Below are 144,179 nucleotides of genomic sequence, written 5' to 3'. Positions count from 1 at the left end.
AACCATTTTAAGAATAAACTGAAACTGGACATCCACCAAGACCCTACAATTCTCAATACTTTCCTCTACAGGTATAACCTCTACAGATCCAGTCCTCCCCCTCTTCACTCTGAAATAGAAGCAGCTATCAGAGACTTGAGAACAAACAAAGCTGCCGGTCCCCATGGAATCCAGCCCAAACTACTGAAAGTAAACTGCAAACCACTCCTTGACCTTTACCACAAAATTGCCACAGCTGCTTGGGAAAAATGTCACTTCCCCTCACCCTGGTGCAAAGCCACGATAATTCCCCTGCATAAGAAAGGCTCTAAAGCTGTCTGCGACAACTACCGCCCAATAAGTCTTACCAGCCACGCAGCAAAAACCCTCACCAGAGTCATGCTCGGGCGTATACAAGCCATTTCCTCACTGATCAATCCGGAATACCAAGCCGGCTTCCAACTTAATAGATCAACAATTGATCAGATATTCACTGTTCGGCAGATCATGGAAAAGTATAGCGATCTTGGCCGCAGCATCTACCACCTTTTCATAGACTTTAAACAAGCTTTTGATCGGATATGGAGAGAAGGTCTATGGCACATCCTTCTTCACTTTGGCATCCCATCCAACCTGATCTCACTGATCAAAGACATGTATAAGAAGTTCAGTAGCCGCGTCATGACTGGAGAGGGACTTACCGAGAGCTTCAAAACCTCTACCGGAGTACTTCAAGGTTGCCTAATATCACCGGAGCTGTTTAATCTCTTCCTAACTGCAGCCCTTTCACTCACAGATTAACGCGCCCGGCGCCCTTGTCAGAGGAGTGGTGATAGACAAACTGGCATATGCTGATGACATAGTCCTTTTAGCTAAAAAGTCAAAATTAAAAACAAATAGAAAAAATAAAATTAATGAAAATACATAAAAAATATGATGGGTCAAAATTTAGAAATTTTTGTTGTAAATATTTACGAAACTAGGTATAAAACTTTTCACTAACCGCTGATGGGCACTAGCAGTCGGCACCGTTTCTGTTTTTGGCCAAAACAGAAACGGTAAAAAACGGCAATTAAAAAACGGAACAGAAACCAAAACGGTGAAAAAAAAAAGGAAATCCGTTTCCGTTTTTCCGTTTTTTTACCGAAAAACAGAAACGACCTGTTTTTACTTTAAAAACGGCCGTTTTAACAGATATTTCTGTTTTTTTTCAGTTTTTTTAGATTTACGAGAGTAAAGTGAATATTTATTAATATAGAATAATAAAAAAGACCAAATATACAAAAAGACCAAATATATGAAAAGACCACATAGATTAGAATTTATTACTTAAAAACATTCAGAGTTCAAGTGACTTTGTAGTCTTTCATGAGCACTGCTTTCGCGTAAAGTACCCAGTAATCCTAAATGCACTCTCACTGGGTCCTGAAGTTGCAGGGACTGATAGATTAATGCATGAAATTTCACTTAACTCCGGGTAAGTGTAAAAGTAATCAGACCAAAATTCTAGTGGAACAGAATTATTTTGTCCTGATCTTCGTCTCTCGCTCAAAAACACAGGAACTCTCCTCACATGCCCTGATAATATTTGCTGCCACGCGGTCAATGCTCATAGTGTTGGCATTTTGCCTCGTAGACTTCATCCGTAACGCAGTCGTGTCAAGAAACTTAGAAAACAAGCTGTGTTCTTGATCAAGAGTCTCTGGTGACCCTTTTCGGTTAGTCCCTGCCTTAGTAGGAGCGACGTCAATAGGGAAAGATTTGGAGTTCAGTTGGATTGAATCGAGTTCTTCTGGGCTTCTCTGCTCGGAGATGAATTGCTGGAGAAGCGAGGAGATGGACTGACGAGCTGACTCTCTGTCTACACGCGTAATTTTTTCATAAATTGCAAGGTCCAAAAAGCCAGCTCTTGTGAAGAGCATCATATCAAACTTAGGACTGGCTGAAAATTATCTCCTGAGCTGAACAACTAGAAGTTCCTTCAGCCCATTGATTGACTCAGCCATAATACTAGTATCTGGAGTCTGACAAAACAACAGTAATCCCTTAATCATCAGCACGACTTTGCTTGCCAAAACATAATTGTATCCACTAGCTATCACTGTTGCCTGTTTGAACGGGCGAAGAACCTCAATGACAGCTTCCATGATGGACCACTCATTGCTGTGAAGTTCGAGCTCTCTAATCTTAGCGTCACGTAGGTTTTGGTTGAAGAAGTCGCGCAGTGGCTCTTTTCGGGCACAATACATTTCTATCATGGTAAGTGTGCTGTTCCATCGAACATTCATGTCTTTTGTGATGGATGGACTAAGATTATATGTCTTGCAGATAGCTTCATAAAGATCGTGGAATTTGGAAGATACTTTCAGGAATCTAACCAGCTTTCGTATTTTTACCAGTGCTGGTCCAAGCGTCAATACTTCACCAGAGACGCCTCTTTGTCTAGGTATTGAGCTCTCATTATCGCTGTCAAGGTCTGGATCATTTAATTCTGAGCTACTATCATCATCATTACTGCAGTCGGTATACCCAGTTTCTTTAATGTCATCATCTCCTACAGTCACGTCAGGAAAGTCATCTTGTTCAGCAGTATCAACGTTGTCATCAGATTCTGAACTGGATCCTGAATCATTTAGGTGGGGAACACTCGCTAAATCTGCCTGGTTTCTGCATTCCCAAAGCTTAAGGGCATTAGTCACCACATTATGCAGGTTGTGTGCAAAGCATCAGTTTCGCATAATTTCACCGTCTCTGAGAGCCTTTACTATATTAGCTCCCGAATCAGTAATTATAAAGTAGACTTTCCGTAGAATTCTGAACTTCTGGAGGCTACTACGGATTGCGCGAAGAATGTTGGCGCTAGTGTGAGCAACTTTTAGTCTCTTAAACTCAAGGATTCTATGCACCAAAGTTAGCTAGCCATCAGTGTTTTTCATCACGTAATCAGCTGTAATACCTAGAAAGCCAGACCTCGTTCTTGAAGACCAGCAGTCTTGGGTCAAATTCACTTTCCGGACTTTCTGGAGTTCAGCTTTGAGCTGCTTGACCTTCCTTTTCTTTGCTGTAACTACATGTCTTGCAACAGTACGAGCTGATGGGCCAGTAAGACCTCCTGTAGGTTTAGATATTAGAGCCTTTACTCCTGGTTTTTCAAATATTGAAATAGGAAGCTTGTCAATGCAAACCGTTTTTCTACACAACGTGTTCAGCTTCAGCTGCTGCTGCTTTGTTAACTTCAAAAAATTTTTTATATCCCTTTTCTTTCCAGTACCTTCAAATCGAGTTGGGTTAGTTTCACATGAGGTGCTCGGCATGCTGAGCTGAGACAAGGCTGTAGAATGTGACTTCTTTGGAACAGTACTTGGTTTAGGTTGCTCAGCAATTTTGTGTTTAGCCATAAGGTGATTTTTAAACGATGTTGCAGACAACTTTGTTGAATTCACATCTTTTTTGCAGTAACCCTTATTCCTATGCATGGGACCCTTATTCCTGGTGCCAAGTTGCTCCCAGAACTTTACCTTCCTTGGTGGCGGGACCTCGTCATGTTCTGAGTCAGAACTTGATGAAAAATTTCAGTCCAGATGTGATGCCATTTATGACAGCATATATATCGGTACAATAAAAGATTATAATTACTAAGTGATTGTAGCAGTGCAGTTCTAGTTACTCATTTTATTTAAAATAAGAGAATTAAATAAGAAAAATTCAAGGAAAAAAGACACTTCTCTGTAGGACAGAGCATAATTTTATTTCATAAAAAAGTATCTTTTTTCTGTATTTGTGAATACTCCTCATATGGTATATTAAGGGAAATAAAAGTCTAATATTAATAAGAGCAGGAAATGGTAAAGCGTAGGCCCAGGACTCTCTGATGTAGCTAGAAGATTTTATAATGCAGATAATAGATTGACTAATTAGACCATTGGAAATAAGCTGCTCCAAATATTTACTCAAGTATGTGACATTTGCTGGGTAAAGAATATCGAGGCTATTCACATTTCCTTCCTGGGTGCTGCAAGTGAACATGTCTAAAATCAACATGTCATTTGGAAATTTTATACCCTCATGCTGAAGGGTAGATCATCAACATCTTCAGCCTACTCCTTTGTTTAACAGTCCCTTGATTATAAATTTCAATCAACTAATTCAATTATGTTGATGTGGAAACCAGGGGTAAAGGTGCAGATTAGTTCCTCCTGATAAAACAACTTATTTCTTTCTGTATATTATTCAGTCAATTGGGCTGTAAAGTTGCACATATGCTGTCCAGTAGGAACAGGATAAAAACAAATCTCTTACTGTGGCTGGGTTCCAACCTTTTACTTTTCGTAAGCCTAGTAAGCCCTGCAGCACTAGCAGAGGCAAAATCAGCAAGATTTGTTGAGTAGCTCCTATATCTGACCATTGGATGTCAAACATTTTCTGTAGTTCCGCTTCTACTAGTGCTACAGGGCTTACTAGGGTAATGAAAATTAAATGGTTGGAACTCACCCTGTATATCCTGGTTCTGTTGGTAGGGCCTCTGTGCCCTACACTACAGGAGGAACTAATCTGGGTGAAGGTGCAGTTTAGCAACCCCTGATAAAACAACTTATTACTTACCGTATATTATTCACTCAATTGGGCTGTAAATTTGCACAGATAGGGTTCAGTAGAAGCTGGATGTAAACAAATCACTTTTTAGTGTATATCCTGGTTCTATTTACAGGGCCTCTGCACCCTACGCTACTGGGGTAGCTAATCTGCACCTTTACCCAACCAGGTAACCATCTACTTACCATGACTAACCAAAGTTGTAAATCCAAGTAGACTGCTTTAGATTAATTTTTATTATGGCGAATGTTTTCTTCAATAGCAAATCTTTTCTTCGGAAGACGTAAAGACAGCGCTTTTCGATGGATGACAAGTATCGCTAATCCAATAAAATTCGCTAGGCTGCGCTATGATGCTATTCGTAATCAAAACACGGAAAATGAAGAAAAACGGGTTTAAAAAAAACAGAAACGGCAAAACGGCCAGAAAAAAACGAAACAGGAACGGTACTAAAAAAACGGCTACCTTTTTTCTGTTTTTTCCGTTTTCCCAAAAAAAAAACACGGTATAACAGAAAACGGTAGAAAAAAACAGAAACAGAAACGGCGCCGTCCCCTAATGGGCACAGCGTACCAGATGAGGTTTCTCAACAGGCACTGCAACCCTGCGCGGGAGTCGTTTTATTGTGGAGTGAGGGGGGAAAAGGGTTTTGTGGATTGGGTGGATCAGAGGTTTTTTTTCCAAAATCCATGCAGAGTTTCTCTCTTCTTTTTTTCAGAGTTCGCATTTTAAACTTTGTCCTGCAGCTCTTCATACAACATTTCTACCTGCTTTGATACTATCATTAGAGCTCTTTTCTGAGCTTGTTCGATCCTGGCGCTTTGCTCAGTAGTCAGTCCAAAATGTCATACAGGAGCTGCATATTCCAGAATTGGGCGAATAAAGGATGTAAATATTCCGAGGTGATCTGGAGGGGCGCAATGTTTCGACATAAGCTTGAACATCTGCAGCCCAGCATTCTCCTTTTTTACTAGACTAGATGTGTTTGCTTCCCATTTTATATCACTGGTAGTAAATTTTTTTTGGAACAGCTTAGCGTATCAAGATACAACTTCTGGGGCATCTACCTGCTACTACTGCTGCTACTACTACTAATTCAACACTATTATTACTACTAAAGCTCCTACTACGACCTCTGCTACTATTAAACTAGCACTATTAAGGCTAAGCTAATCAAGTTAAAAATTTGACCAAATGGGTATTTGAGGTGGAACCTGAACTACATCAAAAGACACTATGTGCATGCAGATTTTCAAAATGACGTATCTCAAAAAGGGATTTGTGTATTAAGTTGGAGCTTTCAGAAAGTACTAAATCTTGCAAAAACAGAGGAGCAAAAACACTTGGTTCTTAAGCGTTTAAATCCGGTCCTGTGCACGCCACTGCTAATGCTATTAATATTTTAATTCCATTTACTATTACTGCTGCTAAGACAACTACTACTACTACTACTAGTTCTACTGCTACTTCTGTTGCAACCACTTGTAAGCTAAAAGTATTAAGATTAAAATTTAGGAACTACATGAACATATAGGTTATCAAAAGAAAATATTGGCAATGGGATAGCAACAGCTAATTGTATTAAGTTGAAACTTCTAGAACTTGATGAGAGGAATCTTCAGCTGACCAAAAGGCAATATGTTAAGACTACTGCTGCTGCTAGCACTAGTGCTATTACTAATAATTCTACTGAGTCACTATTCAGTCTCTGACCTGTTAAGACATATTTATTATTTTAAATGATTAAATCCCAGTTTTTGAAAAGGTTTGAATTAAAAGGATTATATTCGGACTTATTTAGAGACTAAACTTAATTTTATCCTAAACCCAAAGAATAACAAGGAGAGTATGCCCCGATTGTCGCTGCAGGGCAACGTTAAACTGTTTGATATGCAATGACTGTGGATCATATTTCCACAAACAATGTGCTGGAATTGAATGTTTCCAATGGACTAAAAGTTGGCTATGCCTAGATTGTTCTGTGAAAAAGGAGCGTTTAAACAAGGATAGTCCAAAAAAAGGTAATTACTTTTGCTAATACAGGGTCCAGTCGGTCGCAGCATTTGATAATTAATCGCCCATATTGTCGATTGGGCAATGACCTGGCAAACATAATGATTAACATTCGATCATCCCCTTTAGGTCAGAACCTTCAAAGTATTAATGATTATCTTAAAGTCAACAAGTCTAACGCCTCCTGCCAGACTGAAACTACTACTTGTGGCACTTGTTGTTCTAATCCTCTATCGGACTTATCACTCCTTTCCCTTATAGCAATGAGAGATAAATTAGAATTAATAAGCAAGGAAATATCTGCAATCATAGACCTTAGGTCCCGTCTAAATGAAATTCCAAAGTTATCTGATGTTAATAGAATCAAAATCAGAAAATTATCATTAATAAATCCCACCTGGATAAATATTCAATTGTTTCCTGTAACAAAGAGGTGATGAAACAAACTTTTATTTTTCAAAAGTTCAGTTACCTTGGGGATAACATAATTAAGAGTTCATCTGACCTGGAGAACATGAAGTTGAATACTAATAAATGTGAACTAAAGGTAAAGTCAAACAAGATAAGCGGTCATGAACTGACTACACATAAGGGTGTAAGCAAATTTGCCTGGAATGATATTTGCAAAAAAGGCAAAAAATGTAAATATCTGCATGTTTGCAAGAGTTTTAATGTTGGGGGTGAGTGTAAAGTCTCTGAATCCCAACTATTACACCAGAAAGTTTGTTTTAAGTTTGGAAGTGGTCGTTGTTTTGGTTGTGACCAGATTCATTTGAATCAAGGCTATGGCACATTCAAAAAACTTTTTAATAATACTAGAAAGAGTTATCATCAACTGTCAAACCCTCTCCTGTGTATTATCACTATGAATATTGAGCAGCCAGCAAACGAAGTTTGCCATACCAGCCCACTGTTCCCACCAGCCCTCAAAAGCAACATGAATCCGAATTATCAATGGCACCAAACAAACCCAGTCAGAAGACCTCCATGTTACGTTCCAGCTCCTTCCCATTTAAATTGCCAAATCAGTCCATCTCCTCAGTCCTGTTATTTACATCAAATGAACCCAAGAACTTACAACAAGTCTACAATAACAAATCATACAGATGACTTTTTAATATATCATTCTACTATAAAGCATTATGAATAAAGTCATACTGATGACTTTTAATGTATCCTGCTATTATAGAGCAAACATAAATAAAGCCATACAGATGGCTTTTTATACCTCATACTATTATAGAGCAAACATGAATGAAGTCCTAAATGTGAATTTTTATGCTTTTCTTTTATAAAGCAAACCTCCATTAAGGCATACAGATGACTTTTTCTACCTTCTGCTATTCGATAGAGAAAACAACAAAAAGTCATACAGATGGCTTTTTATAGCCTAGGCCTACAGGATTTCATATATAGAGCAGCCTAAATAAAGTCATATAGATGACTTTTTAATATATCATTCTACTATAAAGCATTATGAATAGTCATACACATGACTCTTTATGTCTCCTGCTATTATAGAGCAAACATAAATAAAGTCATACAGATGGCTTTTTATACCTCATACTATTATAGAGCAAACATGAATGAAGTCCTACATATGACTTTTTATGCCTTTCTCATATAGAGCAAACTTCAATAAAGTCATACAGATGACTTTTTACACCTCCTGCTAGTACATAGAGAAAACAACAAAAAGTCATACAGATGGCTTTTTATAGTATAGGCCTACATGATTTCATTTATAGAGTAGCCTAAATTATGTCATACAGATGACTTTTTAATATATCATTCTACTATAAAGCATTATGAATAAAGTCATACAGATGACTTTTCATGTCTGCTGCTATTATAGAGCAAACATAAATAAAGTCATACAGTTGACTTTATAATATATCATTCTACTATAAAGCATTATTAATAAAGTCATACAGATGACTTTTTATACCTCCTGCTATTATAGAACAAACATATATAAAGTCTTACAGATGACTTTTAATACCTCATATTAGTATAGAGCAAACATGAATAAATTCTTACAAACGACTTTTTGTTGTTTTCTCTATGTATTAGTGGGGTAATATAATTTCTTCTGTATGACATTTTAGTGGATCATATATTAAATAAGAAAACCAAAATGTCTTTTGTATAACTTTATTTGTACTTCTTAACAATAATTTGATGTTTAAAAAGTCATACAGAAGACTTTATATCATTCTCCATCATTTCTCTAGAAATAGAAATATATAATTACAAACATACAAGGTATAAAAAGTCATTTGTAAAGCATAGCATATATTAAATATGTAACCTAACCTAACCTAGGTACCTTTTTCTCCCCCTAAACCCCCAAAAACAAGTTTAAATATTGTCAACACATTGGAAACCATGCTAAGCATTAATTACTGCATAACAGTGTCTTGAATTAACCCATACAAAATGGGTTTTCTGTTGTATCTCCAGTTTGACACATATAAAAGACTGCATTTAACAAAAAAATGCCAAGTTATCTGTAGGACTTGTTCATATTTGCTGTATAAAAGTACAAGGTATAAAATCTCATCTGCATTCCTCTATTCATGTTTTCTCAATAATAGTGTAATATATAAAAAGTCATCTGTAGGACTTTATTCATGTTTTCTCAATAATAGAGAGATATATAAAAGTCATCTGTATGGCTTTATTTTTGCTGGCTCTATAATAGCATGAGGTATAAAAAGTCACATGTATGACTTTATTTTATGTTTGCTCTATAAAAGAATGAGGCATAAAGTCATCTGTATGACATTTTATCATTCTACATAATAGGAGAAAGCAAGATATTGTCTTCAGTTTGACTTTATACTACATTTGTTAACTCTATACAAGAGTTAATGACAATTTTCTATTGCTCAGATATATAGAAATTTTTAGCTATATTGTCATATTTAGGCCTAGGGGTCAAGTTCTACCAAATCATATTATTGAGTTTGGACAAAAGTGAATACACCATTCAATCCCTTTTTTTATGCTGATTACAAATAAAATAATCATTTCTATCAGAAATGAATTTCAGCCCCCCCCATATATACCAATTCAGGGTTAGGTTAGGTACATATAGGGGGGGGGGGAATAATCATTTCCAATAGAAATGATTATTATATTTGTTATCAGCATAAAAAAAGGCATTGAATGGTGTATTCACATTATTTCTAACTCAATAATATGATTTGGTAGAACTTTACCGGCCTAGGTAACCTAAAAAGAAATGAATACACAATAAATTTCATCTGTTAACCCTTGGTTCTCACTTATGCAGGAAAATAGCTGAAATATTCACACAGAAACAGTTTAATACAATAATTGAACTCCAATACTGGTATAATAGGTAAAATTCTACTTTAGCTACTTTTGACTATCTTGGAATGGGGTTAGGCTAGGAAAATGAAAGTTTCAGGGATGGGTCTACAGGCCAAAGTATGTCCCGGGATGGTATTTTGAAGTACCTACTTCCACTCCTCCTTCTAGAGGGTCCTGAAATTTACCTACATAACAGGTCTACCCATTGAAATTTTGACAAAACAACATTTTACCTTAATTTTCAGTTATCAGTTTCTTTTTCTCTGGTTTTAGCTCTGAAAATGCAATTTCAGTTATTTGAGCAGAATTTTCAGCCATATCAATGTTTTATTTCCAAAGTTTAGGAAATGTATTTGCACATCTTTAAAACCTTATAAATTGGGATTGAGTAAAGTTGTGAAGCTGAAAACAATTTTGTTATGCTTCATTTAAGCAGAAGATCTATTTTGCAAGGTTTCACTTCTATAACCCACAGATTTTTAAAGGTCATCAAAGGTCAGGACCCTTTTGAGGGGAAGGTGCCCAATGGATATTCTTAAAAAAATTACATTCTATAGAATGTAAAAATAATATCCAACTACACTTAGTATCAAGATAAAACATCATGCTAGACAGATAATAACATTTTTAAGACTCTTACACCTTTACCTACCTAGCTGAATATTTGACTGTCTATGCAATATACAGAATATCTACCTAGTTGGATATAATGTAGCTTAGTATTTCTGATATATATCCAACTAGGCAGATAAGAAGATTCTCTAAGCAGTTTGGGGTTAATATCCAACTAGGCAGATAATTCATTTCTCTTAGGCACAGCATGAACATCTAACTAGGTGGATAATACCAAGTCTTAAAACTCCTGATATAAATCCAACAAGGAGGATAAGTATGGTCCATTGGGCTATGCAGTTTTGGGGTAATATCCAACTAGCCAGATAAATTGTTTCTCTTAGGCACAGCAAGAATATCTAACTAGGTGGATAATGCTGATTCTTGGATCTTCTGATATATCATCCAAATTAGATGTTCATGATATGTCTAAGAGAAAAAATTGTCTGACTAGTTGGATATTATCACTAGTTTGTATGAAGAATTTACTTATCTGTCTAGTTAGATATATATCAGAAGCATTAAGTTAAAGTATTATCCACCTAGTTAGAGATATTAAGTTGGCTCTTCTGCTTTATTGTATTTGGCTAGCAAGATAAAACTATTTTTCTTTAAAATTTTAATTATTTTCCTAGTTGGATAATTTCTTATTTGCTTAAAAGGATTTTTCAGATAGCTAACTAGTTGGATAATTTTGGCAATAACTAAGTGTGGTTGGATATTATTTTTACATTCTATAGAATAGAAATTTTTAGATATTATCCATTGGGTATACTCCCCCCTCTAGAGGGAGGAGTGGAGGTAGGTACATCAAAATACCTTCCCCGGACATACTTTAGCCTGTAGACCCATCCCTGAAAGATTCATTTTCCTAACCTAACCCCTTTCTAAGATAGTCATAAGTAGCTAAAATAGAATTTTACCATATAATATTTCAACACCACAGGAGCAGACTAAATAGAATTCTAGAAGAAAAGAAAATATTTTGAAAGGCTAGCCTATTCTAACTACACCTTATAAATAATATAATTATTTTCAAATATGTTTATTTACCTGGACATTTCTTCCCAGACCAACCTACCATAGCTTTTTAAATTTCATAGCTTTTTAAATTCACTACATAAGACATGGGAACCAAATTGACCAGGTTTAAGCACAGTAAGGTGGGGGAAAATACATAGTGGAATTGCGGTCGAAATATATTAGCTAAAATAATTATATACACATGCAGGAAGAAATGTTTGCTTAGCCTACTTTCCTTCTTATTGGCCCCAATTATTATAGGCTTTGCCCATACCCAAAAAGCCTAATCTACTACCTATATACCCTTCATTTCCTTCCAAGAAAAGAATGCTAAACTCTCCCAAAATGAAAGAATGCATATTCAACTTACAAAAAAAGAGATTAGCCAGGATTATTATTTCTGCTTTAGCGCCCATGAAACCACTTCCTGAGTTGGTGCTGTCAACATTTAATTTATGGATCTATTATTTACTATCAGGGTTGCCAACTGGACATATTTTATGTCCAAAGGACATATTCCTGTGTGCTAGGACACAATGACATAATAGGGCAAAAAAGGGACATATTTAGACATTTAGGACATAAAAGGGACATATTTTGCAAATCTATCACATAAAATAGAACATTTCCCCGCTGGATACATATTTTTGTGAAAAAAAAATTTGTTTTTCACCAAATCAGCATTAAAACTACTTGTCTAGCACTAAATTCCTCAACTATTTATTTTCTACTAATTTTGGATAGACGTTATTTTTTTTTTTACAAACGTTATTATTTTTTGGAGTTGCTTGCTCTTTCCTGCAGACATCTATTTGCAAATACTCTTGAAATTCTTTACAGGTCTCTATTCTTTTGTCTATAAACAATTTTAATTTCTCCTTGCTTTTACACTACAGTCAAGATAATAGGCAAGCAGGCCCTTTTTAGTTCACAATTGCCTCCTGCTTTCAATAGCCAGGCAAAAACATCTGTCTATTTATCAAGTATTAATAAATGAAAAGTTTGCAAAGAAAAAAAATTAGATTCTTAATTATCTGGAATCAATATCAATAGATGTACCAAAAAACTGATTCCTGATTCCAAATATATAATATTTTTTAAGTATAGTGTTACCCATTAGTGGGCCTGAGAAAATTTGCCAAATTTTCAAAAAAGGTGAAAAACACCCCATAAAAGTCAAAGAATTTTAATGGAAATCACATCATCTGATTCAGCTCCTATCTATAAAAATGAAATTTTAATATGTTTACTAGAAGAAACATTACGGATTTGTGTTTATTTGTTGCTGTTGCTTTTTCCGAGGGTGATCATATCAAACCAAGGGTACTAGAATTTTAAAAGAGGGCTCATTCAAACAAAAATTAAAAGATCTTTTATATGTGACAATTTTTAGAGGAATTATATAGAGGAATTTTTCCTGGAAAAATTTTCTACAGAGGGGGTGGATTTCCTGGGAAACTATTAGAAATAAATACACAACTAGTTTTTTCTGCAAAAAGTAAGAAGTGACATTAAGACTTAAAATGTACAGAAATTATTCCATATATGACAGGGCTACTTTCTCCTAAACACCCCCTCTTTACACTAATGTTTGTCCTTTTGTCCAATTTTCTTAAGAACGATTCTTGAAACAAAAGGACTGTGCCACCCTTGGAGTAAGCCTCTCCCTAAATCCTTGATGAGTAGATTCCTGGAGAGGAGTAGATCCACCCTTCTCTCCACATGTGTTCTTTTCCCTAGATGCATCCAACAGATATTTCGAAATAGATAATTTATTAAAAATCGTCCAAAGAACATATAACAATGCCCTCAGTATTTACACAACCCATAAGAGCCCTGGGACAAGGGTGTAAGTTATGCCTCAGGGGCATTATTATAAGGTTTTATGGAAAGGGTAGTTGTATAAACTTCAGATGGGGCTCATTTGATTGAAGTTTAGTGCCCTTTATAAGAGTCAAAAGTGATTTGAGGGCACCCCCCCCCCCACGCCTATCATTTTCAAAAACCAGCATCCAATCAGAATTTGTAGACCTCTATTTTGTTCAGCATTGTACTAAGGTCCAGTAATTTTGCATTTGGGGATGTCACCGCCCTAGTTGAAGGGCAACCCAGCTTACTTAGTGCTCTGCAACTTCACTTGACTCCTGGATTTTACATTATGAAATGTGCAATCAATACTCTGATTGCCAAAAAGCTACCAAAAGAAGTGAAAATGCTGACCCTCATTCTAACCATACCTGTCAAGCAGAACTCTTGTAGATGAGCCTTAAGCTCTGAAAATGAGTTTTTTACTGTTTACATGTGTTTTATGACTTTTTTGCTTTCACACTTGTACATTTTTATTGATGAACTAAATGAATCTTTTTTGTTTTCATTATATTCGATGTTCACTGACCATTTTGAAAAAGGTTTACAATATATAAAAAACTAGTTTCTGAGATTTCAAGACGGACATATTAGACAAAAGATGGACATAATTTGTTTGAAAAGAACACATTTTTGGATGCTCATAGGACATATTCATTGACCAAAAAGTTGACAACCCTGTTTACTATAATGCATTAGGCCCGTTTTTTAGCACTAAGATCTTACATCTTGCATCTTTCTGCAAAGATTATCGTTTTTAACTCATCTTTGTTCTAAGATCTTACAGCTCACTGATGTTAGCAAAAAGTGTGAAGACCGCCACTGTTCTGCCATATAGAACAATTAACAAAGGATCTTAGAACAAAGATGAGTTAAAAAACGATAACCTTTGCAGAAAGATGTAAGATCTTAGATGTAAGATCTTAGTACTAAAAACCGGCCTAATAAGACCATAACGTTCTTCCTTTATAAAGTGTAATGCACTTTACTGATTACATTATCATAGTTTTCTTCATATTTATCTACATCTTAAATAATATTTATTCAACAATTTCTTTGAAATTCCTATATAGTCCTGGACCATATTTATAACCATCTGGAGGGGGTGCATTGCCTGCACAGCATAGGCCTAAACAAACTTATCAGGTAATACCGCATAGATAGCCCTTTTTACTACTAGCATTACCAACCCAAGGTTCAATTACAGTCTAGGCTTCTTTTTATAGGTCATTTGACCTATTTTAAAGTCAATCAGGCTTTTTATAACCTCTAAAATATAATTTTCTAAAATAACTCGCCAAAGAGCCTAAATTTATTTGAATAACAATCAAGTCATTTTATAATTTTCTGTAGCCTAACACCTCTCTATCTGGACAGATCCACGAAACTTGCTACATGAGCAAGTTCTTGCCATTCCTATCTTGGTTGGACAGGAATAGAATCATTCCTCTTCATTCCTTAATAAAACGTAAATTTTTTTAAAGAAAACACGCGATTCGAGGACTTGTCTTAACTTTTGTGGAATCATTCCATTAAAAAAAAGGCCTTAAGCTAAGACTTTAAGCTAAAAGTCTAAACTCTAAAACTAAAACTCAACTACTATCACTCTAACTAAAACTATAAGCTAATACCAAGCTAAAACTCTAAACTAAAACTCTAAGCTAAGACTCTAAGCGAAAACTCAAAACTCTAAAACTAAAACTCTTAACTACTATCACTCTAACTAAAACTGTAAGCTAATAGCAAACTAAAAGTCTGAACTATAACTCTAAGCTAAGACTCTAAGCTAAAACTCAAAACTCTAAAACTAAAACTCTTAAGTACTATCACTCTAACTAAAACTGTAAGCTAATACCAAACTAAATCTCTAAACTAAAACTCTAAAACTAAAACTCTTAACTACTATCACTCTAACTAAAACTGTAAGCTTATACCAAATTAAAACTCTGAGCTAAAACTCAAGACTCTAAAACTAAAACTCATAACTACTATCACTCTAACTAAAACTGTAAGCTAATTCCAAACTAAAACTCTAAACTAAAACTCTAAGCTAAGACTCTAAGCTAAAACTCAAAACTCTAAAACTAAAACTCTTAACTACTATCACTCTAACTAAAACTGTAAGTTAATACCAAACTTAAACTCTAAACTAAAACTCTAAGCTATGACTCTAAGCTAAAACTCAAAACTCTAAAACTAAAACTCTTAACTACTATCACTCTAACTAAAACTTTAAGCTAATACTAAACTAAAACTCTAAACTAAAACTCTAAGCTAAGACTCTAAGCTAAAACTCAAAACTCTAAAACTAAAACTCAACTAATATCACTCTAGCTAAAACTGTAAGCTAGTACCAAACTAAAACTCTTAACTAAAACTCTAAGCTAAAACTGAAAACTCTAAAACTAAAACTCTTAACTACTATCACTCTAACTAAAACTTTAAGCTAATACTAAACTAAAACTCTAAACTAAAACTCTAAGCTAAGACTCTAAGCTAAAACTCAAAACTCTAAAACTAAAACTCAACTAATATCACTCTAGCTAAAACTGTAAGCTAGTACCAAACTAAAACTCTTAACTAAAACTCTAAGCTAAAACTGAAAACTCTAAAACTAAAACTCTTAACTACTATCACTCTAACTAAAACTGTAAGCTAATATCAAATAGAGCTTATTCATTATTCCCTGGATTTTGTGTGTGGCAACATTGTGGCATCTATATCTAAAATTTTCAATGTTTCCTTCTAGAAGGGCATAGCAATATATGCACAAGAATAAATAATCAAATGGAACTACCCTAGCTTTTTTAAATTTCATATTCACTACATTAAAGACATGGGAACCAAAAACACCAGGTTTAAGCACATTAAGGTTGGAAAAAATGCATATTGCAATTGTGGTCAAGCTTATATTAACTAAAATCATTATATATACATGGAGGAACAATTGGTTGCTTAGCCTACTTTCCTTCTTATTGGCCCCAATTATTATAGGCTTGGCCTATATCCCAAAACCCTATTCTACTACCTATATTCCCATCTTTTCCTTCCAAGGAAAGAATGCTAAACTCTCCCAAAATGAAAGAATACATATTGATCTTACAAAAAAAAGAGATTAGCCTGGATTATTGTTTTTGCATAAAACGTAACTTTTGATAGGAAAGTCTATTTTCAAGGCAGGTTGCCTTAATATTGCTATCAAGAGCTTTACTTGTAGAGGGGAGAGGACATTTGTCGCCTATATAATTTGAAAAATATATTTTTACGTATTCTCATTAAAAATCCTCCCTTCAACTTTTAAAAGGTGCCTAAAAAGTATACAGTAATAACAATTTATGCTTCTTTACCTGCAGGAAATTTCTTTTTATTCAACTGTAAGTGCTGCTTCCAGTTTACCTGCACATTAGAAAAACGTCCCCCCTCCGATGCATTTATATAACCCCAGGCTACTATTTTGCTTATTTTGTTGTTGTTGTTTTTAATTGCCATTATTGGTGTTTTCAACCAAAAGTTTACGAATAATACGTACAAAATGAAAGGCAAACCAATAAACACAGTACAATTTAGAGTTTTTCAGAAAAGAAGATAACCAACTAGATTTTTTATTTTTTTATTTTTAAATTTCAATAAGAACGGTCTTAATAAATCTAGCTTCTTAAAAAGACCCAAAAAATCATTTTAATCGCTCCCGTCCCGTTTAATATTTTAGATTGACCTCCTCCAGCTTCAAATAGTCTCATCTCCTCCAGCTTCAAATTTGCATCGCTCTAACATGAAGATTTGAGCAATTCCACGTGACAGGTTTTTTTTTTTTTTTTTTTTTTTTTCGAACAAAAAATATTTCAGTCGTTGTCATCAGTTCCTATATGAAACAACAGTTATTTGACATAAAATGCATTTTTCTGTTTGTAATTTGAATCGTAACTCCCAACCAAAAGAAAGTCAGAAATAAAAGAAGAGTTCACAAAATTCAACCCCAAGAATGTTACCCTAAAGCTGTTTTGATGGGTCTCACAGGTCCAGGTACGTACAAAGAATTTTTAGGGGAAGAGGTCAAACAATAAAAAAATATTAAATTCATTTTCGAAAGGAACTAAAAAGTGGAGAATTAGTTTTTTTTTCTCCAGAACCTATGAATATAAGCGAACATAAGGGGCACAAAAGTACTGGATTTTACTTAACAAAAACACCAACTTTATCTAAGTTTTAAATTCATAAACGGAAAAAGTCGATGAGTTGAGGAAAACAAATAAAAAAGATCAAATTATGCAAAAACGAATCGATTTTTTGCCCCGAATTTTCACTTATATTTAATATTTTCAAATTTAAAAAAATATAATGTCTCATCCAAGATTACAACCTAAGTTAACACAGCCTCGGGATGTGCTCGAACAAAATATATTTCAACCGTTGTCTTCAGTTTCTATATGAAACAGCAGTTAGTTTACATAAAATGCCTTTTTCCGTTTGTAATTTGAATCGTAAATCCCAACCAAAAGGAATCAATATAGACTCACAGCCTCATTTATTTTATAAACAACTATCGTAGCCGTGGCCGAAGCCGTGATTAATTGGCGCTGTTTAGTACTTTGCATAAAACTCGTCAAATTTTTTTAACATCTTTTTTTTTATCAAGAAATAAAAGAAGAGTTCATGCAATTCAACTTGTCAAACAATGAAAAAAAATTATTCATTTCCAAAATGAACTAAAAAATATCAGTGAACATGAGGGGCACAAAAAGCATTGGGTACAAAGCATAAACAGCAATTTCCGTAGGTTTCAAATATATCAATGGGAAAGGTCGATGAGTTGAGGAAAAAAAAATAATAAAAAAGATTAAATTTTGCAAAAAAAAAATCGATTTTTTGCCCCAAATTTTCACTTATATTTGATATATCAAATTTTTGATTTTCTAATTAAAAAAACAAACATAATGTCTCATCTATCGGCCATTATTTCAGTCACTATTCAGCTCCCTACGTGTTAACACGTAATAACTGATACTCTCTTTGACAATATCCAGTTAAAATTCTTTGACCCAGTTTCTCTCAGAGGTAAATATGTTAAGATGTCTTGAGTGCCGATTAAGAATTACTAGAAATTCAGCGCAATGCAGTAGTTGCAAGTGCCATTACCATGCTGGACGTGACAAATGTGTAGGCATTGCAATATTAGAGTGAAAAAGTGGCTGGCTATGCTTGGATTTCAAAACATGAACCATCTGTAAGTAGTATCAGTCTTTCCTCACCTTCTACTTTGGTATTGTCACCGCAACTTACTCCAAGATCTAGAAGTCGGATGTCAACTGAAAGCTTTAAAGACATATTGAAAGACAATAGGCTTACCTCTAAATCCATACAGTCAGTCGCCAGTCCAAGTCTGATGCCGCTTGTCCAACTGATTGTTTAGCTCTAATAGCTTCTCCTAGCAGTTAATCTGAAATTGAAGCCCCAAATATGCGTCAGACAACCCCCCCCCCCTCCAGTTCATTCTAAAGATTCTTTTTGCCAGTCAGACCTTACAAACACTGAAGCGGAATTCAGTAAACCAAGTGCCACAACACAGACAGACTGTGACTCCAACCTACCCTGCTGCCCTACCCATCCCTCCCTCCCAGTGTCCAGAACAAAATTGCAGAGTCTAATAGCCTTAAAGAAAGAAATAGATACTATTATTATAAGAAATGTTTAAATTTGGTGCTTCAGATAGTGTCCAAATTCGTGAAACTGAGAGACCCCAGGAGACTGCAATATACTTTGATCTAGAGACAAATTGTGCAAGAAATAAATCTGACAAAAAAATTAGTGATACAAACCAAAATCTAAAAGATATTCATGAATTCATTATTAAGGAATCAAGGAGGTGCAACGAGCAAAATTTCAATCAGACAAGTTTTGATAAGAGTGGGTCCCTGGAGACCAAAAGACAAACCTGTGTATTTAAAGGATTATATTTTTCCGGTCACGCAACTGGAAATGCAGCCATTGACCCAATTTATAATAAAAGTGAATAAAAGGCGAACATTAAACCAATGGAGAAGATGACTTGTGCTAACAGCTGTGTTTACAAATATTCCAGTAATTTTGACGACGTTAGCGACACACTCCGAGGTAAGGAATGTCGCTTGTAAATTTTATCTGAATAATAAGTGTAATAGAGGCTTTTCTCGTAGGTTTGTCCATTCGTGTATACTTTTTTTAAATTCAGGTTCCTGTCAAAACCCGAACTATAATCTTCCCCACCTTAGACCCTGCCAAAAATTTAACAGTGGAATGTGTTTTAGTATTAACTGTTCATTCTTACACATTCGTAAATCTTCCTCGCATCAGAGTCCCCATTTTTTAACCCCAAGTCTTCCCTAAAAATACCGAAAAAACACCACCTTTTTTCTTTACCAACGCCGAATTCTCCAAACCAAACTATAGTTCCTCCCTTCAAAGACTTTCGACGTCAATCACTAGCCCATGTTTCATCCCTCGCAAAGAAAGTCCAGTCTTTAGACCGAACCTCCTCCTATGTACAGCCTATGTCTACAAATCAAACCCACCCTTTCAAAAGGATCCCTTCCCTCTCGATGTCTCCCCTAATCACCCCCCCCCAAATTTATTCCCAGGAACACAGCACTCCCCTGTATACTTCCCATACCTCATCACACAAGAATTATTTGGAAGCAGTGTGAATTATTTGGAAGCAAATACAAATTGTCTTACTGTATCACTTTTCCCACCCCCCAAAACTATCCCACCCATACAGAAAATAACAGTCCAGACTCCACTAGCCACAAAAAACCACCTTCAAAATAATAAATCTAAGTCATATGAAAAATATTTTGACGCTTCACGTTACAATTTCCCAAAAATATATCTAAGTAATAACGAAAGCTTGAATTTCGACAAGCTTTCGGAAGTAAGCATAACTGCAGGACTATTGGATCTCGACGTTATTTTCATCAAGGAGGTGCATAACCCAGATCCATCTTTACTAAATTTAAATGGCTACCATAAATTTAACAAATTAAGGCCCCATGACCATCCTCTGGGGAAAAAACGGGGAGGCATTCTGCTGTTCGTTAGAGAATATTTATGCCCAAGACCAATTCCACCACCAGATTTTAATGAGTTCGAAGAAATTCTTTGGATGTGTATTAGACCCAAGGTTTTGCCCTGTCCATTAAATATTATTATGGTTGGACTTTTCTATTTCGCTCCCAATCAAAACAGAATTTCATAGAAAAACTAAATGGTAGCATTGATCGAATTCGACTAAAATATCCTTACGCCGGAATCTTTTTATTAGGTGATAAAAATGATTTATCTTTAGACTCAACTTGCCGTAATTTTAATCTCAAACAAATGGTAGATTTCCCAACAACGAAAGGAGGCACCCAACTAGATGTTATTTACACTAATATAAAACAGTACTATAAAAAACCAACTCTGCTTCCTGCACTCGGTGGTAACTATCATTATTCAATTAAAATTATCCCAGATTTTGAGGCCAAACACAATTATAAGGTTATCGAAATTTGCTCCAGACCAGTAATAGATAAAAGCTAATTGGAATTCGGAAATTGGATAGCAAGCGAAACCTGGAGCGAAATTATAAATGCAGAAGATGTTAATGACAAAGTCTCACGGCTCTATGGACTCCTAACTAAACACTACATTGGATCATTCCTGGTAAAAAAGACCAAAAAAGTGTTCAACCGACAAACAGTTCTTCAATCATAACCTTAAAAAAAATAATTCTTGAAAAAATTAAATGCCTTAAAGAAGGAAAAATTCTTGAGGCCAACAAATTAAGGAAAAATTTATAGAAGCAACTTCGTAGGGCTGCATAAGATTTCTACAAAAACAAAATAAATCACTTATGCAGTACCAATCCAAAAAATAGTATGAGGAAATAAAACTCATTTGTGGGAAAGAACCTAAACAACTATACAAATAAAATCCAAAAGTTAAAAAGAACCAGTATCTGCCCCCTAGATATTCCGATTGTACTCGTAAAAGCTTTCTCCGATAAAATCTCAGAGCTACTGGTAGATATTTTTAACAAGATCACAAAAATAGGCAAATTCCCCGCTTTTTGGGAACAAGGCTATTTAACTCCAGTTCCTAAAAAAGGTGCCGTGATTGATTTTGACAAAGTTAGACCAATAACATTAACACCACTTTTTTCAAAGCTGTATGAATCATTTTTATCTTACTGGCTCAGGGTCTCAATTGCAGAACGTATTGAAATCTGACAATTTGGAAACGTCCCAAAAGTATCAACGTCCCACTATCTAGTACATATGTATGACACAATACTGAAAAACCTAGATACACCAAATACCTGGGCCAATCTCATCTCAGTTGACCTGGAAAAGGCTTTCGATTATGTTGACCATAGTGTTTTAGTTGATAAACTTTCCCGTGAATTCCAAATCGATCCCTCTCTGGTAACAATTATTTCATCATTTTTAAGCCAACCATCTCAAGTGGTCAAATACATGAATACTTATTCTGAACCTCTACCAGTCTATAACAGAATACCTCAAGGTAGTATAACTGGACCCATCTTATTCAGCGTTATGGTAGACAATTTGGCAGAAGAGGTCGCCAGGAAAAATATAAAAAGTAGTACACTAGAAATCCTTGAAGATGTTGCAACAGATGCCCTCAAAAATAAAATGTATGTAAACCCACTGAAATCTACAATTCTAACAATCAATTTTCTAAGCACAACCCCTCATTTACGTCTATTATTCCAAGTGAACTTATGACACAAAAAATAAAACTTCTAGGAGTAACTATAACTTCCGATCTTAAATGGGAAGCCGATATTTCAAACATAGCCTAGCAAGCCAATATTTCCCTAGCTTTCCTTAAGCAATTGGCAAAATATCAATGCCCGACTTCTCGTATTTTGAAATTTTACATATCTTTTATTCCCCCAACTCTCAAATATGCTTGCCCTCTATGGCACTTCTCATTAAGTAAAAATCAAACCAAAAGGTTGGAATCCGTTCAGAAAAGAGCTTTAAAAATAATCGCACAGGAAGGGAAGTTGTCTTACTCCTATTTCTTACAAAAGTTTAAAATATAAACTCTGGAAAATAGACGACATGATCTATGTCTCCGTTTTGGTGGTAATGCGAGAACCAACATCCGAACTGAAGACTTTTTTCCGCATTTCCATAATCCTGAACGGAAGCCTCTCCCAAGAGAGGAAAAAAACCTAACCTAGGTACCTTCCCCCTAAACCCCAAAAACAACAGTTTAAAAATCGTAAACGCAATGAAAACTACTCTTTGCATTCCAATTCTTAATAGCGGTCGCTTGAAATAACCAGTCTGGCGGGTTCTGCCAGGTATCTTTAGCATCTCCAGTTTGACATTCCATATACAAATTATAAAAGAGTGCGTTTAATACACTAGTACCTCTTTTTCTAAAGCCAAATACTTAGTGATTGTCCTTTTCTGAAGAAAACATACTAAACACACAAGCAGTACCTTTAAATTCTTTATTTTATACTATTTCCAAATATCATGGCCCATTTTCTGAAAATACACCCACCCCCTGATGGTCCGGGATATATCCCTAAGAATACATTAAAAACAATAACCAATAAAATTCTTAATTTATAATATGAAAGAACACGAAAGAATATAACAAGAAATAATGTCATCACAAGATTCGACACAACGATGAAATGTATTTATACAGGTATATATGGGACCTCAGATGGGGAGGGGGGGGGTATAATGTCAAAAAACTAACCATGATATTTGGAAAAAGTTTAGCACAAAATCAAAAAATCCGGCTCAACTAACCCACCTCCCTCCTCAATGCTTAGATATAACCTAAAAATGGCTCATTTTTACAGTTTCATATATTTTGTCAATATCAGCTGTTCATAATACCATATAAAAAGAATAAGTTTTGTATATAACCTGATATTATGTCCAACCAATCAGAGGGGGGGAGTGAGTTTGTTACGCAAAGAATAATACATATATCATCGGTATTTGTCAATTAGCTGATACACACGCAGGATAGATGCGGAAGGAAACTAGTCAAACCAGTATCAGTCAATAGAGAATTCGATCGCAAAGCGTGGTTTGTCATGGCGTTTACAATATTTAAACTACTGTTTTTTGGGGTTTAGGGAGGAAAAGTACCTAGGTTAGGTTACGTATTTAATATACATCATGCTTTACCCCCCCCCCTCCTAATTTGGAAATATATAGCCCAAATTTGTTTCTATATTTTCATCATATTTTGTTTTATTTCAATAGCATTAACCAAACTTGACTTCTCGCTAACTGACGAGTACCATATCATCTTATAATCACTTATTTCAAATTAAATTATAAAGAAAATAGCTTTTATTAATATTTATCTGTTTTTATTATACATTTTCCTTCCTAACTTCAGCTAGCTCCTTCTCTATATTATTTCAGTATGACTGTTGACTGAAGAAGATTCAAGGTCAACTGATAAAATTTAAAGTTGGATAAGTTACTAACTGACTATTGTCACTAAAAAAATGATAATCTTATGCTCATGAAAGAGAATATTATTTTAACTTACTATTTGAGTAAGCGAAGTGGGTATTTTCTCATCCTAATAACTGAGTGATTGTTAGGTAAGATTAAATGACCGCGATGTGAAAGAAAGTCCACACTCATGTCAGAGTGATTAAAATGGGAACAGCGGATTTTTTCGCGGGGGAAAAAAGATTACTCAGAAAATTTGAAACTCACTCATTATTCAAAAGCGTAACATAATTGTAACATAAATTCAAAAACGTAACAAAAATGTAACGTTTTTAGGACCGTAGGGTAAAACGTGCGGTCTATTTAAAACGTAAAGAAAATGGTACGAACGTAACCTCGGCGGCAACCTTGTTCCAGAGTTGACGCTGTCAACATTTCATTTTTAAGGTCTGTTATTTACTATAATGCAATATTGCCGGAACATGACAAAAATACGCCAGAACCTTTGATATTTTCTGATGAGAAGTTTTACATAATTTGCAAGTTCGTTAAAGAATATTAAGAACAAATAACAAGCAGTACTTTATATTCTTCTTGTAAAACAAATTAAGTGAAAAAAACATGTTTTCAACTTAAAATAAGGAGCAACATTAAAACTTAAAACGAACAGAAATTATTACGTATATGAAGGGGTTGCCCCCTCTTCAATACTTCACTCTTTGCGGAAAAGTTTGACTTTTTGTTCAAATTATTGAAGAATAGCTATTAGAGCAATAAGCCTTTTTAAAAGTTCTAAAAAACTTTTGCGAAAGTGAGGTATTGAAAAGTGGGCAACCCTCTCAAATACGTAATAATTTTTGTTGGTTTTAAGTTTTAATGTTGCTCCTTACTTTCAGCTAAAAAAAACTTATTTTTTCATTTAATTTCTGACCGTTTTTTAAATAGTGCCGAAAAACATTCCCCCTCTCAAAACTTCCTGAAAGTAGTCCCAGCCACAGTTGCAGGTCGTCGCTGTCGCAAGTGGTCAGAATCAAAGTATTAACATTCGTAGTTGTACCCGTTTTAGTAGTAATTGTCCAGAAATTTTCAAATTAATAACCTTAGCCATTCCTAAGGTGTTGTATATCCCTTACTATTGATAGCTTAGATGACCACAGTACCTTTTGATTTTGTCTAGAATACCTCTCAAAATTCCCTGAAGCTTCATCTCAACACCCTTAACTTTGTCAGACACACCAAGGATCAAAAATTTCCCAAGGATAAGTCCTGCAATTAATAGTTTAACTAATGAAGATATAGAGAAAACAACCGGTGTAATGTTTAAACAAAAGTAGTTGAAACAAAATTAACAATCTTTAAATATTAAAAATCCAAATATTTTGACTCCGCGTCTAGGAGCCTTTATCAACGAAAATAAAAATTAATTAAGCTAAATTAAACACAGCATATACAGAAAAAGAAAAATATACAAGTAAAGTTCACATCTTCAAATATCAATGAACATATCACAGCAAATAGCATTAATAGTGAGTAAGTAAGTAATTTTTATTGTCCTAGAGGCCCTAGGGCCATGGCAATACAAAAAAGGAAACTCACTTTTAAATAATTGTCATTATATAAACATAACATAAACATCACACAACACGACGAAAAACATAAATTACAAAACAAAAAGAAACATAATTCACGAAAATCTACTTCTGTGCTCCGTTGCCAACCTGAGAAATCGTCCTAAATTTTCAATACTTGCAAAATATTTATCCCTCGTTAAATTCACCAGCCATCTCTCATCAAACTCACACCTTCCATAAACTTCATCTCTCAACTCTACACACTCATGCATCACGTGACCCACACTCTCATCCATACTTCCACATATCGGGAAAAAGTAAGGACCATTCTGCCTTACCTCCTCCTTAAATACTTCCTTCTTGCCCCAAGTGGTAAACCCTTCCCCTTAATTCAATTGTATACTTCAATTCCTCTTTTTTAAATTCACCTCAAACAAAACCCCTTCACCCCATGTCTCCTTCACCGACGCGTAAAGACACAGGGAGTTCAAAAGGCTTCTTTCATACTGTCAAACCCCTATATCTTTATTACGTAGTATATTACCCATCATCTTTGCGACCTCATAATTTCTGTTCATAATTTCTCGACCTCGTAATTTCTGTTCATTTTGGGTTTCATTTATTTATGGATGCTGATTTGTGGTAGTTTCACACTTGAAAGATTATTTGATTTTATTTTTGCTCATTTTTTGTTTAATGGAGTTCTTTACTTTTCTTTGAAAAACTAATTTTGTGGGAAAAGTTTTTTAAATTAATCTATGTAAAAATGAGCGCCATTACACGGCAAAACGAATCCGAGAGATAACAGTCTTATAGGGAATGAGCAAATTTACAACCCAGCTATTTCGTTACGGTACCTAGACAAGAACAAGGATGTCAATCTTTTGAAGATAACAGTTATCTTCAGAAAACTCCTCCGGCTATTCCAACTTGGTGAAAGTGATGAAAAGTCTTGAGCAATAGTCTATCACCCATCCTAAGATAGAAATAGGTAGTTAAACGTAGAGTAATTTGGTTTGAACGAATTTACTTTTTTATAATAAGAAATTATCTTTTAACAACAGTTTCTTTCAATGCTTTCTGTAATATAAGCCTGTTTTGTGTAATATTTAAAAGGGCATTACAGTACATGTCCAGTTTATCATTAAGATACTGTAGTTGTTTTTTTTTTTAAGGACGACCAATTTTCTTTTTTAATCATTCTACTAGCATTTCTTTCCCGAAAAAATTGCTTAGGGTTTTTCAAATAAGCCAAGACAAACTCATGAACACCCACCGAGCTTTCAGTATTGTGACGCTTCTTCATCAACCAAAAACTATCGTCAACATAACAACATAAACTATGCGCTTTAAAAGATCATTAAAATTGAAAATTTTAAAATAGCCCTTTGTAATAGAACTTCTTTTTACTTTCATTATAGAGGCATTTTTTATAGATAAAAATATGGGATTTCCATGGGTGCCCCCTTTCACTAATACAGGCTGATACATTTTTGGAAGACATTGCATAAAGGGCTATTTCGAAAAGTTTTCGTAAACCTGAATTTTGGGTTCGTTTTAAAGACGATATTTTTTTATTTGTGGAAATATAGTGACGAGTCTCTTGGGTCTTTTCTTCACTTGCTCAACTTCTTGGATCCATGGGCGCCCATATGGGGGGGCAGGGGGGGGGGGCTTGTTCCCCCCCTGGCGGTATGTTTCGGCCGTATTGTTATATTTTTTTTCTGAGATTTCTATTAATTAGCATTAAAAGTAGCAATTAGACGAAGTTTGCCCCCCCCCCTGGAATTCAGCTTATGGGCGCCCATGTTGGATCCAAAACTAAAATTTACTCAGGAATCAGAGATAGAGAGGCGTCTTCCTTTCTTAGATGTTCTGGTGCACCGAAATGATTCATGTTTCGAGTTTGGTGTCTATAGAAAACCCACACATAATGACTGTTACTTAAATTATTCCTCTAATCATTCTCCTGCTGTGAAAAGAAGAGTTGTCACTTCTCTAATTGATAGAGCATTGAAAGTTTGTTCAACACGCTTCTTGAATTTAGAGCTCAACCACCTTAGAGATATTTTATTTGGGAATGGTTATCCAATTAGTTTAATAAATTATGTAATTGCAAAACGCATTAAAAGATTATCAGATAGTTCCACAGAAAACACAAATCAAAGGGAAAATTTAGTTTATCTTTGTGTCCCATACGTTAAAAGGGTTTCAGACCACATTTCAAAAAATCTAAGGCAAAATAACATTTACACTTACTATAGACCCAGAAAACTATCAGTTCCCAAATTGATCAAGGTAAAGACCCTATCCCGATAGGTGAAAACTCCGGTGTCTACAGAATTCCTTGTTCGTGTGGTCTTTGGTATACCGGAAGAACTGATCAGCGACTAACGGATAGATTAACTCAGCACTATAGTTCAATTAATAATACGCTTAAAAAGCGGAAAAAAACAGAAAATTTTCACTCTGCCCTTGCAAAGCACATTTTTGAAAAACCAGACCATACTATTTTGTTTAATCAAGTTAGCCTTATTACGCATGACAAAGGTATTGTCCAGCACTACAGAGAAGCTGTTGAAATTTATAAATACCAACATTTTGGTCTAGCTTTAAACAGAGATTCCGGTGATTTAAGAATAAACGAGTCATATTTCGGTTTTCTCAAAAGAGAAGCCGATAGTTTAGTAATCCCTGAAATAAACCTTGAACCACTTTCCCAGTCATCTAATCAAACAAGTGAACAACCCCTTAGGTCTCAAACGGTGTCTGCAAGAAATGCATTAATTAAAATCCGAAATCAGATGACATAGCTCTCCAACTTATTTAATTGCTGGTTCGTTTTGTTTGTGAGTGAATGAATTGTTTTCTTTTCTTTGTCAGTTGTTCGCTAGTATCCGTCAATGGCAGTTCATAGTTTTTTTTTTTATTTTGTGCAAATCGCGGATATTGGCGAATAACTCGCTTTTATGGTTGTTAGGTATTTGGTTTTAATTCTTTTAATTTTTGGCTTTTATTGAATTTTATTCATCTTTTAGTTTTTGGGGGTTTTTTCTTTGGTTTTTGGGTTCTTTTAATATTGATTTTCCGCGTTTGTTTTTGTTGTTTTTTTCTTCTGCACTTTCCTTGGTTACGTTATTTTGTTTCGCGCTGAAGAAGAGATCCGTTTGTCTACTCAAAATATTTGCTTTATTGTGTTTTTTAAATATTTTCATTTTACCTATAAAAAACCCCTTTTTGCTCGTTTTTCTTTCTTTATGGGAAAGCTAAAGTAACATCCATTAGGTATTTACTAATTTAGGTAGCTTTGTATTTACGATTTTTGTGATCAATGCCTTTGATCGATACGAACTGCAGATTTAAGGGAGTATTGGTCAAGTTATGCAGCAATGGTAGAATTGGAGATGCAACCTATGCGCTTAGCGATTTTTTCAATCTACTGGTGACCTCTTTTTTCTCTCGTCATCTGTGAATCTACAAAGACGATCCTAATAGAGCACCAAGTACCTTGAAAAAAAAAGCTCAAGGAACATAATTACTGGTGACTAAGTGGGACGTTGAGCTCTTTTACAACGGCAGCTATAGCTCTATTTGAACTTGCAACCGCAGAAAAGTTGAAAACCAGTCATGAAGCATTTTCAGAAATAAATATACCTGAAAAGCAATTATGAACTATGTTAATCTTTTTATTGTGCAAGATTTGCTTACAACAGAAGGGGTAGATCCACTATACAAGCTGCTAGGAATCATTACCTCCAAAGCCAATAACATGGGTTAAAATCATAAATCTGGTGTCAATGTCCTAATTTGAGTAAACTGGCGCTTATTAGCTACTATTTTATTAATAATTAGTCAAGTTCATGATTTAAATTGATTGCTTGTTGGACAATAGTTTCTTAAATAAGGTAATGCAGCCAGCCTTTTGGGCCTACCAGTGTTCAAAGTTACTTATAGGCTAGGAAAGAAATCAAATAGGAAGAAAACTCACTAAAATTACGAAAACTACTTTAAACAGTCTAATATGCTTATACATCTAACTCCTAAATAGTACTTGATAAACTTTACACTCCACCCCACCCTAATGAATCAGTGCACTGACCATTTTATATATTGCTATTCCATTTTACAGTAAATCTGATAGTTCTTTCTTATTTTTTTTTTTTGCGGCATATAATAGGCCTAATTAAACACGATTTTTTTCAAAGTGAAGTTTTGTGTAGAAACTGAGTTATATGTTACTCCACTAGGGGGGGCGGGTTTGGTAAAGCAATGCTGCTGCTGCTGCAATTGCAACCCTGCCTCCCCCCCTGGCCAGATATAGTTCTTTTTTCAAATTGGATTTATTTAGTTTTATGAACTCTATTTGGCATAAATAATGCAGTTAGTCAGATCCTCAGCCGACTCATCACAACATTTAACCTTATCCATTACTTAGATGTGAAAATTTAGATTTTCCTCGCTAAAAAAAAATAAAAAATAATACAATGATAGGTAGATGCTTATTAACAATACTATCAGTTGTTTCGTCAATTATGTCAGGTAAAAAAACACCCTTTCCAAATAAAATATTCATTGCTATCAAGTTGCAAATAAAGCCCCCCACCCTCCCACCCACCTAATTTGGCCAGATATAGCTGTAGGTTATACATACAAGTTTGCTGATTTTGTGGGTTTGCCATTATTATCAACAGATCTACTGCAATACTTGTGAAAGATATGGTGCCCACTTCTTGAATGTGAAACACTCATGCCATCTTATTAACTTATGCTCATCCATCATCCTATGCACGCTTGTCACTTCCTAAGACTCTAGAAGACTCGGCGCGAAATATTTAGGTTTTAAGATGTGTAGTTAATATACTTTACGGAAATTCGTGTCAATATTCTTCCAATTTTTCTGCCGAAATGCTGAAAAAGTTTTTTGAACTTCTCATCAGAAAGTAAACGTTCATTATTTTGGCTTCATTGTCTTTGACATGACATTAAGGAGAAGTGATCATTAGAAATGAATAGGCACTTGGAAAATAATATGGAAAAACAAAAAATGGTCTTATCTAAGATTCGAGCCCTAATTAGCTAATTAGGGCTCGAGCTCGATTAGCTAATTAGCTCGATTCGAGCTAATTAGCACATCCACACGTAAGTGTACTTACCCCGACGCTATCAAGTCTTACAGAATAGTGCTTGTTTTATAATTACTGCTCTCCTAATGTTCGCAACCCGATTATGTTCTTTTATTAATTTTACTTAAATAAAGAATGAGAAGTTCTAAAATATGTTGTATTATTGCAATGTCATCGGAAGCATATATACTGATAAAATTTGCAAGTAATTGAAAAGTCAGAAATGGTAAGAAATTGGAAGTAATTTGGAAAGTGGAGGTAATTTTTCAATTTAGAAGTAATTCAACAGTCATATATGGTAAGAAAATGGCTCACAAATTCCACAGAGTTATATGAAAAAAAAAAAAAAAAAAAAAAAAAAAAAAAAAAAAAATGTGTTGGATGACAAGACAGTTTTTTTTGTCGAATTGGCATTAATCTTTATTTTTCAAAAATATCTTTGTTACAGCATGAAAGGTAATAGTAAATAAGATGCTTTGATTCTAAAACTTAAAAAAAAATGTGAAAAGCGGACAATGTAAGATTGACCTCCGAAAAACTAAACCCGCAAATTCTAAAAACCTAAAAAAGCACCCTGATTTCATGCTTCCTACCCCTGCGATATGACGGGGAGGCAACCCATGGTAGACAAATTAGCTAGGAAGAGGTTTTTCAGCCCCAAAACGCCCACCAAAACAGACCAAGCCCAGAAGAATTATATGAACTTAAGAAAACATTTATTGAAAATACTGACTTTGTAACACCAATATCAAAAGTTGTAAAAGCAAAATTTAAACCAACTCATGCATTTCCATAGACAGAAAGTTTCTCCGACAAATCAGCCATTCTTGTCACCACTTGACGTATCTCAATAGATCTACAAAAAGAAAGAAATGAGAGATATAAGGGGGGAGGAGTAAAACAACTCATATTGTAGATAGAGGCTTAAAGTTAAGAATGAAAATCCCTAAATCTATGCTTTAGAAATGTATTTTTAAATATTTTAGAAATATATCCAACATTCCACCACCCAAACAAAAAATATCAACTTAGAAGAAACAACAACATTAGGCAGACAAATTACAAAATGGAGCATAATGATTCATGCAGAAGTATCGGATGCACTTTATTTCTACCCCAAACCCAAAGAATACATTGTTATGGATAGTTAATTCAAAACAACCAACAATACTTGAACTCCTGATTTCTCATTTCCTACTTTAACTTTAACTCGGGTAGTAAACACATCATCACAATCCATCGAAATGTTTTTGAAGTGACGACCCTGTAACCCAACACTACTAATTTCAGGGAGTCGGAAAACCTAGTTTGGAGAGTACAATTGTTTTTTCACCAGCAAAGATATTTCTTAGATTAAACAGTTTATTCAAACTGTAACTGAAAATTTATAATTATTATACTAAAAGGATATAGCTTGAACTGTGACCAATTAGTTGTCATTTAAGACGGCTAGAACTAATGCCTACTTACACGGGAATGGTTGGACATATGTCTGGGAGGGGCTAAAACCCTGTGTTTTAGGTAGAGGCGGTAGTTTTTCACCTACTTTTCCCAAATTCTCCAAAAATTAATAAGAGTTTGGAGAATTATGGAGTCAATACGCATTTTCTTTATAGACCCAAGTTTCAGGTCCGAGGTCTAGGGTCACACTGATTCTAGGGACACAGCCAAGTTCTAGGATCACACTGGCTATGCATGATGGAAAACGAAGAAATAAAAGAACAAAGAACAGCGAATAAGAAATACGAGACAAACCAGGCATTCCAGAAAGTATCTCCGTCAAACCGTCTTCAGTGCTCAAAGAAAGGTAAAATAAAGTCCCACTTGAAAAAAACTAATTAAAAAGGAAGCACGTTACAAGATAAAAACAAGGAGGAATCTCATGTTTTTATGTTTTGAAATTCAGTCACCTCCTTGATTTTGTTTTAGAAGGTGGATCCTTTTTTCATTTTTTTTTTCGTCACCTACTTGATTTTGTTTAATAAGGTGGCTTCTTTTTTCATTTTTTTTTCACTAACCTCCTTGCTTTTTTTTAACAATGTGGGTCCTTTTTTCATTTTTTTTAAGTCACCAAATTGCTTTTTTTTTACAAGGTTGCTCCTTTTTTCATTTTTTTTTCACTACCTTCCGCTCTTTTTTTTTAGATGGTTGTTTATTTTTTCATTTTTTTTCACTCAATTAATTTATTTTGTTTTAGAAGGGGGCTCCTTTTTTCATTTTTTTTCAGTAAACTCAGCGCTTTTTTTTAGGAAGGTGGCTCCTTTTTTCATTTTTTTTCAGTCACCTCATTGCTTTTGTTTAACAAGGTGGCTTCTTTTTTCAATTTTTTTTTCAGTCACCTTCCTTGCTTTGCTGTTTAACAAGGTGGCTCCTTTTTTCATTTTTTTTTCAGTCACCTCCTTGCTTTTGTTTAACAAGGTGGCTCCTTTTTTTTCATCTTCTTTTTTCAGGTCACCTCCTTTGCTTTTGTTTAACAAGGTGGCTCCTCTTTTTTCATTTTTTTTTCAGTCACCTCCTTGATTTTGTTTAAAAATGTGGCTCCTTTTTTCATTTTTTTTTACTAACCTACTTTCTTTTTTTTTAGATTTTGGCTTCTTTTTTCATTTTTTTTTTCGTAAACTACTTGCTTTTTTTTTATAATGTTGCTTCTTTTTTCATTTTTTTTTCAGTAAACACCTGGGTTTTTTTTAACAATGTGGGTTCTTTTTTCATTTTTTTTCAGTCACTTCCTTGCTTTTGTTTAACAAGGTGGCTCCTTTTTTCATTTTTTTTCAGTCACCTCCTTGCTTTTGTTTAGCAAGGTGGCTCCTTTTTTCAATTTTTTCTAGTAGTTTTATTTATTGATTAACTTCATAGTTTTTTTTTATTTGTATTCTCACTGAATATTTATAATTCACTGGCATAAACTTATCTTCATTATTGTTTTGCCCTTTTGTTTCTTCGTTTTCCCTTCAGACTAACGATCACTTTAACATTTAGCATTATAAATCCCTTTAAGATACGAAATACTTTATAAACGCGTATGCGTATATACATAGTTCTACAATACAAATATCAGTACATATACAACATATAAATTAGCATATTTAAATACAATAGAGTATACACTACAGTTTATATTCCGGAATAAAGTGTATGGTACACGATGTTTTATATAAAATATTGGATAAAATATAATTTAATAGCATAAGAGGAGTAGCAAACTTGGAATTTCTATTATTGCTTTTGCCAAAACGCAAAAAGGACTGATAGAATTAGCAAAATACCAAGTCTTGCATTGTAAAACAGCTCCAGGGAGCATTAATCCTCTGGAGGGGGCGAGAGGGGCTTCAAATTCCTCCTCTCCTGGTTGTACAACTGTTTCAGGAATTATTTATCCTTTTCTGAATATGATCATCTTTTTCCTTTTTTCCTTTTTGAACTTGTTTAAAGTAAACTTTTGCTATATACTGTGTGCATTAATTTTTTTCTGTTTTATTAATTTCATTATTATTGGTACCCTGAACTGTTGATTTTTATTTTTTGCATGTAAAAAATGGAATTCCTTTTTCATAATTTTGTGCAGCACGAATGAACTAAGCATTAAGATTTTTTTTTGTTATTGCAATAGAAAAATAGAGAAGATTATGATAAAGCCTAAAATAAAATCTTCATTGACATCTAATATAAAAACTATACATTAAGAAACACGTTTTCCTAGCAAATATTTGCAATTCACCTACGGGTTTGCTATAAACTTAAATATAGCACAGATTCTAGAAATTAGTGACTCACTGTCTTTGCAATATCTCCCTGGTGATAGAAATTTGGGCTTCGCTTAAAAATGGTCTGGTAACTGGCATGACTTTTCTTCTTCCCATGGCACGTTTGAGCATCTGCAATCTAGATTCGAGACGGGAAATGTCAGACTGACAAACTAAAAGCCTCCGCTTCATATCCGATTCGGCACTGCTGCTTTTATTCGTAAACTGTTGGAGGATTCCATAAATGCGCAAAAGGCTAAAAGATGGGTGTTTTAAGAGTGTATTAGAGTACATAAAACAGTATATCAAGCCTCCGCTTCATATCCGATTCGGCACTGCTGCTTTTATTCGTAAACTGTTGGAGGATTCCATAAATGCCCAAAAGGCTAAAAGAAGGGTGTATTAAGTGTGTATTAGAGTACATATTAGAGTATATCAAGCCTCCGCTTCATATCCGATTCGGCACTGCTGCTTTTATTCGTAAACTGTTGGAGGATTACATAAATGCGCAAAAGGCTAAAAGAAGGGTGTATTAAGTGTATTAGAGTACATATAAGAGTATATCAAGCCTCCGCTTCATATCCGATTCGGCACTGCTGCTTTTATTCGTAAACTGTTGGAGGATTCCATAAATGCTCAAAAGGCTAAAAGAAGGGTGTATTACATTGTTAAGAGTGCATTAGAGTACATATAAGAGTATATCAAGCCTCCGCTTCATATACGATTCGGCACTGCTACTTTTATTCGTAAACTGCTGGAGGATTCTATAAATACGCAAACAGCTAAAAGAAGGGTGTATTGTAATGTTTATAAATTCTAACCAGAGTTGCTGGACGGGGCACATTTTCGCCATTTGGACCCTTTTTTGACTAAATTACTTTTTGAATCTTTCAAATCGGCGCATTTTTGTTTCGGAAAATCGATCCTTAGGCGCATTTTCCTTTTAATGGCCGTACAATTTTAAACCCAACATTTGTTAACACTGGTCATAACAGTAATGAAGATTTCCTGAGACGTTAAATAGGTGATTTGTTGTTATTGACTTCAATGGATACACAACAAAGAAAAAGGGAAAGAAGGTAAATTTCTCAGCTAAAGCTACTTGAAACCGAAATACCGGGAAAGAATTTTTAACCCATGCTAATCAGAAATTTAAACCCTTAACTTACTGGATTTCCCTTCCGAAAACGTAATATTAAGGGTTGATCAACTCCTTCAACAACGAAAAAAGGAAGCATATTTTTTCTTATGTGGAAAACGTCCTCTGTTTAACTTAATCTTAAATAAGATGAAAATTCAATTGCTGTAAAGAAAATGAAGCAGCCATGAAATACCACTGTGGCACCTTACTATTACCGTATAGTCGTGTCTAGGTTAATTTAAAGCTAAAATTTAGGAAGGGTAATTACTTTCCAGAAAGCTATGACGTAGGTAGACTCCAGGATGACAATTTGAGAAAAATTTTCCAGGAACATTTCATTATTAAACTGGAGAGTCTGTCAATTTGCTTCTGGACTGCCCATCTAGGGAGATGTAGGTAAAACGGGACAGCACCTCTTTTCATGAAAAGCTTTTTTTGTAAAAAAAAAAACAAAAAAAAAAAAAATCTGAAATATGTCTTATACGAAGGAATACATGTGGCTATTCTAAGGTTGTTCTTTTATTTCTGTTTTTTAATGCTACCAATAACATTTTCGAAAAGTAAAAAAAAATTAACCTGACCATGATAAAGAATAGAGTTAATCATTAGCAAAAAACATAAGGTGCCATCGTTAAGATTATTTGTCTAAATTTTAAGGATTTGTAAAGCATTAATAGCAAAACAAAATATAATTTTAAAATAAATCAATTTAAAATTCACACTTTTAGAAATGTTAATTTGTGTCTCCCAAAAGAGAGGGCTGCAGTGTTTCTAGGTCTCATCGATTGATTCAATGACTGAAATGATTCGATTGATCAAAACCAAAATTTTATTTTGTTGTCTTTAAATAAAAGTTAATTTACGGGTTTTTTTAAAATAAAAATCACCATTACGTTTAGTAAAACAATTTCAATTGTAAAATGACCAGAAAAAACATGTTTTCCCAAAAAAGTTTTCAAAGAGAACTAAACAGCGATATTTAAACCAAGAAGGAGCAGAACAAACACAAACTACAATGGACAAATAAATCCGACCCCAAAACAAGCAGAAATTAAAATGAATAGTGAAGCCAATCTTCAAATAGACACAATTTAAAATGAATAAGTGATGAGACTTCAGCAAACCTAAATCAAAACGAACTAGATTTACGTTGCTAGTAAAACATGAAGTGTTGCAGCAACCCATTGGTCAGATTCAACGATGAAACTGTATCGGGAGCAATACTTCTATTTTATTTTTTGTTCGCCGTCAAGTAAATGAGCCCCAAAAAGCGGAAAAATTGATGCTCCCTCCCCCATTTTTTTTTTTGTAAAAAGATAAAGAAAGAAAATGATAACACATTCCTTAAAGACAGTCTCAAATTCTTCTTTTCTGGCTAAAACTAGTTTTATTCTTTTTTTGCTAACACCCAATCACTATTTTAATTTTAAAATATATCATGATTACAACCTAATACATGCATACAACTTAATATCTAATGTTATTTCTAGAATTGCAGCATGTACAAGCTAAAGCTAAGGTACTATGCCCCAAGACGTAACCTCTGTTAAATTGTTTCCTATGCATTAGATGGTAAAAACAATTTATTCGACATCTATTGCGGAAGAATTGCCAAATTAGCATTTTACTAGCAATTGGAACACTACGGACGGCACCGCATTGCATAATTGCTGCGTAGCTACTTGCATGACGATAAATATCTCTATCCTAAAATGTACCAAAACAAGGAAGAGCAAGACTAAGTACCTTAAGTATATACTTAAGTACCTTAAGTATATAGCCTTTCGCCCCTAAAGATAAACAAGCTTTATGATCTTTAATTACAAGTCCCTCTTTGTAATATAGAAGAAATCCACAAACAATGAAATCATGAAGCCTCCTAGCACCTGGGCTGTAAAATTCAAACGTCTAAAATTGGGAAGGGGGTGCTGAAGGGACGACTTTCCCACTTCGGTTTTCTAAGCATACAGATTAACAATCTTAGCGTGAATCTGACTTAAACAAAGCGCAATACATCGAACTGTTTGAACCACAACCCCGAACTGTTTGAAAAGAACGAACTACTGTATATTTAATTGTTTTTCTCTTTTCACATAGGTATAGAATCTGCCAATGACTGAGTTAAACCCAAAAAGAATAGAAATTGAAAAAAATAATCAGATAAACCATAAAGAAAATAGATATTGCTTCAGATGAATAGACAAAATCCTAAAATGGAAAGAAACTAAAATGAATAATTTCAAGAAACCCAAAGATAGCAGATTGACTTTTTACACTTGCAATATCTCCCTTCTTCAATTTTTAAGTGAAAAGCTAAGCATACCGCATCAAATTTAAATTACAAATGTGCAATAATTTTAAACTACATGACTTGGGCACAAAATGGGGCTATAAACGGAATATACAATAATTTTTATCCGTATTTATCGTTTTATCCTAAGACCCTTTACACCCCCGCCCCTTGCAGAGCTATCTTTTGAGAAAAACTGTAGATATATTGCGCTTTTTGGGGGGGGGGGGTCAGAACCACGCTAAGATTGTTAACCTGTATGCTTAGAAACCGAAGTGGGACAGTCGTCCCTTCAGCACCCCATTCCCAATTTTAGACGTTTGAATTTTACAGCCCAGGTACTGGAAGGCTTCAAGATTTCATTGTTTGTGGATTTCTTCTCTATGACAAAGAATGACTTGTAAGCAAAAATCATATCTATATCTATATATATATATATATATATATATATATATATATATATATATATATATATATATATATATATATATATATATATATATATATATATATATATATATATATATATATATATATATATATATATATATATATATATATATATATATATATATAAAAAAAAATATATATATATATATATATATATATATATATATATATATATATATATATATATATATATATATATATATATATATATATATATATATATATATATATATATATATATATATATATATATGAATTTTAGCGTTGAAGGAATTTTCATATTCCTTTTAAATTTCATTTTAAATCATATTTATTTCATATATATATATATGAAAGCGGCATAAAGAAATAAAACATTTTAGGATAGGAAAAAGAATAAAACTGGTATTATCCAGAAGAGTAGGATTGGGACTGTCTTTAAGGAATGTGTTATAATATTTTTTCTTTATTCTTTTTTTTACAAAAAAGAGTACCTTTTGGGCATCAGTTTTTCCGCTTTTAGGGGTTCATTTAATCGATGGCAAACAAAAAATAAAATAGTAGTATTGCTCCCTATACACTTCCATCGTTGAATCTGACCAATGGATTGCTGCAACACTTCATGTTTTACTAGCAACGTAAATCTAGTTCGTTTTCATTTAGGTTAGCTGAATTCTCATTACTTTGTTCATTGAAGTTGTGTCTATTTGAAGATTGGCTTCATTGTTCATTTTAATTTCTCTTTGTTTTGGGGTTAGATTTATTTTTTTTCATTGTAGTTTGTTTGTTCTGCTCGTTGTATGTTTAAATATTGCTGTTTAATTTTCTTTGAAATTTTCTTTTGGAAACTAGTTTGCTCCTGATCGTTTTTCAACTGGCATTGTTTTATTAAACGGAATTTTGTTTTTATTGAAAAAAACTTTTATTCTATCAAATAGTTTCAGTCGATAGGATCAATCGACGAGACCTAAAAACACAGCAGCGCTTTCATTTGGGAGAAACACATTAACATTTCTAAAAGTGTGAATTTTAAATTGATTTATTTTAAAATTATATTTTTTTTGTTTCACTATCAATGCTGTACAAACCCTTAACATTTAGATAAATAAATCTTAACGAAGGCAGATTATGTTTTTTGCTAATAATTAACTTTATTCTTAATCATGGTTTTGTTAATTTCTTTTAATTATAGTATCTTTTTTATAGTGATCTTAGTTTTAGGGGCATACATAAAACCATATTTATCTTAAAAAGAAGGAGCAAATAGAAGACTTAATGAATCTTGGCTTAGACCTGCCTTTCGTAATGATGATTTAGAACGTACCGTTTCTCGAATTCTTCTTCCCTATCTTTCAGATCTTCATACTGTTCAGCAATCAGTCCAGCTTTTACTTGCAAATCATGTTTCGAGTCTTGAAGAAGCATTATGTCTTGTTTCAAATTCAGAAGCCTACCTCTCAGAATTTCCGATCTTCTTTCGACCTGAGGGAGAGATTAACTTTGAGCTTTGAAGTTGAGCAGAAATTATAAATAAAGATGCAAGAAAAACTCCTAATGTATAAAATCTAAAGCCGAACTGATCAACAATCAAAAAAACAAAAATAAAAAAAAAATCAAACGGGACAATGGCCAGCAGAAGGAATAGAAAAACTAAAACGACGCGGATATTTCACCTGTATAAAACAAAGCGTCTTCTATGCCTTGTTTACTTCTTTTCGGTGTTAGCAGAAGGAATGGAAAAGGGGCAGAAAGAGGGGAACTTAGTATTGAGTGTACTTATTACTGCGAAACAGAATTGCAAGATGGCAAGCTAACACTTTTTCTTTTCTCGTAAAAAAAAAGAAAAAAAAAGTTTTACGAGTAAAATAAAAATGTTAGTTAATCGAGATACTTGTCTAAGAGTATTGGATGCTCTGTAGGATATAGAGATTTTCCGTGGGCGCTAGTGGGGCACTGACACATCACAGAGAGATGTTCATAGTAGTTATCAAAGACTATCTAGATGGATAGACTATGTCAGTGGATAGACTAAATTTATTAAACTTTTAACATTGTTGAACATAAATAATTTCACTAAGTCCCTAAACAACAAAATTTACTTACACTAAACAATTCGTGGCTTGAAATTAAAATCACCACAGAGCAGGTTATACAATTGAAAGATATTTATCACCCTGAGGTAGTAAACTGTAGCCCACAGTAACTGAAAATTTAAAACATGTTTTGAAAAAAAACCTGTCAAGTTAGGAAAATCGCTTTTTGAAGCTGACTGAGGAATGGTAACTATGATTTTGATCAATTTTAATAGTAAAAGTTTTCTGCGAAATTTGATTTTAGGAATTTGAAAAATAGCCTCAAACCCCATAAAAATGTTTTCGTGTCGAGATCAAAAATTTGGTTCTGGGAATTTCCATAGCCAATAACTTTTTTTTATTAGAATTACAGAAGTTGTAATATGTCTCCTAAATTATTCTTTTTTTCCGTGGCCGCTAGCGGGGCACTGAAACATCCTAAAGAGATGGTAGGGCTCTATTTGTAAGGAAATTACTATTTCCAGTACCTTTTATAATCGAGAAAAGATAATATAACAATGAAATAGAATTAAAAAAAAAAGAAAAAAAAAACGCAACCGATCAAAATTGTGAGATAGTAATTTTGCTTACAATAGTCCAAAGAGCATATAAAAATGGCTTCAGGGTGAACACACATCCTTCAGAACCCAGGAGCAACGGTTGTAAGTTATGACCGGGCATATAAGGTTTTTATGGAACAGATGGTCGTGTAAACTTCGGATCATATGGGGCTCATTTAATTGGAAGTCGGAAGATCTAGTGCCCTTTTTAAGAGTCAAAAGTGAATGGAGAGCAGCCAGCCCCCCCACCCACAAGCCTATCATTTTCCAAAACACACCCAATCAAAATTTTAAGAGAACTGTTTTGTTCAGAATTATTAAAGGTCCAGTAATTATGTCTTTTAGGATGTCAGCCTCCCCACAGACCTCATGTTAAGGCCAGTAAGTTAGGCAATTCGTTTATTGCTTGCATATAGTATATGTTATAGATAAAGTATATATGTTTGAACTTAATTTTCCAAACAGACAAAGGGAATGCAGGTGAACCTTTCAGAAAATGTTGAGGAGAGTGCTAAACTAAACCAAAACATATTATGTGTATAAGGATTGTCAAAATGACGTATTTTGACCAAAAGGCAATATATGCACGCTACTACTAACAGTTCTACATTTATTACTACTTCTACTTCAACTACTACTTCTATTGCAACTACTTGTAAAGGCAATACGTTTATACTGCTCCTGCCACTAGTAATACTGCTATTACTAATAATACTAATACTAGTAACGTAAATACTACTACTATGACTACTATTAAAACTATGCCTAAGGGTATGAAGGTGAAACTTTCAAGGAATGTTTTTTTTTTTGGGGGGGGGGGAGGGGAGGGGAGGTGAACTTACTCACAACACCCCGTTTGTATGCAGGTCGTCTTAAGATCGTAACAACAATATCTTAGGAACAGTTTGGTATGTGAAATTACAACTAACAGGGCTTTTTGTGAAGGATGTTGAACTAACCAAAGAAAATATTTGCATCCTATTTCTACCGCTTCTAGTCATACCACTACTACTACTATTATTATTATTACTTCTACTACTACTACCACCACTAAAACTAAGGCTACTACAATTAATTCTACTGCTACTACTACTACTACTACTGCTGCTATTAAAACTAAGGGTATTAAAGAGAAAATTTTGGGTGATATTGAAACTGTATGGAACTAAATCAAAACACACTATACCCGCACTGGTTGTTAAGAGGACGCATCAGTTATGCTTCAGGAATGGTTCATTATATTAAGTTGAAACTTTCAGCGTGTGTTGAAGAAACTAAAGGTAAAATGTGCACACTGCTATTAATGGTTCTACAACTATTGCTAATGCGCAAGCTAATAGTTTTAAGCTGAAGCTTTCAAGGAATATTTCGGCGGATGCTGAGCTAAATCAATAAGTTCTAGTGCCATTTTTAAGAGTCAAAAGAGATTGGAGGGCAAGCAGCCCTCTCCCCAAGCCCATTCATTTTCAAAACACATGGAGTCAAAATTTTTTGACATTCATTTTGTTCAGCATAGTAGAATGGTCCAGTAACTATGTCTCTGGAGATATTGGGTATGTCAACCCCCCACAATTATGTAATTGTCCCACTATGCTTTAAAACTAAATGTTAGTTTAACACTAAATCAAAGGCACTGTGTGTGTGGTTGCCAATAAGACACCTCAGCAATATACCGAGAACGACTGGGGGTATAAAGTTGAAACTTTCAGGGCTACTACTATTACTACTTCTGCTTTTATAATTTAAATAGAGCAAAAGAGTGTAAGTGTATCCAAGTTCTCAAAGAGCACAGAAAGAATTTTTTAGGAATGATATTATGTTTTATTTTCCAGGTCAACTTGAGGAGGTATAAAATTAAATTAAACAATACTATTTGTGCCAGGATTAAACAATGGTGAAAAGGCTTTTCCAACATACAAATAGCAAGCCATCCTATGGATTCTTATATATATATAAAAAAAAATTCCACGGAAAAGACTATGTCAATAACAAAAACAAACAGAAACGAATTTAGAAAACTTTTCCGCAAAACAAATTTTTCAAAGAAAAGTAAAGAGCTCCATTTCAGCCACGGTTATTCCAATGGTGTACATTTTGTTTCGATCCAATGCCATTTTGATTTTTCAAAATGTGTTTTCAAATTAGCATTAAAACTAGTTTAGATAATGGTTACCATTCCTGAATCAGCTAGAAATGGCAATTTTTTTCTCAATTGCCAGTTTTTTTGTAATGCGTTATTAATTTTTGTAAGGCCGTTAAGTTCGTTAGGCTAAGGTTCGTTCCTTACCATAGGCCAAGGTTCGTTACTTACTAAGTTACGGTTAATTCTGCAACCATGATTGAGAATTGAATAATTAGACTGGGGCAACCTTACAGAAAAGATACTTTGCAACGGGGATGGAATAGAAAGGAGTTAAGTAATAATATTGAGCGAAGCGAGTTAACAAGGCCCAGTCTCGTTAATCAACTAGCCTTATTCCAAAATGCACATTAAGAACCAAAACTATTCTTCCTTTTCTTCTCCTTTGCTTTTAATCAACACAAACCTCATACAATAACTGTAGCGTATGCTTTTCCCAAAGAGCTCGGTAACTTTTCTTACTAACTGAAAATTAGACTGTTGATTGAATCTCTTCAGCAATTACTATTATAAACTATATGTACTCTTTCTGCTCACATTTTGCTGAGCCAAGAGCACAGCTCTGTGCATTGCAGGCTAATACGACGAAAAGAATTTTTGTTTTTTTAAGGGTTCTCTTGATATTTTGGTAATCTTCAGTGGTTGAACTTTATTTGGAACACAACTGACTTTTAACACTCAGCTCTCAATTTGCCAGCGAAACAAATAACGCTCAAAAAGTGCGATCAGTTTTGCGTTTCATTTTGAAGAAATTTAGATGAATTTCTTAAAACTGACTGTGAGTTACGGAAAAAAATCTCTATATTTTTTAATCAGCCCATATTACTTCAACAAAGCCCAAACTAACTAAACCTTAGCAAAAAACAATTATGTGATCTCCAAGACATGAACAAAAATAAGTAAAAACGATTTCACATCTCAGGAGATCCCCCCCCCCCGACTCAAGATTTCTTGGTGTAGTACCTGTAATTGAGAATAACTGTCGAGACAGCTTTAACTAACGTCTATCATAAGTAGGGACTGTAAGTTTTCAATATATCTAACGCTTTTGCACTCTTTTATAACATTACTTACTTCTTCTGCCGCGGAGGTGATTCCCACTATGTATCCATTCCAAAATGTCTCTCGACTGTGATTCATTAGCTGCATTAGCGCACGGGTGTCTAAGCTCTCACCATCTTCAAGATGAAGCAAAGGTTGCGTTCTTTTCTTCTAAAAAAACAGCAAAAACTGTGCTTAATTTTTCAGCGATTGGGCGCAAGGATAATCAGAGGGAAGGCTAAGCAGTCTTCCACCCCACAAAAGCACCAAAGACACAAAAGCACAAAAATTATTTAAAATAATGTATAAGTCTTTCCTGGTAAAAAGAGAGAAACAAACTCTTTCGAAACATATGGTCCTCCCTTTCTACAGGAAAATTTGCTCAATTTTCCTCCTGGTCAAAACAAGCTTGTTCAACGCTTTAGGATTTTCAAATAATTTGCAATTAGCAGCCAAATGCCAGCATTTCAAACGGTTCGTGGTAACGAACTGTAAGTAAGGAGCGACCCGGCTCAATGGTAACCGAAAGTCTAAAAAACGGAATTTTGGTACCAATAGATACATCAAAAGAATGAGATTTTAATTCTGATTTCAAAAATATAAGTTTCATCAAGTTTAATCTTACCCATCAAAATTTACACGGCTGAGAATATTTGGCTGATTTTCGAAAAAATGGGGAAAGACCCCCTAAAAGATATAGAACCTAAATGAAAATCACACCAACATACTCAGCGTATCAGATAACCCTACTGTAGAGGTTTAAAGCACCTATCTACAAAAATGTGGAATTTTGCATTTTTTGCCAGAAGAAAGATCACGGGTGCGTTTTTATTTGTTTGTTTGTTTTTTTTTTCCCAGGGATAATCGTATTGACCCAGTGCTCCTAGAATATCGTAGGAGGGCTCATTGGAACATAAATTAAAAGTTCTAATGCCCTTCTTAAGGGACAAAAAAAGATGGAGGGTAACTAGCACCCCTCCCACGCTTTCTTTTTCCCAAAATCACCCAATTAAAAATTTGAGATACCCATTTTGTTCAGCATAGTCGAAAATCTAATAAATATGTCTTTTACGATGACTTAATCCCCCACAGTTCCCAGGGGAAGGGCTGTAAGCTATGAACTTTGCCCATTGCTTACATATTGTATTGGTTATTGGGAAGTATACAGACATTTTCAGGAAGGATTTTTTTCTGGTGGGGGGGGGGCTGGAGGAGGGGGTTACTCGGGAGAATCTTTCCGGGGGGGATGTTTCTTTGGGGTACGGGACATTTCTATGATGGGTGCGCCGGATTTCCCAGCATTATTTAAAAAACGATCGGAAATTAAATTTAAAAAAAACAAGTTTTTTCAACTGAAATTAGAAGCAACAATAGAACTTAAAATGAACAGAAATTATTACGTATATGAGGGGGTTCTCCCCCAAGTCAATACCCCGCTCCTTACGCTACAGTTTTTTTTAGTGCTTTCAAAAGAGCTATCTATTCTAATTAAACGGCCTTTGTGATTCAGGGGTTTGTGAATTAATTTTTTTTTTTAAATTTTAACGTTAAGAGCGTGGTATTGACTAAGGGAAGAACCCCATCATATACGTAATAACATATACGTAATAAAAAAAAACAAGCGATACGGCTCAATAGTAATCGAAGCTTTTAAAAACGGAACTTTGATGTCAATAAATGTATCAAAAGAATGGGCTGATAATGCTGATTCTAAATATATGAATTTTATTAAGTTTAATATTACTCATCAAAGGCTACGAGCCTGAGAAAATTTACTTGATTTTTTAAGAGGGGGGAAACATCCCCTAAAAGTGAAAGAATTTTAAAGAAAATCACACCGTCAGATTCAGCGTATCAGAAAACCCTATAACATAGGTTTCAAGCTCATATCTGCAAAAATCTGCAACTTTGTATTTTTTGCCAGAAGAAAAATATACGAATATAGAAGTTCGTTACGTAAATTAATTTGTAAATTACGTCAGAACCAAATTTAGAGACAGCCATTAAACAAAAGAAAAGTAAAATTTTTATGCAAATTTTGTTTACTTATTTAATGACGGTGAGCCAAAATAAAAGCTGCATTAACTAAAAAACGATCAGGAATTATATAAAAAAAACAAGTTTTTTAAAAACTGAAAGTAAGGAGCGACATTAAAACTTAAAACGAACAGAAATTATTCCGTATATGAAAGGGGCTGTCCCCTCCTCAACGCCTCACTCTTTACGCTAAAGTTTGACTCTGTCGCACAACTTTATTTTTAAAAAAATAAAAAGCTTTAGCGTAAAGAGCGAAGCGTTGAGGAGGGGACAGCCCCTTTCATATACGGAATAATTTCTGTTTGTTTTAAATTTTAATGTCGCTCCTTACTTTCAGTTTTTTTTTTATTTAATTCAGTAAAAATCAACCTTGGATGTACGATAGGTTTATGTTACTGAGGAGATTGTTTCTTTTTTGTTAGCGGACCTATCCATCGCAAAATATGAGTTCTTTTTCTTCTCTTGCTTCACTACAAGATTCTATTCGACTGTTAAGCCTTCGTTTGAAGAAGCTAACAGATGTATCTGATAGAAAAGTCTCCCTAGGAAGGTATTTGCAATACACAGCATATATGCAACGCTCCAAATACGGCAGTTTTTGGATGATCAGTGAAATACATTTTTTTGTTTTATTCGAAGCATAAAGAAATTTCACTTTATCGCCCTAAGGATATCAATTTATGTGGACCAACAAAGGTTAACAACAAATAATCCAACTTATTCTACCACAAATCCTTCTACACCTCAAGCTCAAAATTATATTTAAGGTGCTTTAAAGTCAATGAAAGGCTATTTTTTTAAGTTTGAAAGACGAGCAACTTGGCTTGTTAATATTTGCAGTGTTTACAAGAAATGGGAATGAAAAGCAAAACACCCTTCACATCGGTCTAAAGGAGCCCATGGCAAATAATAAAAGCTCGCAACACACACTGGGAAATGGGGGGAGGGGTGGTTAGGCCCTATCTCCCAGAAAACAAAAACACAATTAATAGCCCATTAAATTTTGGTTATACCCATGACCGAAATTATTTGTATCTCTACCATCAGAGGTGTTCGAAATTAAGCTATTTGTTAAGAATAAGGAGAATAATAATAATAATAAAAAAACAAAGACTTGAGCATAGTAAAAAAAAGATGGTCCCCTATCATGCATACTTCGAATAAAGCAAGATTCTAAAAAGACTAAAAGCGCCCAGCCAACAGTTCCGTCATGGTCATGGTAATCTTATTAATATCTATCACATTGCAAACAAAACAGAGAACAGAAAACTGGTCCTCATCAATTCTTCAATTGAATTTTTTTTTAGTCAACGCCAGCACAATACCAACCGTACAAACTACTTCAGTCCAGAGTAAGCAAACGAATTGGTATATACATGTTTTTTGCAAGAGTTTACATTTTCTGCAAATTTTGCTTTTCGTGTTTATTTGATGCTATTTTGTAACATATGTTTTCGCTTACTTTTTATTTAAAACATATTTATAATAAAAAGGCAAAGTACTGATATACTTGAGCTGCGCAAAGCTTCCACTAGATGGAACATTATGATTATTATAGTTTAACTGAAACATCTATTCCGTAACAGTGTAGTAAAAAACTAGCTTATATTGTTATTCGAAACTGTTACTACCTGCAACATACGGTTAATTCGATCCATAAAATAATTTGTACTCAAGGCCTTTCCTTCACTTTCGAAAAGCATCAACTCCTCATTATTTCCTTTCTCAGACGATACGTCGATTTGTAAACTCAGTGAGATTGGTAACAATTGGGCTTTGCAATCACGAGTTATGGCCAATAGTCTGTTTGGCAAGTTTGGAACAAGAGAAAGGCCCAGTGGCGCAGATGGTCCTTGTCCTAGAAGCAAATCCTGTATAACATTCAATGTAAAAGACAAATGTAAGCAAAATCCAGTGAGAGCATAAAACCCCTCTCAAAAAGACATTGATCCATCCCCAAAACGAAAAATTCTCTTCCCATTAGATTTTAAGTAATTGAGACAACGGCGGTAAATTGTAATAACATAATTCCTTACTTTTGAATTTAGTAAAAATTCTTGATTTTTGTAAATTGAAATAAAGGATAGCTACACTAAAGCTAATTTAATACAAAAACGTCTGGAAACGTTGAATTTCGACAAGACATGCGCCATAAAAGAATTTTCTATGCTCTTGCATTTCTCGTAAGAAGACTATTTTGACTAAACTCGTAATTTTTTAGTCTTTCAAGGGGGAGGGGGGGGCAAACTAAGGTTTTCATTACTGTACATACTCATTTTTGAGCAAATATCTCTTTGGACCATAAGTTGACCATGTTCCCGTTTAGCACCACCATGTAAATAAACTTTATTTCGTTCTCTTTTCGCTCATGTTCAAAATTCATCACAAAAAATTAATAATTAAGTCATGTGACGAGAGATGGATTAGTTAGATGACGACTCTCCGGCTTGACAAATGAATTTTTTGCCCCAAAAGTGAAAAAAATTAATTTTTTATCTTATTGATGATGATGAGAAAATGGGGGACTCATCTAAAATAAGCAACCAGTGACCCTGATATTACTTACTCAAAAATATCAATAAATTATTCTTAGGAAAAAAACTTTCAAAATAGCAAATTGTCACATGTGTTAAGCTAAAGTTTAACTAAACTAGTCATTTGTCGAATGATATAATGCATTATAAGTGATATGGTATAATGGTACTGTCTTGTGTTGTACGACGTAGACTACGTCAGCTATAACTGGGATAAAAATGGGGAGTTTTCTGGTTTTAGTCAAGTTGGTTTTTAAGATGCTGTCGGGTGCTTTTTATGCAATGGAGCAATTTATATCTTTATTCCTTTTTTAAATTTCTTTACTTTTTTTCATTTGTATTCTTTCCAGATATTTATTTTATTTTCTTCTATCCTTTACACAGGGCCAGGAGGGGAGCGACCGGGACAAGCTGGCCCAAGCACCGCGGCTGGGGGAGAGGGGGCCACGACTGGGGGGGATACCACAAATGGGGATTCTGGGAAATATTTTGGTTTATGTTTGAGTCAGGAAAGGGGAGGGGGCACCGTAATTAATTGTGCCTCGGATGCCATCAACCCTAGGAACGGCCCTGGTTTACTTTCTCTTTTACATGTAGATGGAAGCAGCCCTGAAAATCCGATAAATAAAAATTGCAGAAAGTATATCTATTACATCCACTATATACCGAATTGGAGATACGCTGTTCAGTTACAGACTTTAGTTTACCGACTTATTTCTTGTCTAAACCCTTAAGGGAAAGTAGCTTTCACAAAAAAATAAAATCGTATTTTTGTTGTCCTGTAAAATTATGAAAACGCGAAATATGCCTTTTGGTTTGTTGACGCAACGTTAGAAAAGATTTACATAGTTTGTAAGATCACATGATAGACAAAATAAAGTAGAAAAGAAAAATAATATTTTCAGTGAGTTCAATGTAACACCAAGAAAGCAGATACCTCCAGATACAAAAACTTCCGCCATTCTCTTTGGTACTACTAATAATAAAAGACTAGCAATCAAAAGAAGTCGATAAAAATCACTTTTCAGGTGGGGATTTCAAATATTTCTTTCTATTTACTGACTTTCATTGAAAGGTTAGTCTTTTATCATTGTTTTCATTGCAGATGGCCTTGCAAACCGAGGTCCTTGAAAACATATACTTTTGTCGTTTCTATTCACTGGCTGAAAATCTTCCATGTTTGAATTTCCTTTTCTTCTCTAGAACTCTTCACCTAAAAGGGTTTATCTTACCAAACTTCTTCTAGATAAAAGATGAATGATAGAAGACAGGAACCTTACCTGAAACTTGAGTACACATCATAAATTCAGCTATAGATGGCAGCCTCAACACTGAAAAGTCTGGCTCTTCGCCTGAAAGCTGGTATTTGTCTAATTGAATTAAAGCTGGAAGCCGTATACCATGCACGCCACTCTTGTGAGATACAAAGTATCTAAAAATATAAAGGTTTCCCGTCAACTTAAAAAAGAACTGGGAGTCTCCATTAAACCACTTACACTTCTTATGCCCAAGTCAAGTTTGTTGATAAAACCAAAGACTTTATATCAGCTAGACTTCAAATGTTAGTAAAATTGCATTAAATTTCTCGTGGGTGGAGTCTCAGTAAATAGGCCTTTGCTGCAGAGCATTTTAACCATGTATAAATATATAGACATAAAAAAAATGGAATCACATCAGGGAGTACGTAAACCTATACGTAAACCCAGGGAGTACTCTTGCCTATAAACCTAGTTCAATAGATAGGTTCATAATCAGTTTCTGGTTTTGATCATCGATTTTGCTGACATAAATACTCTAAATAAACAATTAAAATCAGCCTTCGTTAAAAAGAAGAAGTTTTTCTAAAGTTGGATTTAGAAGATACTAATAATCAACCCAAGAAATAAACAGAGGGACAAAGGTCTGTGAATTTAAATAAGGGTAGCTTCACAACAAGGATAACGACCTAGTATTATGCCAAAAGCAGGCAGTATGTCCATAGAATTAACCACGGTACATAGTTAGTTCAGCGAAAATTCATTAAAATTGAAATTTAATTTTAGATCAAACTTTTCTTTTAAGAATTTAAAAAAAGGAAAAAAGGAACCTTCGCCAAACCTATCACAATTCAAACAAAATAAAGAAATTCATACCTAAACTTGGAACCCTGAGTACCATAGATCCGCACACTAAATTCCTCGTCTTCAATAGTTTCTTCCTTATCACTGATCCCAACATCGACTGAAAGTTCAATTCGCTCAAAAACGTGCATATACTTTGAACTCAATTCCGTCTTAGCTGATATCCCTGACTCGTTGAAATCAGATCTCTATAATAAAATACAGGTAGGTATTTTTTTACTTTAGCTGAAAATAATTAAACGGAAACAAAATCGGTCAAGCCGGGCTCTAAAGTTTGTCTTTTTTTATGACAGCACCAAAGATACCACACGTCATTTTTTTTATAACTGCCTGAATAGATACCACACATCATTGTGTAGTCACCACACATCTACTTCACACACACCACACATCATTGTGTAATCACCACATACCACACATCATAGATACCAGTAACCACACATCTAACAAGAATGACGGATTCAATTATGGGATAAATGAAGTTTAGATAGCCAGACCTATGCAATCAGTCTATATCCTGTCAAATGTCACAACTGCTGATGATTTCGAAGAAAAAGCAGAGGGAGCTCCCAAAAACCCATGCTATCTGAAGTTGTCTATGGACAAAACCAGCCTACACATGGCCAATCATACTCGAGAGCTGACACAGGAATTTCTGGTCGGAGTGTCTAAGCGTCTACTTCACAGTTAAGATCTTATATCGGAAATTACCATCTACTACTGCAAATGCACAAGGAGCTCGAACCGTACAGACTTCAATACAGAACCACTGACGGGCTTAAACACGAAACTCAGGCCTCAGGAGAGAAAAGCCTATCAATACGTGACCTTGTATCAATACTTGTACTCCAACATCATTGCATCAATAAATTGTTCCACAACTTGTAAATTGGATTTTCATAAAAATCGCAAACATTTTAAATTAAAAAATTCAATTTGGCCATTAAATTTTCGATATATTTGAAAAGAATTGATTGAAAAGGAAGAAACCTGCTAAGAAAATGTTAGTCTGCTAACCCCATATAATGTAAACAAAAACTATAGTGATTTCTGCAAGTATACTGTAGATACTAAAACTGAAAAAAAAAGAGTCATTGGAAGTCTTAGGTAGCATTAAATCTCTTAATGCTACAATGAAAAAAGACAAACTATATCAACAATATACTTTGTTTTCAGTAAAGAGCAAATGACACTCTGGCCTCGTGGGTAGTAACGCAACATTTAATTACTGAGACACAATTACACTGGAATAATACCCCAGCAATCCTACGGACTTCTTGCTGTCCGGGTCTAAGCCAGTTTAAGCACTTCGGTGTAGACTTGAGAAGATATGTTGATCACCATCCTGCACTGGTATCCGGGATCAATGCTTTTCCTGAGGCCAAAATAATTTCAATGATTTAAAGAACATGAAAATTACAACTTGGAATGTTAAAAAGTTAAAAAATAACTATCGTATCGACATTTTGACTGACGAATTCAGACGATTTGAACTGGACTTATGACGTTTTTACTAGGAGATTTTAACGCCAAGGTCGGTGGAAATAGGGATAGGTGATATCCTTGCCTAGGTAATTTGCTGTAGGAAAAGAAAACAGTAATGGATACAGACTTTTGCAATTTTGTAAGTTTAACAATCTAGCTATAACCAATACGGTGTTTGGTCACAAAATGGCCCATAAGTTAACATGGTATTCATGTGATGGTAAGACGGCAAACCTTATTGATTATGTTATAGTAAACAAAAGACTGGCAGGATCAATCCAAGATACTAGGATATACAGGAGTGCTGTTATTGATGTTAAAAGTAAAGATCACCATCTTGTAGTGTCTAGGTTTAATTTGAAGCTGAAATTTCGGAAGGGTAACTATCTCCGGGGAAGTTATGATGTTGGTAGACTCCAGGATTAGAATTTGGGAGAAACTTTCCAGGAACAGTTGAATACTAAACTTGAGAGCTTAAACTTTGACAAAGTGGAAGATGGTTGGAATAATTTTAGAAAAAACAATTTGTGAAGTTGCTGATGGTGTCTTAGGGAAGAAAGTTAGGACTGCAACTAGGAATACTAGTGAAAAATATTTATGCTTAATAGAGAGGAGACGGGGCTTGTGCAAGAACTATTCAAGTGATAGACTATATGAAAACAAAAGGAATGTAAAGAAAATGGAGAAGGCATTAAAATATGAACTAAGGAGGTGTCAAGTGGAGGTCATGAATAAAATTGCCGAGGATCTGGAAGACGCAGCTAGACGGCATAATATTAAAATTTTGTCCTGGTATGTTAATAAATTGATAGGGAGTAGTCCATCTCGACTTGTCCCAGTTAAAGATTGGAACGGGGCCACAATTAGTGATCAGGAAAGCGTTAAAGAGAAATGGACAGAACATTTTAAGAATTTGCTAAACCGAGATAGAGTTGCAGTAAAAGATATAGAGGAAAATGAGAAAGTTTGTGATGCCATGGATGTGAAGGAAGATTTGTTTGGCGAGGAAGAATTAGCGACAGAACTAAAAGGATTAAAAAATAGTAAGGCTTCAGGTGCTGATAGTGTGGTAAATGAGTTTCTTGAATATGGTGGTTATAAGTTATTGAAGATTATGATTATGATTTTTGAAAAAGGGGAAGTACCTAGCGATTTAAGGAAAACCTAAATTATACCACTGTATAACAAAGATGATGAGAGTGACTGTGGCAATTATCGAGGCATTAGTTTGGTCTCTGTAGGTAGAAAAATTACTTAGTTATATGATAGTTTTTAGACTGAGAGATGCTGTAGACAAAGCTTTCAGAGAAGAACAGTGCAGTTTTAGAAAAAGTAGAGGATGTGTTGACCAAATTTTCAATCTTAGGTTAATAATTGAGAAGTGCCTGAGTTGTCAAACACCTTTGATCCTCGGTTTTATAGATTATGAGCAAGCGTTCGATTCTGTTGAAACAAAAGTATTAACAAAGGTCTTATCCTTGTATGGTATACCAGACAAATATATTAAAGTGATTAGTGCTATGTACGAGAATAACACTGCGGTTAAGGTAGGAAATGAGGTTAGTATCCCTCTTTATATGGATTATTCCGATGGACTTTGTCTTAAAGAGCACAGGAAAGGCAATGGGGGACCACGGAATCAAATGGGGAGGAAAACTCTCCTGGACTTAGATTATGCTGATGATTTAAGCATCCTAGAGGAAAGTGTGAGCAAAATAAATGAGCTTTTAGAGCTTTTGCGAATTCAGGGTGCTAGAATAGACTTGAAAATTAATGTTAAGAGACAAAGTCACTAAGGCCAGGAATAAGTCAAGATGAAAAGATGAAGTTGGCTAACAAAAAGATTGATCAGGTGGGCAGCTTCACTTACCTTGGTAGCATCAAGGAGGCACACTTGTGCCTCTTTAAAGAGGCGACCCACCACAATGTTAAGCGATTCAAATATAGCCAATTAATGTTCATCAAGTTATTTTTTTTATCAGCCACGCCTACAGGCCACAGTTGGCAACGGATCCGGGTGAATGAGGACTCATTCGAAGCAGAATTCAACCTGTTAGAGAGTGGGAGATTTTCAGACCGAAAAAATTATCCCCCGAATTTACATTTACGAAAAACCTCGTTTTCCTAAAAGAGCCCATGTTAATTTTTCCCACCATAGCCCCCCTTTAACGTTGTCCGATCGGGCTGAAATTTAGAGGAGGAGCTTTCCTAGGGCCTGGGAGCTTATCCTCAAAATTTCAGCTCAATCCGATTACTCCTTCTCTGTTTTCCAAAAACCCAATATCAAGATAAATAAAAAATTCAAATAGGGATAAAATCCTTTTAATAGACAGTGATGATGATAACAGTGATAGAAATTCACAAAAATACCAGATATTTCGGTCACATATACAGTGACCGTCATCAGTATATGTGACTACTACATCAGTTTTACTACTGATGACGGTCACTGTATATGTGACCGAAAAATCTGGTATTTTTGTGAATTTCTATCACTGTTATCATCATCACTGTCTATTAAAAGGGTTTTATCCCTATTTGAACTTTTATTTATCGTCATGGAAAGGCAGTCTGGTCTCCAAAATTATCTACCAAATATCAAGTTATTTTTTTTTATCTGACACGCCTACAAGCCACAGTTGGCAACGGATCCGGGTGAATGAGGACTCATTCGAAGCGGAATTCGACCTGTTAGGGCCTTTTGATATTTTCAGACCGAAAATACTTTCCCCCAAATTTACATATACAAAAAACTTTGTTTTACTATAAGAGCCCATGTTAATTCTCGAAATTCTTTAAAGCATAGTATTTCATTATTAAATTAGATCAAAATAGTCCTCTTAACCTGACAAGACCGACTGCAAGCTTCCGAAAATTCCAGCTCTTTCCCATAAGTTTTTTTTGTCGAAAAACGAGGCGGCAGCCCCCCAACTTTAACAACTGACACGATCAGCTAACAGTTAGTCAAGCAATAATAAGTAATAAACTGTACAAAAACGTGCAGAAATTATTTGAAAAAAACTACGTTTTCTAAAGAGTTAAAGAGGCTGAGTCACAAGTTCGAACCTTAAGAAGTACAGGGATTAGGAGGTACAGTTGGGGGGTTGCCGCCCCCAAAACTCCCCGCTCTTGCAGCCTCTTTTGTTAAGATTTTTATTTTGGGGGTCTGCCGCCCCCCTCAACCCCTGCTTTTTCCCTTGCAAAGAAATGCTTTGCAACACGAACGAAGTCTGCTTGAATTTTTTTACCGTAAGAACATCCTATTCCATCTCTTTGATTAGAAACAGTACTGAGCCTGTTTGCTGGATTTTTTACAGGAGATTTTTCCCTAACCGATAACAACCTATAATGCGATGAACTTAACAATTTTGAACAGGGAACAGAAGAAGGGCTCAGCATAAACAAGCAGTTTAGGTTCAGGTAGGTTCAGGTTCATCTATTTTTCCATCATACATAATCACACTGAATACATAACTATGCCTGGCACAGAGACAAGTTTGTAGTTATAACTGTAACAGACTGAGTTGTCATTGCCAAATTCTCTGAAGATTAAAAAAAAATGCCTTTGAAACAGTTTCATTCGTGTTGGTACGACCAACTGATTGCAGGCTACAGGACTTGGGTTTGGGGGGGGGGGGCGGCAGTCCCCAACTGTACCTCCTAATCACTGTACGTTTTAAGGTTCGAACTTGTGACTCAGCCTCTTTAACTCTTTAGAAAACGTAGTTTTTTTCAAATAATTATTAGTAAAGACGGTGGAAGCAGTGAAGACGCTAAAAGTAGAACAGCCAGTGTTTTTGCACAGTTAAAAAAAGTTTGGAAGAATAGGAAGATAAGTCTACAAACCAGGATTAGAATATTGGAAGCTACAGTGACGACAGTGGTCAAATATGGCTCTGAAGCACGGGCGCTCCAAAAAGCGGATGAAGATTTACTAAATGTTTTCCAGAAAAATTGCCTACAGATTGCTCCGGGTACCCGGTTACTGCCGTATTTCAAACAGTAAGCTGCACGAAAAATGTGGTTCAATCCCACTTTCTAGGGTTATAATGAGAGAAAGGTTGAGATGACTAGGGCATGTTCTACGGACGAAGAATGACAGATTGTCGAATATTGTCCTTTTCGGCCAACCGTCTAGGGCTAACCGGAAAGCAGGTCGTCCTCGTTTGGGGTGGAAGGATGTCATAAAGTAAGATTTAAGCGAAAAGGGAACTTCCTGGGAGGATGTAAAGAGGGAGACTGAATAGATTGGGATGGGGGAGGAGCGTGCGTAGCTGAGTGGCATCAGGCGGCTTGGTGCTGTGGTGAGTTGTTAGTAGTAGTAGCAAAATAAAACGCTTGACTAGAAGCTACATCTGAATAAAGATTACAAAATATAATAAATGAAATCAGTTAATAGAGTTTCTGTTATAGAAATGGAGTAAGAACTTTGTTGTCATTGCGGAAAGTTAAGAAAGAGAATTTTACACGACTATAACCGGTTATGGCAGCACTGGTAGATAATTCCCAGACGAGATCAATTTCAGGGCGATTGAAAATCATGATAGTCTTGTTAGATCCTTTTCGTCGTAAATTAGCTACAATAACAACGAAATCGTTACTTTATATTACCAATCAATAAAAATCTATCAATTAAAACATTTAACACCAACTTTATTTGTGACAATTTATGTTCATTTTAAGTATGGGTTTATTTTTCGGTTCTCACTAAAATTGTGACTTTAGTAACCGGATCGGTACTCCATCACATCTGAATTCACAGTAGAATCATGCTAATTTCAGGACCAAATGGCACCTAAAGTCTGGATAGCAGCTTGCTAATTTCACCTAAAGAAAACTGATGGCACTATAATGTGTCCCTGTACAAAGGGTAGAGCAACCAGGGATAGTTCCTACCAAAGATAACTGTTTAGATATTTTGACTTTATATCTTTGGTTCTTGAAAGGAGGGGGGGGCGGAGGGAATACATCAGCAAAGATTTGTCCCCTCTTGTCTGTCATCTATAATATTGACATCTGCTTTCGTAGCTTAATAGTTTCAGAAAGTAATGATCAAACTCGCGCGCTGTAGACATGGAGGTGCATTAAACCATGTTATCTAAACGACGTTTCCTGGTATAAATCATTCACTAAAGAATGATTTTACATTCTGATATTTTTATTTTGGCATTCTTTGTCAGTTTTTTAGTTTCCGTATTTTTTTGCTTTATTTTTTATTGAGTCAGAATTTCGACTTCAGCCCTTCGTGGTTTGTTTTAGTCTTTTTTTTTCAATAAATACCTTATCTTACCTATTGTCCCCATTCGTTGCTTGACTACAAGATATTAAAATTATCTTCTGTCCCATATATTACACAACAAAATAAACAGCACCAAACCCCTACTTCTGATTTGAATTTGTCCGCTTTTGTACTGCTTTTTATGCTGTTAATGCCCCTTTTTAATTACTCATTTTATTTGTTTAATTTTTTTACATCCCATGCCCGCATATGTATATACATGTTTTTTTAAATTTTTATTTATTTTTTTTACAACCAATACAATGACGGTGCTTTCTTTTGCTAGTTTTATGTATATAATTATTCTCAAACCTATTTTTTGATGTTAGTTTTGAATTTACTTTCCGCGTAGCTCTGGTTACTAAAAGAAGGATAAAACATTAATAAGAAAAGAGTAAAAATTAAAATACATACCTGGGGTTCTTCATCTTCATCCCCATCAAATATCATGCAATGAAGAATGGTGGGATCAGAGGTAGCAAGGGCTAAAGTCACTGGCTGAGAAGGTAAACACAGTATGTCACAGAAACTAGCTTCATATTGGTCATCTCTCATAAATACAGGCTCTGCAGTTACTGACACGTTACCTCTTCAAAAAACCAAAAAGAAAAATGATTCCTGTTTTTAGTAGTGTACCGAGAAAGCAAAGTTAAATGACATGAATTCATTACAATGAACATTTGCGCCATCTATCTTGTCGAAAGTGTGCGTATTTCGACTTTTAAAGAAGTCGCTAGACAGCATTTAGAATCAAATTGGTTTTTGACCATGCCTGTTGTGATATCTGAATGCGAATAAAAATCTTTAAATTACTGCTATTCGAATTCAGGAAAGCCATGATTAGAACAGCAATGATCAGCCTTTGTTTATATTATTTGTAACACAATAGCATTTAACCTGGCATCAACCAAGACTCACTGTTGTTTTGTTAATAAATGGTTCTGATTTTTATACAGACATTGTAGTCCTAACACTGAAAAGATTTAATTTCAAAAAACCTCTTTAAAATACCTATGAGAAGAAAACTGATAGAAAAGTTAAGAATTATATAGACAAGTCTTTTTTTTTCATTTTGACTAGAAAAGAGTCAAATGTGTATGTGAAATTGAAAATAGCATAACGACGTGACTTATAAGATACCCCCCCCCCTCCAGCGGGCACTTGTGGTCAACTGCTAAATCCCAAAAGCGCTGAAACCTTTTACTAATTTAAAGTTATAAGCATTCAAACCACAGAGTAAGTTAGAATGAAACCTTTTGAAGCTGGAAATTAATAGCCCAAAATCTGCCTTTAGTGCATATACATCTTCCTTCAGGCGATGATGGGGATAACTTGCACTATTTTAAACTACATTCCAATAGATTTTTTACTTTTAAAATATACAAAGAAAACTATGTAGGTTTTGCCTGAAAATTTTTTTTTAATGTTTCCTATAAAAGCTGAATATAGCACTTACATGTAAAAGAGGAAGCACACAGAGCAGAACTGAAGCTGCTTCTTTGTTTTAGATTAGATTTAAATACGGGTTTATTAAAAAAAAAAAAAAAAAACACTTAACCTTCCTTAAGCATTAGCTTGTTAGGAACATATCAATCACTTGAACCTAAATAATATCATTAATCCAACGGAACAAATTAAGATAGAGAGGAGAAGAAAAGAAAGAAAAGAGAAAAATCCTGCACTTACCCGGCTCCTCATCGCAATAACCCTTCCTAAAAACAATTCATTTCATCAAACGACACACCCGAAGCTTAAAAGAAACTTTATAAGACATAAGCCACTTACCAAGCACATAAGAAACTTTACCAAGCCACTCTTCGTTATACGTCGGAACAACTTAAATTTGTCAATTTTTTTTGTCGTAGTAATGTTCTTAACCTTGTTTTTCTGTAGTTGAGTTTTCTTTGGATATTTTGTTGTTATTTTTTTTTATTTTCTTGTACTCCATTTACAACATTTTGTATGTTTCATAATGGGAAATAAAATAATAATAATAATAATAAATAAATCTTTCTTTCCTCTTAGATTTCAGACATGCAGGGCTGCTGAGATGACTTGGCAATGAATATTGACACCCTAAATATTCCATTTATTTTAAGACAGACATGAAATCTAACCACTACTACCACTCAGGGACGAACCTAGGGTTCTGAGTTTGGTGGGGGGGGGGAGGGGGATAACATGTGCAAAAAAAATCGTCCAGTGTGCCTACAAATGCGGACAAATAAGCTAAATTAAGAGGCCAGAGTTCCAAGGCGTCGGCACGCAATACCGACATCTTGGAACTTTGGGTGGAGTCACCCCCCTAGCTGCACCCTTGCTACTATTATATATATATATATATATATATATATATATATATATATATATATATATATATATATATATATATATATATATATATATATATATATATATATATATATATATATATATATATATATATATGAGTTCATTAACTTAACGAGTTCTATATTTATAGAACCAGCATAAAAAAAAACAACAATGTTTTGATGCAATAATTGTTATAAAAATTCCTTTTTTTAGAGTTTCGATTACTATTGGGGCATTTACTGCAGCGTTGCATCGACAATTTCAAGAGAGCGGCAGTGTGCCTTTGCTCTTTACTCAACTAAGTGTCTTTCCATATTGCATCTATTCAAAGATATTTGATAATTACAGCATGTCCGATTTCTAACAACGATTTCTACTAAGCTTCAAACTTTTGGTTTTATTTTTAAAGGTTTTTGAATTGTTGTAATCCCTTGTTAAAATATATACAAATATGTTTACAATGACCAGTTTTTTTGTTCTTTAGGCAATTTAACGTCTTTTAATACTGCCGTCTATTCAAAGATATTTGATTATTACAGTTTTTCCTCCAAAATTAAGGTTTTAACGCATTTTCCAGACTTCTGATCTATCTAGATCATTTTTTTTTTATGCGAGAATATCCTAGGATACATATTTTCCTGAAAAAATATGGAGCCGTTTTCGAGAAACAGAATATATACTTTTTGCTTACATATAAGGATATATATATATATATATCGAGCCGTTTTCGAGAAATAGAATATATACTTATTGCTTACATATAAAGATATTTATATATATATATATATATATATATATATATATATATATATATATATATATATATATATATAGCACAGAAAAGGAACAAGACTAGGAATTACCCCATCTGACTGACACTGCTTCTAAAAGTATACACTCTTCCATCACCAAACAACACATATACTGGAAAGGTCCAAGACGAGCCATCATCATTTAGAACTTCTAAATCGGTGCCAGGACGTCCAAAGTCAAAAGCAATCGCTGTGTCCCCCAAAAACTTGGGGCTAGGAATCCCTCGTCTAACCTGACCAGCTTTCCGCCCAACACCAATGCTCACTGGTGCTTTCTTTGGATTGAGAATATCGTAAGTTCTGAAATATATTGTTTTTTTCATTTCTTGGAACTGACAAAAATATGCAGTGTAAGGTAAATATATTTGCTGCACAAAAGCAATACAAAACTTTTCGAGTAACACATATTACGAAGTAACGCATTACACACTAGAATAAACACGCTTCAGCTTGGTACAGTTTCCTTTTGTACAGCTTTTACTTACATCAAAAGCATATATTGAGCAAAGTAAAAAGTCATCAAAATTTTAGACCCCCCCCCCCCAAAAAAAAATCTTGATCCACTATTGTCATCTCTAGAGATATTCCTTGAATAACTCTTCATAATCGTTAAAAGCCAAAAACAATCTTTGGAATATTTTCAATTGAAACGTGTCTTTGCTAACTAATCCATCACGGTTTTCTGGGGGGGGGGGGGTTTGAGACACGTAAAATAAGCACAAATAATAGAAAGTAGATATCTATTCCTTAGCCTTACTGGCCCTCAAAATAAAAAATTACGGATTTAACGCATAGCCCTACTTGGGATTGACCATTGTCCATTGTCCGACCCCCCCCCCTCTTTTTCTCTTATTGTTTAATATTTATACCCCAAACAAGCCTTGGTAGCTTAAACCTCCACGGAAAAAAACCTCAATCACTGAAAGAACAAAAATCCAAAGTAGCAAATTCTACGTACTTAAAAATCAACACAATAAATGTCAATAAAACCTGGGCTAATGATGAATGAAATACCACACAAAGAAATTATGACATTTTTCGGTTGCCAAAGTAAATTTTCTTTAAGTGAAAGTCTACTGGCACTCATTTTAGTTGGTAAGGTAAAATGTTTAATTTTCAGTATGTCTCAGTAAGGAGGAAGAATGCGACGCTGAGAGTCAGACTGGAGTCATTTCAGTCCAAAGTCCATGGTAAGCTTAAGTCGTCTAATCTCCAAGGACAAAACCATCCACAGTTTAGATGAAAATCAGCCTCTCATATTAAATGTCATCAAATTCAGAAGCCTGCGGGGTTCGGCTAAGTACTACGACGCTCTGGCAACACGATATACAAACAATGCATCTAATGTCTTTGCCATCGCAGAGAAAGCAAGCCGGCAGTCAAAGAAAACGGGGTCACATACTATGCCCGTCTTACTGCCCCTTGGCGGGTTCAAGAATTATGACAGAAGTTATCTTTTAATAAGTACATATTCAAAGAGGTTAGATCAAGCTGGTTTAAACCATTCTCACAAGTAGTGAAGAAAAAAAAGAGACTCTTTACTGAATGTCCCTAATTTTCTTAAAATCCTTGGTTTGACACGGATGCCACGCGGAACCAGCATAATTATGTTAGGGCAGAGCATAAAAACAATAAATAGTTCTTAAATTAATCATAGGAATACCAATTTTTGATTTGAGAAAAGGACTTGCAAAAATCTAGCATATTCAATCGTTTTCGATGCATGAGAGGTAACCTTAGGATCCTTATCCAACCTAAGACCATCAAAATTCACAGAGTCTTAGTGTCTCAGTACAGTCAATTAAATTGGTTTCGAGTTTGTTTCATTGGTTTCATTGTTCAAAGTAAGCTTCATAAAAGGGCACAATACTCCGAGTCAGACAGAAAAATGCCTAGCATTCCCACATTAGACTTTACTGCACTAAGTTAACCACCCAATAATAATAAGATTTCCATGCATAGAAGTCTGCAGCATTAGATTACAGTTGAGCTTTATTTACTTTCAACAAAGGTTTTATCTCACGAATTTCCCAAGAACAAAAAATGCATTGAAATTAAGAAGTGTCCTACTTTTTGTATTTTGGAAAAAAGCTTAAAGATTGACAAACAACATCTTATTGAGGTTTCTACTGTTATAAATATGATTTATAAGTTTAATTTCAAGCAGTAGACGTTTTCAAATGTGAAGACCTCGATTGACAGTTCATTTTGCTTTGAAATACGTAATTCTAAATATAGTTATGCAGCAGAGGTTGAGCCTTTTAGTTAATTTATATTCCATTAAAGAATTGATGTGAGACAAAAATACATTGGTGAATGGACAAAAAGAAGGAATTTTGAGGGCACAAAAGTGGTGAAAGCTCATCTCTTTTTTTTTACACCAAGTCAAATTGAATAAAAATTTTCAAAACAAAGTTAAACAAAGGTCAAATATGATACCATACTGCACATCGTATGGGTGTATCCAAACCTTTTCGAATAACAGTTACTGAATTTTTAGTAGTCCTCTTGTGAACCTTCGCCTTGCAGCCCCATTTGCAGAGTTCTTTACTTCAAAGGATGCAGGGGAGACCAGACGGTGACGGATCCAGAGGGGGGGCGAGGCCCCCCTAGCGTAGTCTAAAGTAGTGTAATTTATTTAATTAGCTCAGGTTTGCGTTAATTAAACTTGCTCCTAACGCAAATTTATCGGATCAATCTATTTTAAGCCCCCTCCCACAATTTTTTTAGATCAGTCTATTTTGCCCCCCCCCCCCCAAAAAAAAAATCCTGGATCCGCCCCTGAGACCAGAAATTATTGTGACTACAAATATTCCAGCATCTCTAGCTCAACAACAACCTGGCCTATGTTTGAGCCCAACCTATACAAAAAATATTCACACTATTTTAGCTATGCCACAATTTTTTCTTCTCTGGATTTTTTTTCTATCAAAGTAGTTTTACTGATATTTTTGTGCTTGAAACACGGGAAGAAATAACTGCAAGCAAAAACGGCTCGTAAACCCTTTTTTTTTACTCTCCTGCAAACTTATAAAATTGGAACATTTACTCTTTTCCTTTGCATAAAACCAAAAGATATAAAGTAAAACTACACTTTCATACAATAATTTCACTTAAATATGATTTTGGGAAACACCGGTTACATAAATAATGTAAGCCATGTCCAATGAAATAAAATTAAGATTGTTTTTTACTAAAGCATGAATGAAGCATATCAGCACTTAAATGAGCATAACATTATTGAATCATTTGATAAGTTGTATAATTTGATCCGAAAGCAAATAAAGTAATAAAATAAAAGTTTGTTGAAACAAATAGTGTAAGCATAGGGACCGCCAGGATAGGGCCGATGAGGGCGATGCCTCCTGGAAACAAGAAGAACTTAAATTTATCAAAAGAGGAATAGAGATTACTCCCATCTAAATCTTATTAAAAACAAAAAAACTCCTGGTAGTGCTCACCCCCCCCCCCTCCAGAAAAATCTGGTGGCTGCATTTTTGAGCGTAAGGTAAACAATTGCTTAAAAAAATCCTTAATATTTTAAAGAAAGTAATTGAGTCACATGAATGAAATTTCAAAGCTTTTCTGAAGTTAACACTTATGTTGATCTTAGAAAGTTTCACTAGCCTGGATCTTCTACTGTAGGATAAAATATTCGAAAAAATCGTGTGGAAAGGGTTTTTATCCTAGTTAACTAAAAGGAAATAAAATCCCTTAGATAGGCATTCAAAATCAATATTAAAAATAGCAGAAAATGAACGACTGCTTAATTCCCGAGTTCTTAAAAATACGCGCTAAGAATAAGAACTACTTAAGGCCATGCGATACTATAAAGGATCACCCTATCTCACCATTACAAAATTTTTAGTTTGCGTGGCTACACTGACACCTAATTTACCGGAAATCTTAGGAAAACCATTTATTTCTCTGATTTCGTGCCGGAAATAGAGATATTCAGTTCTAATGAAACACACACCCTCAGAAAGTATGAATTTCGTTTTTTCGATTAAATGGAGCGGAACTTTCGTTTTAAAGTTCAGGAAAGGGCAGTACCTAAGAATGTTCTAGTACACCTGCTAGAAAAACACCAAAAATCAGCTCAAAAGAAATATCATTTGAGTAACTTAGCAGCTTTGGGAGTTCCCTGTAGTGCCATCCGCCTTGAAAATTTGTAAAAAATTATAGTCAAACCACAGATTATCAATAGCTCTAAATGATGATTAGTCCCCAGGAAAAATTCCCTAATAACCCTTTTTCTTTGAGAATCATCAGCCTATAAAACAGGAGAGCTGACGCTCAGAAAATGATTTAAGAGCACCCCAGGACCTTAATATTCAACGTAAACTAGGCATATCTGGATCACTTTTTAAAAACAAGTACAGAGTCTCCAATATTTGGATATAAAACTAAATTACTTGGAATATTCAGGTATATAGTACAAAAAGGCGTTGTGACATAATATTGCTCAAAAAAGTGGGGCATCAGCCATGGAATCAAGCTATTAATAAATATCCAACTTGTCAATTGATCTAATATCTAATCTATCTAATTTATCAAAATTGTAGCAATAATCTAATTACCTAAATCCTCTAATTAGCTATTAGTAATTGATTATTTATTCTAATTCACCCATAACTTTACAGTTTACACTTCGAAACCAAAGAAAAAAAAAACTTCTATTACTATTTATGACTGGATAAATTTCAACAGAAAACAGGGCTGTATAGAAAAAAAAAGAATAAAAGAAAAAAAGGTGTAGATGTCTAGATTAGAGCAGAAATAAAATAAAGAACAGCATGCTTGAATTGACATCATACGGTTCAAATAAAACCGTCGATTATAGAATAATTAAAATACAGAAACAAAAACTACCTGAAGCAGCTGTCTGACGTTAGAACAGACAAATGACTATTCGTTGGTGAGCCTGGGTGCCATTTCACCTCCATTACTTCTAACGATGGGTCACGAAGAAAATAAGTCTCTCCAATAAATGAAGACCTATAAATATATGCTGAATAGTTTCGCTTTGTGTCGATCGCACATAAGCTGCTTCATACAATAACCATCACATTTGGGTATCTAGATTCGAGTTACTCTAAGTCACGATCCTGGCCAGTCACAGCCCTTTTGCAAGATTTCTGATTGGCCACCAGTTTTTTTTTTGCTAGTAGAAACCCGACTAAGAATGACTCAATTCCCATAATTCAAAACCCAAGACAGAAAAGGAGTATACCCGGAATACAAATTAGGCATTCTAAGTCACAACCTCATCCATTCACAACCCCTTCGCAAGATTTCTGATCGGCAAAGAACCAGTAACACCAGTTTTTCGCTAGTACAATCACGACTAAAAATGACATATCTAATAATTGACATCCCAGGCAGAAAAGGAACATATTAGATATACAATTTTTAAGGAGAAACCATGTAAGGTCAACGACACTATGTATATATATTTTTTGTTTTAATTTGGAACAACTATCAAGACTTTTTTTTATCTGCAGTGTCAATTTTGAACCTCAGAATTTGTTCGTGCTCTTCATTTAGGGGCCAGTACAGTCTCAGTAAACTGAAGGAACAAATCTGTACGGTTGATTCCAAGCGCTTAAAGTAGGCATCAAGCACTACTGAATACAAAACACATATAGCAAAAATAAGTAGCCTACGAATGTGAAAATATATATAGGTATTCGAGAAAAAAAAGCATGAAATTAAAAATAGAACAGAAGGTACATAATGACTTAACAAGGAAAACATTTTTGTTTTTAAGTAATCAAAGATCATTATTTTGAAGTGAAAAAACGGTATACGCAAATTAGCCACTTTGATAGATCAATCCCACAGTATTAACAAAGTCTACAGAGTCGAACGAAAAGAGAAGAGAACAAAGAATTTGTGTAGTTATGTACAGCCGTTCATACATCTCATCAAGTTTATCGTCTAACTTGAAAGGGAGTTGGTACTCCTATACAAATCAGATCTTGTGTTATTCCATAAAGCCAGTGAAGCCGATCAATACCAGTAGGAACTAAGGTCAACTTTTCAAACAGGAAAAACAAATTGAAAAACGAAAGAAAATTGTTTATTTTTGCCATCAAAGGTGTCAACTGAATGCACATAAGCATCTGAAAGAAGATAAAACTACACTTGCGTTGCCTGAGCAAAGTGAGGTGCTACTGCAACCTTTGGTCAGTATTGTAAAAATGAAAGTGTTGCAGGAGAAACATTTTGATTCTGTTTCTTCGCCATCGATTAAATGCAGTAGTTTTCGACATCTCGAAACTCTTAGAGAGATAAGTCCCTGAAGAGTTAAAACAATAAAATAAAAATTATGACATATTCCTTAAAGACAGTCTCTCTGTATTTTCCAACATCAAATCCATGTTGGCACTTTTTAAAATGCGCCACGTCTACCAGCGAATACGTTTTATTTTACCCCAAAATATAGAACCCAACCCCAAGAATATTTTTATTCCTTAAAGTCGAGCATGTACAAGCTGAGGATGTGTTACTTTGTCTCAAAACATAACATCTATTATTTGTATCCAATATCTTTTGTGTTAAGAATAATTTGGTTTGTGTCTATCCCCGAGATTGTCAGTAGAAACACTTTACTAATAACCATGATTTATCAAAAGTTTTATTTCAGTAATGTAGTCTTCTTTTATTCTTACATATGATGAAAAGGCACATTGAAATCATCTTCAATGTTTGAATTACTGAGCCATACACAAGCAGTTGTTAAGTAGGATTGGATCATCCAAACACCCGAAATTTACCTTTTTAGCTAATTTTATTTATTTTCTTCGAAACCCAAAAGAAATTGATGTTTCAAATTAAGTTCTACTCGTCCAGTGTTTGATTTTTATTTTTAGCGTTTCTTACGTTGACTTGACTAATTTTGAGTCTCATACAACATTTACTTTTATTTTTTTCTGGACAGGTGTGAAAATACTAACCATAAGGGTTTAAAGCTCCACTGATTTCAATGGACATACTCTATGATAAGGCTGGTTTCCAGATGCTATCAAGAAGACAAGAGTCACACTCTGCCAAACGGTGGAAATAAGAGAAGACTAGATGGAAACATATATAAATCCTCGCATTACTTTAAAAACATTTGATAAAATTACTCAGAGAAGAATGTATGGATACCTTCAGGACTACTGTGTGATAGTGAATTTGGAATCAGATAAGGACACTTAAAAGGTCATGCTATGCATAGAGTACTTGGTCATACTAATAGTCCCTTAGAAATTTGGAAGATTCCGATGACAATTTCTATTGATTTTTAAATAAGGCTTTTACAGGGGTTTCAAAGGTAATTATTTTCAGTGGTTTAAGGCGTATTTACAAGGAAGGTTAATGCAGATTGCAATTAATAGCATTATAAGTGCTGTATCCGAAGAAAAATGTGGAGTACCGCAGGGACCTGTAGGCTTTAACTTCCTGGTGTGTGTGTGTTAAGAAGCTTGCAATAGGATAACAATAGTGGAAGCGAGCCTCAACGATCTTATAAATCGAACAAACGATGCTCTACGAAACTTGAATAAATTTACTGATCTCAGTTTTCTGGGTTGTTTGTGCAAGTAAAACCAATTATTTGAGTTTTAGCCATACTACTTTTATGATTAATTTTTGGAAAAATACTCATTTCGGGGGGTTCGGTAATTAATCAAGTTCTTAAAACGAAGTACCTGCGGTTGTTTTGCTAATTTTAAATGAGATAAGCATTCTGAAGTTAAATCACCTAAGGCTGCGAGAGGCCTAGGAAAGCTTTGAAGATTTCATCGTTTGTTCCATCATCTGTGTTAAAGATTGTTTGCAGGCCAAAGGTCAATCATTCAACCTTATACTGCATACGGATTTGACCTCTGGACAAATAATTTTTTATAAGCAAGTAATATATAGCATGTAATTCTATTAATTGATAAAAATAAAGGCTATATATGTATCACGTCTATACTTAGAACAAGTCTCTCTTGGAACATCCACCTCGATCGGCCTTCTGCGCAAACAAGCCGGTAGTCATAGTTCACTGCGAAGGCCTTCTACAGCCCATCTTGATTATGCCCCTTTACAAGTCATGCATTGGATCCATCGCTGAATGTATATATATATATATATATATATATATATATATATATATATATATATATATATATATATATATATATGAACCGGAAGCCCGGCGGCTTAGTCGCCGGGCCCCGGCACTCGGCAGGTTTCTATATATAGATTCTCATTGTCGCTTGCCTTCTAAATGCAGACAATTTGAGCCTTTTCTTGATGTCACAACCTCCAAATCGACCTTAAATTAGAAGTGGTGCCTTTGCAAAATTAAATTTTTTTTTTTTATTGGACTTCTAACTTTTGCCTAAGCTTGTCGTTTGTCATTATGAAAGACATATCGCCAAACGAAAACTTCTTTTTCTTTCAACGATTTATCTAGTCCAGGTTTTTGATTTTACAAGGTATGGAAAGCATTGACGACCACCTTTGTTTCTTTTAATTCTTGCAGGTGGGGGGACAAAAACTTATTTTTCTTTCAGCGATTTATGCAGTCATTATGTCTGATTTTCAAAGGCGTAGAAAACATTAGTGTCTGTACCCTCGACAAAATCCTAGATCAACTCATCATCACTATTATTTTCAATTTGTATGCCTCGTTACACATCAATGCATCTCTTATAATTATGAAATGAGTCTCGCCAAACCTTTGTTTTTTAACAAAGGTATGGGGCACAAGGCAGAATTCTATATATAGATTCTCACTGTCGCTTGTCTTCTAAACGCAGACAATTTGAGCCTTTTCTTGATGTCATAACGTTCAAATGGACCTTAAATTAGAAGTGGTGCCTTTGTAAAATTACATTTTTTTTATTAGACCTTTAACTTTTGCCTTGTCATTATGAAAGACATATCGCCAAACCTTTGTTTATTTTAATTATTCAGGTGGTGGGACAAAAACTTGTTTTTTCCAACAATTTATCTAGTCCAGGGTTTTGATTTTACAAGGTGGCATTGGTGACCACCTTTGTTTCTTTTAATTGTCCAGGTGGTTGAGACAAAAACCTCTTATTTTTTCTTGGCTTGTCTTTTGTCATTATAAAAGACATATCGCCAAACCTTTGTTTCTTTTAATTTTTTCAGGTTGTTGGACAAAACTTCTTTTTCTTACAACGATTTATCCTGTCCATATTTTTGATTTTCAAAGGTATAGTAGGTATTGATGACCTTATTCATATCAAAATCCAAAACCCAATCATCATCACTATCATATTCAATTTGTTTGCTTCGTTACACCTCGGCTTATCTTTCGTCATTATGAAATACATATCGCCGAGCCTTAGTTTTTTTTTTTTTAACAAAGGTATGGTAGGCATTGATGACCTTATCCATGTCAAAATCCCCCCCCCCCTTGCTTGGGCAAAAAGTTCTATCATTAGATTTTCTGTGACTTGATTGCTATATCAACGCCTGGATCAAGGCATCTTTGAAAAGGATCGGACGACACTTGGTCTGTCTGCCTTAAGTCTTTAGGGAATTGTCTAGAGTGTTTGGTGTCACCCTAACTTAAAAGGCATTTTGAAGCTTGTCATCTCGTAAATCGTTGAAGCTTCAAAAAGTGTGCGCGTCAAAGCCTGTTTCTTATTCAATAACTAAGCAAAAATCTTGAAATGACTCCGATAACACATACGCCTTAGGGTTAGTCGCGATTCTAGAAGGGTTTGAAAAGTATACAATTTTTAGATAATATTAACCAGTTATGATGTCGAAGAGAAAGCAGATAACTCTCAACAACTTTTTTGGTTCGGAAGCTAAAGCTAGGCGAGTAGATGCTGTAATTGAAGATAGAAATAATGAGAGTTTCCGTGTTAACAGTGATTCCAGCGCTTTGACTAATAGTGAGATTGTTTATGATTCATTAGCATAAATTGAAGAGTGTAGCCTCAAGCCTAACATAAACATCGACAAAATAATTACTTTCTACGAAAATGATATCGGAAGCTATATCGATAGACTTGAAAAACTGGATGATCGTACGCGATATCAATTGCTTCAGAACCCGTGGATTCCAACGTCTAACTACAGCTTCCCCTATTCAGTTCACAAGAAGCGGGGCAGGGACGAAAAGAGATTTTTCAATCGTGCTCGCTTGGAAGAATTTCATTGGCTAGTACTTTCAAATAAGATGAGGGGCTTATTCTGTAAATATTGTGTTTTATTTAACGTTCGAGGGGTTGGAGGTTCCAATCAATTGCAAAAGTTGGTGAAGAAGCCCCTCGTGACTTTTGCTAAGCTAACTGGAAAAGACGGTGACTTGGTGTCTCTCGAAAACAATCAGAATCACCGCGATTCAGTTGACTCAGGCAAGAATTTCCTTCTAAAATATAATAAACCTGAAACGAACATTTGAAGCCTTGTAAGCGAACAACGTAGCCAACAAGTGCAGGAAAACAGAGCGAGATTGAAGCCAATTGTAAAATCAATTGTTTTCTTGGGTCGACAGAACATTGCTCTTTGTGGCCATAGAGATGATGGAGAATTATTGGCAGAAAAGGACTCATTGACAAACGAAGGGAACTTTCGAGAACTTTTAAGGTACCGTGTAAATAGTGGCGATATCACTTTAAAACAATATTTGAAAGGCTCAGGTGCAAATGCTGCTTATGTAAGCATAACTACCCAGACTTAATTAATTAAATGTTGTGCCAAAGAGATTCTTATAGATATTCTTGCACGAGTTCATTCTGCCAAGTTCTACACAGTGGTTGTTGATGAAACAACGGATGTGTCACACAAGTCACAACTGAGTATTGCCCTTTACTACAATTACAATTGCACAAGACGTGAAGAGTTTGTTGGTTTTTTAGACCTACTCGATACATGTTACTCGGATAGCATTGGAAACTTTGAACCGACCATCAAAGGGGAAACGCTTGAAAATGTTGTGTTGGATTTTCTTCGATCTCTTGGGCTAGACTTCGAAAATTGTGTGGGCATAGGCACTGATGGATGTGCTATGATGGTTTCAGAACATTGTGGAGCTGTAAAAGAAGTTCAAAAGGTAGCAAAGAATGTCCTGCGTTGCCCATGTTTCAACCATGCTCTAAATCTTTCCATGTCAAAAACTTCTTCTATCCAGAGTGTTAGAAACTCCATCGGAGTAATAAAAGAAATATTTTATATTTTAGCTAGAGTAATGAAAGCACAGCTAACTGGCATGTGTGAAACGCGCTGGATCGAAAGGCACGATTCCTTAATGCAGTTTGTGGTAGAGCTCCCTAAGATAGTGGGAGCTCCTGAGATCATTAGCGACTGGGTAAAATGCATAACTGGAGCAAAAGAAAAATCCTTATTGACTGCTGTCACATCCTCCAACATGATAGTAACCATTTACTCTCTTAATTATATATCTGGACTAATTTTACCAGTCAGTCAGCTGTTCCAAAAGAAGAGCTTAGACCTCGCGTCTGCAGCAAGTCATGTTAACGACCTTCTTACCCAGCTGCAAGTAAAGCGTCGGGAGAGTGAAAGCGAGTTTAAAAACACATTTGACGAGGTAACTGAAATGGCAACTGAGCTAGGTTTAGAAATAGCAGTCCCAAGGATAGAGAAAAAACCAACAAGTCAGATTAATGTACCACTCAGTTCATACGAGGAATATAAAAGACGGCCAGTTTTTATTCCCCTGTTGGACACAATCATTTCGGACTTAGAAAGCCGTTTTTCCGTTGAAACGCTGGACACTTTTAAGCTCAGTATTTTCTTGCCAGTAAATTGTATGGAAACGAACAAACAACAATTCGCTAATACGATTCATGACTTGTCACAGCGATACTGGTCAGTAATGGGTTTCCCCTCCCAATCGGTTTGTGAATCTGCCCTCGCCGAAGGAGTGACAATATGAAAAACTCGGTTGCTTCGTCTGAGAGAAAGCAATGCAGGCACAGGTAGAATACCTGAAACACTAGGGGAAACTTTACAGAAACAGAACTGCGATGCTGATATTTTCCCGAATATTTCAGCGCTCTTTCAGATTCTCATGACCCTACCTGTCAGTGTTGCATCTGTTGAACGAAGTTTTTCTACCTTGAGAAGATTGAAAACGTGGCTAAGAAATAAAATGACGGAGGAAAGACTCATCGGACTTGCCCTTCTTCATGTTCACCGTGATATTGACATAAGTGTAGAAAGTGTTATTGATAGATTTGCTAATAGTGGAAATAGGAGGCGAGAATTTGTTATATAATATTGATAGTGTTTCTATAAATGTATTTTTGTGGATAGCTCTACACAACCAACAGCTAAATGACGAATAGAAGCAGAGACATGCAACTTTCAATATCAGCAAGGTACGTTAGACTTAATTTTGAATGGGAATTGTTCGCAACTATTCGCCCCCCCTTCCTAAAATCCGGGATCCGCTACTGGATGCAACACGTCCAACAAGATAGGTAACAATTCTAGACTTAGAGCCTCAAATACAGCGAAATGCAGCAAAACAAGTTCTGTGATTAGTTCGCTGTTCTGCACTAGAACTCAATTACAGCTATGTGAATCGTGGCTAACTGGATTTCTATACAATTTACATCTGCGTTCTTAAGGTCAACAGATTTTCCATTGAGCATAACCTTAGTACAACTAATATCAGGCCTAGAGTGTTAATGGTAAGAAAAATACTGTCTAGTTCCAAAATAGTAGATATATTACTGTGACTGTCCGAAATACCTTTTTTTCTCCTTGGATTTAATCAGCGCTGCAAGTCAACGTTTTCAGTTTAATGCAAGGTTTGATCATGACGGGTTAGGTTAGATTAGGTTTGGTTTTCAACAACCCATTTCTGATATTTATAACGAAATTTAACCTAACCTAAACTAACATAATCTAACCTAACTTTAACTTTTACCATCATAGCTTGCATAAGACTGAAAAAGCTGACTCGCAAAGCTAATTGAATCCAAGCAGAGAAAAAGGATTTTCGGGCATTCATCAGGGAATGCCGACATTAACCAGATTTGGGACATTCACGGTAACAAATACATTCAACATTGTTAGGATACACCCAAACAGTGAGAAATATGTTGTTTTATGCTTACTTTGCACCAATAGAAGAGGCACGGGGTCTGGATCTCAATGAAAACTGTGCATCGGGCATCTCTATCGCTATAACTCCATCTTTTCCATAAACAACGGCTGCTGAACAATCAGCATTCAACTCAAAGGAGGTTACATCAAAGTTAGGTGGACATGTAAGCACAATAGTCTAAAAATTAACATTAAAAAATTTACGACAAAGGAGTTTATATAATAAATAGATCACTAACTGAATTTCGTTTCACAAAGAGATACAACAACAAAAATGCACCATGTCTTGGGCTCTCGAATCTTATGCTTGTCCAAGGAACCCGACTACACTAAGACATACAATGCAAGTTACATAAACACAAAATGAAACAAAAAAGAAAGAAAAGAAAAAGTGATTATAAACAGATAAATTATAAATAGATTTTTAAACCTGAAACACTTAAAGCTTTGGTGGCCATGTGTTTAAACTCTGTACATCAACGGGTAAATATTATCAGAGTGTGCCAGTAATGGCGCAGTGTATTTATCTTAACTTGAGGGGCCCGGGGTCCAATTCCAGCTGCCACAGGGCAGACGGAAGACTTTTTTAGTCCAGAAACGCTGTTAGTCCATAGAATAGATACACCTTAGCAGCTGAAATTGGTAACATAATAAACCACCAAATTTTTTTTCTTAGGAAATACAATCAAAAGTTAGCAGCTTAGAAGAATATGAACTTAAAAAAAACTACTTCACATACTGACCAATGCTTTGGGTAGCGCAGACCCCAGTCTCCTGATTCCCTGCCTTCGGCCAGGAGTGCAATGCGTCATTGGGGGCAAACTATCCTTCTCTTTCGGTATCTCACCTCTAAATTGCTCCAGGTCCCCAATTACAGCTGGTTAGATTCTGGCTGAGCTTACAGTCACACCGCTGAAACCCCCCCTCCTTCCATACCAAACAATCAGCGACACCAGGACTCAAACCCCTCCCCTTACGGACACAGGATTTCAAATCTATAGTGCTAACCCCTCGGCTATTTCGGCTCAGGAAGATGGACGGTATATATTGAATATCTTAGGCATCACTGCCAATAGTGTTGATAGCTTTATGTTCAGATCTTTTACCCACAAAAAATGCACCTTGGGCAGTGCTTCTATTACCAGGAAATTTTCTGTGAAATTCCCCAGTTTTCCTTGAAAGAAAACTGAGTTCTCCAAAACTCCAAAATTTTCCAAAAAAACATTGTCTCTCCCCTAGACCTCAGAGAAACTCAAATTTCGCTACTCCCTAGAATCTCCTCGAAAATCAAAATTCTTCTTGAAAATTCACTTAAATGTTCAGGTTCTTGAATCCGGTCCTTTTCCAATTCTTGAAATGATTCCGCTTTTCGCTTACAATACAATTCACCTTTTCGGAAATTTGTTTACTTTTCAAATAAAGCCATAATGTAGAACTTTGTTGCTCTTTGCTTGCTGAATATTATAAACATTTTTGCATAAGTAAAAAATTATCAAATAATTATAAAGCCAGTAAATAAAAAAAAATTTTGATCTATTATGAACATTATTTTTTAGTGATCAAAAAAATTATGAATTCATGCATTTATTGCGTTTTCATTTTGGACTGTAATACAGTCAGCATCTTGCCAGTTAACAAAATGGAGTTAATTCAAACCGAACTGCTATACCTGAGAAAGAAACTTGAAAATAAACAACCAAATGAAAGAAATAACAAAACAAATGAATAAAATATTAATACTAAGTTGTCAATTCACGAAAATGTAGAGGGGGGAGGGGTAGTTTTCCAAATATAGAGGGGGAGGCGTATTTTTCCAAATATAGAAGGGAGGGGAGAGGGTAATACGTTGCTTTTTTTCTAATTTTTCAATGGAATAAGCCTATCGAAAAAGGCATTTTTCAATGACAGTACCACAAAAAAGGTATTTTTCAAAATATATGAGAGGGCAAAAATTCAGAGGGGGGAGGAGGACAAAGATGAACCCCTCCCCCCCCCCATTCGATGCCACTTGCAGATCTTAAAAAAAAGAATAACTCTAGATCTTGGAGAAAGGATGAATTTTCCACATGTTTGCAAGTATGTAAGTAAGGAATTATCTATGTACACACATATCTACAGCACAAAAATATATAGACAGATCCACATACAAAACTTTAACACATTCCCAAATGCACAGGGCTAGAAAACCCAGGAGGACATGGGTCTAATATCAGTTAAGCATGGCGTGTTAAACTTTCAAGTGTATTTACTAACCTGAATATTTTCACTGCTTTGATCAATCACTTGGCAAAGAATATTTCCATTGGTGTGGTCCCAGACGAAACATTTTGAGGTTGAAAAGCCCAAAATCTGAAATGGGTGTAGCTTCTGATTACCAGTTGCATATGTATCTTTGCATTCTTCAAGCTCGGATAAAATCCTTAACTTTTCTAATTTATGTTGAGCTTCCAACATCCTCAAAACACTTGATCATTTAGCCTGAAATAAATCAATAATTATAACCCTTTGCCAGAACTGCAATAAAAAATTGTAAAAAAAGGGTACTTGTTAATTAAACTAAACACAGTCAAGAAGTTTGCTGAATGCAAGATCTGAGAAAAACGGTTTCACAGCCACAAAGAAAAATGACGGGTGACAGAATGCATTGGACTTGTATAGTTTGGGCTATATATTTGCATATTAGAGGGGAAGGGTGGGGGTTAGGTTAGTGGTGCTGTCCCAATATTTTACCACCACCCCCCCCCCTAACGTGCAAATATATATCCCAAATTATATTATTATATTAAGTAAAGATTATATTTCATTAGAGATTAACTTCAATTCTTGGGTGTGTTTTGTTTAATTAACAAACACCAAAAAACGATACAGAATATTTACAATAGTCAGTACAATTTTGAACAACAAAAGCATTTATAATAAGAAAAATAACCCAATTATACGTTGCATTTATCTCATTGGAAAGGAATGTCTGCAGTTGTAACAATTCATTGTAAAGCCAATACAGCTGCGCATGCTCACTTACACCCCATTCTATCCAGAGCTTGACACGGTGGTTCCTTCCATCAAATTCCCATTTCCCTTAAATCTTTACTTTTATAAAATCTTCTGAACCCATTTGAGGACGTTCAACTTTTTGTTTGGAGCTGGCCGAAAAATATTCAAAACGAAACTTGCAAAAGAAGTTGAATCAAAACATTGCAATCCCTTACTGACAGCTATTTGCAGCACCAGTCAACCAGCAGCTAACACAGCTGTGTAAACCCTAATGTCCCTGTCTTTTCAAAGCTCAAATCCTTATTCTCTCCCTTGAAGTTCTCCTTCCATTTAAGATTTTTTTTTTTTCGTGATCTCTTCTGCCCCTTTGAAGGAAGTTGTGTTCTTTGTTTGACCCCAGCTCTATAGCTAAAAAAAACATAGTTTTTGGGAATCTATCATACTCCATCCGTAAAACATGACCTAGGTTTCTAACCTTTTTTTCAGTATAGCCCTAGTTACATTGCCCAACTTCACATAAGAATTTTGAAAAAAAATAAAAAATTAAGGGCTTATAACTTTGAAAAATATTTCTCAGTCCCAAAAGTGAGTAGAATATTTTCGGCTTAATTTCAATCTTTCTACTGATATATAATTCTTCACAAATAACATTCTTCAGTTATCAAACTATAAAATAATACTAATAGTTGTAGTAGCCTAGTAGAAAATCAGCTTCAAATAAAGATTGTTTTCAGTAAATGTTCTGGTCTTCAGAAGCAAGGGCTTAATTTTGTCAAAATCCTGGGGGGGGGGGGGCAAAGTAGGAGTCAATTTTCCCAAGTCAAGTGAAAATCACCATGTGAACAATGGACTGTATAGTACGATAAAGGCAAAGGTATGCTAAAGAAAACTTATCTGTTTATGTGGATGCTAGAATTATGTAGGCATATCTTAGTTTTGACAATATTTTTGAAGACACTAAATTTAAGCTGGGGGCGGTTGACCCCCCCCCACCCCTGTCCCATAGAAAATTACACCCCTGTTAAGAAGGAAGGGGGGGAATTTAGCCCCACTCATCTTAGTTTTTAAATTGATATTCAATCCCTTTTGATTTCTGGGAATATTTCTGGCCTATGATATTATTATGAAAGTAAAGAGTAACATTAAACCTAAAATGAAAAGAACGTATTCCATATAGGAGGGGACTGCCTCTTCCTCACCCCCAGCACCCTCCTCATGGTGGTAGAAACTTTGGAGGATGCTCATTCGATCGGAAATTGAGAGTTCTGGTCCTTATTTTACAAGTCAAAAGAGACTGGAGGCCAACCAGCCCCTGTCCTAAAACTGTTTGTTTTTTCAGGGGGAATTTTTCGGAGGGCGGGGGGACGCTGGCTCCCTGTAGTTAGTACTCTTAGTTGTTCCTAAGATATTGTAGATACATCCTATTGATACCTGGATGTACCTAGTGTTTTGATTTAGTTCAACATCCCCCTCAATATTCCCTGAAGTTTCACCTTCATTTTCTTAGCCTTTTTGGACACACCCAGGATCAAATATTCTTCTCTTTCCCAATAATAGTTCCTGTGTATAAATAATGAACAAATTATATAACTTAAATCTCCTTACACTGAGAGATACCATAGACAAAGTTTTAAGAGAAGAACAGTCCGGTTTTAGAAAAGTTAGAGGATGTGTTGACCATATTTTCACTCTTAGGCTAATAATTGAGAAGGGCCTGAGTTTTCAAACACCTTTGGCCCTCAGTTTTATAGATTATGAGCAAGCGTTCAATTCTATTGATAGAAGAGCTATAGTAAAGGTTTTATCCTTGTATGGTATACCAGACAAATACATTAAAGTGATCAGTGCTATGTGCGAGAGTAACACTGCTGCGGTTAAGGTAGGAAATGAGGTTAGCAGCTGGTTTTGCATTAAATCAAGAATTAGCAGGGTTGTTTTCTACCCCCTTTATATGGATTATTTTCATCGACTTTGGCTTAAGAAGCACAGAAAGGGTAATGGAAGAACACGGACTCAAAAGGTGAGGAAAAACTTTCCTGGACTTAGATTATGCTGTGAATTAAAGCATCCTAGATGAAAGGGTGAGCAAAATGAAGGAACTTTTAGAGGTTTTGCGAGTTCAGGGTGCTAGAATAGGTTTGAAAATTAATGTTAAGAAGACTAAGTCACTAAGGCTAAGAATAACTGAAGATATTAAAAGGTGACGTTTGGTAATGAAAAGATTGATCAGGTGGGCAGCTTCACTTACCTTGGTAGTATTATTAGTAAAGATGGTGGGAGCAGTGAAGATGTCAAAAGCAGAATAGCCAAGACTCAGGGTGTTTTTTCACAATTAAAACAAGTTTGGAAGAATAGGAAGATAAGTCTGCAAACCAAGATTAGAATATTAGAAGCTACAGTGATGACAGTGGTCAAATATGGCTCTGAAGCATGGACGTTCCGAAAAGCAGATGAAGATTTGCTAGATGTTTTCCAGAGGAATTACTTAAGGATTTTTCTGGGTACCTGGCTGACTGACCGTATTTCAAATAATAGGCTATACGAAAAATGTGGTTCAATACCGCTCTCTAGGACTATAATGACAGAAAGGTTGAGGTGGCTAGGGCACATTGTGCAGATGAAGGATGACAGATTTCCAAAGATTGTTCTTTTTGGCCAACCGTCTAGAGCTAAACGGAAAGCAAGTCGTCCTCGTCTGGGGTGATAGGACGTCATAAAGAAAGATTTAAAAGAAATGGGAACTTCGTGAGAGGGTGTAAAAAGGGAGGCTTTGTATAGATTGGGGTGGAGTAGAAGCGTGCGCCAAGCGGCTTGGTGCTGCGGTGAGTTGTTAGTAGTAGTAAATCCCCTTCTCTGGGACTGTGGCATACCCAGAGACATGGCTATTAGACCTTTTGACTATTTTGGGTCAAATTGTTATTTCAAAATTATTATCAGTATTGAGGGGCCATCTAAAAAGAGCAAGGGGGTCCCTTTGCCCTCCAAGCACTTTTCAACATCTGCCTCTGTTCTTGGATATTGCTGATGTGCACTTTTGACAACCAGCATGCACATAATGTGTTTTAACTTTTTTCAGCATACCCTTAATATTTCCTGAAAGTTTTCCCTAATTCCCTAGGCCTTTTTGGAGACCCAGGATCAAACATGCCCCGTTTCCCCAACAAAAAACCTTATATTTAAACAATGGGTAACTTGAATAAATTCCAGCCTTTGTCCAGAAAGTATGTGTATGTGTGGGGGAGGGGGGGAGGGGTATGTCATCCCAAAGCACAGTAAAAAAAAGTAAGTAATTGGACTAACAACACTTCTTGACTTCTAAGGTCCCTGCATCAGCCATGCAGTGTGCTGCTACAGCCAGGTTTTATCTCTGGTTCACACATTACCAAGCTAAGGTCAAACCTACTGCACCACCAAAGGACAAAAAAGGTAGTAAAAATACTAACCAAAGTTAACCCAAAAAAATGTTACCATAAATTGGCTTGAACTTGCATCCTTAAAACCCAAAAATCTCTTAGCCCCAGCTCCACAGTGACTAAAGAAATGGCAAACTTTGCTTGACCTAGCAGGGTCATTCCTACAGAGTGACTAAAACTTAGATCTCCCTCCTCAGGAAGAGAGTTCAATAGCCACTGTACCGCAGTAACTCCGAGAGGCACAGTTATTTGACCTTTTGAATATTTTCAATGAAATGGCAATCTGAAAATTTAGATTAGATATCTTAGGGGGAGGGCAACTAAAAAGATAGTGAGGAGAACTGGTTGCCTTCAAATCACTTTTGACATTTAAAAAGGGCACTATAACTTCCAATTTCCAATCAAATAAGTCCCCTCCAAAGTTTCTATGGCCATCCTTTCCATGGGAAGTACGGTAGCTCAAAAGTGGAACAAAATCACAAGTGGAGTAATGAAATAAAATACCAAAGATAAATGCTAACAAAGAAAAAATCTCAAGAGGTCATTTCCTTAACCAAGCCATGCTGAAACTTCTGAATTCTTTTCTGTTATAGTCAGATGCAAATCAGAAAAGCAGTACTTTATAGTTATCATGAAATTATTTTCCAACTTACATTTATTTTTATCAAATAGCAGAGACCAAAGAGGAGAAAGAGCAAAAATCTGAGGCATAAAACGGAAAGAGTACAACTTTGCTTGAATATGACAATTACAAGGAATCTTCAAAGACGTAGGCATCCCATATGCCTTATGGACTTTACTTGAAAAATCGTAGAATAATGACAAAAATGTTGATTCCGCATCACAACTAATAGGGAGAACAAGCTACACTAACTTGAAGCAAATTCAACCGTCTGATTACCTAAATTCATATTGGGAAAAGGGGTGTTACTCTTACAATTTAAAACAATAGCCTGGCAACTAGAACTTAATATCCAGAACTGTAATGTCATACACTTTGGATTAAACAACCCCAAGAGACAATATTTTATGGACTCCAATGATGGTTCCCAAAGCTGCTTACGACCAGTCACTGCAAAAAAGATCTGAGAGTCTTAGTTGATGATTAACCCAAAATTAATTTACACATGCAGCCTGTTGTAGCCAAAGCCAACCAAATGCTTGGCATAATAAAGAGAAAATTTTGAACTACATCCCCAGCAATGATTTCTAAGCTCCTAAAGAGTCTGATCTGACCTAAATTAGAATTCGGGATGTCCATTGCTACACCAGTTAACAAGCATCTCCTGCAGGCATCTTAGAAGATCATTTATACACATCAGAGACAATGCTCTTGCATTATCTACAGCTACAGTAAAGAGCCATAAGGCTTCAATGTATTACTTATATATTTTTTTTCTCAGAGCCTGAAAGTAAGACTAAGGTTATTATGTTATATCACACTTGCCAGCAATGATGAGACAGCTTTAGACACTGGTCAGTTATGATGGTAACTGAGCTCATTGGGTGCATCCCAAATTGTGCACCATAACTTGTCACACCAATCTCTGTCAACAGCTGACTTAAAGGTGTCAGTTCTAGGAGACATGACTGTATTCATGTCTATAGGCCAGTCACACAGTTGGAATAAAAATTGTTTTACAGCCTAGTATTAGCACGTTTTTGGTAAAGTTTCAGGGGGTCCCCTCTTGATCTTGAAAAACTGTCCATCTGGAATATGTTTGGGATGATATCTTGGTTACAGATCAATTTATATGCCATTAATACATCCCCACGCTTATGTTGGTATGTGAGAGTTGGTATTTTTAGCCTTTGGAGCCTGGTAAAATATGCCAAGTTTTGGAAACCCCTTATATGAAATAACATTACCAGACTTGAGGATAAGATTTAAAAAAATTCAAAAGAAGAGGAGCCAATTTGACATGAGTGGATCCCATCCTCATCTTGAAAAGATTGTGGTTTTAATTTATGACATGCACTCAATAAGGAATCTAATAAAATAGAAAAATAATGCAAATTAAAAGAACAATTCAAAATTTCATTAACATGCAGAAGTTATTTAGGATCATCACAAGAATTCAAAAGGTCACCAAAATGGGTTTCCCCTTTAACAAGTGAAGGCCTATTCTTTTTGGAAGGTTTATTAATTCTTGTTGTTAACTGTAGAGCTTTCCAAAGTTTCTTTTCATTCATGTCAACCTCATGTGAGGTGTCTATTAGAAAAATATTATTATGACAACAAAGCTCTGACTGAAAAATTTCTTTCTTTTCCTTCATGCACAGAAAAGCCAGGTGATGATTCTGTAGCTTTCCACAATTTCTCCAAAAACAAAAAGCCAATTTAGATTCATGATTAGCATGTACAAAAAGCAGACTTGACAACCAAAAAATTTTTTCTATATTCAGTTTAAACTGTTTTATTTGAAAAATTTCTTTAGCGCCATATTTTAAGCAATTTAATAATTGAAAATATATACAATTAAGCTCAAGCTCTTTACTAAACATTATGACAATTCAGGTTAACAGGCACAGCTAACTTTCCAACCAAAGATTCAACTTTATTATGGTAAACCAGTATCAATGTATTATCCCAAATAACTCTGTCAAAATATTTTGGATGAATAGGAACAGAATTAGATGCAGAAACCAAATTATAGATTACAGAAACATTGTCAGAAACTGAATTGACAAGTGATCCTTTATTGGGACATCCAGGATAACTTTTACCATAAAAAAATGGGACAAAATTAGCAAGAATCAGACTTTAACAAAGGGCAGTCTCTAAATGAGTGAGGCACTATTCCAGGCAATTAAAACTTAACCTGTCAAGATAAAAAGACAGCTTCATAGTGTCTTTAGCTGTAGCAATTTCTGTATCCTTGTAATGTCTTATTCTTGTCTTCATAGGATTTTTAGCAGCTTTCCAGAGCAAATTCTTTGCAGTTACCAACATATCCAGACTGTAAAAGTCAGCCATAGACTTCACAAAAGAACATGACCTGGATTGTTTATGATGGGTGTTTGTTGGCTGACACCCAAGAGAAAATCTTGAGACACAGGGGCTCCAGCATTCAGAGGTGTTTGGCTAGTTATTCAAGAGTTAGAGGATCATTCTCACTGAGGTCACTACAAATTCAGTGGCAGCTTTTGAAGATAGAACAAATCTGAATCAGGAGTATTCTTTCTTTAAGAAACAGAGTTCCCTGAATAAGAGGGATGAAACCAATTCAAGCACTTAGTACACTGAAACACCATGCCTTTCTCTAAAGAATGTTCACACTCTGAGAGACATATTCTACAGGGATTAGTCCAAGACAAATAACATTCATCTGTTGTCAATAAGGCATAATCACTTACTTGAATAAAGGTTTGAATTCAATTAAATCAGAGTCCTGAGATGGTCAGTTTAGCAAGAAATTCCAATAAAATTATCCAAATTGAAAAGAATATCCTGAATCCAGGTTAATTAAATCCATAGCAAACAGTCACTGAATTAATTCAAGTTCAGAGCACTGAATTAATGAATACCTTGAGTCTAGGTCAAATTAATTCATAGCAAAACATTATGAAATAACAGTCACCGAATTAGCTACTGTCACCTAATTAATTTAAGTTCAAAGCAAGCTTAAGAGTTCAATATAACCATATATATATATATATATATATATATATATATATATATATATATATATATATATATATATATATATATATATATATATATATCCCTGAGTTGGTATATATAGAGGTGGGGGTAAAATTCATTTCCAACAAAAATGACTGTTATATTTGGAAAGAGCATAAAAAAGGCATCAAATAGTATGTTTACTTTATTTGTAAGTCAATATATGAACTACCGGAAATTTACAAATTTGGATAGGTTGTTATAACTGGGACTCCACCCTTTGACTATTGGAAAAAATTAGTTTATAAGCTTATATAGAATGGTACTATCCAATCTCTTTATAATTAAAAACATTTTAGTCATCTAGTTGGAAAATTTGGCATATCTGTAGAGGAAAAATCTAAATTTGCCAACTAGTTGACTAATAACTTCTCCCCAGCAAAAAATTATTTTTCCAACTAGTTGACCAATGACTGCTCCCCAACAACACTTAAATTTGCCAACTAGTTGACAATAAATGTTGCCCCAGCAAAACGTTCCTTTTCCAATTAGTTGACTAATAACTTCTCCCCAGCAAAACTTAATTTTTCCAACTAGTTGACTAATAACTTCTCCCCAGCAAAACTTAATTTTGCCAACTATCTGGAAAGAAACATTGCCCCAGAAAGAGAAGACTTAGTTCTGTGGCTTCAAGACTATTTACTCCTGAATTCAGTTTGTTTGATTTACCTTAGCTGTAGTGCATTTGTCAAAAGCACATGCAGCCAATTTTTGTTGGACCAGGAATAGTAAGTTTTTTGTTTTCTCTTTATGTCATGTCATTAGCTAAGAAATTATTCTGAGCAAAATTTAGTTACCAAATAAAAGTGATGGCGAACAAAAGTGTTTATAGGGTAAGTTTGTTTCTAGCTAGTTGGATAAAGAAAGTATTGCTGGGGAAAAGTTACTAGTCAACTAGTTGGAAAATAAATTGTTTTCTGGGGCAATGTTTGTTTCCAGCTAGTTGGCAAAATTAAGTGTTGCTGGGGAGAGGTTATTAGTCAACTAGTTGGAAAAAAAAAGTTTTGCTGAGGAGAAGTTACTAGTCAACTAGTTGGAAAATGAATTATTTTCTGGGGCAATGTTTCTTTTAAGCTAGTTGGCAAAATTAAGTTTTGCTGGGGAGAAGTTAATTGTCCACTTGTTAGATAAGGAATGTTTTGTTGGGACAGCATTTATTGTAATCTAGTTGGCAAGTTCAAGTGTTGCTACAGATAAGCTATTAGCCCACTATTTGGAAAATTAGGTTTTGATGAAGAGAAGCGATTAGTCAGCTAGTTGGAAAAGGAAATTTTTGTTGGGGGCAACATTTGTTGTCAACTAGTTGGCAAATTTAAGTGTTGCTGCAGATAAGTTATTAGTCAACTAGTTGGAAAAATTACGTTTTGCTGGGGAGAAATGACTAGTCAACTAGTTGGACGAATTAATTACAAATTCTAAAAATGAGACAAAAATATTCCTCCAAAAACGAAACAAAGACAGATAAATGAAGGAACATACACAATTTTTGTCCATTAAATGTAAGATAGAAACAAATAAAACTTCCAATATACATCCGTTTTCCTTAAACAGATAGGAGGAATAACCCTCCAAGCTTTGACAAATTCAATGTCACTTTTAGGACCAGGTATAAGACTAATTATCCTGGTAATTAAAACAAAAAATCCCTGGCTTCACAGCTTGAATGCTTATAAACTAATTTTTTCCAATAGTCAAAGAGTGGATATCTGTTATAACTTTAAGATCTTGTGTCCAATATTGGAAAAAAATTTCTATGATTAGGCTTTAAAGGTGTATTCAAGATCATAATTTACTGCTATATATTAGTATATCTTAAATATATAACGCAAAATATATCTCCCATTAAGAGGGAGACAGGGAGAGAGATGGAAGTTGTAACACAATAGTAACAATAGTGATAATTAAATTTGAAAAAAAAAACATATTATTAACATATTTTATGCTATACAGAATAAATTCTAACTATTATTAGTCAACTAGTTGGAAAATAAATTGTTTTCTGGGGCAATGTTTGTTTCAGCTAGTTGGCGAAATTAAGTTTTGCTGGGAGAAGTTATTACCTTAAATTACCTTAAATCACAGCTTGGAGTGAAATAAGGACTTTTGATCCTGTTGAATCACTCCGTATGATGACTGTTGTAGTTGGTTAAGTTCTGGTGGAAGATTCTGGTGCTTCCCAGTCAAACTTCCATAGTGTATTTTTCCACTCAGCATCCATATGGCGTTTGAAAGCATCTGCTGATTCAGCAGCCACAGTTTCCTCCTTGAGGTCATTCCTGAGGTTCTCAATATAATTTGATCAGAAATTGCATCTTGCTCCAGTTGTAGGGTGAGGTTTGCGGATTCGTCTAAGGTGTCCTCGTGTTTTGTGGGAGGTGTCGATCTCCAGGATCTCATTTTCTCAATTGGTTGAGAGGAGTTTGTGCACCTGGATCATGTCTTCACGTTTCCGTCTGTATACTAAGGAGGGGAGATAGAGTTCCTTCAGCCGTTCACTGTATGTCTTGTTTTCCATGCCAGCAATCATCTTAGTGGCCCTTCGTTGGATTTGCTCAAGAACTGCCTTGTCCTTTTTGAATCGAGGGGTGGCCAGTATCGTCCCCACCTCCAGTCTAGGTCTTACTAATCCTTTGTAGAGTTTGGTGATTACGTGTTTACTCCTACTGGTGATGCTGTGTTTGATGATGCCTAGGGTGCTGTGTTTGATGATGCCTAGTTGGAAAAATTAAGTTTTGCTGGGGAAAAGTTATTAGTCAACTAGTTGGAAAATGAAAGTTTTGCTGGGGCAATATTTATTGTCAACTAGTTGGCAAATTTAGATTTTTCCTATACAGACGGGCCAAATTTTCCAACTAGATGACTAAAATGTTTTTAATTATAAGGAGATTGGATAGTACCATTCTATATATGCTTATAAACTAATTTTTTCCAATAGTCAAAGAGTGGATATCTGTTATAACTTTAAGATCTTGTGTCCAATATTGAAAAAAAATTTCTATGATTAGGCTTTAAAGGTGTATTCAAGATCATAATTTACTGCTATATATTAGTATATCTTAAATTCCAAGTATTGTAGCCTATATCAAGTTTAAAATATTCAGGCTAATCCCATGCTTATTAAGAAGATTGTGACAAATCTAATAGTGAAAAAAGTATATCCCAGGAAGGTATTTTGAAGTACCTACCTCCACTCCTCCCTCAAGAGGGTCATGACCTTTAAAATAGGCTATATGTGTTATAAAAGTGAAACCTTGCAAAATAGATCTTCTGCTTAAATTAAGTACAACAAAATTGTTTTCACCTTCACAATTTTTCTTAGTCCCAATTTATAAGGTTTTACATATATACAAATATATTTCCTAAATTAAAAAAAACAAAAATATTTATATGGCTTAAAATTTGTTAAATTTCTACCAAATCATATTATTAACTTATTATGTTTTAGAGGTAATTACTTGGCAAGAAAAAAAAAAAACTGTCATCCTAATCCAGCAATTGAGACAAATGCTTTTCTCTGTCTACAATTACCCAGCGTCTTGATGCAACCTATTGCAAAATACTTGATAACTTCAATTCAAAATATGCATAAAGTGAATATACCACTCAATGCCTTTTTTTATGCTGATTACAAATATAGTAATAATTTCTATCAGAAATAAATTTCAGCCCCCCCCCTATATACCTAACCTAACCAATTCAGGGTATATATTTCTACAACCTAACCAAACCCTGAATTGACATATAGGCCTAGGGGGGGGCGAAATTCATTTCTGATAGAAATGATTATTATATTTGTAATCAGCATAAAAAAAGGCATCGAATGGTGTATTCACTTTATTCCTAACTCAATAATATGATTTTGTAGAAATTTACCTAAAATTCTGCTCAAATAACAGGAATTGCATTTTCAGAACTAGGCCTAAAGCCAGAGAAAAAGAAACAGATAATTGAAAATTAAAGTAAATGTTGATTTGCCAAAATTTCAATAGGTATAGGACCTGTCCTGTAGGCAAATTTCAGGACCAACTAGAGGGAGAAGGAGTGGAGGTAGGTAGGCCTACTTCAAAATACCTTCCCAGGCCTGTAGACCCATCCCTGAAAGTTTCATTTTCCTAACCTAACTCCTTTCCAAGATAGTCAAAAGTAGCTAAAGTAGAATTTTACCTAAGTATTAATGTAACTGTCCTTAAAGATAAAGGTTTAGGCCTAACCTAAGTAGGCTATTCCTTAAGCTCAAATGCACATTCAAGCCCTAATTATACTTTCAAATTGCGGGCTCACGAAATATTTTAGCATAGTGAAACTTATAAACATCATTTTGAAAAAAATCAGAGTCAAAACCTCCATAGATTTATCAGATAAGTCATTTGGCCCTATTTATGACTTGCAAAAAACCATAGCCTACCCAATTAAATTTAAAATTTATAGGTAAAATGCCATCTAAATTCAGAACTTGAGTTAATTAAGCCGCGTCTATATTCAGTATTTTCTGGAAATCTGGATTGTAGTTTTTTAGTTAAAACGTAGGTTATACAGACTTCCAACTGATTTAATTTTATGGTACCAATCAATTTGGTGTTTGTGCTTGTCTATCCTCGATTTCTCAAGGCTTCTAGCACGCATTAGCACCATCACACAGACACACAGACCCTAAAGGTATACCCGACTATTTTATTTAACATTGTTAGACAGGGTAAATCGATATCATGTACTTTTTGTCTGTGATCTTGATAGATTTTGTCTGTGATATCGCAGCCAGCGTTCCAGTTCCCTCTGTTTCGGTTTGGCACAAAAAGACCCAAAAGAGGGAATGAAGACGAACGTGACTTACTCTATTTTCTGGGAGCTTTATGAAGGAATAAATTTAAAATGGAAACAATGGGGATTACCGAAAAAAATGGAGGAGCACAAAATGGTAAAACGGAGAGACTTTCTCATTAATTGAAATCTGAAAGGAAAAATTGGATGACCAAATAACAGAAAACTGGAAGACTTCAGTTTTCCAAAAAACACCGAACGTAGATGCACTCTTAGAGGCTTTTTGCTCTCAAATTAATGTTAGCTAATAATCTTAACTAACAGTTTTCCTAAGAACGCGGAAACAAAATTGTTTATTTAATAAGATTGTGGCAGAATTGTAACAATTAGATGGGAAATTAAAAAACCACAAGCTTGGACAGAAACTTAGCCCTTCTTCTTCTTCGGAAACCTCTAAAAGACTCAACCACAGGTATTCACTACTATAATTTGCTCAAGCCATTTCTAATATTATCTAATTTGGAATATCCACTTAAAACTGGGTAAAACATAAAAAATAATAATGGATGCAATTAATTTTTAATTTAGGTTTTAATACCCAATTCTAATGATGTTCTTGAGTAGCAACACGCAAATAGGCATCCAAAACAAACTAAAAAAAACTTTTATCTAGGAATATCATTATTAATCATGGATGTCAAAATGAAGGCTTTTATTTATTTACCTAACCCTACGCTACAATTTTCTATCTTCTTAGCATTCCTATAATTATTTCTGTCTTTTTTTAGATGAAAAGAAAAACTGAAAAATTTAGCGATAACAAAATCTTACGGTAGATTTGATTATTCGAAATGCTTTTGGCAAACTTCGCTGCATTTAGTTAACCAGCTGAAAAGTTCCAAACACATTACCCCAACTTCGAGCCAGTGATGCAGTTTCCATGTTTCCTTGGTGAATGGATGAGCTAAGAGTAGTTTTGGGGGGGGGGGGGTACAAGACTACAGAATGCACTGATGCAAAAACACCACCTGATCATTTACTTTAATTTGTACCCTTAAACAAAATTGTCTTTAATAGAATTAAGGTTTGCTACAAATCCAATCCTTAGTTTTTGCGTATCTCGACGTTACTTGAAATTTTGAAAAAGATGTTTGACTTTTTGTCCCAATGTTTCAAGACCGACTACTCAAGCACAAATACACGATTAAATTCTTTCAGAATAGTACTAAAAAACTTTAGCGGGAAGAGCGAGGGATTGTGGATGGTCCAGCACTCCTCATGTACGGTATAATTTATGCTCGTTTCAAATTTTAATGACGCTCTTTACTTTTAGTCAAAAACTGTCTCTTTTTAATTTTTCTACATATTCTTAAATAACTATGTTTAACAGCAAAAGATTTTATTTTTTTTTGTTTTCGAAGTTCTGCATTCTATAAGGAAAAAAGAAGAAAAAACAGTCCTGATGATTATGCCACACTCAACACCTTTTCACAGAATATAGCAACAGGTTGATGAAGAACTTGAGATCTATAATTATAGCTGGATACAGAGGACAGGAATTTTTTCATGAGGATTTTTTAGGAGGACCTCCAAGGAAATTCACAGCCAAGAAATGTACCATTTTCTTAATTATATCCCTCCAAAGAAATGTTCTGATTACAACCCATCTCCTAAAGGTTAGGACCTTTATACACCTATATCTACGGAACACAATTGAAAATTGTTAATAATTACAGAATCAAGGATTTCTGGTCATCAACAGGATCCATTTAAAAGCCAAAATACTATGTTTTTAGGCAGCTATTAAGAGAAAACAGAATGAAAAATTTCACCTTGCACAAGCATTTTTAATGAAACTTTATAAAAGGTGCATCAAGAACAAAACATCACGCCTGAGATGACAAGCACAACGCCAAAAAGGTTTCTGAAAAATAAAATCAAAAATTCAAAACCAAAATATGCGATAAAATAAAAACAACTAAAGTTCAAAATAATTCTTATTAAGCTCTAATATTGGAAAGCAAATTCACACCAGGGACCGAGAGACTGATTTTGTTTCTATTGTTTCTTGGGTACTTGTTTTCTTGTCTGCTACTAAATTAATCAACCGGGTGAAGGCACGTACACAGGAAGGGGGGGAATGAGTATGAACCCATGAGATCCACATCATTCCTACAAATCTCAAAATTTTGCAATTGTTCCAACGAATTCTTATATTTTCACTAAATTCACCTATTTTAGGTGTTTTTAATTTTTTAGTTCACGTCCCCCGAAAAATATGTTAGCCTACTGTGTAAGCAAAAGACTCGATGAGATTATCAACTTCTCAAAACCTGTTCATATTTTAAGTCAGCCCACCTTTCCTGGTTGTTTTCGCCTACATTCACTTATTTATTTAGACCCATCTACAGAAACATAAAAACGGACAGAGAAAGAAAACAGAAAAACAAATAAAAACTAGAACATTTGCACTAGCAAAACAAAGAGAACAGCAGTAAATTGTAGCCTTATACGACGCAAAAAAGTCGCCAAAGCAAGTATAAAAAGAAGTCTTGATTCTTATTCTTTTAATTTTTTAACACAGTTTTGAAAGCAGGATTTCTGGGTCTATTATGCTTTATTTATTAACGGAAACTTGGTTACATGTTTATGGTGTCACACGGAGCTTTAACTGCAAGGATTTGGAATCTAAAAGTAATAAAAATAAATTCACTGACTAATGGTGATTGACTAAATTTACATACTGACATTGGTGTTGAAAATATTTTAACCAAGGCCGTATCCAGGGGGGGGTTAGGGCTTTGACCCCCCCCCCCCCCAAAATGTTTGTCTGACTCGTAAGAACGCAACAAAAATGGACATAAGAAAATTAAGTGTGCGTTTTTTGAGGCTTTTTTGTGTAACCCCCCCCCCCAAAAAAAAAAAAAAAATTAGTAAAACCCCTCCGAAAAAAAATCTCGGATACGGCCCTGATTTTAACAACCTTTAAATAGAAGGCATTGTCAATATTCAAAGTATTATCACACATATAAACTGTTCGAAGTTTATTGCTTGCTTTACGATTTAAAAATAAATGAATTACTACGGAGCTAATAGAAACGTCACGGAGATGATTAAGTACTCGGGAATTTCCGAAGAGATTCTTTTTTTTACGTTTCTTCCATAGGTACCAACTAAGGTCCTCGCTATGAAAGACTCATGCCAAAAAAAAGAAGCATAATAAGAGGAGTAACGAAAAAACTAAAACTCAGTAAAAAATTAGTTTTCGTTTTAGTAACTTAGCAAAAATCAAGGGCGGATCCAGGATTTTTTTCGGAGGGGGGGGGGTTACTAATTTTTGACTCAGTTTTCGACTAATTTTACTGATTTTTACCTAGGTTTTACTAATTTTCGACTTATTTTCGACTCGTTCAAAAATTTCGTGGGGGGGGGTTCAAACCGGGTACCCCCCCCCCCCCTCCCCTGGATACGGCCTTGGCAAAAATTCACGATCTTGAAAAATTTTCACGAAGATGACATTTTCACACCTATTAAATATAAGTTATTATTGATTCACAAATGAGTGCAGCGGCTTCATAGCTATTCTATTTTAACGTACACCACAACCAGTAGCTTATACAGAACCAGAACAGGAACGGCAATCATCCCAGCAGTTCTGATAGTTGTGATGTTTTTTTTCTCATATTCCTTTTTTTGTAGTTTTATCTAAGTACTTCGTCTTTGTGTAAATTGTCTTGTATGACGGGTTAGAAATAAATAAATAGATAAATAAAATCATTAACATTGATACGTAAAGACTAATATTGCAGCTTAATTTCGAAATGAAGCCAACCACCGATGCTTATTACCTGAGCCATGTGATCATACTTTTTGTCGGTTGCTATCGCCAAACAAAACTAAACTCATACAATCGAATCCCACTTTGATAATATTTAGAAAATTTGGAAGGCGTACAAGCACGAGAAATGAGAATGTAGAGGAAGTCCCAACATTTGTGCACCAATAAATACTCGGCAAATTGTTTTTAATCACACATATAAAAGCTCCCAAATCTGTTATTTATTTATCAATGATAGAAGTATGCACTAAGAAGCAATAATCAGCTGACAATAAAAAGACATTCTCTTAGTTACCACGAATTCTTCATGCTCCCTTCAAAATAATTTTATTCAAAATGTAACAGTTTTAGTCAAAATTCCTAAACGGTAACGGAACACTTTTTGGCGACCTGTGGTGGAAAGTAAAAGTCATTTTTCCAAATACCAGAGGTATATCTAATCGTCATGTACACAGCCTCTCAACAGTTCCTTAAATAAGAGCCAAGTCATTTAATGCTACCCAAGCAGAAGCAAGAAAGGGAGCTGATGATTTAGATTTATTTTGGTTAACTGAAAAAATAATAAGCCACGTTACAAATTACAAGGATCGCCATGTAGATTTTTAGAAAGAAGGGTTTTTAAATTCTCTCATTTAAATTTTCCTATAACATAGTGCTCGAAATAAAATTAAATTTTCTTCCTTCTAAGGAAGATAGGTCAATCTTGTCGCATGAAAGAAATTTGTAGTCTAGCCCATTAAGGAACGCAGGGTTCACATTTATTCAAAAAGGGATACTTGCCCTTATAATTTTCCCTGTAACTTATATTTTAAAAGTTAATAAAATAAAGATAACATATTTTTATCAATCAGAATAGTCTATCAAATAACAATAAAAGGTGTAACTTAGTGGATTTTACCTAGAGAAAGTCTCTCTTCCCCAAGAAATTGTCCCATTACGACGTTGATTACAAGAGACACCGCTTTTGTAATTGGAACAGCAACGGAAATGCCTGAAAAATTAAAATAAAATTTTCACATTTTTTTATCCACGATTATTCCTTAGGTACACAAATTTGTATTGATAATAATGAATGAATGAATGAATTTTATTAATAACCTGTCTTACAATAAACAGAAAAAGACAGAGCACGAACTAGAAAAGAAAGAAAAAGCAAAAACTGACAAGTAAAACAAATACAAACAGAAAGAACTACATAATAACACAACTATTTGAGAAGGTGGGCCCACTCGTGATCCAGGAGCTCGATTTTGTTCACGTAATTCTGAATTACCTCCTCCACGGCCCTAAGAGGCTCAACGATTCCATATTTCACAGTAATATGGCGGTTTCTAACAAAAGGCGGTACTTGAAGAAGATATCAGGCATACTTGAAAAATACTGACCTTATGTCTTCCTTGTTTCGTGCACTCAGGAACTTCCAAAAGGGAGACAGGTAAAAGACATGAGGCAACGCAACTGTATTGTAAAGACGAGACAAATACTTATGGCTCGAAGTGTGACAGCTAGTGACAGCACCCGCCTAAGCAATGCACACTTTTTTAGAAAGGTGTTCAATAACTAAATACTGGGTCTCTTAAAGATTACGACCAATCGGCAGGTTAAGGTACTTAATGTGACTAGACAGTGTTACGGTAACTCCACCAAGCCTGACTGTAGCATTATCTTCAGGGCAATAAAAAAACAAAACAGCAGACTTTTCTACATTAAACTGCAAACCAATATCAGCATAACTTTTTTCAAGACGCAAGAAATTATTTTCTAATGAAGAAAGCAACCAAGACAGATTTAAAAGATCATGTGCAAAACCCAGAAGTGATAAGTCAATATGCTTGCAAATATAACTCGGGGAGATAACCTGTTGCGCATCATTATCACTGTTATTATACAAGGAAGGAGACGTTATAGCCCCTTGCTTAATTCCCTTATGTACGGATATCTCCCCACTAAGCTCACCATCTTGCAAACAAACACGAAGCTTGAGGCTCCTATACATATCACGTAGTGAACTTACAATAGAAGAACACACGCCTCGCTTGCACAGCTCAACCAAAATCTGGGCATGAATCCCAGAGTCAAAAGTTGTCCTGACATCATACTGACCTAAGATCAAAGTTTCTCACAAGATATGAGCATCGAGTAATATGCTAGCAAGAAGATAAAGTACATGACTGCACCCGAGACATTTTTGAAAACCCAACTGGTTTTGAAGCATCTCACAATTATCATAGATCTCATCAAACAAAAAAATCTCGAATAGTGTACAAAATACTGAAGTTATCGTTACTGGCCAATACGAAGAAGGCTGTTCGGCTGGCTTCCCCTTCTTAATATCGGTAGAACGACGCCCAGACTAAAGCTGCTCAGGACTATCCCTTGCGTCAAAACCATCTGAAACAGGAGGGCAATATGATGGTAAAAACATAACCTCCTAAAGAAATATGTAGTGAACAAGTACTATCGCAGCCTTTTGAGTATACCTTTTTTAACTTTTTAACGGCCTGGCAAATCGTGACCAGTGACACTGAGAAATCGTCGAAGGTTACGGTAAGCATAGAAGTCTGCTCATTCTCATAATTAGACTGCAGAACTGGATCATGCACTTTGACCTTTGACTCAAAGTAAGCACTCCACTGATCAGCAGAAATATTAGACGTAGGCTTAGCTTCTTGAGGCTTAGACCGAAGCGACCACATAAGGTTCGGATTCCTATTGAGATTTTGCGCAAAATTTTCTTTAAGTTGCACGGTGGGCATCTAACGCTTTATTGAACTCTCGTTTAGTATACATTCGAATCTCGTTCTCTAGTCCACTTCGTGGCTTCCCGCTGTCATGCCAAACTTTCAGCCATAGCTTCACTGACGCTCAAGCCACCTGTAGCTCCAGATTTCTAGACCACCCTTTCAACTGTGATCTATTACGGATACGCTTAAGAGGAACTGCTACACTCTCCGCGATACTCAGAGCATGCGATATTTGTGCACAGTACATGTTTATATGCAGACGTATTTCACTTTCACTGCCATACGAGTTTCCATTTCTCTGCAGAATATGGAAGGGAACTTGTATTTTTCTCACGATATCCCCAGAAGTAGCCGCAAAGAGGTCATTTGACACCTATTCCCAGTCACTGTACACTCACCATTGAGATCTGCACGTACCCGCCAACTTTGGACAGTCCAGTCTCATTGACAATGACAAAGGCAAATTGTCAGAGTAAGAATTATAAGCTGTAAATTTTGCTTCGTCACTCACATGAAATTTAATTAACAAATGATCAAGATTTGAGATGGTGTTGGCAAAACTGATAAAAGTGTAGGCTTTGTACTTATCAACGTCCCTAAACTGATCAGGATGGGAGCCTAACGATTTGAGTCCTTTCAGACTCGGGATTAAGTACGTCACAGTTGAAGTCCCCTATTAATAGAACTTTTGTATTCCCAGGAATTTGAGCCTTCACGAAACGGCTTAACTGAGTACATGCACCCGTGAACTTGCTGTCCGAGAGGCTAGATCTATAATTAGTAGGAAGATATACGTTTATTATCACAGTATCGCGAACTTTAACAGCGAGGAAGTGTTTACTTGATGCTAAAAGTTCAGCCTGAAGAGACTTTCTCACCAAAGTGGCTAAACCACCAGAGTGCCGACCTCCGGATTTCAAATGTTCAGCTGGTGGAATACAACACTGGAGTGAACTTGAGAATTTGAGCAGGTGAGTATTGTTTTCGGGAATCATGTGCTCTTGTAAACAAATTACTTCAGTTGTTAGCCTCATAGTATCAAGCAGAACTTGTTTTGTCAAGTGTTTTCCCATTTGTGTTCAAGACAGAATATTACACATTTTGGGAGCGTGATCCATCTTTCAAGTTTTTTCTGTTATCAGGACAGGTATATTGATAACATGTGTGCCTAGTCAAATTGCAATTCAGGCACCGAGTAGGATTTTAACAAGGGTTCTCAGGAGGGCTTGTGTGGCCAGTTTCTCTACAGCGGCTACAAGTTTCAGTTTCCTTACAGTCCGCCACTATGTGCCTCACATTAGGACACCGATAACACCTTCGAGGCAAAAAGCGGAATTACTCTTGACGGACTAATTCAAAAACAATTTTAATCAGGTTTGTTAAGGCAGCGGACAAATCACTTTTAGAGGGGTTTTACATTTTAAACGCTTGCAATTTGCCACACTTGATTGCTTTTTCACAGTCTTTTGACAGATTTTTCAGAAGGTCCTCTGTCATGTTGCTGGGGAAACATTTCACTATGCCGATGAGCTGGGTATCAACAAGTCAATCGTCAATTTTATGGCTAATTTTCAGCGTACCCGAGACTTTTTCGGCGGCCTACTTTGAAGAGACGGACAGGTATCATTCTTTATTTCTCCGCTTGAGCACTGCATCCGCTAATGTTTTATTACACGGTTCCAGGATTTGTAGAAAGCCCTTACGCTTGCCCGAATCGTCTAACTCAGGAGGCATATTTTTCACGACAACCGAGAATAGCTGTTTTTCAATGCTTTGTGTTTTAGATACTGACGAGGAGGCTGTAACCCGATTCTTGGAATCAGCAGTAATTTTCCATTCATTGTTCAGAGTACCTAACTTGCGGGAAAACTGTTGCACCTCACTGTCAATTTTTCTTCTCATTTCGTTCACTTGGGTAGTGATACAGACTACTATTTCATCACCCCACGTGGGAACAGACTCCGACTTGAGAATAATGAAAATTGGGAGCTCTTTACCGTCCTTAGCACAGCGCCATATGGCTTTCGTGAAATTTGTCAAGTTATTGCAGTCTTTTTCGCATTGGCATAATCGTTCTTCACATCCAAGTTCAGCCACATATTAAGTCCATAGAAGTTTTTTTGCTTCCATAATACTCGCATGATCAAAAAACTCTATTCTTTAGTTAACGAACATATCAGTCTTGATACCCTTCTTCATACATCTAGATACATAGTTCAAAACTTAGTTTAATACCAGCATAGTTTTGATTTCATTAATTTGGATTAAGTCCATAATGTATTTACCAATTTCTTTGATAATAAATAATATCGAAATCTAGGCAGATATTTAAGGGTTGAACTATGTATTCAATATTTTTCTGGTGGTTGCCTTGCAAGAAAAGTAAGTGAAGCGTTGAAGGCTGTCTACCTTGTCCCCGCAATTTAAGGGGCGAACCCAGCGGGTACCACGGCTCTTGCTAACAACTCTTCACCCCCCTCTGCTCACTTTTCTTTCCCCAACTCATTTGAAGCGTAAATGCCTCTAAATATCAGATGTCCTATTTATTTAAAATCACACTGCTTAATGGCTAACCTCCAATATTATCAGTGAAAAAATTTCAAATTCATACCACTTTTACCAAATATAAATAATTGTTCAGAAACTTGGTTAGTAGATTAAGCAATGGTTTTATCATAGGTCAGGAACTATAATCCTTTGACAAATATTGCGAAATCCAATAGCTTCACTGGGATTATAATTCACTGAAAAAGCTTACTGAGAAAAAAAAAGACACAGAGAAAAAAAAATAATGTGTAAGTAATAAAGCATAAGATCTAGTGCTGTTAATAGTTGAGCATCACAATTTATTCGGAAACCTTGTTCACAAACCATTACTAAAATCAGCTTGCTGCCTTTAGACTAAAATCCTGTCTTCTACTGTCTGATACATTGTGCTATTTAAGAAAATTAGCTATCGGTGATACTGAGAAGCTGAATCACTAAGATGCGTACAAGACCTTCTAGGAACAACATCACACGAGTTACAATTCAGCGTCTACACAAAAGTGGAATGAAGTGAAGGTCCACACATTACTCTTGTCTCAAACGCAAATATCGAAGATATATGAAGACTCCACTTTTATCATGGTTGCGGCTTTATTGTTGAATATTCTGCCAGGAGAAAATTCTTCAGAATAAAATGATCGCTCTCGATTGGGATCGAAACAATAAGCGCTGTTATTTTTGCAATTTCTTCACTGATCTCTAGAAATCTAAGGAAAGGCATTGTTGTTATATAAATATCCTAATAGGGTCATTTTCATATAAGAAATGACCCTATTAGGTCAAAGAAATTATTCCGCATAACTTCGTTGCTACTGTGTTTCATAACATTTTTAGGATACATGCCGTTCTTGTTAGTTGTTTCTAAGACTCAGATTTTCTGTGGCCCACTACAAGCCAAGGTTTTTGCGCTTAGTAACCGTTTTACGTTTTTAATAGTTTTTTTTAGTATTAATAAAATGATTGATTGATTATTGCTAGATACCTACATTCTTAAGAAAAAGAGCATGATCGTTTCATCCAAAGGGAGTGGGGTGATGGACCATCTAAAGATGAACGCTGTAAACGATCACAACAACGATTTTGTGACAAAGAAATGATTTTAGTAATAAATAAATCCCGGAAATAATTATTTGAAAAATAATTTAAACAGATGCGTAGATTCAAAAATGTATGTTGGCTGTCCTTGGTTTTTCAGGGCCAACTTAAAAGAATTACCAAAATTTTCCACTTAAAAGGAGGGCACATACAAATAATAGAAGATACAACACTTTTAATAGCAGAGATAGCAAAAGAGTGATGATGAAAGAGGCATACATAAAAAGGAATTATAAGCAACCCAAAACAGATGAAAGCATATTAGAATATGAAACTTTCTCTTGTCAATCCTTAGTATATTGGTAGCAATTAACGCAAAAGATTACAGAGAAGTTATAAAAAAGGGGGCTCAAATCCGTTTCTGAAAAAAAAAAACACTGTGACATAGCTTTATCCAGAAAATTTTATTCGTCCCTTTTTTGTAGAATAAATTTTACTTTTGAAAACTCAAACGCAACTAACTCAAAACGGTTATTATTATGTAGGCTGATCTTGAGTGCCCTCGTAGGACAGCAATACCAACAAAATTAATATAACCTTTTATGAATTTTTACCATTCATTCTGGGTAGTATTGCAGTCTGAGCATCTCTAGTAGATTTTAATTCCTATTCACAAATTTTAAGCCCCGAAAATTCCCTTCTATTCTATTACCAACTTTGTTTGGTTGACATTTCAACTGAAATAATAAGATTAAGTGAAACATAGCAGGACACAATTGCAGAATTGTGGTTATGTATATACTAAGCACCTAATCTCAATAAACATAAAGAGGGAGAGGAGAGCAGAACTGAAAATGTTCCAACTGGAAATTAACCGTAACATAGTTGAAAATTTGTTCTATAAAAAGTCACCACGAGTTACTTATCACAAATTTCATGGCCTCACTTTCAAGATTCGCTAGCTAATTTTATTAAAGCAAAAAATGAAAATTTTAATCTATGGAAAAATAATTAGCAAATTGCATCTGATTGTAAGGCTGTAATAGAATGTGTCTGAATATAAGGATTAGGCTTGTGCAGATAATCCTACAGTCGTAATCTAATTCAGAATCTCAAATTTCAGTGTAAAATCGGTTTTAATAAATAGTTTCTACTAGTCAATTCAAAGGAAGTTTTAAACTTTAAGTTGCAAAAATATTCGATAAATAACATTTCAATCAAAAATCAGATTATCAAATGCTAGATTACAATTCGACATCTGAATTTTAGCGATTTGCCTTTCCACTAACAATCCAAATAAAAAATCTAGACTGTCAACAAAAAATTTATAATGTTTAATCAGGTATATTAGCCCAATATTATAGAGCCTAAAGCAATATATAGCCATGTGAAAATTTATTTTGACAACGAGAGGTTTACAAATTACATTCGTGTGACAAAATCAACCTATTATCTCAAAAGAAAGAAGACAAAATTTCAATCTGTGCGCTGCTTGGAAAGTTCAGTTGTAGATTGGAAATATAGTCCTTCTAAAAATATGAATTTCGATCCAAAGACTTCGCTATTTGGCTCATTTTACAAGAGAGCGAAAATGACCATTTTTAGGTGTTTTATGAGAACAATTCTTTTTCAAAGATGTAAGTAGAACCTATCAGTAAAATTAAAAAGTATAGCTGAAAAATGTGGCTTTAATTTAGTCTTTAGCAAGGTACATCAAAATAGCTTGGGGAGGGGGGAGGGTAGCTCCAATGTCTAGTGACAGCTTTTTTACTTCTTAGAGGCTTTGGAAATATTACGGTAGAGGAGGAACGTGTGCAGAGGTCTTGGCCTCCAGAAGATTGGTGTTGCAATGAATCGTTAGTAGTAGCAATAGCGGTATGTAGTCTTCCATCTAGGAGCCCTGCAGCAATCTTTGTACCAAAATGGAATCCTCTTTCTTAGTTAAACTCATATTGAATTTGAATATGCTTAAAGAAGGTAACACTAGGAAGCCAAGACAAGTTAATCATAATTCTCTAACTTTGAGTTAAATTTCTAATTTGAGTTGTTCACCTGACTTTGTGAAAGTAACACCTCAGATTCGGTATTCTCTGCTTACGAAGTGAATAGTGTTCAGCAGCACTGACACACTTTTTGAAAGGATACGTTTTGAAGGACACAGTTTAATGGTTGATACTCTTGGTCTTAGCTTTACCATCAAACGACAAATTTTATGCACGATTCTCCCTTCCGTGGATAATAATAAGGTGTTAAGGGTAGGAAACGCCAAAAATATGATATTGAGTCATCTATAAGTAAACAATCGGTTCCTGAGATTTAAAGTGCAAATAATATGCTGGTCTTTAGACGGCAGGAGGGGGGGGGCCCTCAGCCCTACTCATCTTAGTTTCTGCTCGTTTTCAGTTTGACTTGATTATTTATTTATTGGTAATGATTTGTGGTAGTTTCATGTTAGAAAATTATTTGATTTTATTTCTGCTCATTTTTGTTGTTTAATGTGGCTCTTTACTTTTCTTGGAAAACTCCTTTTGTGGAAAAAGCTTTTAAAATAATTTCTGTTTGTTTTAATTTACATAGTCTTTTTCAACGGTAAAGAAATTAACATTTAAAATTTTTCCTTTTTTATAGGCAGTGCGCTAGCGCTGCCTAAGTAAAGAACGATGTGGGCACGATGTGTTTTTTTTTCTCCATACCCGGGCACTATAAAGTGCCCGGCACTATAAAGCTTTTTCCACAAAAGGAGTTTTCCAAGAAAAGTAAAGAGCACAATGTGTTTTTTTTTTTTTTTTTTCTCCATACCCAGGCACTTCGTATCAAAATAGTTGTCGTAGAAACTTTGAAAAGGGCTCATTCGATTGGAAATTGGAGTGGCTAGTGCCCTTTTTAATAGTCGAAAGTGATTGGAGGCCAACTAGCCCTCCAGATAGAAAATGATTTCCAGATAGAAAATTTCTTTTTGAGGAGGACACTCCCCCCACAGTCTTCAGGACAAGGGTTATAAGTTATGCCCTGGGGTTATATAACGTTTTTATTGAAATCTTTGTCGTAGAAACTTGAAAAAGGGCTCATTCAATTGGAAATTCAAAAGGCTAGTGCCCTTTTTAATAGTTGAAAGTGATTTGAAGGCAACTAACCCCCCTCTCGCGCCCATCTTTTCTCAAAACACATCCAATCAATATTTTAGATATCCATTTTTTTCACCTTAGTTGATTTCCAGATAGAAAATGTTTTTGAGGAAGACACACCCCACAACTCTGAGGGCAAGGGTTTAAAGTTATGCCCTGGGGGCATATAAGGTTTTTATAGAAGGCGTTGTCGTAGAAACTTCAAAACAGGCTCATTCGATTGGAAAGTCAAAGGGCTAGTGCCCTTTTTAATAGTAAAAAGTGAGTTGAAGACAACTAACCCACCTCTCACGCCCTTTTTTTCTCCAAACACATCCAATCAATATCATAGGCAGCGCGCGAGCGCTGCCTAAGTAAAGAACGATATGGGCACAATGTGTTTTTTTTTTGTTTTTTATTTCTCCATACCCAGGCACTTCGTATCGAAATAGTTGTCGTAGAAACTTTGAAAAGGGCTCATTCGATTGGAAATTGGAGTGGCTAGTACCTTTTTCGATAGTCAAAAGTGATTGGAGGGCAACTAGCCCCCCCCCCCCCCCCCCCCCATCCCCCAAAAACAACCCATAAAAATTTTGAGATAGCAATTTTGTTCAGCGTAGTTGATTTCCAGATAGAAAATATGTTTTTGAGAAAGAACACTCCCCCACAACCCTCAGGGCAAGGTTTTTAAGTTATGCCCTGGGGGCATATAAGGTTTTTTATAGAAGGCGTTGTCGTAGAAACTTACAAAAATGCTCATTTAATTGGAAATTCAAAGAGCTAGTGCCCTTTTTAACAGTCAAAAGTGATTAGAGGGAAACTAGCCCCCCCCCACGCTCATCGTTCTCACAAACACATCCAATCCAATTTTTGCGATAGCCATTTTGTTCAGCTTAGTTAATGTCTAGGTTGAAAATATTTTTTTGTGGAGGAAAATCCCCCACAGCCTTCAGAGCAAGGTTATAAGTTATGCCCTGTCGACATATAAGGTCTTTATAGAAGGCGTTGTCGTAGAAACTTCCGAAAAAGCTCATTCGATTGGAGATTTAAAGGGCTAGTGCCCTTCTTAATAGTCGATAGTGATTGGAGAGCAACTAGCCCCCCCCCCCACACCCATCATTCCCCCAAACACATCCAATAAAAATTTTGAGCTAGCCATTTTGTTCAGCTTAGTTGATTCCTAGATAGAAAAAATATTTTTGAGGAAGACACTCCCCCAAAACCCTCAGGGCAAGGATTATAAGTTATGCCTGGGGCCATATAAGGTTTTTATTAAAATCTTTGTCGTAGAAACTTGAAAAAGGCCTCATTCAATTAGAAATTCAAAGGGCTAGTACTATTTTTATTAGTCAAAAGTGATTTGAGGGCAACTAACCCCCCTCTCATACCCACCTTTTCCCCAAACACATCCAATCGAAATTATTAGACAGCCCATTTTATTCAACGTAGTTGAAAGTTTTGGAAATTAGGCCTTTAAGGATGAGAAACCTTCTCCACAAAGCCTTCAGCGCACGGACTGTAAGTTATGGCCTGGGGGCATATAAAGTTTTTATTGAAAGCGTTGACGTAGAAACTTCAAAACGGCTCATTCAATTGGAAATTGAAAGGACTAGTGCCTTTTTTAATAGTTGAAAGTGATTGGATAGCGACTAACGCCCCTCTCACGTCCATCATTTTCCCAAACACATCGAATTAAAATTTTGAGGTATCCATTTTGTTCAACATAGTTGAAATTTCTGGAAAATAGGTCCCCCAAAACCCTGAGGGCAAGGATTATAAGTTATGCCCTGGGGGCATATAAGGTTTTTATTTAAATATTTGTCGTAGAAACTTGAAAAAGGGCTCTTTCGATTTGAAATTCAAAGGGCTAGTACCCTTTTTAATAGTTGAAAATGATTCGAGGGCAACTAACCCCCTCTCACGCCCACCTTTTCCCCCAACACATCCATTCAAAATTTTTGTATAGCCATTTTACTCAACGTAGTTGAAAGTTTTAGAAATTAGGTCTTTAAGGATGACAACCCGTCCCCCCACAACTCTCTGGGCAAGGGTTGTAAGTTATGCCCTGGGGGCATATAAAGTTTTTATTAAGTGTTGTCATAGAAACTTCAAAATGGCTCATTCAATTGGAAATAAAAAGGGCTAGTGCCTTTTTTGATAGTTGAAAGTGATTGGATAGCGACTACCGCCCCTCTCACGCCCACCATTTTCCCAAACACAATTAAAATTTTAAGATATCTATTTTGTTCAACGTAGTTGAAAGTTCTGGAAAATAGGTCTTCTAGGATGATAACCCAATCAGAGCCCTCAGTGCAAGGGTTGTAAGTTATGCCCTGGGGCATATAAAGTTTTTATTGAAAGCGCTGTCGTAGAAACTTCAAAAGAGCTCATTCAATTGGAAATTAAAAGGGCTAGTGCCTTTTTTAATAGTTGAAAGTGATTGGATAGCAACTAACGCCCCTCTCACGCCCACCGTTTTCCAAAACACATCCAATCAAAATTTTGAGATATCCATTTTATTTAACGTAGTTGAACGTTCTGGAAATTAGGTCTTTTAGGATGATAACCCCTTCAGAGTCCTCAGTGCAAGAGTTGTCAATTATACCCTGGGGGCATATAAGGTTTATAGAGAAAGTTGTTGTATAAATCATAGGCAGCGCAAACGCGGTCCTGAAGTAAAGAATGGGGACACTTGAGAATGAGCCAAGAAGCGGAGACTAAGTAAAGAGAAGGACACTCCCCCACAGTCCTCAGGGCAAGGGTTTTAAGATATGCCCCGGGGGCATATAAGTACGATGTTGGCACATTGTATTATTTATTAATTTTTCGTTTAGAGCAGGGCACTTCGCATCGAAGAAGTTGTCGTAGAAACTTCGAAAATCACTCATTCAATTGGAATTTGGAGTGGCTTGTGCCCTTTTTAATAGTCAAAAGTGATTGAAAGTTGACTAACATCCCTTCCACGCCCACCATTTCCCGAAACACATCCAATCAAAATTTTGATATTGCCATTTTGTCCAGCGTAGGTGATTTCCAGATAGAAATTATGTTTTTGAGGACAGTCCCCCTTAGAGCAAGCCCTTACGGCAGGGGTTGTAAGTTATGCCCTGGGGCATATAAGGTTTATTTTATAGAAGGTTTTGTCGTAGAAACTTTAAAAAAGGCTCATTCGATCGGAAATTCAAAGGGCTAGTGCCCTTTTAAATAGTCGAAAGTGATTAGAGGGAAACTAACCCGCCTCTCACGCCCACCTTTTCCCCAAACATATACAATCAAAACTTTGAGATAGCAATTTTATTAAACGTATTTTTACGTTATAGAAATTAGGTCTTTAAAGATGACAACCCCCCCCCCCAAACCCATTAGGGCAAGGGTTGTAAATTATACCCTGGGGGCATATAAGGTTTTTATATGACGCATTGTCGTAGAAACTTCAAAAAAGAGCTCATTCGATTGGAAATTGAAATAGATAGTGCCCTTTTTAACAGTCGGAAGTGATCGGAAAGCAACTAACACCCCTTCCACGCCCACCATTTCCCCAAACTCATCCAATAAAGATTTTGATACAGCCATTTTGTTCCACGCAGTTCAAAGTTCAGGAAATTATACCTTTGAGCAGGATACTCCCCCCACAGTCTTCAGGGCAAGGGTTATAAATTATGCCCTGGGGTTATATAAGGTTTTTATTGAAATCTTTGTCGTATAAACTTGAAAAGGGGCTCATTTGTTTGGAAATTCAAATGGCTAGTGCTCTTTTAATAGTCGAAAGTGATTTGAAGGCAACTAACCCCGCTCTCACGCCCATCTTTTCTCCAAACACATCCAATCAATATTTTAGATAGCCATTTTGTTCAGGTTTTTATAGAAGGCATTGTCGTAGAAACTTCAAAACAGGCTCATTCGATTGGAAGTTCAAAGGGCTAGTGCCCTTTTTAATAGTCGAAAGTGATTTGAAGGCAACTAACCCCCCTCTCACGCCCACCATTTCTCCAAACACATCCAATCATTATCATAGGCAGCGCGCTAGCGCTGCCTAAGTCAAGTACGATTTTGGCACAATGTGTTTTTTTTGTTTTGTTTTTCTCCATACCCGGGCACTTCGTATCAAAAAAGTTGCCGTAAAAACTTTGAAAAGGGCTCATTCGATTGGAAATTGGAGTGGCTAGTGCATTTTTTAATAATCGAAAGTGATTGGAGGGCAACTAGCCCCCCACCCCCCTCATTCCCCCAAACACATCCAATCAAAATTTTGAGATAGCCATTTTGTTCAGCGTAGTTGATTTCCAGATAGAAAATATCGTTTTGAGGAGGACACTCCCCCCACAGTCTTCAGGGCAAGGGTTATAAATTAAGCCCTGGGTTTATATAAGGTTTTTATTGAAATCTTTGTCGTAGACACTTGAAAAAGGGCTCATTCAATTGGAAATTCAAAAGGCTAGTGCACTTTTTAATAGTCGAAAGTGATTTGAAGGCAACTAACCCCCCTCTCACGCCCATCTTTTCTCAAAACACATCAATATTTTAGATGTCCATTTTGTTCACCGTAGTTGTTCACCATTTTGTTCACCATTTTGTTCACCGTAGACACTCCCCCACAACCCTCGGGGTAAGGGTTTTACGTTATGCCCTGAGGGTATACAAGAACAATGTTGGCACAATGTACCCTTTATTATTTTTTTCCTTTAGAGAAGGGCACTTCATATGGAAGGGATCGTCGTAGAGCCATCAAAAGGAGCTCCTTCGATTGGAAATCAAGAGTTCTAGGGCCCTTTTTAATAATCGAAAGTAATTGGAGGGCAACTAGCCCCCCCCCCACCCCCATCATTCCCCAAACACATCCAATCAAAATTTCGAGAAAGCCATTTTGTTCAGCGTAGCCTAGTTGATTTCCAGATAGAAAATGTGTTTTTGAGGAGGACCACCCGCCCACAACCCTCAGGGCAAGGGTTTTAAGTTATGCCCTAGGGACATATAAGGTTTTTATAGAAGGCGTTGTCGTAGAAACTTCAAAACAGGCTCATTCGATTGGAAATTCGAAGGGCTAGTACCCTTTTTAATAGTCGAAAATGATTGGAGGGCAACTAGCGCCCCCCCCCACGCCCATCAGTCCCACAAACACATCCAATCAAAATTTTGAGATAGCCATTTTGTTCAGCGTAGTTGATTTCCAGATAGAAAATATGTTTTTGAAAAGGACACTCCCTCACAACCCTCAGGGCAGGGGTTTTAAGTTATGCCCTGGGGGCATATAAGGTTTTTATAGAAGGCGTTGTCGTAGAAACTTCAAAAAAAGGCTTATTCATTAGAAATTCAAAGGGCTAGTGCCCTTTTTAATAGTCAAAAGTGATTGGAGGTCAACTAGCCACCCCCCCTCAAGCCGATAATTCCCACAAACACATCCAATCAAAATTTTGAGATATCCATTTTGTTCAGCGTAGTTGATTACCAGATAGAAAATATGTTTTTAAGGAAGAAACTCCCCCACAATCCTCGTGGCAAGGGTTTTAAGTTATGCCCTGAGGGCATATAAGAACGATGTTGGCACAATGTACTATGTATTAATTTTTTCCTTTAGAGAAGGGCACTTCATATGGAAGGGGTCGTCGTAAAAACTTCAAAAGGGGCTCATTTGATTGTAAATCTAGAGTTAGAGTGCCCTTTTTAATAGGCGGAAGTGCTGTTACGGAGACTAGCCCCCCCCCCCGACCATTATACCAACCCCTAAATACAAGACAAATGTTTTGACAGGTCGGGTTCGACTCGGAGGTGTTTTCCAGTTATACACAATATTTTCGAGGAGGACGAACCCCCAAAGCCCTCAGGGCAAGTGTTTTAATGTCCAGGGGGCATATAGGAATTTTATAGAAGGCGTTGTTGTAAAAACTTCAAAACAGGCTCATTCGATTGGAAATTCGAAGGGCTAGTACCCTTTTTAAGTCAAAAGTGATTGGAGGACAACAAGCCCCCCCCACGCCCATTATTCCCCCAAAAACATCAAATCAAAATTTTCGAGATAGCCATTTTGTTCAGCGTAGTTGATTTTCAGATAGAAATATATTTTTGAGGAGGAAACTCTCCCACAACCCTCAGGGAAAGGGTTTTAAGTTATGCCCTGGGGGCATATAAGGTTTTATAGAAGGTGTTGCCGAAAAAACTTTAGAAATGCCTCATTTGATTAGTAATTTAAATGGCTAGTTCCCTTTTTAATAGTCGAAAGTGATTTGAGGGCAACTAGCCCCCCCCCACGCCAATCTTTCCCCCAAAACACCTCGAATCAAAATTTCTTAGTTGCTATTTTGGTCAACGCAGTTGATGTTCAGATAGGAAATATGTTTTTGAGAAGGACGCTCCCCCACAAACTTTGTGGCATGGGTTTTATTTTATGCCTTGGGGGCCTACCAGGTTTTAATTCAATGCGCTGTTGTCCACAATTCTAAAAAAACTCATCCAAGTTGAAATCCTAATATCTCGGGCCCTTTTTAGTAGTTTACAGTGAGTGGAGGGCAACTAACCCCCTTCTCACGCCCACATTTTCCCCAAACACATCCAATAAAAATTTTGAGATAGCCATTTTGTTCAGCGTAGTTGATTTCCACATAGAAAATATATTTTCGAGGAGGACACTTCCCCACAACGCTAGTTAATGAAAAAATACAAATGAATGGGTATTGTCAGTTTAATATACATATAATGGTACTTAGTAATCAAAGTGTTTATATTATTTGATTTATTAAAGTTTTAAAAGTAAAAACCTTTATATTTTTTCAGTAAAGTGGAAATTTTGTTCTGGTCTCGGGAAGGCATAGGGGTTTTGCGCCCAACTTATGTTGATTTCTGCTCGTTTTGAGTTTGACTCGGTTAATTATTAGAATTTCTGTTCGTTTTGAATTTCAATTATTTATCGATGCTGATTTGTGGTAGTTTCACGCTTGGTAGATTATTCGATTTTATTTTTGCTAATTTTTTTTTTAATGGAGTTCTTTACTTTCTTTGAAAAACCTATTTTGTGGAAAAAGTTTTTTTTAATTAATTTCCTATAAGAATCCATATTTTGGCTTACTATTTATATAAAAAAAATTTTTTAATTGTCAATAATACACACCCTTTTGAAAATCTGGACGCACATATTATCCCTTGATTTAGTTTTACACACACTCATGATTCCCAGAAAAACAGCACTTAATACCCTTTCTAAACATGCATCTATGCTGTTTTGATAACCTGGATGCACTTGCACTTTTTGATTTAGTTCAATTGTAGGAGCAGGAGTTATAATAGTAGCAGCCGTATAAGTTTAAACTTAATTTCCTCAGTAGTTCTCGATATTGTCGAGACGCCTTATTGACAACCAGCATACGCATAGTGCCTTTTGATTAAGTTTTAAAGCAACATAAATTTTCCGTGAAAGTTCCTACTTTATACCCTATTCTTGCCTAGATATTTAGACAACTTGGACAAACTAACGCTATCTTGATTTAGTTCAATAGTAGCATTTATAATAGCAGTAGTAGTAGAAGATGAAGGAGCAATTTTGCTCCTTCATACTACTTTTAAGTAGTATTGCTGGTACACCCTTTGATGATCTGCATGCTCATAGTGTGTTTTGATTTAATTCAACAACCCCTTAAATACTCCCTGAAAACTTCACCTTAATACCCTTAGCTTCAGTAGTAGTAATAGTTTTAGTAGTACCATAAGTAGCAGCCTAACCATGGCACCTTTTGTAACCATGGCACCATGGCACAAACTTACACTATCTTGAATTAGTTCAATAGTAGCATTTATAATAGCAGTAGTAGAAGATGAAGCAGCAAAAGTAGTATTGCTGGTACACCTTTTGATGATCTGCATGCTCATAGTGTGTTTTGATTTAATTCAACAACCCCTTAAATACTCCCTGAAAACTTCACCTTAATACCCTTAGCTTCAGTAGTAGTAATAGTTTTAGTAGTACCATTAGTAGCAGCCTAACCATGGCACCTTTTGTTTTTATAAAATCCTCCTCAACACCAGCTGAAAGATTCAACTTAATTCTGTAACAGTTTCTGGGGCCTTGCTGATACATCCTTTTGACGATCTACATACATAAAAAAGTGTTTTGATTAACTTCAACGCTACCTCAGCTCAGTCTAAAATTTTTATCTCGATCCTTTTAGCATTGATAGCAATATTAGTGGTAGCAGTAGTAATAATAGTAGCAGTAGTAGAGCTAGTAGTAGTACCATGTAAATATTGCTTTTTGGTTAGTAAAACATCCTTTACAACAAGCCCTGTAAGTTTCAATTTCATATCCCAAGCCGTTCTTAAGATATTACTGATACACCCTTTTGACAACCTGCATGCACACAGTGTTTTGATTCAGTTCAACTTCCCAGTTAATATTTAATTATAAAGATTATGAATATGATTTTTGAAAAAGGGGAAGTACCTAACGATTTTAGGAAAACCTTAATTAAGCCATTTTATTAGAAAGGTGATAAAAGTGAGTGTGGTAATTATCGAGGCATTAGTCTAGTCTCTGTAGGTAGTAAATTACTTAGTTATATGATACTTTTTAGACTAAGAGATGCAGTAGACAAAGTTTTAAGAGAAGAGCAGTGCGGTTTTAGAAAAGGTAGAGGATGTGTCGACCAAATTTTCACTCTTAGGCTAATAATTGAGAAGTGCCTGAGTTGTCAAACGCCTTTGGTCCTCAGTTTTATAGATTATGAGCAAGCGTTCGATTCTGTTGATAGAAGAGCTTTAGTAAAGGTTTTATCCTTGTATGATATATCAGACAAATACGTTAAAGTGATTAGTGCTATGAACGAGAATAACACTGCTGCGGTTAAGGTAGGAAATGAGGTTAGTAGCTGGTGTTGTATTAAATCAGGAGTTAAGCAGGGTTGTGTTCTATCCCCCTTTATATGGATTATGTTGATGAACTTTGTCTTAAGGAGCACAGGAATGGCAATGGGAGACCACGGAATCAAATAGGGAAGAAAAAGTCTCCTGGACTTAGATTATGTTGATGATTTAAGCATCCTAGATGAAAGTGTGAGCAAAATGAATGAAGTTTTAGAGGTTTTGCGTGTTCAGGGCGCTAGAATATGTTTGAAAATTAATGTTATAAAGACTAAGTCACTAAGGCTAGGAATAAGTGAAGATGGAAAGGTGACGTTGGATAATGAAAATATTGATCAGGTGGGCAGCTTCACTTACCTTGGTAGTATTATTAGTAAAGATAAAAGGGAAATTTAAGGGAAATTATATAATATAATTTTATATTTTTTTTCAAGATGGAAGATAAAAGATGTATTTTTATTTCTTTGTTTTTTTCCCAGGGGTTATAGTATTAAACCAACAATTCTAGAAAGTCAGAAGATTGCTCATTTAAAAGAAAATTAAAAGTTCGAGTGTTCTTTTTAAGTAGCCACAACACAGTGCCGACGCAAAGTGTGATTTTCTGCTATCCAAATTTTTTAACTTTCCATGAGCATTCTGGTAAATATTGAAGAGGGTATAGGTAGGGGATGCGTAGGAGTTATAAAATGATTTGATAACCAAATTGGCCTGTTATAAAAAAAAAAAATCTGAAGAAACAAAGACCGAGAGTGAGATCTTTAAGGCCAACGAAAATACTGGACGAAAATATCGAATATTACGGGAGGACAACCACCTACCTCCCTTCATCAGCGCTACCAGAGACATTAGAAAAAAATGCCAAAAACCCTGAGGGCAAGGAGAAAACCCTGAGGGCAAGGATTATAAGTTATGCCCTGGGGGCATATAAGGTTTTTATTTAAATATTTGTCGTAGAAACTTGAAAAAGGGCTCTTTCGATTTGAAATTCAAAGGGCTAGTACCCTTTTTAATAGTTGAAAATGATTCGAGGGCACCTAACCCCCTCTCACGCCCACCTTTTCCCCCAACACAGCCTTTCAAAATTTTTGTATAGCCATTTTACTCAACGTAGTTGAAAGTTTTAGAAATTAGGTCTTTAAGGATGACAACCCGTCCCCCCACAACTCTCTGGGCAAGGGTTGTAAGTTATGCCCTGGGGGCATATAAAGTTTTTATTGAAAGGGTTGTCGTAGACACTTCAAAAGGGCTCATTCAATTGAAAATTTAAAGGGCTAGTGCCTTTTTTAATAATTGAAATTGATTGGTTAGCGACTAATGCCCCTCTCATGCCCACCATATTCCCAAACACATTGAATTAAAATTTTGAGAGATCGATTTTGTTCAACGTTGTTGAAAGTTCTGGAAAATAGGTCTTCTAGGATGATAACCCAATCAGAGCCCTCAGTGCAAGGGTTGTAAGTTATGCCCTGGGGCATATAAAGTGTTTATTGAAAGCGCTGTCGTAGAAACTTCAAAAGAGCTCATTCAATTGGAAATTAAAAGGGCTAGTGTCTTTTTTGATAGTTGAAAGGGATTAGATAGCAACTAAGGCCCCTCTCACGCCCACCATTTTCCAAAACACATCCAATCAAAATTTTGAGATATCCATTTTATTCAACGTAGTTGAACGTTTTGGAAATTAGTTCTTTTAGGATGATAACCCCATCAGAGTCCTCAGTGCAAGGGTTGTAAGTTATGCCCTGGGGGCATATAAGGTTTATATAGAATCGGTTTATATAGATCGCGCTCCCTAAGTAAAGAACGGGGACACTCGAGAACGAGACAAGAAACGGGGACTAAGTAAAGAGAAGAACACTCCCCCACAGTCCTCAGGGCAAGGGTTTTAAGATATGCCCCGGGGGCATATAAGTACGATGTTGGCACATTGTATTATTTATTAATTTTTCGTTTAGAGCAGGGCACTTCGCATCGAAGAAGTTGTCGTAGAAACTTCGAAAATCACTCATTCAATTGGAATTTGGAGTGGCTTGTGCCCTTTTTAATAGTCAAAAGTGATTGAAAGTTGACTAACATCCCTTCCACGCCCACCATTTCCCGAAACACATCCAATCAAAATTTTGATATTGCCATTTTGTCCAGCGTAGGTGATTTCCAGATAGAAATTATGTTTTTGAGGACAGTCCCCCTTAGAGCAAGCCCTTACGGCAGGGGTTGTAAGTTATGCCCTGGGGCATATAAGGTTTATTTTATAGAAGGTTTTGTCGTAGAAACTTTAAAAAAGGCTCATTCGATCGGAAATTCAAAGGGCTAGTACCCTTTTAAATAGTCGAAAGTGATTAGAGGGCAACTAACCAGCCTCTCACGTCCACCTTTTCTCCAAACATATCCAATCAAGACTTCGAGATGGCCAGTTTGTTCAACGTATTTTTACGTTCTGCAAATTAGGTATTTAAGGATGACAACCCTCCCACAGATCTCAGAGCAAGGGTTGTCTGTTGTGCCCTGGGGGCATATAAGGTTTTTGTAGAACCCGTTGTCGCAGAAACTTCAAAAAGGGCTCATTCGATTGGAAATTTAAATAGATAGTGCCCTTTTTAACAGTCGGAAGTGATCGGAAAGCAACTAACACCCCTTCCACGCCCACCATTTCCCCACACTCATCCAATAAAGCTTTTGAGATAGCCATTTTGTTCCACGCAGTTGAAAGATCTGAAAGTTATACCTTTGAGCAGGAAACTCCCGCCACAGTCATTAGGGCAAGGGTTTTAAGTTATGCAATGGCGTCATATAAGGTTTTTATTGAAATCTTTGTCGTAGAAACTCGAAAAAGGACTCGTTTGATTGGAAATTAAAAGGACTAGAGCCCTTTTAATAGTCAAAAGTGATTTGAGGGCAACTAACCCCCCTCTCACCCCCACCTTTTCCCCAAACAAATCCAATCAAAATTTTAGATAGTCATTTTGTTCAGGTTTTTATAGAAGGCATTGTCGTAGAAACTTCAAAACAGGCTCATTCGATTGGAAGTTCAAAGGGCTAGTGCCCTTTTTAATAGTCGAAAGTGATTTGAAGGCAACTAAACCCCCTCTCACGCCCACCATTTCTCCAAACACATCCAATCATTATCATAGGCAGCGCGCTAGCGCTGCCTAAGTCAAGTACGATTTTGGCACAATGTGTTTTTTTTTTCTCCATACCCGGGCACTTCGCATCAAAAAAGTTGCCGTAAAAACTTTGAAAAGGGCTCATTCGATTGGAAATTGGAGTAGCTAGTGCATTTTTTAATAATCGAAAGTGATTGGAGGGCAACTAGGCCCCCACCCCCATCATTCCCCCCAACACATCCAATCCAAAATTTGAGAGAGCCAATTTGTTCAGCGTAGTTGATTTCCAGATAGAAAATTTCTTTTTGAGGAGGACACTCCCCCCACAGTCTTCAGGGCAAGGGTTATAAATTATGCCCTGGGTTTATATAAGGTTTTTATTGAAATCTTTGTCGTAGACACTTGAAAAAGGGCTCATTCAATTGGAAATTCAAAAGGCTAGTGCACTTTTTAATAGTCGAAAGTGATTTGAAGGCAACTAACCCCCCTCTCACGCCCATCTTTTCTCAAAACACATCAATATTTTAGATGTCCATTTTGTTCACCGTAGTTGATTTCCAGATAGAAAATGTTTTTGAGGAGGACACACCCCACAACCCTCAGGGTAAGGGTTTTAAGTTATGCCCTGGGGGCATATAAGGTTTTTATAGAAGGCGTTGTCGTAGAAACTTCAAAACAGGCTCATTCGATTGGAAATTCAAAGGGCTAGTGCCCTTTTTAGTAGTTGAAAGTGATTTGAAGGCAACTAACCCACCTCTCACGCCCACCTTTTCTCCAAACACATCCAATCAATATCATAGGCAGCGCGCTAGCGCTACCCAAACAAAGAACGATATGGGCACAATTTGTTTTTTTTTGTTTGTTTTTTCTCCATACCCAGGCACTTCGTATCGAAATAGTTGCCGTAGAAACTTTGAAAAGGGCTCATTCGATTGAAAATTGGAGTGGCTATTGCCCTTTTTAATAGTCGAAAGTGATTGGAGGGCAACTAGCGCCCCCCCCCACCCATCATTCCCCCGAATACATCCAATCAAAAATTTGAGATAGCCATTTTGTTCAGCGTAGTTGATTTCCAGATAGAAAATATCTTTTTGAGGAGGACACTCCCCCACAACCCTCGGGGCAAGGGTTTTACGTTATGCCCTGAGGGTATACAAGAATAATGTTGGCACAATGCACCCTTTATTATTTTTTTTCCTTTAGAGAAGGGCACTTCATATGGAAGGGGTCGTCGTAGAGCCATCAAAAGGGGCTCCTTCGATTGGAAATCAAGAGTTCTAGGGCCCTTTTTAATAATCGAAAGTAATTGGAGGGCAACTAGCCCCCCCCCCCACACCCATCATTCCCCAAACACATCCAATCAAAATTTCGAGAAAGCCATTTTGTTCAGCGTAGTTTATTTCCAGATAGAAAATGTGTTTTTTAGGAGGACCACCCGCCCACAACCCCACAACTCTCAGGCCAAGGGTTTTAAGTTATGCCCTAGGGACATATAAGGTTTTTATAGAAAGTGTTGTCGTAGAAACTTCAAAACAGGCTCATTCGATTGGAAATTCGAAGGGCTAGTACCCTTTTTAATATTCGAAAGTGATTGGAGGGCAACTAGCCCCCACCCCCCACGCCCCTCATTCCCACAAACACATCCAATCAAAATTTCGAGAAAGCCATTTTGTTCAGCGTAGTTAATTTCCAGATAGAAAATGTGTTTTTGAGGAGGACCACCCGCCCACAACCCCACAACTCTCAGGGCAAGGGTTTTTAGTTATGCCCTAGGGACATATAAGGTTTTTATAGAAGGCGTTGTCGTAGAAACTTCAAAACAGGCTCATTCAATTGGAAATTCGAAGGGCTAGTACCCTTTTTAATATTCGAAAGTGATTGGAGGGCAACTAGCGCCCCCCCCCCATGCCCATCATTCCCACAAACACATCCAATCAAAAGTTTGACATAGCCATTTTGTTCAGCGTAGATGATTCCCAGATAGATAACATGTTTTTGAGAAGGACACTCCCTCAAAACCCTCAGGGCAGGGGTTTTAAGTTATGCCCTGGGGGCATATAAGTCTTTATAGAAGGCGTTGTCGTAGAAACTTCAAAAAAAGGCTCATTCGATTGGAAATTCAAAGGGCTAGTGCCCTTTTTAATAGTCGAAAGTGATTGGAGGGCAACTAGCCACCCCCCCCCCCCACGCCCATCATTCCCTCAAACACATCCAATCAAAATTTTGAGATATCCATTTTGTTCAGCGTAGTTGATTTCCAGATAGAAAATATGTTTTTAAGGAAGAAACTCCCCCACAATCCTCGTGGCAAGGGTTTTAAGTTATGCCCTGAGGGCATATAAGAACGATGTTGGCACAATGTACTATTTATTATTTTTTTCCTTTAGAGATGGGCACTTCATATGGAAGGGGTTCTTGTAGAAACTTTGTCGGGGATTCCTTTATCTTTAAATCCTGAGTTCGAGTGCCCTTTGAAATAATCGAAGGTTCTTTGAGGGCAACTAGCCCCCCCCCGCCCACCATTCTCATTAACATAATTCATCAAAATTTTGGGTTGGCTATTTGTGTCTTCGTATCCGATATTCATGTTGACAAAGTGCTTTTTTGAAGGACACTTCCCCAAAACCCTCAGGGCTAGGGTTTTAAGTTATGCCCTGGTGGCATATAGGAATTTTATAGAAGGCGTTGTTGTAAAAACTTCAAAACAGGCTCATTCGATTGGAAATTCGAAGGGCTAGTACCCTTTTTAATAGTCAAAAGTGATTGGAGGACAACAAGCCCCCCCACGCCCATTATTCCCCCAAACACATCCAATCAAAGTTTTTTAGATAGCCATTTTGTTCAGCGTAGTTGATTTTCAGATAGAAAATATGTTTTTGAGGAGGACACTCCCCCACTACCCTCAGGGCAAGGGTTTTAAGTTATGCCCTGGGGGTATATAAGGTTTTATAGAAGGTGTTGTCGTAGAAACTTCAAAAAATGCTCATTCGATTGGAAATTAAAAGGGCTAGTACCCTTTTTAATAGTCCAAAGTGATTGGAGGGCACCTAGGGCCCCCCCCCCCCACGCCCATCTTTTTCCCAAACACATCCAATCAAAATTTTGAGATAGCCATTTTGTTCAGCGTAGTTGATTTCCAGATATAAAATATGTTTTGAGGAGGAAGCTCCCCCACAGTCCTCAGGGCAAAGGTTTTATGTTATGCCCTGGGGGCATATAATGTTTTTAAAGAAGGCATTATCGTAGAAACTTCAAAAAAAGCTCATTCGATTGGAAATTCAAAGGGCTAGTACCCTTTTTAATAGTCGAAAGCGATTGGAGGACAACTAACCCCCTTCTCACGCCCACATTTTCCCCAAACACATCCAATAAAAATTTTGAGATAGCCATTTTGTTCAGCGTAGTTGATTTCCACATAGAAAATATATTTTCGAGGAGGACACTTCCCCACAACGCTAGTTAATGAAAAAATACAAATGAATGGGCATTGTCAGTTTAATATACATATAATGATACTTAGTAATCAAAGTGTTTATATTATTTGATTTATTAAAGTTTTAAAAGTAAAAACCTTTATATTTTTTCAGTAAAGTGGAAATTTTGTTCTGGTCTCGGGAAGGCATAGGGGTTTTGCGCCCAACTTATGTTGATTTCTGCTCGTTTTGAGTTTGACTCGGTTAATTATTAGAATTTCTGTTCGTTTTGAATTTCAATTATTTATCGATGCTGATTTGTGGTAGTTTCACGCTTGGTAGATTATTCGATTTTATTTTTGCTAATTTTTTTTTTAATGGAGTTCTTTACTTTCTTTGAAAAACCTATTTTGTGGAAAAAGTTTTTTTTAATTAATTTCCTATAAGAATCCATATTTTGGCTTACTATTTATATACAATTTTTTTTAAAAAATTGTCAATAATACACACCCTTTTGAAAATCTGGACGCACATATTATCCCTTGATTTAGTTTTACACACACTCATGATTCCCAGAAAAACAGCACTTAATACCCTTTCTAAACATGCATCTATGCTGTTTTGATAACCTGGATGCACTTGCACTTTTTGATTTAGTTCAATTGTAGGAGCAGGAGTTATAATAGTAGCAGCCGTATAAGTTTAAACTTAATTTCCTCAGTAGTTCTCGATATTGTCGAGACGCCTTATTGACAACCAGCATACGCATAGTGCCTTTTGATTAAGTTTTAAAGCAACATAAATTTTCCGTGAAAGTTCCTACTTTATACCCTATTCTTGCCTAGATATTTAGACAACTTGGACAAACTAACGCTATCTTGATTTAGTTCAATAGTAGCATTTATAATAGCGGTAGTAGTAGAAGATGAAGGAGCAATTTTGCTCCTTCATACTACTTTTAAGTAGTATTGCTGGTACACCCTTTGATGATCTGCATGCTCATAGTGTGTTTTGATTTAATTCAACAACCCCTTAAATACTCCCTGAAAACTTCACCTTAATACCCTTAGCTTCAGTAGTAGTAATAGTTTTAGTAGTACCATTAGTAGCAGCCTAACCATGGCACCTTTTGTTTTTATAAAATCCTCCTCAACACCAGCTGAAAGATTCAACTTAATTCTGTAACAGTTTCTGGGGCCTTGCTGATACATCCTTTTGACGATCTACATACATAAAAAAGTGTTTTGATTAACTTCAACGCTACCTCAGCTCAGTCTAAAATTTTTATCTCGATCCTTTTAGCTTTGGTAGCAATATTAGTGGTAGCAGTAGTAATAATAGGCCTAGTAGTATTAGCAGTAGTAGAGTTAGTAGTAGTACCATGTAAATATTGCTTTTTGGTTAGTAAAACATCCTTTACAACAAGCCCTGTAAGTTTCAATTTCATATCCCAAGCCGTTCTTAAGATATTACTGATACACCCTTTTGACAACCTGCATGCACACAGTGTTTTGATTCAGTTCAACTTCCCAGTTAATATTTCCTGAAATATTCAGCTTTATTGCATAAGCCTTAGTTGTAACAGCAGTCACAGTAATAATAGTAGGTGTATTACTGGTAGAAGTAGTTGTAAGCTTAGTGGCTGTAGTAAAATGTTGCCTTTTGGTCATTTAAAAATCCCCCTCATCAGACCCTGACATTTTCAACTTAATGCTATAGGTCCTTGCTATAATATTGCCAATATACCGTTTTGATAACCTGTTTGCCCATGGTATGTTTTAATCTAGTTCCCCCCTCTTCCCCTTCAAGATTCTCTAAAATTTTCATCTTGATGCTATTAGCCTTAGTGTTAGTTACAATAGAAGTAGTAGTTGGAGTAGCAGTAGTAGCTTAGCAGTATTAGAAGAAGCGTGCACAATTTGCCTTTTGCTCAAATTATCTTCCTCCTAAGAATTTACAGAAAGCTCCAACTTAATACCCTAAGCGATTCCTGAAAAGCACCCTTTTGCAAACCTGCATGCAATTAGTCTTTTGATTTAGTTCAACTTTTTCCTCAACATTCCCTCAAATATTCATCTTCATACACTCTTCATAGCCTTAGTAGTGCTAGTATGATATTGGTAGTAAAATTAGGAGTAGTAGCAGTAGTCATGTTGTATTAGTAGTAGTACAAACAGTGGTAGCAGTAGCATTACTAGCAGTAGTAGTATGGACACATTGCCGGTTGGTTCGTTGATAATCCCCCTCGTCATGCCCTGGAAGCTTCAGCTTGACGTGGTAAGGCGTTCCCAATACATACGCACTTCTGGCAATCTGTAGTATGTTCTGATTTATTTAAACTTTCGCCTCAACATTTTCTCAAGTTTTCATCTCAATATCCTCAGCCTTAGTAGTAATCACTACAGAAGCAGTAGAAGTAGTAGCAGCAGTAGCATGAAAATATTGCCTTTATAGCCGATTGATCATCCCCTTTATCATTCCCTGAAAGCTCCAACTTAACACCCTCACTCATTCTTGGGTTACGTCCTTTACGACAACCTGCATGGACACAACATGTTTTGATTTAGTTCAACACTCTCCTCAAAATTCTCTGAAAACTGCACTTGAATGCCCTTCACCTTTTTGAACACCAAAGGTCAAACATGCTCCCCTTTCCTAATAACAAATAATGTATGTAAAAAATTGGTGGATTGCATAACTTGTAGCCCTTGCTTCGCAGGCTCTGGGGGGCTGACATTTCCAGAGACACAGTTATTGGACCTTTCAACTATGCTCAATGAAATTGCTGTCTCAAAATTTTTATTGGATGTGTTTAAGAGAAAAAAGGGGATTGGAGGTAAAATCACTTTTGATTCTTAAAAGGGGTACTAAAACTTCCAATTTCAAATCAAATGAGCTGCTTCCAAAATTTCTACAGTTCCGTCTATGCAATGTGCCTTGGTGAAAAAAATAAAGAAATAAAATAAATACTACGTTGTGCACACTTCGCTCTTTACTTTGGTCACCTTTTGTTAGTCCAATATCCCCACAGCAAGCCCAGAAATTCTTAAATTCATGCTTCTAGCCGTTCTCAAGATAATGTTGATATGGACTTTTGACAATCTACATGCACAGAGCATGTTTTGATTCTTTTCAACTTCCTCATTGATGTTCCCTGAAATTTTCACCTTTATACCCTTAACCTTAGTTGTAGCAGTAGTTACAGCAGCAGTAGGAATAGTATTAGCAGTAGTACTAACAGTAGTAGCACTAGTGGTAGTAGTAGGAGTAGTATGCACATTTTGCCTTTTGGTCAGTTGAACACCCCCCTCCTAAAGCCCTGGAAGTTTCAACTTCATAGAGTCAGCCGTTGCTGTGATGTTGTAGATATGCCCTTTTAATAAGCTGTAACTTATTTACGTAAACAGTTCCTGGGGCATGTCCTTTTGACAACATGCATGCTCATAGTGTGTTTTGAATAAGTTCAATGTCTCTCTTAGCATTTCCGGAATTTTTCATCTTAATACTCTTGGCCTTAGTAGTGGTTGCAATAGAAGCGGTTACTGGAGAAGTATTAGTAGTAGTTGCAGCAGTGTTAATAGTAGCGTGCATATATTGGTCAACTGTCTTCCCCCAAAGCATTCCCTGAAAGTTACAACTTAATACCCTAAGCTATTCTTCAGATATGCTCTTTCGACAACCTGCACGCACATTTTCCACCTCAATATTCTCTTTATTTTTTTTTACCTGTATGCTCTTGCCCTTATTAGTACTAGAATTATTAGTCCCTTATTAGTTACCTCCCGGGAAGTTATGATGTTGGAAGACTCCAGGATGAGAATTTGAGGGAAATTTTCCAGGAACAGTCGAAACCTAAACTTCAGAGTTTAAAATTTGATAATGTGGAAGATGGTTGGAATAATTTTAGAAAAATAATTTGTGAAGTTGATGAAGGTGTCTTAGGGAAGAAAGCTAGAACTGCAGCTAAGAATATCAGTGAAAAAGCTTTATGTTTAATAGAAAGGAGAAAGGACTTGTACAAGAATTATCTGAGTGATAGGTCACATGAAAACAAAAGGAATGTAAGGAAAGTGGAGAAAGCATTAAAATATGAACTAAGGAGGTTTGAAGAGGAGGCCACGGATAAAATTGCCGAGGATCTGGAAGATGCAGCTAGACGACATAATAGTAAAATATTGTACTGGCATGCTAATAAATTGAGAGGGAGTAGTCAATCCGGACTTGACCCAGTTAAAGACAGGAATGGGTCCACAATTAGCGATAAGGAAACAACTAGAGAGATGGGCCGAACATTTTGAGAATTTGCTTGACCGAGATAGAGGTGCAGGAAAAGATGTAGAGGAAAATGAAATTGTTTGTGATACTTTGGATGTGAAGGAAGATTTGTTTTGTGAGGAAGAATTAGCGAGAATACTAAAAGAATTAAAAAATAATAAGGCTCCAGATGCTGATAGGGTGGTAAATGAGTTTATTAAATATGGTGGCTCTTAGGTTAGAAATAAGTTACTGAAGATTATGAATATGATTTTTGAAAAAGGGGAAGTACCTAACGATTTTAGGAAAACCTTAATTAAGCCATTTTATTAGAAAGGTGATAAAAGTGAGTGTGGTAATTATCGAGGCATTAGTCTAGTCTCTGTAGGTAGTAAATTACTTAGTTATATGATACTTTTTAGACTAAGAGATGCCGTAGACAAAGTTTTAAGAGAAGAGCAGTGCGGTTTTAGAAAAGGTAGAGGATGTGTCGACCAAATTTTCACTCTTAGGCTAATAATTGAGAAGTGCCTGAGTTGTCAAACGCCTTTGGTCCTCAGTTTTATAGATTATGAACAAGCGTTCGATTCTGTTGATAGAAGAGCTTTAGTAAAGGTTTTATCCCTGTATGGTATACCAGACAAATACATTAAAGTGATTAGTGCTATGAACGAGAATAACACTGCTGCGGTTAAAGTAGGAAATGAGGTTAGCAGCTGGTTTTGTGTTAAATCAGGAGTTAAGCAGGGTTGTGTTCTATCCCCCTTTATATGGATTATGTTGATGAACTTTGTCTTAAGGAGCACAGGAAAGGCAATGGGAGACCACGGAATCAAATAGGGAAGAAAAAGTCTCCTGGACTTAGATTATGTTGATGATTTAAGCATCCTAGATGAAAGTGTGAGCAAAATGAATGAAGTTTTAGAGGTTTTGCGAGTTCAGGGCGCTAGAATAGGTTTGAAAATTAATGTTAAAAATACTAAGTCACTAAGGCTAAGGATAAGTGAAGATGAAGAGGTGACGTTGGATAATGAAAAAATTGATCGGGTGGGCAGCTTCACTTACCTTGGTAGTATTATTAGTAAAGACGGTGGGAGCAGTGAAAATGTTAAAAGTAGAATAGCCAAGGCTCAGGGTGTTTTCTCACATTTAAAAAAAGTTTGGCAGAACAGGAAGATAAGTCTGCAAACCAAGATTAGAATATTAGAAGGTACAGTGATGACAGTGGTCAAATATGGCTCTGAAGCATGGGCACTCAGAAAAGCGGATGAAGCTTTGCTAGATGTTTTCCAGAGAAATTCCTTAAGGATTGTTCTGGGTACCCGGCTGACTGACCGTATTTAAAATAATAGGCTATACGAAAAATGTGGTTCAATACCACTCTCTAGGGCTATAATAAAAGATAGGTTGAGGTGGCTAGGGTACGTTGTGCCGATGAAGGATCACACATTGCCGGAGATTGTCCTTTTCGGCCAACCATCTAGAGCTAAAGGGAAAGCAGGTCGTCCTCGTCTGGGGTGGGAGGACGTCATAAAAAAAGATTTAAGGGAAATGGGAACTTCGTGGGCGGGTGTAAAAACTGAGGCATTAAATAGATTGGAATGGAGGAGGAGCATGCGTAGCTGTGTTGGCCTCAGTCAGCTTGGTGCTGCGTTGACTTGTTAGTAGTAGTAGTTGTATCACAGTAGTAGTAGTAGCATATTAGTAGTAGAAGTAGGAGCAGCAGCAGTAGTTGTGTTGTATTAGTTGTAGCAGCAACAGTAGTTTCAGCTGTATTAGTAGCTCACATATGGCCTTTTAGTCATTCGAACATCCGCCTCGTGATGCCCTGGGAGTTTCAGCTTAATACAGCAAGTTGTTCATAAAATATTGCTGATACGCCTTTTTGACAATCTGTATGCACATAGTATGTTTTGATTTAGTTCTTCTTTATCCTCAATATTCATTCATTATCACATCCATACCCTCAGCCTTAGTAGTAATCGCAACAGAAGCAGTAGTTGTAGTAGCAGTAGTACTAGTGGTAGTAGTAGGAGTAGTAGTAACGGGCAAATATTGCCTTTTTGGTCAACTGCTTAACTCCCTCACCATTTCCTTAAAGTTCCAACTTAATACTCTCGGTCATTCCTGATATTTGCCCTTTTGAAAACCAGTATGCAAATAAAATGTTTTAATTTAGTCCAACACTTGGTAGGTAACTAGGTAGGTAACACACTTCCCTTAACATTATCTGAAAGTTTCACCTGAATCCCTTGGTCTCTTTGAATACTAAAGGTCAAACATGCCTCTTTTCCAATAAAAAATATTGTATGTAAACAATGGGCAAATGGCATAATTTACAGCCCTTGCCCCGAGGGCTATGAGGGTGGGGGGGATGACATCCCAGGAGACACAGTTTCTGGATCTTTCAACTTTATTCAACAAATTTCTATCTCAAAATTTTGATTGGAGGTGTTTTGGAACTATATGGGCGTGGGAGGGGGGCCGATTGCCCTCCAATCACTTTTTACCCTTAAAAAGGACACTAGAACTTTCAAGTTCCAGGCGTATGAGCTTCTTCCGAAGTTTCTAAGACAATTCCTTCTGTACAAAGTGCCTTGGTGAAAAAAATATATGCCCATATCGCTCCTTACTTAGGCGGCGCAATAGCACTGCCTATGACAGCACTATTACAGTGCTTATGATTCCAAATTTATAAAATAGATCAAATTTAAAGTTACCCATCAAAAGCTACGAGCCTGGAAAAACTCACCAGATTTTTAAAAAAGGCGGAAAAGACTCCAAAGCAAAATGATCTTGAGGAACAGTAAACTATCAAATTCAGCATCTCAGAGAACCCTTTTGTAGAGGTTTCAAGCTCTCATCTAGATATAATATAATTTCATATTTTTTTCCAAGATGGAAGATAAAAGATGTATTTTTATTTCTTTGTTTTTTCCCCAGGGGTTATAGTATTAAACCAACAATTCTAGAAAGTCAGAAGATTGCTCATTTAAAAGAAAATTAAAAGTTCGAGTGTTCTTTTTAAGTAGCCACAACACAGTGCCGACGCAAAGTGTGATTTTCTGCTATCCAAATTTTTTAACTTTCCATGAGCATTCTGGTAAATATTGAAGAGGGTATAGGTAGGGGATGCGTAGGAGTTATGAAATGATTTGATAACCAAATTGGCCTGTTATAAAAAAAAAAAAAAAATCTGAAGAAACAAAGACCGAGAGTGAGATCTTTAAGGCCAACGAAAATACTGGACGAAAATATCGAATATTACGGGAGGACAACCACCTACCTCCCTTCATCAGCGCTACCAGAGACATTAGAAAAAAATGCCAAAAAATGTGACTGAGACAACTCAGATAAAACCAAACTGATCAAAACCGAACAAAGAGTCAAAAAAAAAAAAAAAAAAAAAAAAAAAATCGGAAGGATAAAATATCTAAAACTAAACAACGTGAAAAGCCAATCAAAAGACAACAAATGAAGTCTAAAATAGCTCAACAATAATATATACGATTAGTAAAATCCAAAGCTCTCATTCGGTACAGGTGTATGATTGATTGGTAATTTTTTTTTATTCGCCATGCAAGCGAATGCAATTAATTACCTAGGGAAGCTAGGTCACATGTCGCCTAATTTGAATCAGTGCTTATTGTGCGCAAGCTCTTTCAGATCTGAGGGGTTGGGGGCACGTGTCATTTTGTGAATACAAAAGTGATGCAGGATTTATCTCCCAGATGAATAAACTATCAAAGATTTATATCAGGGATGAATACAATTTCTCTGACAGCGCAAAAGAAGGGAGGCGGTTATCCTCCCGGAACATTCGTTGCTTTTGGTCCGATATTTTCAATGGTTTTAGCAAAACAATTCTCGATCTTTATTTCTTTAAATCTGTGTTCGAGTTACAAATTAATCTCTAATCTCCTTTCATTTTGATTAAGCCTGAATATAGGTGAAGCGAGGCGATAACTTTATTCTTATTGCAGAAAAATGTTTTCTTTATAGCCTAAAATATTACAATCATATGCTTGCCGGCACACAAGGCGGAACATTGAGGGACATCTTTCATGTTGTCGGGGATTTCTCACGAGGGGGGAGGGATAAGTATAACCATAAACTTATTTCATCGACGTTCAAATAGAAACATTGAGTTTGGGTTTATTTTTTATACATTAAACAGTTATGTGGCAACGAACTGCAAGCAAGGTGTGATTCGTACTTATAGTAACTATAACTTTAAAATATTGTTTTGAAGAATAATAGATATTATAAAAATCCAATTTCCAGGGTTTTTTCAAAGACATAAAATTCTTTAAGCTTAAAGCCACTCAACAGAAGTTACGAACTTGAAAAAATCTACTCTATTTCTGAGGGCACTAGTCCCAATCAAATCTTGCATACTTCTAAGCATGATTTGAAAAAAAGATAAGAGATTAAATGCAAAAGTTTTTTTTTCAATTTAAAATGAGGAACGACGTTAAAACCTAAAATGAACAGAAATCATTCCCGATTTGAGGACTACCCCCTTCTCAATCCCCCATTCTTTACACTAAAGTTTTATCTTAAAGCAGTCGTTTTAAAGGAATTTGGACAAAGGTGAATCTTTCGTGCAAAGAGCTAATGGTCTAGGAGGGGCATCCCCCCCTCATATATGGAATAATTTATGTTCGTTTAAGTTTTAATGTCGTTCCTTTATTTTTTTTGTTAATATCTAATTTGAATAAGATGTGGTTTAGCTACATGCGATAAATGAATAAATAGCTTCTAGAATCTTCTTTACTAAGGTTTTAAGTTTCTTTTGTATACATATACATTTACTAAAATATTTAATGTAAGTAAATGACTGATATCTTAGATCCATAGTTTCATAAATTGTAAAGGAAAAAAAATACTTACTGCTATCAGCAAGCCCTATGTAAAAGAAAACTGATCCTAGTTGATTGAGACCCAGAAGGCATAAGTACTGAAAGAGAAATAAATATTACCATTTATAATATTTAGTTCTTAACTTAAGTATAATTATGTTATGGATAATGTTCGTAAAACACAATTTGTCATAAGTAACATAATTACAGTATTTTACAGGAGTGAAGAAATAATTGCTTGAAACTTTTCAAGGGAATAGTATTTTCTTCGAGGACGTTATTACTGTAAGAAGTGTTAGGACACCGAAGAAGGTAGCCCACACGTAATTATATAAACAAGAGAACTTGCCTATAGTCTACTGCTACGGGCTAGCACCTCTAGCTTACTTCTGCGCGGCCGCATATCGGAGCGTTAAAAAACCAGTGCTCTGGTATTCCCTGTCTCTACGTATACAGCTACCGAGCCGCGGGACCACAAACTCAGGGTGAACCAATAAATTCCGCCAAATCTCCAAACCTAACTCAGGTAAAGGAAAGACAACTTTAATAATACCTAAAATAAAAAATAACCTAAGATAATAAAAATACTCACATATATTTTTCTCAGCAGCAGATACAAGACTAACTAAAAAATGCTAAAATTATACACGGAGATAATTGCACGCGTTCGCAGGGTGAAGAGGACTCGGATAATCAGAGAATAGTGAAACGAGCAGGACCTTTATCACCAAATTCACCCATTTTAATTCCACGCTCTGAAACCGTGAACTTATTTTTGCCAAAATAACTTGCAGTGATATGACTTAAGCGTTGTCAGACGGAAAAAATCTAATAATCAAGCATTAATGTTAAAATAGAATGAAAAGAAGAAGAATCTTGATACAATCAAGGGATTTTAAAGAACATCAGAAAAGAAAAAGCAAACTTGTATAAAAAAGGAAAGGATATTTATCGGATACTCAAGTGGGTGTCCTGTGTGACACCCAGCAGACATAATTTAGGAAATCAGTAAAAAAAAGAGTGTATCAGCAAAACTTGGTATATAGATATTGAGCTAGAGGCATTGACCGTTTTTCATCTCAACTATATGCAATCATCCCTCTCGCCTATACAGTACATACACCTTAGGAAAAAGCCCGTTAGCACAATCTTTATCTCTTTCCAACTTATTTTTGAACAAATATACGAGCCAGTTCCTTTGATCTTCAGCACAAGAATTCCCTGAAATTGTTTTTAAGTACAACAGTGAAAATTGATACTGTACAAAAATCAAATATAGTGCAATGCTAACGCTCATGTCAATTCCCTAGTATTGACGACAGTGAGAAAATGTCTAAAAAACAAGCTATTATGGGCGTCAGATTGTGCTCTTTTTTCAAATTCAAATATATATTGTCGGATCTCATGTAATGTCTGATTTTGACAACAACATCCTAATAAAAAAGAAAGCATATACAGAAAAAGAAAGCAAAAAGAAAGCATATACAAAGGTCACCAGACTAGCAAGGAAATCTTTTAGCACATACTATTTATTTAAAATAAGAAAATGAATAAAAACCAAATTTGCAGTTTTTTTTCACACTATAATTTTGAAAAAATCTGTAAAAGGATCAGTCACTATCGCTTTCAATAATTGCCACTCTACGCTTTTTAGGAGCAGAAACTCTAGTATCATCATCACTATCCAAATCAGCCAAAGGTTCGCCTATATGCCTATTATTCTGTTGCAATTTAGAACTGCCTTCACTATTATCATCTACTACGACATAAGATACGACTGATTCTTCTGTTGCTGTAAGTTTTGTATCATCAAATTCTTGATTCTCAGTGCCACAATTGGATTCAAAAAGAGGTTCCACGACATGCCTTTCATAGGCTTTGGATTTAGGTCCAACTCCATTAGCTATTTCTATCGGAAGGGACTCAACTAACTCTTCAGCTCCTATTCGCTGCTCTTCCTCAAAATTAAAACTAGAATTTGCAGTTTCAGATGCAGCATCGTTTTGGCTGGTTGAATCATTGGCATTGACTTGAATCGGCTTTTCAATGTGAGCAGAGGTTGACGCCAAGCCCGCACTGGCTGCTACACTGAGTTCGGATGAACCCTGCTTAGCTTTCAGCCTTTCAACAGCTTTCCTTCTATTTTCTTCAATTTTTCTTCGCAGCTCTTCCCTCATTACCTGAAAAGTTACAATATTAATAATAAAAACCTGTATAAAAACAAAACATTAGCTGAAAATGAAATCTTACGACATCTCTCGTTAAAATACAAGATAAAATAAGCTTTTGCGATGTCTCTTAGTAAAATAGAAGATAAAATAATACTTTATTCAGAAAAAAAATATTACGAATAACAGAATATTCAAATTCAGGTTTCGTGTCGCAACAGCTTAAAACACTAAATTAGCAAATTTTTTAGCAGCTAAAATTTTAAATTTTAACGCAGCTTTTTTTCTTCTTTTTTTCAGCTTGAAAGGGAGACATCAAAACAAAGAGAAAGAGGTTAATTAAAATAATGTTTGAATAAAATTTTTGTTTAAGAAGCTGGGCGATAAAAGAACAGGCTTACACGCAGCAAAGGGCAATTTTGATCGAGTGAGGATGGATAAAGTTTTTCCATTACCCCCCCCCCCCGCCCAAACAGACAAGAATCAAACGAAAAATATAGGAAAACATTAAAGGCTGTAATCATTTTAACATCTGTTTTGGGGGAGGGCTATCCCCAGCAAAACTTATCGGATATATTTAAGTTAGAATCAAAACACGGTAACAAAGAGAGACCTTGACTTCAGCAGAAAGATATAAAAGTGATCTATCTGCATAATGAAAAGTGGGAAAAATTGATCGCGTCCGATAATTCGTAATTATCAAAACAAAAGCAAATGTTCACCTTTTCATTTCTTTATATGGATGTCACCTTCTTTATAAATGGTTCTTAAGGACCATGCCCGAGTGTGTAAGGAGGGATAATTTAAGACGTTGGGCTCTTTTACGCGTACCATGCAGTAAGAGGCATCTTTAATTCTAACTATGAAAAGGCATCATTTTCAAATAAGTATGTTTATTTACTTATGATCCAGATACAATTCTAAAAATTTTTTTAGTCCTTTTGCTATTTTACCAAATGACGAGACAACTTATTTCAATTTTCTCTTCATAATCTATGATGACTAGACTAAAATTAATAATAGCAAACGATTTCTGTTTAACAAATTTTAAGAAACAGTCAAATTCCAGTATTTAATTTTCTTTTTAATTTTAGGAAGCGAAAAGATTAAAATCTTGTAAAATTCAATGGATGGGCATTGTATTTTCAGACTTTTTAGAGTCACAGTCTATAATCTAAGAGCCAGAGTACTCAGAACCGCAGTCTATAATTTAACGATAAACTCTGTATCTCAAGGTACAAAATTCCATGAAACCACATAATATTATACGGTAATATGTAAGAAAAATGAAAATAAAATGGACAATATAAATAAAAATGGACAATATATATAATGCTAATATGTACCAGAAGTACTAAAACAACATCAAATAATACACTAAAGAACAAATAATGTATAACATAAACATACAAAATCTAAAGAGGATTAACTAAAATGGGTTGCTTGTTTTTTTCTCTGGTTGCCTGAGCCTAGCCTACTATAGGTGGTATTTATTGAAAGAAAGAAGAAGGGGGTAGACTATTATAAATCATCACGTCTACAATTGAAGCAGCCTGTTTGAATATGCAACTATATAGACTAGGTAATAAAGTCTGCAGGCAAGTTCAACAAGGCTAACTGTCCTTTTGGTTTTGTTTTCTCTATACGTTTCACACAGAAAAATCTCATCACCTAGTTTTATCGACCTGTGTATTGATAATTTCAATGCCTGAATGAATCAAAGTAAGCAAATTTATAAAGCCCATACGACTGTGTAAGGGAAAGCTGTTTAAACGATTTACCAAGAACAGCAAAAACCTATAATAATGAAAAGGTAAGAACAGACAATCCAGCCTGGGCTAAACGAATAGCAAGATGTATTCGAATATTTCGGAAGAAGAAATAGCAAAATATTTAAATAAGGTAGGAGCTTCACAAGCGGGCAGTCTACACAGCAATGTCGTATTTTGGCAGCTCAGTACTGCGATGAGTTATTAGTAGCAGTAGTAAGAGTAGAAAAGCTCCAAGCTTTGAACAAGTTGTATGGGCATTAATTATGACAAAGACCACACTATCTTTCCATCATACAGAAAAAGAGAAGATAATGAGGAAATTTGTGAAGACAGTGGATATCAAAATAGTACAATCTATTCGAATATTTCGGCTATATATTTAACACCTGTCATCAGCAGAATACACTACAGAACAAATAAAAAGAAAACAAACTTACTCAAAAAGTCACAGAAATAATACAATTTTTTCAACTAAAATCATAAAATGGATTCCTTTAAAAGATTCCAGGTTCTCACCTTACATTGTTCAACCAAGACTGACAAAACAAAAGAGTTATTCATTCAAGCTACATGATTTGATTAACAATTCTGACTATTCCTTATTGCAATATTTCAAGCCTAACCATCCTCCACAGGCTAAGAGAGGCGTGGTAATGTCTCTTGTGGATGGAGTACTTAATATATGTTCAAAGCCGTATATTCAAAAAGAATTGGATTTTATTAAAGACATACTTTTTTTCAATGGTTACCTTATTTATGCCATTAATACTGTTATTGTTCAAAGAATAAATTTACATTATCATAAGGCCCTAAGTTCCATACCTGTAGATGATTTGAACAAAGCCACAAACCTGATTTACCTGCCTAACATTCCAAAAATTACTTCAAAACTGAAAAAAAGCTTCAGTTACTTCAAAACTGAAAAAATTTATCTGTTGTCTTAAAACCTAACTTACTTGACATGAATCTTCTCAATTCTGATTATGATAAAACCCAGTTATTCCTCAAAAAGGAGTATATCAAATACCGTGTAGCTGTGGAAATTACTCCTCAAAGAGGAGTATATCAAATACCGTGTAGCTGTGGAAATTATTATGTTGGTAGAACATCAAAGTTACAGCAGCACAAAGAAAGTAGAAAAAAAACCTTAAAATCTAATGATAGCTCAGCATCTTTTGATTCAGCTTTAAGCAACTATATTTTCGATAATCCGAACCATTCTGTGTTATTCGACGAAACAATTCTAACTAGAAATGACCTAGGATTCAAACAAATTGTCCATGAAGCAATTGAAATCAAGCGAAAACTAAATAACAATACATCCATAAATAGAGACCTGGGTGAGTACACACTAAACCCTATGTACACAAAATTAATTACAGAAAACAGTTTAATACACGATAAAATAAAATTAGGAGTCAATCAAAATAAATATTAGGAGCCAGCAGAAAGAGCAAAAGTTGTAATAAGAAATTGTTCCAATTTTTAGTCAAACCAGGTTTTGTTCTGTCAATATTGGCTGAACCTATGTAAGGGGAGGAAGCATAGACTTTAAAAGAGACTTATTCTATGATTTTAGTTAAAAAAATTTGTTTTTTTGATGTGATTTTTTGACTATTTTTGTTTTCTTTTTATTTGTTTTACTTTGAATTTAAATGATGACGTCTGTTGAATTTACAACCGAAATATTCGAATAGATTGTACTACCATGTTATTCACTATCTTCAAAATTTTCCTGATTATCTCTCCTTTTTGTATGTATGAATATTTCCCCTTTCTTTTGGTTTCAATAAACTGAAATAACTCACACAGACAGTTGGAACACATCACCGCCTTCCATTTATAAATAGAGTGAAGATATAGAAGTATATGACAGGGCTAAAATTTAAGTTAAGACAGTGAATAAAATAAACAAAAAGCCCGAATTCTTCAGATCCTAAACCCATTGTTAACTAAGGAAAAAAAAAAAAAAAAAAAAAAAAAAAAAAAAAAAAAAAAACGAACGAAAGACTAAGATATAGAATAGTATAACATAAAAGATGAAAAACTAACACTTGCAGGAAAAAAAAAGAAGATTGATGCCTGAAAAATTTGTATAGTTGTTTTCCGAAAGTACTGAACACTCCTCCTAATGATAACATACTTAACACAAATCCAGTTCAAAATGATATTACAATTTAAACTGAATATATAATAATACACATGTCCAACAGAATGAATATGTTTATCACTTCTGATAGGAAATTAAAGCAAAATGAAATAATTTTCTATATGAAAATCTTTCACACAGGCTACGACAATTGGAGTTAATTCAAGCAAGAAAAGGTTAAAGACAGTTTGATTTATATTTTTTTTTTAGAAAGGAATATATTTTTTCGCTAGGTACCCTGGCGGAATCCCTTTTGCTTCTGAAATTTGCATTTTTATTTTCAATTTTTGTTGTATCATACCTTTAAAAAGTTAATCCTAACTGTTTCCGCATATTTTTCCTGAATCTAAAGTTTCTTTTAAAAGTTTAGCTTTATAAGGAATTGTAACATTTTTTTTCTCATTTAACTATTGTATGGAAATCAATTTTTTTATCTGTCTAAATCCCTATAATTCAAAAACAAGCAAAAATTTCTTATATCAATAATATTAAAAAATATAATGTGATTTAGAAATCATAAACTTCTCCATGGTTGAGCCCTTCTCTTTCTTGAAATGAAGTCTTAACCATGCCCTGACTGTAGAGTCAAAGAGTTTACAACTCCAAGCAAGTTTTCTGTTGCATGAGACTATTTTATTTTGCACTGGATAACTTGGAGCACCAGAATTATCCTATAAAAATCTACTGAATCAGAAAGACAATTCTACGAATAAAAAACAGCGAAGAAATTACCGGCTTGGGAGTAGGCTTTCCTATCTCCTCCAAGCTAGCATATTCAGAAACAGATGGCATCCTTTCTCCATCAAGTAAATGGTCAAATAAAGCATCTGAGCTCAAAGGTGGTGGTTCAGTGACATCTTCAGTGTCTTCAACTATTTCTTGAGCATGGGAGGGAATGTCTAAGCCAAGGCGAATTCTATGCAGTTGAGACTAAAACAAAAGACAAGAGTTATTTTAAGATTGGGACACGGCTGAAAATGGTCAATTAGCTTGTAGCACTCAAATACTAAAAATAGTTTTAGTCTAATATCATACAATTCAGAGTGGCACGCGGCCAAAACTTATCATATCGTTTTTACTGGATAAGAACTTAATATCTTAATATGAGCGTTTTATCCACTCAAATGCCTTTTTTGCATTTCTGGAGGATTTCCAAAAACACCCCTGAGCGGGATATGAGTCTTCAGGTATATCTCGAGGGACTATTAAAGACAGGTAAGGAGTCATTATATGAGGTTGAGAATACACACTCAGTTCTTTGTGCAGGACTGGGACAAATCGCATATAATCCTATGTTTATTTATTTTAGCGCTTTTATAAGGCCTTTTCAATAAATTAGATTCGCAAATGGATTGCAAAAAAATCAAGTAAATATAAAAAAAAATCACACTTATGAACAATCTTATTGCCCCGCTTATGCTAAATCTTGATGGTAAAAATTTGGGAGTTCCAAAATTTCATGTGCAGATATTGAGTTACGTTTTGGCTGTTTTTTTCTTGGCCCTGAACAGTGATATAATAGCACATAGGCATTTAACTACAATTTAGTTGCATAATTAACATAGGAAGCAGTTCTTTATCTCTTTGAATTTCCTTTTACCGCCAAAATTTGGACAATTTCATTATTGGATTTTGGCTATTTCTTTAATTTTTTGGGGGGCTTTTTACTCTTTTTTTTACAGAATTACTTCCCCTTTCTAATTCATATATTGACATTTTTGGACATTTTCTAAAATTAAAGATTGTGTATACGAACAGCATTAAGTCTATAAACTTTTTAACTGAAACAATTTGGCGTTTCGCAACAATTGACTAAGGTGACATTATAGTGACATATAATCCTGACCTATATTTACTGACTTATATAAAAAGGATTATTTTTTATTTGCTGGTTATTTGGAAATATAATAGTAATTATAAGAAATATATGAATGTGATTAGAAAGATTATAAAGGAAATTGTCTTACTACGCAGGCAGAAGAGGGGCAGTTGCCCACCGCAAGAGCGGGTTTACCCGCCAAGAGGGACCTCTCTTAAACTGCGCAGGTTAGTTGAGCGGAAACCGAAGCTTCCCCTGCTTTGTAAGATATTTCCTGACGACCGATTGCTCACCCTCGATTATTCTCATTGGACTGTTTTCTCTGACGTGTTATTTGTCGTTCGGCCAGCCCACCTGCCACGTCTCTTGAACTTGTGCTATTTCATTCCTGTGGTGAAACGTACAGCCACAATAAAGAGTTAGTGTATAATCTATACACTACTATATGTATCTATTCGTACGCATAACTTTGTTATGCGTACGAATCAAGCAGGTAACAAGGCGGTAGATATAGTCATGACAGCTTGAGAATGCTGTTATAAACACCCAAAAACCACTGGATAAAATAATAAGAAAATAAACTTGTGACATGAATTTAATTATACAGTTAAGAAACAATTCTTTGGTTGACATCCAATGCTGCTGATTTTTTTGTCTTGTATTTACACTAATCCCCTTGCAATTTTTCAAGACCTTATTACGATTATTGACTTTGGGCTCATTTTTAGAGTGAAATTATAGTTTGAACTTTGAATCAATATTTGAATTTCCATAGTGTGTATTTGTTGAAAGATTCGCAAAGATGTCTTTTTTTTATTTCTAAGCCTTCGTTAGCCCAAATTCAGAAAGCCTCCGGATACTTTTGTTTCGGCTTTGACACAGCATGTTTTTCACCATCCTGACCATTTTGTACGGTTTGAGGAGGTTAAATCTATCTCTAACGATAGAGGCTTAAAACAATGCTAATCAAAGGCTTACACAAGCTGGGTGTGAGTAATTACGACGACCAAACTATCTTTCTATAATATAATACTACTACTACTACTACTGCAACTAACAACTCACTGCAGAACCAAGCCACTTGAGGCAGACACAGCTACACACACTCCTCTTCCATTACAATCTATTCAAAGCCTCCCTTAATTCTTTCCTTGCACATCCTTCCACCCCATTCGGCGACGACCTGGTTTCGCTTGGCCCTAGACGGTTAACCGACAAGGACAATCTATCATCCTTCATCCACAGAGCGTGTCCTAGCCGTCTCAACCATTCAATCATTATAGCCCTAGAAAGTGGGATTGAACCACCTTTTTCGTACCACCCGCAGGCAATTTCTCTGGAAAACATTTAGCAAATCCTTGCTTCAGAACCATACTTGATCACTGTCATCACTGTAGCTTCCAATATTTCTAATCTTGGTTCGCAGACTCATCTTCCTATTCTTCCAAACTTTTTCGACTGTGAAAAAACATCCTAAGCCTTGGCTAATTTACTTTAAAAATCGTCACTGCATCAACCATCTTTACTAATAATACTACCTAGGTAAGTGGAGCTGTCCGCTTGATCGATCTGCTCGTTATCCAACACCATCTCTTCACCTTCACTTGTTCCTAGTCTTAGTGACTTAGTCTTCTTAAGATTGGTTTTCAAACCTATTCTTGCACCCTGAGCTCGCAAAACCTCTAAAACTTCATTCATTTTGCTCACACTTTCATCTAGGATTACTCTTCCGAAATTTTAGCTTTAGATTAACCCCAGACACTACTAGATGGCAATGACACTACTAGAGATGAACACTCCTATATACCCCAGTGTCTTGTTTCGATCCTACCAGTCTTCGGTTTACAATAATATAATCAATAAGGTTAGCTGTCTTGGAGTCATGTGAATACCATGTTAACTTATGTGCCATTTTATGACCAAAATTGTATTGGTTACAGCTAGATTGTTAGACCTACAAAATTTAAGCAGTCTGTAACCATAACTGATTAGTTTTCCTATGCCAAATTTACCTAGGCTAGGTTACCATCTATTCCTATTCCTACTGACCTGGACATTAAAATCCCCTAATTAAAAATACCATATTTCTACCTGGGAGTCTCCATTAGTTGGTTCTACAGGGGTATATAGTACTATGACTGGTACCCTTCACTTTTTATAGCTTCGAAACCCAAACAAGACTTAGCAGCTTTCTTTATTCATCATGAGCCCTACTCCCTCCCTATGCACTCCATCCTTTCTGCCTTAGCAAGTAAATTCTATATCACCAAATTTTTTGTTTCCTACCCCTGAGATATGTTTCTGAAACTACTTACAGTCTAGTTATCCATATATATACAAACAGATGATTCCCTGAAATAAGGGATTATTTCAACTAACACTGGAATGCTGTTGCATACTGAAGATGAAGTAAAAGAAACTTGGAGCAATGATACTGACACTCATTAAAATTCCTATCCTTTTCACTATTGACTTTATAATCGACTCCGTCCGAAGTTTTTGTTTATTTATTTTTTCTTTTTGAGATTGACAGTAAGACTTTGCATGTCACTGTCGTAGTTGATGTAATAAGTTACAGTTTGTACTAACACCAAAAAACTAGGATCAGGGCAATTATAAATTCATTATTTTTACATATTTGCATATTCATATTTACAATACTAGTACTATTGGTATTATCATCAGATTCTGTCAGTATTATTATTACTGAAGGACGAGGTTAATTGAGACCCATTGATTGTACTTAACAGTGTTGCAAAGAAAATACGAAAGGGTAATATTCGTTTTTTCTATTATTTTATCAAATAAGATCTGTATGTGTAATGCCAGTTCGGCAGCGTTTCCTACGGATAGCCAATTGAGCAATAAAACTTAGTTCTTTAAAAAAAAAAAAGAAGAAAAATGAATCAGAGAAAGGACAGGAACACCTAGAAAACTATACTTGATTATAAACTTTTCACCCTGCCAATTCAGCTGAATTATATTTTTGATTTAACTCAAGACTGCTATTGTGGTTATCTTACTAGTGTCTCTGAGCCCCATAATGGTTGTGGCACTCCAGTCTCACAAAGCTTCATTTTCCTGCTGGAACTGGTGTTTTTCATAGGCAGCACAACAGCGCTGCCTAAGTAAAGAACGATTTTGGCACAATGTGTTATTTATTTGTTTGTTTTAGGCACCAGGGCACTTCGTATCAAAGGAGTTGTCCTAGAAACATCGAAAAGGTCTCATTCAATTGGAAATTGGAAGTGCTTGTGCCCTTTTTAATAGCCGAAAGACTGGAAGGCAACTAACACCCCTTCCACGTCCACCATTTCCCTAAGCACATCCAATCAAAATTTTGAGATAGCCATTTTGTTCAACGTAGTTGAAAGAACTGGAAAATATGTCTTTGAGGAGGAAACTCCCCCCACAGCCCTCAGGGCAAGGGTTGTAAAATATACCATGGGGGCATATCAGCTTTTTATGGAAAGCCTTGTCCTAGAAACTTCAACAAGGGCTCATTCGATTAGGAATTCAAAGGGCTAGTGCCCTTTTTAATAGTCGAAAGTGATTGGAAGGCAACTGACCCCCCTCTCACGCCCACCATTTCCCCAAACACATCCAATCAAAATCTTCAGATAGCCATTTTGTTCAACGCAGTTAAAAGTTCTGGAAATTAGGTCTTTGAGGATGAACCCCCCAAAGCCCTCAGAGCAAGGGTTAAGTTATGCCCTAGGGGAATATAAGGTTTTATAGAAAAAGTTGTTAAAACTTGAAAAAGGGCTCATTCGATTAGAAATTGAAAAGGCTAGTGCCCTTTTTCATAGTTGAAAGTGATTGGAGGGCAACTAACCCCCCTCTCACCGTCACCATTTCCACAACACATCCAATCAGTATTTTGGGATAGCCCTTTTGTTCAACGTAGTTGAAAGTTCTTGAAATAAGATCTTAGAGGATAACCCCATCAGAGCCCTCACGGCAAGGGTTGTAAGTTATGCCCTGGGGGCATATAAAGAATATTTTGTAGAAAAACGTCGTAGAAAATTCAAACAAGGGCTCATTTGATTGGAAGTTGAAAGGGATAGTGCCTTCTGAAGAGTCAAAAGTGATTGAAGGACAAGTAACCCCTCTTTCGTGCCCATCATTTCCCCAAACACATCCAATCAAAATTTTGAGATAGCCATTTTGGAGGGATGACAACCCCCCAAAGCCCTCAGGGCAAGGGTTGTAAGTTATGCCCTGGGGGCATAAAGGTTTTTATAGAAAGTGCTGTCGTAGAAACTTCAAAAAAGGATCATTCGATTGAAGATTGAAAGGGCTAGTGCCCTTTTAATAGTCGAAAGTGATTGGAGGGCAACTAACCCCCTCTCACGCCCACAATTTCCCCAAACACACCCAATCAAAATTTTGAGATAGCCATTTTGTTCAACGTAGTTGACAGGTCTGAAAATTAAGTCCTTGAGGATGATAAACCCCCCACACCCCTCAAGAAAGGGTTGTAAGTTATGCCCTGGGGGCATATAAGGTTTTTTATAGAAAGGGTTGTCATAGAAACTTCAAAAAAGGTTCATTCGATTAGAAATTGAAAGGGCTAGTGCCATTTTTAATAGTAGAAAGTGATTGGAGGGCAATAACCCCCTCTTACGCCCACCATTTCTCCAAATACATCCAACCCAAATTTGGAGATAGCCATTTTATTCAACGTAGTTGAAAGTTCTGGAAATTATGTCTTTGAGGATGACACCCCTCATCAGCCCTCGGGGCAAGGGTTGTAAGTTATGCCCTGGGCGCACATGAGGCTTTTATAGAAAGCATTGTCGTAAAACTTCAAAAAGGGCTCATTCGATTGGAAATTGAAAGGGCTAGTGCCCTTTTTAAAAGTTAAAAGTGATTGGATAGTGAATAACGCCCTGAGGCGTTTAACAATAACCCCCCTCTTACGCCCACCATTTCTTCAAATACATCCAACCAAAATTTGGAGATAGCCATTTTATTCAACGTAGTTGAAAATTCTGGAAATTATGTCTTTTAGGATGACAACCCCAACACAGCCCGCTGGGCTGTGTTCAATTCAAAATTGAACCGCCATCGACGGATACTAGCGAATAACTAGTTATTCGAGTTATTAACGAGTTATTCGCTAGTATCCGTCGATGGCGGTTCAACTTTGAATTTCTTTGCAAATCACGGATATTGGTGAATGACTTACTTTTACTGTTGTTAGGTATTTGGTTTTAATTTTTAAATTTTTTTGGCTTTTATTGATTTTTATTCATCTTTTAATTTTTTTTTTTATTGTTTTTTTTTCAAGTTCAAATTGACTTTCCGCGTTTTATTTGTTGGTTCGTTCTTCGGCACTCGCATCGATTGTATTTTTTCGTTTCGCGCTGAAGAAGAGAGGCGTTTGTCCCCTCGAAATATTCGCTTTATTGTGTTTTTTCAGTATTTTCATTTAGCCTATAAAAACCCCAGTTTTGCTCGTTTTTCTTTCTTTATGAGATAGCCATTTTTTCAACATAGTTGAAAGTTGTGGAAATTGTGTCTTTAAGAATGACAAACCCTCCACACCCCTCAGGGCAAGGGTTTTAAGTTATGCCCTGGGGCATATAAGGTTTTGCAGATAGCGTTGTCGTAGAAACTTCAAAAGGGGCTCATTCAATTGGAAATTGAAAGGGCTAGTGCCCTTTTTTAAGTCAAAAGTGATTGGAGGACAGACAGCAAACCCCCCTCTCACGCCCACCATTTCCCTAAACACATCCAATCAACATTTTGAAATAGCAATTTTATCCAACGTAGTTATAAGGTCTTAAAATTAGGTCTTTGAAGATGATAAAACCCCACAACCCCTCAGGGCAAGGGCTGTAAGTTATGCCGTGGGAGCATATAAGGTTTTATAGAAAGGGTTGTCATAGAAACTTCAAAAAGGGATCATTCGATCAGAAATTGAAAATGCTAGTGCCCTTTTTAATAGTAAAAAGTGATTGGAGGGCAATGGCCCCCCTTTTACGCCCCATTTCCCCAAACATATCCAATCAAAATTTGGAGATAGCCATTTTTTTCAATGTAGTTAAAAGTTCTGGAAAATGTGTCTTCCCTGACACTCCCCTGACAGTGCTCAGGGCAAGGGTTGGACAGTTGTTTTTTTATAGAAAGCGTTGTCGTAGCATCTTCAAAAAGGGCTCATTCGATTGGAAATTGAAAGGGCTAGTGCCATTTTTAATAGTTGAAAGTGATTGGAGGGCAACTAACCCTCCTCTCACGCCCATCATTTCCCAAACAAATCCAATCAAAATTTTGAGTAAAGAACTCCATTAAACCAAAAATGAACAAAAATAGAATCAAATAATCTACCAAGCATACAACTACCACAAATCAGTATCAATAAATAAATGAAACCTAGCCCAGACAGAAATTAAAATAAATAACAGAGTCAAATTCAAAACGAGCAAAATTAATCTGAGTAGGGTTCTAAACCCTATGCTTTCTAAAAGCCAGAATATAATTTGTACTTTACTGAAAAAAATTCTTTTAAATGTTTCCATATTTATAACTTTAAGAAATCAAAAATTAATTATGAGTTTAAGGAATAAATATCAGCATATGTATATTAAACTGAGAATGTACATTTTATTCAGTAAATTCATTTAAACTTTATTCAGTGAATCACAAATTATATCTTGGTTCTTAGAAACCATAGTGTTTTAGCACACTACCCATTTTGATTTATGTTCGTTTGTATTTGACTCTGTTATTTATTTTAATCTCTGTTTGTTTTGGGTTTCATTAATTAGTTGATGCTGATTTGTGGTAGTTGTATGCTTGGTAGATTATTTGATTCTATTTCTGTTCATTTTTGGTTTAATGGAGTTCTTTACTTTTTTTTTGAAAAACTTATTTTGTAGTTTTTTTTATTAATTTTTTAACAGACTAATTGTTTACAACACAGGTTCAATCATCACGATGGTTCACAAGGGTATACCGAAATATTTCAGTAGAGCCGCAAAAAAATTGTTTCGATGAAGGATTTTTTTTTTCCAGCTCTGAACAGGACTTCCATATAAAACAAAAGAACGACTCCCAGATGCATTTGAAGATTTTACATTATTACTTTTATTTTTCACTTAATCAATATTTTGCCTTTTTGTCGTTTACATTTGAACGGACCAAGGAGAGATAATCAATGCAAGTATTCTTACTCCTTTGATACCAGCATAAAAATTCACTTCAATGAGGGCAGAGCCTTAGAAGATTCTCAAACACCAAGCAAAAACAGCCAAAACCTGACACGAGCAACAAGCACAGACGGGTAAAGCACATAAAACAAGCACAGACGGGTAAAGATATGACTAATAACCACAACTTAGAAAAGAAAAGAAAATCAATAAGAGTCAGCTATATACCTGTAAGGAAATCAATAAGAGTCAGCTATATACCTGTATGGATTTTTTATGACCCAATGCTTCAATTTTTTCCAATGAATCGTCAAACTTCATTCTTGGAAAGAGCCGATGAACCCATAGTTGCAATTTCCCCATTATCAAGTCGAGATCTTCAAGTTCATGTCCTTTGCCTTTCAATTCAACATCATTGAAATATTGTTCTAAGGCTACGAGTCCTTTCTGACTCATCAATCTAATTGTAAAATTTAACAAGAATAAATATTTAACAACATATAATTCGGCACAACTTCCTATTTTCGTATTGTTCTTTTTACTCTTTTTAGAGGCGTTAATCTTTATTTGCAATTTCAGACAAATATTTAACCTACACAAATGATAGATAAAGCTGACTTCGGATCAATAACAGAAGACCAGAAATCAAGAAACATTTTTTAGCACTACTATTTAGGATATGTGCAACTATCTTAGATAAAAAAATATGCATCATGGATTCTATACCTTTTCCACAAGGACAAATATAAAAAAAAAAAGAAAAAAGTGCATTTAAGAAATTCGACACTGAACTTGTTTGGTTAAATTTTGACAAAAGGTAACCACAAACAACATCTGAAGATTTTCCAACAATCTACCTATATAGTCAGTAAGTGTTTGTAACTCAACAGAACCCCCTGTTTATGAAAAGCGCACTTACTTATATGTATGAATACACCAAACGTGTTTAACAAGCCCAGCTAGCTGAGTAGGTAAGGCTTCCGACTTCCAAACTCAGTCGAGGTTGGCAGTCTTATATTCGGCGCTGTGCATTTTTCTTCGTTGATGATAGGAGCATATTGAGAATACATTGTCTTTTGAGTAAAAGTTGCATTTGCTGAGTAAGAAATCGATGTTAGACTTTTTTTACGTATGCAGATGGACAAAAATTTAATTCAAAGATGAAAGTATTTGCTCTTTGTAAATGTATGTCCAAAGTTAAAATTTCGACAAGTCTGCTCTGTTTATCTCACGGTTTAGGGATTAAATTAAGACTTTTAGGAAAAGTTTTGCTGCTCAAAACACTTTTTATCTGATCCTTAGAAGAGGGTATATTCTATGGCTTTTTTCCTCTTTACGCCTGTCGTCCAACAGCCTTCGCTGCTTAATATTGCGATAGAAAATAAAAACTTAGCACCACAGGGAAAGAAATGAACCATCAGTATGCCAAATAACAAATTTGTCGATCTTGTCTAAAACTAAAGCATTTTCCACAGCACTTGCTGCAGTTAACAGCAATAAAAAGCTTAACTTATTAAAGCTATTTCGTATAATTTTCCAGTGAAGGACACCCAGATTAGTTTTAGTGTTACTCTTTCCACTAGAGCCTGGACTCCACAGTTTAACTACATAGATTAATCTTCAAATTACAAGATAAATAATAGCATTAATTTAAATATTTTACATGCATAATAAGCATTGACGATTATTGCACTCTTAGGGATAATATGAAATATTTAGTTGCAGAAAATTAAGAAAGTGCAAGAAATGCCAACGTTAAATGCACCAAATGCTTTGAAATACACCTTCTGTTATCTAGGTGAACATAACAAAGGCATGCTCTCACATAATTGTTTTTTTTTTTATAGAAACCAACAATTTCGACTTGGAAAGAACTAAAAATACCAAGGCATATTGGACATGCTATCTCATGTACGGCTTATACCCAATACTGTAATTTTTTACTTCGTATACTGAACTTTGACAAAGCAGTAATTTAGTGGATAACTTTGACCTTTTTGATTTATCATCTCAAATAAATGATCTCAACAAAGCTCCATGTACAACAAGTTTTAGATTTCCGAATAAGGCACTCTTTTTCATTTTTTCTTTCCTGAAGCTCGTTAAAGTGAGTCTTTGTCAAGTCAGGTGTGCAGTCACAATTGCGTCATTCTCCGTTTTCCTTTTTTACTTCATTATCGTTTGTACACCAAAACTTTCTTTTTTGATATGTCCGGATAAAAAAGATAATAAAATTAAAAAATTATGGGAGCTTCAAAGCAATTTAGTTAACAAAACAGGAGAAAAAAAAACAAGCATTTACCTGTTTTCATCTAATTTCGGACGAGGATTTCTTATTGTTCTCTTTTTTGGCACAACTCTTTCTGGTTCTCCTAAAAAGGAAATTAAAACTGAAACAAGGGGCTGGTTTTATTTAAGTACCAAGGACACTAAAAATGAAATCTAATCCTTTAAACTGGTAAGATGGAAATTTGTACAACTATATACACCTTAAAAAAAATAGCAAAACCCGAGAACCAAATTTTTAATGCAAAAGATGTTCGATGCAGCTATGCATTTTTAACACTTAGCTGGCGCTAATTTTGAAAATAAATGCCGTGTGTATAATGCCTGCAGAAAAGGAGCGAAATAGTATATCCTAACGTAGGTCTAGAAAGTGCAACTTACCTGATTGCAGTGGCAAGTCAGATAATGCTTTAAATTGGCAGTAAAAAAAAAAAAAAAAAAAAAAAAAAAAAAAAAAAAAAAAAAGACTGAATAATCAATACCATGCAAAAACATAACTCCACCATCTTGTTTCCAAATGAGAATTGAAAA

At 35.5% G+C, this 144,179-nt stretch overlaps 3 protein-coding genes across 9 annotated transcripts in view; all 3 read right to left on the bottom strand.

The window, feature by feature from the left end:
- The window catches only part of LOC148947004 (uncharacterized), a 25,582-nt gene extending 13,572 nt beyond the window's left edge, over positions 1-12,010 (bottom strand). The window contains exon 1 of the mRNA XM_089096809.1: positions 11,930-12,010. Coding sequence (XP_088952935.1) covers positions 11,930-11,975 — 46 coding nt within the window. The 5' untranslated portion in view covers positions 11,976-12,010. The remainder of the gene's footprint in view (positions 1-11,929) is intronic.
- A 19,186-nt stretch (positions 12,011-31,196) lies between these two features.
- mbo (Nuclear pore complex protein Nup88) lies at positions 31,197-88,195 on the bottom strand. Of its 2 annotated transcripts, XM_089096800.1 has the most exons (13): positions 88,142-88,195; positions 75,962-76,186; positions 73,720-73,886; positions 65,489-65,614; positions 60,668-60,916; positions 57,885-58,059; positions 50,720-50,895; positions 49,868-50,019; positions 47,685-47,911; positions 44,050-44,187; positions 39,528-39,685; positions 34,375-34,599; positions 31,197-31,456 (listed from the first exon to the last, which is right to left on the bottom strand). In XM_089096800.1, the coding sequence occupies exons 2-13, from the start codon at positions 76,160-76,162 to the stop codon at positions 31,381-31,383; spliced, it is 2,070 nt and encodes a 689-aa protein (XP_088952926.1). In that variant the 5' UTR covers positions 76,163-76,186; positions 88,142-88,195; the 3' UTR covers positions 31,197-31,380. The 2 variants fall into 2 exon arrangements, with proteins under 2 accessions (XP_088952926.1, XP_088952927.1); XM_089096801.1 differs by lacking the exons at positions 31,197-31,456; positions 34,375-34,599; positions 88,142-88,195 and adding an exon at positions 34,606-34,859.
- A 39,616-nt stretch (positions 88,196-127,811) lies between these two features.
- Positions 127,812-144,179, bottom strand: part of LOC148947002 (uncharacterized) — a 66,120-nt gene continuing 49,752 nt past the window's right edge. For 5 of the 6 annotated variants that reach the window (XM_089096803.1, XM_089096807.1, XM_089096806.1 and 2 more), the window contains exons 3-6: positions 143,665-143,734; positions 141,624-141,822; positions 133,122-133,319; positions 127,812-128,510 (exon numbers count right to left, since the gene is read on the bottom strand). In XM_089096803.1, coding sequence (XP_088952929.1) covers positions 127,911-128,510; positions 133,122-133,319; positions 141,624-141,822; positions 143,665-143,734 — 1,067 coding nt within the window. In that variant the 3' untranslated portion in view covers positions 127,812-127,910. The remainder of the gene's footprint in view (positions 128,511-133,121; positions 133,320-141,623; positions 141,823-143,664; positions 143,735-144,179) is intronic. The other variant, XM_089096804.1, reaches the window with a different exon arrangement.

The sequence above is a fragment of the Artemia sp. Qi Xiang Cuo genome, chromosome 11 (genome assembly GCF_049724085.1).
Source record: "Artemia sp. Qi Xiang Cuo chromosome 11, ASM4972408v1, whole genome shotgun sequence".
NCBI classification, from domain to species: domain Eukaryota; kingdom Metazoa; phylum Arthropoda; class Branchiopoda; order Anostraca; family Artemiidae; genus Artemia; species Artemia sp. Qi Xiang Cuo.
This window is presented reverse-complemented; position numbering and strand designations above follow the sequence as displayed.

What these genes read in the sequence shown, in the direction of transcription:
- mbo (XM_089096800.1), bottom strand. Translation starts at nt 76,162, where the DNA reads ATGTTGGAAGCTCAACATAAATTAGAAAAGTTAAGGATTTTATCCGAG. An exon ending in ACTCAGGGTTCCAAGTTTAG is followed by an intron (nt 50,020 to 50,719) that starts GTATGAATTTCT and finishes TTATATTTTTAG; the next exon opens with ATACTTTGTATCTCACAAGA. An exon ending in GAATTAACCGTATGTTGCAG is followed by an intron (nt 44,188 to 47,684) that starts GTAGTAACAGTT and finishes CTGTTTTTTTAG; the next exon opens with AAGAAAAGAACGCAACCTTT.